Source organism: Budorcas taxicolor, chromosome 2 (assembly GCF_023091745.1).
Source record: "Budorcas taxicolor isolate Tak-1 chromosome 2, Takin1.1, whole genome shotgun sequence".
Taxonomy (NCBI): domain Eukaryota; kingdom Metazoa; phylum Chordata; class Mammalia; order Artiodactyla; family Bovidae; genus Budorcas; species Budorcas taxicolor.
Window position 1 is genome coordinate 59,994,771 of NC_068911.1, and position 144,179 is coordinate 60,138,949.

The 144,179-nt window shown below is 38.7% G+C and overlaps 1 protein-coding gene across 3 annotated transcripts; it reads right to left on the reverse strand.

The window, feature by feature from the left end:
* Positions 1-8,431: 8,431 nt before the first annotated feature.
* On the reverse strand, positions 8,432-102,328 carry UBE2E3 (ubiquitin conjugating enzyme E2 E3). Of its 3 annotated transcripts, none has more exons than XM_052659364.1 (6): positions 101,991-102,328; positions 100,742-100,960; positions 98,922-98,972; positions 15,005-15,137; positions 11,037-11,184; positions 8,432-9,068 (listed from the first exon to the last, which is right to left on the reverse strand). In XM_052659364.1, exons 2-6 carry the CDS (start codon positions 100,933-100,935, stop codon positions 8,971-8,973), a joined length of 624 nt encoding a protein of 207 aa, XP_052515324.1. In that variant the 5' UTR covers positions 100,936-100,960; positions 101,991-102,328; the 3' UTR covers positions 8,432-8,970. The 3 variants fall into 3 exon arrangements, with proteins under 3 accessions (XP_052515324.1, XP_052515328.1, XP_052515329.1); XM_052659368.1 differs by lacking the exon at positions 101,991-102,328 and adding an exon at positions 101,588-101,698; XM_052659369.1 differs by lacking the exon at positions 101,991-102,328 and adding an exon at positions 101,404-101,476.
* Positions 102,329-144,179: the final 41,851 nt, after the last annotated feature.

A 144,179-nucleotide genomic window follows, 5' to 3' on the forward strand; every position in this document is an offset into this window, starting at 1 on the left:
ACTAGGTTTTCAGAAAAAATAAGCTAAATATGCTCCATTTCTTCTGTATGACTCTTGGGAAGCAGGAAGTCAGGACAGGAGCAGGGAAAGGCAAACAGAGAGGGCATGAGCCCTGGTCCTTAGCTCATTGCCCCATGGGTTCTCTGGAAATGAAATTTGCCCTTCAAACTTCCTCCTACCAAGAGTAACATAAAGAGACAGAAGGCCTGGAACTGGGAGTGTCCTTCCATGGAACCATGGCGAGAAGTGAGAGTAACAGGAGTTGGCATCTCTATGTCCTTCTCCCAACACTATGTCTACAAAGTAGACTTGCTCTATTTCCTAGAATCATCTGAATGGGCAAGAAAGGATTTTTGACAAGCCATCTTCCTGAAAGCTCTCCGTGCTTACCTAGGACATCTCTTTTCCTGACTAGGCTTTGGAGCTCTTTAGGCAATGTATTTTCTTCCACTTCCAGCATTTAAGCAGCATTAGTTATAAATACTTAAATCTATTGACTTGAATTTCTAAATGTAGTTAAATTTGGTGTCAAGGTAAGATTCTTCAATGACAAGGAAAATCACCTGAAGGAAAGAAAATATTAAGGTGCTTAAGATTCAACTCAGCTAAAAAGAAGGGCCATTCCAGATGCTAAGGAAATTTTGACTACTTCTTCACTCTTATTACTTATTCACTATTAACATGTAACTATAAAATCACAGGCTCATCTAGACAGACAAGTCACTTAACCATTCATTTATTCTCTCAAAAATACATGACCCCTCTCCTGGGCATGGAGGACTCAGACAGACACATGTGCTTTGGTCACCCCATCCTCTTTCAGCCAACAGCCACTTCCTACTTAATAGAGGCGCAGAACTCACAGGGAGCTTCCCACTATCACATCTACCTCCAGCCTGGCCCTCTCCTCTTGCCTTCTGCTTGTTCTCCTAACTATGGGTGGTATGAGATGTTAGGTTCCCAGCAAAGAACAGCCACTTCACGCCTATGCTAGATCCCATCTCCTTCTGCCTAAGTAGGAGCGCTCGAGTTTGGTGAAGGCCAATACTGCTTTAAGTGGGGATACCCGCCTTAAGAGCTCCTAGTCTTGTCAGGAAGAGAGAGAGATCCAAGGAGAGCACAGAGAGCTTTGGAAACACCCTGAAAACAGTGCAGTCTTCTCTAGGACACTGCTTCTCTGCCCTACTCACCCATTTCTCCCTGTTCATCTTCCTTATCAACATGCAGTGGAATTCCCCCATCTTAAAAAAGGGAACTACCCTCCATTTCTCTATTGCAAAACTGCCAGAAGTCTACGGTTTGTTACCTTCGGCACCTACTCCAACAGAGCTTTTGATCTTGCCCCTTTTGTAAGTCACTGATGACCACTGCTCATCAGGTGGGAAATAAGAGTCGCATCTGCATCTTAGTTCAGAGAAGGCAATGGCAGCCCACTCCAGTACTCTTGCCTGGAAAATCCCATGGATGGAGGAGCCTGGTAGGCTGCAGTCCATGGGGTCGCTAGAGTCAGACACGACTGAGCAACTTCACTTTCACTTTTCACTTTCATGCATTGGAGAAGGCAATGGCAACCCACTCCAGTGTTCTTGCCTGGAGAATCCCAGGGATGGGGGAGCCAGGTGGGCTGCCATCTATGGGGTCGCACAAAGTTGGACATGACTGAAGCGACTTAGCAGCAGCAGCAGCAGCATCTTAGCTGGATCCTCAGTCCCATTTGAAGCTGCAGATCATTCCCATCTCCAGGAAACTCTTCACTTTCTTTTCGGGTCCCCATGCTCTCCTGGGGATTTCCTTCTACTTGCTGGGTTCTTCTGCTGATTCTGTGTGTCCTTGGCTTCTGAAACTGGAGTGCCCAGACTGCTTTCTTTTCTGGCAGCACTCATTTCCTTGATGATCTCATCCAGTCCCATAGCTGCAAACATCGCCTATCCACTCATGAACCCCAAATGTATGTGAATGACCAGAACTCACTCCCAAATCTCAGATCTGGATATCCGCTACTCTGAAGTCTCCCTGTGGACATTTCAGAGGCACTTCAGACTTAACCTGTTAACGTGAAGCTCTTCATCTTTCTCCATTCCTGCTCTACCTCCAGACTCATCTTAATTAACGACAATTCCAGCCTTCTGGTTTTCTCAGGGGCTAAACTTTGACTTTTCACACCACAGCTAAGTCTATCAGCAAAACTCATTAGCTATCTTCAACCAGAATCTGATCATTTCCTACTACCTGCACTAATGCTACCCAGGTTGATGTCATCAGCATCTCTAAGCCAGCTCTAAGCCACCAAGTCTTTTCCCTAACAGTAATCAGAAACTCTAAAACATGTTGTATTCTCATCACTGTTTGACTACAACACTCCAGTGGCTTTCATCTTACTTAGAATACACAAACTCCTTACAAGGCACTATTAACACACTAAACGGCCCCGTGTGACTTGTCAGCAGTCAGTCTTGACTTTGCCTCTTATCTTCTAGTTGCTCACTCTACCCCAGCTTCTCCAGGGTCTTGCTGTTTTCTGCAAGCACTGAGCATGCTCCTGGCTCCTGGCTCTTTTCATTTGCTATTTCCTTTGCCTGGAATTCCCACAATCCTCCCCCCTTATCCTTTATCATCTTCAGCTCTTGGCTGACATTTCTGGTTAAGCCTTCTCTGATAACCCTTTTACAACTGGCCTACACCCTCCCCTTTCTCCCTCACGGCACATTGCCTGCTTTAGTTTTTGACATAGCACTTACCATCATATACACATTATATAATAACAGGGCTTCACAGGTGACATTAGTGGTAAAGAACCTGCTTGCTAATGCGGGAGACATGAGATGTGGATTTGATCCCTGGGTTGGGAAGATCCCCTGGAGAAGGAAATAGCAACCCACTAGAGTATTCTTGCCTGGAGAATTCCATGGACAGAGGAGCCCGGCGGGATACAGTCCACAGGGTCACTAAGAGTTGGACACAACTAAAGTGACTTAGCACATATTATATACGTACAACACTCCCCTGCAAAAAAATACCTGTCACCTTGAACTGGAAAGTAAACGACCTACGATAGGGATTTTCATGTGCTTTTTCAATGCTAATCCTGAGCACTTAAACCAATGTTGGCCAGAATACACAACTACTAACTTACTGAGTGAAATGAACTCGATCCCTGATTTCTACGGGCTCATGATCAAGTAAAAGGTAACATACAAATAAAATGGGTGTCATTAAAAAAAATTACAAAAGAAAAAAGCTGTCCCACATGACTCAAAATGACCTTTATCATTTGGGGGTTGTGTAGCCAGGGAAAGAGTTTAGCAGTGGGCTCACACGCTCCTTAAAAATAATGTAAGAGTCAGGCAAGGGGTCCCACTAATGCCCTGCAACCCCCCGTATCCCTCACAGCTCCTCTTCATCACTACATAGCATGAGATGCTTGTACACTGACTTGCTATAAGCATGCCTGTCTCAGTCTTAGAGAATCTCTGACATTCCTCACACACTTGCCCCTTGAGTATCAGGACTTCCCTTGGTGATCAACAGTGCTCAGTAACCTGTTTCTCCCTGGGTTCATTCTCCACTCTGGGTGTGAGACGGGCCAGGAGCAATAAGCAGACAACATACCTGAATTTGCTCAGCCGACTTACGAAATACTCACATGTTACAATGAGAAACTGGAATTACACTTCTGGAATCAAGGGATCTTTCACCCAATCCACACACAGAGCAATAAACATAGGGCAAAAAGGAAAAAATTAGGGCAATAAAGAAAAAAAGTGACTCATTTGATTGTTTATCCTATTCTATTCTTTTCTCACAGAAGACAGAAATGGGAAAGAAAAACAAAATGAAAAGATTTGGATAATATTCCAATGACTAACTTTCAACACTCCTAGGACTGGCCCTCTCCATACTACTGTATGGGTACACTTGTTCCTTTTCCCTAAATTATTTCTCTTCAAAGGAATTTTTTCAAAAGTTACCACTTTTCATTTTTTCTTACTAGATTTCCGTAACAGAATTACTGTAAGCAGATACATATATTTCACTGTGTCCTTTTTCTTCTTACCAGTAAAAAGGAGCGGGAGAAATATACCAAATAAGATAGCAATGATAATGGGAAATGAACATTTTGTAGGGCAGAGAGCATTCTGGTATAATTAAGGACTTTCAAAATTATAAGATTAATTCATTCTCCATTTTAAACAAGTAGATACTAAGTAAGTTATGAAAATAACCCATTGCTACTTCTCACACTTCAAGTTAACAGAATATCCAGTACCTACCAAGTATAAAGCAGTGAATCAGCAAGACAGGGGATTAAAGACGACAGGACTGACATGCTTCACATGGTCCCTGAACAACCTTACAGAGAGTACACCCATGATATCACATGCATTCGTTCAGTAAACATCTATCATGGTACAACAGATACAGAGACAAGGACTACAGACACTATCCTCCAAAAGCTCACTATCCAGAAACATACAAGGTGTTAAACCAAATATATATATTTTTTTTAATTTTATTTTATTTTTCTAAACCAAATATAATACCAAAACGCATGCTAGAGATATTGGGTATTCAGAGTAGTTTGAAAGACAGGGAGTAATTATTTTCAAAGCATCAAATAGTATTAAGAATGTTTAATATCATATAGATTAGATAAAACCAAATTATTATACTAATATTTTCACTGCTAAATCAGCTGAGACATTTGTTTTAATTTGTTGTTCAGTAGAAAATGAATCCATGTTAACAAAGATACGTTCTTCTCTGCTAAGAAGAGGGAAAAAAATCTATTTGGACAGAAAAAGGATAAACTATTTAAGGATGCATTCATCTCTGCATGTATTACAGTGCCTGAAAAGACCTTCAATAAGCAAACTTAATTTGTAGAATAAACTTGCAATGGAGGCCAGCTGAGGTGGTATACAGTATAACCACCCCCCCCCCCACCCCACCCCATCAAAAGGGAAAGAAAGAAAACGAGAAACACACTGACAGACTAAAGTTACACAATAGTAAAATGGAAAGGTTTCATCAGAAGAGCTGAACTCGAGAAAAACTTTAGGGAACTAGATTTGGGGGAAAATTTGCTTTTTATGTTCTGTGTTAAAAAGACCTGAATAATTAACTGGCTTTAGCCTCACTGGACTTCAGCAAGATAACCTATAGATGTAAACTAAATTTATATTTCTCTACATGTACTCATCAGTAATATCTAAGTTCATTCTGTCTGACTGTTAATCACTGTTGGCAACAGAGTTTATAAACCAGTCCCCCAAATTCCTTTCATAACCACGTTGAAAGGACTATCATTCCACTGTGTAGAAATATCCCATTACACACTGGAGCAGTACATTTAAATCACAGAATAACTTTACCCCCCAAAAGTTAACAAAATAGTTACCAAAAACTGATGTTTCAAATAACACCTGCCTATTAAAATAATGAATTATTTTCTATTATTTGGGCATTACTTGAAAAACTTGGTAATTCAGACAGGAAGCAACGGGTTTATTCATATATTCTATTTATCTACAGAAATACTGAAACACAAGAGGATAATTATTGTAGAATCATGATCTCAGCCTCTTTAAATAACTTGCAATAGTTTTATGAAAATAATGCTTAAAATCATGCCATAATTCTATTCAAAGACAACATAAATGTCAACTGAAAATGTGTATGGCATTAACTTGACTACAATGCCAGTTAACAGGTGAAGCCACACACAGGATTGAAACTGGCTTGAATTTTATAATCATTCTTGTATTGTTACAAGAATACACTTGGGGAAGTAGTGGACTGACCCCAAGTACACACCACCTCATGGTTCTTGTCAGAAAGAGTAATGTATACACAGGTCAAGTCAAACCTCTAAATTTTATCCCCATGATACCTGAGAATATCCTGATTAAATTTAAACAAAAAAAAGACAATGTCTAGATAACTAACACATCTTATTATTTTGAAAAAGCTCATCATTAAATGATAAATTTATCAATACAAATCTTTTCATGTGGCTATGTGATGGCACAGTTAAATGAATTTAAAATATCATCACTTATCTCATTTTCCAAATTAAAAAACGGAAACCAGTGATATTAAAAGTATTCTTATGACAAATATCTAAGAAGATAAATAAACGTACCTCATACTCACTGGAATCAATTAATAAAGTGCTATTTTGTAAGGTTCCATTTGAGACTAAAATAGATTAAAATAAGGATTGACTAAAATGCAAAACTGTACTAATAGATTACCTTTCAGAAGTTTTCAATTAATCTACGTATACCTGCTTTTACATATACACATATATTTCAGTATTAACTGTAACGCTATGAACAAAAACACTTCAGCCTACTGGTGAAGAATGGGGATTGTACCAACATTCACATCATGCTGGCTGTTTAATCTGCAGCAAGTATTAAACCTGTTCATCTATCAGTTTTATTCTGTCAACTGAGGATCATCAGAGCACCTCTCTCTTAAAGCTTTCTGGGGTGATACTGAATGAGATTAGGCACCTCAGTGACTACACGGAGCCCGGCGTGTGCTGCACAGGTAGGCCCTCTGAGGGCACACAATGAAGATGAGAACACTCCAGGCTCAACAGGTATACGGTGCCATGGCTATTCTTGAATACTACTACACTGGACCTGTAACTTGTAAAACTTGCTCTTAATGAATGAGAAAAAAACCTAGGTTTTAAAATATCACATTCACCTCCAGAGCAAAGTTTTATGAGGAAAAAAAAAAATCCCCTATTTGTAGTATACATGGATGGACACCTATGTAGCTGGGAAGTGGATCAGAAGTAGAAAAGATTTTTACAAATTCAGAATTTTAAGGAACCCAAGTGATGACTTATTTTTCAGTCCACTTGAAACTGTGGCCTGTTCCCTGCAAAAGAAAGCAGAACATGCATAACAAAATTTTATAAGATTAGAATGACTGAGTTTAAAGACTAAGAGAGAACAGGGAAATAATCAAATTAACTTGCGTTTTACAAAAAAGTTGAAAGTGTCTTATTTAAGGCCACAAAGGTAGTTTGTGGAAGAGCCACAAATGTTTTTAATGTCACCAATTCTCTCCACTCTGTCCCAGGTGAGTACTGGACAAAGCCTGCAAGTAAGTAGGTTGATGGTGGTAAACAGGCTCATAGCAAACGAAGGAAGTACAAGAACCGCATCCCCCAAATATCCTGATATTCAGTATGATGAACACTTTTCTGGCATCAAGAGAGTTTATTAATCTAGGGTGCACGACGTACAATGGTGGAAGTGGGTAAAAACTAGTTTCTGCCCTTCACCTACATAGAAATCCTCAGAGCTTACAGAAAAGATCCCCATTCTCATCACACTGACTTGACTCCGGTTCATATTATTAGGCACTGCTTTTAATATTCAAGGCTCAGAGGTTTTCATGGGCCTAAGCCTGTTTGGTGTACTTTTGTAACGAGGAGATATTTGGAGAGTAGGGGTGTTAAGTGAAAGTGTGATTTTATTTTACCCTGGTTTAAGACTTCTACTGATAAGTTCTCTAGCAAGTGTCCATCATTTTTTGTAAGGGTATGTACAGCTCAAAATGCTTTGCTTTATTATCTTGGAGCAATGTACTTCTATGCTAAGAGTTTTACTCCACACATTTTAAGATGGTACTCTATTTCCAACTTTTGGACTGGACAAGACATATCCCCATATTCCACAAACCTGCAGCATGACCAGGGAGTTAATAACTATCCCAGCCAGAGGAAAACATTTATACTCTGCTGACCAATCTAAATATTGAAAAGTAAATTAACTCCTGTAAGAAATCTAGTATTTAATAATTATAACTAGAAAGAAAAAATCCATATAACCTGTAAACCCTTAAAATTCTCTATTTTTTCAACTGAGAAGTAACCTGGAGTTCTATTCTACCTTCAGGATAGACGAAAGTTTGTGTTCAACCAGCTATCTCTGCTTGGCAAGTGCCATAATAAGTATGATAATACATACCAAAAAACACCATGAAAACTCAGGAACAGGATAAGTTAAAAAAAAAAATGCATGAAAGACACAGAAGGAATACCAGATTAAAGTTATTTGACAATATTGCCCAACAGTGGACAGAAGTCACCATTTTGGATATAAAATCTTTTAAGCCAGGATTTTATGTTATTTTGATATCACATCATCAAAGTAGAGCTTTATGTGTTTTTGAGACCAATGGTTAAAAATGTATTTCTGTATATTTAAGCTCATGTATTCTCTCATTAGGACTTAGAGGAAGAAAACTCTACACATTTATAAGATTTCAAATGTTTTCCATTTAATAAATGATTTATTTGTACTAGTCCTTCGTAGTCAGTCTTCATATTCACATTTTTATTTCAACAACAATCATCTCAGACACGCCTTCTAACAAAACTGACTTAAAATATTACGACAGGAAACTATGCCTTCAGGAGCATGTTTATTGTGTTTGAGATGATACATCAGGTGCTCTCTGAGCTACAAAGGGTAAAAGGAAATCCTCTCATTACAAACTGACAAAGGTAAAAGGTAAAACATTTTTCACAACAGCATGAACCACATACTCAGAAATAGATCTGGGTTTAATACAAATGACATAATTCCTAATCATCTACGGCTACTTTTATAACTTCATACAGATAATGAATTAGGCTAAAATGCACTATAATATTTGGTAGACTTCAGGACCAGTATCCTTAGTACATCACAAAATACATTTTGATATCCCAAAGAAGCAAGACTTGCAAGTAGGCGTTTTAAACAGAACTAATCTACAGCTACAAAGTTCTACTCTTGATAGCATTTACCTTTTTGGGGAGTCTCCCAGTCTCCAAAGGATAAAAGCAGAGAGTAGAATCAGTATAACATATACACAGAAGTCCGTATTGTAAAGGCTATAAAGATCTGCAGCACAGTGGGAAGATGCCTTCTGCTCCTTCACACTGCATACAAATTATGTGAATTATGTTGCATATCGCTTGGTCCACTGTCTGGCTATCCTGTCATGTTCTGCTCTGTTGGTCAAATACTGAGTGGCTATGCTTCCAACCAGAGGATCCGCTGGAAAAGTGGAAAGAACATTAGAAGATATTATACAGTGTCTTAACAGTTCAGTTCTAGCAGTTTGGAACTGAAATGTTGATTTTTCAGCAGCATCTTGATATATAATGGCTAATTTCTCAAAAAGAAAAATGCTTAAAATCATCTTTATATTTTAATATTCAAATTAGAAAAGCCTCTTTAAGATAGTTAATAAAGCTTTTAAAATGTGTGATTTTTTTAAAATGTGTACATCTTTAATATATAAAAACTATTTTTCACCATTAGAACTGTACTGAAAAGTAAGTGCGCCAGTATTTGTCTTTCCATGGATACTTAAAAATTATTTTTTCCAACTGCAGATCCTATGATACAAGGCTTTTCAGAATGAAATATTTCTTTCATTCTGTACAATAATATGATTCAAATCATCATCCTTACCTCCATTTGAAGACTTACTTGCCATTTTGTTTTAAATAATTGTCTGAGCGGGAAATTGAATCTGAGATGTAAATTTTATTTGGAGCTTGTTTTTCAAGAAGGTCCACTATGTACATGTGCTACAAAATTTGAGGCACATCAAACAACAGCCAGTAAAATGTAAAAAAAAGCTCTCTTCCTTCCTGCCTCCAACTATTTAGAAGTTTCTCTTCCTGGCAAACGATTTATAGCATCTCTACCCAGAGACATTATATATATTTATAAGCATTTAGAATATTATTGCCTATTTTTCAGTGCTGTGCTTTTTTAGTTTAATGTATCTTCGAGAATTTTCTCCATTAATTCACACAGAGCTACCTCTTTAAGCTACATCCTCTATTAATGGCCATGTAGGTTGTTTACAATCTTTTGCTTTAATAAATGATGTCATAATGAATATCCTTCTACACATCCCTATACTATTGCTCTATCTACGGTACATATGCAACTGCTGGGTGTAAGATAACAGCAATAACCTTTGGTGGTTGATTAAATATTTAGGAAAAAATAAGTCAATTTCTTTACAAAATGACCTCCTAGTAAGATATCACATGCGAAATCCCACGCCTAAACATTACTTTTTCAAGTCAGCTACCCACATGGAAGATTGTGTGTGGCAGTTAAGCATTTCTTAAAAGTTACACACTAATGACTTTATCCCTGAATTTTAATAATCATAATCTAGTCTAACCCTCTCATCAGTTATCATTATAATATCCACTATTACCACATCTAATAAAACTGACCATAATCCAAGAAGGATGGAAGGGAGAACAAGAAGCCCTTCACCGCTGAGCAGCTGGCTGCATGCAAGCACACGACAGCAGGGAAGGAGCAAGAGCAGAGGCCCTGGTGTCAGAAACATTGCTCTCATCAGAGGGGTCTGCACAGCTCCATAATTCAGCAAACGGAGTTCAGCAATAACAGGGAGGGAGAAAATAATTACAGGGTGGAAAATTCCATGGACAGAGGAGCCTGGTAGGCTACAGTCCATGGGGTCGCAAAGAGTCGGACACAACTGAGCGACTTCACTTACTCACTTACTTTACGCCATTAACAAGGGGTTTCCTCGTAGCTCAGTGGGTAAAGAATCTGCCTGCAGTGCAGGAGACCTGGGTTCGATCCCTGGGTTGGGAAGATCCCCTGGAGAAGGAAATGGCTACCCACTCCAGTATCCTTGCCTGGAAAATCTCATGGACAGAGGAGCCTGGTGGGCTGCAGTCCATGGGGTCACAAAGAGTCGGGCACGACGGGGCACGACGGGGCACGACGGGGCACGACTGAGTGACTAACACTTACTTACTTACGCCATTAACAAACTAAAGGAAGTTATTGTGAAACTTTTGGTCTATTCTAATTGAAATGGCATTGATAAGCTTCTCAAAAAGTGTTTTTTGCTGATATTTCTACCAATAGAATTTACTTCTCAAATTCACCTTAGGCCTTAAGCTGAGAAAAATGCACCGATTTTTGGAGCCTCACTGAATGTGTTAATAAAAATCTACTTACCAGGGTTGCAGTCTGTCAAAAGAGAACAAATTGACAGCAAAACCTTTGAAATAGTCAAAGCAGGACTCCAGTTGTCTTTAAGGATGTCCAGGCAGATGACTCCCTGACTATTGATGTTGCAGTGATAGATTCTGGTGCGGAAAGTAACCTAAGGGCAGCGACATTAAAAACAGATAAGCTTTATTACCAACCAAAACTCTCACTAGCAAAAATGAAGTGGAACATATTACAGATCACAGCAAATAGCATATAACTGAAGAGCTAATCAAACACTAGTTTTTGTAATAGCAAAATTAAATTATTTTATTTAATTCAGTTGCAGGAAATTTTGTTTTTATCCAGTATAGCAGGAACTACATTGCTTTTATTTATTTTTTTTTTTTACATTGCTTTTAAAACAAAGCGAGGTACAGAATTGTTGATACAGTAATTCAATATATGTATGTGTGGGCATGTACACATACACCCCTATTTAAAAATAGGAAATGAGGGAGAACAGAAATGTTTTGGTGCCAAAGGTGACAGAAAGTAGTGAAGAATATTTTAAACATAAAACTAAAGTTACATTAGTAAAAAAAAGGCCATCAACTCATCACTAATCTCTCACCATGTGTCAAAAAATACTGCAGAAGGTTGGTGAAATCACCAGTGTTTCAATTTCTCAAACTTGGCTCACTGTCTTGTTAGAATAAGACAGTCAAACAAAACAAGTAAGGTCTTAAACTACTGAATAAAGGAAACCATTATATCATTGAAACATGTGAAAAAAAAAGAATAAATCATAGAAACAAATACTGGCAAATTTCAAAACAATCACAAACACAAATTCAGTGGTTAATTCTTAATTTAGAACTGCAAAATAGAAAAGATAGTTCCCGAATCCTTGGAACTGGTAATCTCCCAAGTGGAGTCTGGGAAGAAAATGGGTAATGCCCTCAAATGTGTATTTCCGATAAGGATGCATAATTAAAAACAAGAAAGCCACCCCTGGTGTAGTGGGCAAGGAGAAGGAAGAGACCACAGTCGTACCCATTTTATCCCCACTTTTACCCTCCACGGTTCCAGTTTTAGACCCCTCAGGTCAACTAGGATCCAAAGATATTAAATGCAAAAGTTCAGAAATGAACAATTTATAAGTTTTAAACTGTGCTGTTTTGAGTGGCACGATGAAATCTTGCACCGTCCTGCCCTGCCTGGGTGTTCAGCATAATCCTGCCCAGTCACAGGCTACTAAGTAGCATCCTGGCTATTAGCTCAACTGCTGCAGTACTGCAGTGCTTGCATTCAAGTCACCCTTACTTTATTTCATAACTGCCCCAAAGCTCAAGAGCAGTGATGCTGGCAATTCAGATCTGGAAAGAGAAGCCATGAAGTTCTTGTGTTGAGTGAGAAGATGGAAGTGTTCAATGTAGTAAGGGCAGGAAAACAAATTCTACTCTGAGGCTGCTAAGATCTATGGTAAGAATGAGACTTTTATCCATGAAATTGCAAAAAAAAAAAAAAAAAGCTGGGGGAGGAGTCGGGGGAACTTGTGCCAGTTTTGCTGTTGCACCTCAAGCCGCAAAAGCTACAGCCACAGGTGCTTAGTTACAATGGAAAAGGCATTCGATGTGTGCAAGATATTTTGAGAGGGACCACAATCTCATAACATTTATTACAGTAGACTGCTTTAATTGCTCTAATTTTATTATTAGTTATTTATTTCTTACTGTGCCTAATTTATAAATTAACCTTTATCATTGGTATTTATGCATAGGAAAAAACAGCATTATAAAGAGTCTGGTATTATCTGTGATTTCAGGCATCCACTGAGGCTCTTGGAATTCTGCTTCTGAGGATAAGAAGAAACTACTGTATATAATTCTACAACTGTTCTAACACAGTACATGCTAGTTACACAGAACTCCTAAAATGTGGCTGGTAAGAAATAGGATGGGCTAAAAGTATAAAATACACACTAGATTTCAAAGACTCAATACCAGAGAATGTAAAATAGGGCATTCATGATAATTCTACTGATTACATATTGAAATGACAATATTTTTGGACATGCGGCTGGATTAAGTAAAATGTTATTAAAATTAATTTCACTGTTTCTATAAAAAATGACACATGGATCCTGCATTATATTTCTATTGGCTCTGCTCTAGAATATGGGAATAACATATGTTCGTGTCATTGACAGCTGACTATTCAATACAGAGCTTACAAAACATGATTAATATTTTGAATACTTTCAGCTTTTAAACCAATGAATAGAAAAGAATTAAATTTCTATGATTCTTCAAGAAGTTCAACACCTTATCTGAACTTCAAAAATAAGCAAAACTGTAGAGAAGCAATTATACCTAAACCAAGATAACAGTAGAAGTTTTATTCTTTTTCACTCGTCCAACTATAGACCTGAAGAACGCTTCAAAATACTACATAAGACATCTTAGGGAAGAGGAAGGAATCAACATTAAAGGGCTAGAAAATAAAAATATTGAGACTTTAACAAAAAAAATTAACATGCTAAGTTAATAAACACTGTATTAACCAAAACAATGATGACAAGTCATATATACGTAACTATGACAGTCAATTTCTATTTTCATTAAAAGATGCTAAGAAAAATGTGTTTTCCTTTAACAAATTATCCCTCAAATATAAAGACAATTTCATAAAAACGAAATCTTGTAAATCTTTTTCTGCTTATTTTTCTACCATGTTAAAACCAATTTCCTATATGAAAAATGAGGCAAGTAGAAATAAGTATTACTATAGATACAGTCATGAACTATTTTGCTAAGGTTTTGCTTTCCTGTATCATACAGGAAACTTAAGGACTTAAGGCAAACTAAATAGTTAATGATATGCTAGAATTTAACATGTGTCATTCCGAGTATGAATACAATCTTCAGTTTTATTAACATGAGGGTTTTGTCACTTTGATCTATCAAGAGCTACTCGACATACTGGAGAACATTAAATAAAACAATCAGTTAAAAATCTTAGATGCTGATGGGACCACTTAGGAAAGCACTCAAGAACTGACAGCTATAGTTGTGAGCAAATACCTGTAGTTGATAAGGAACCCTGCTATCTGCAATTTGAGGTAAATACCACTAGGTGGAACTGTTGTTACCTTATTCAGTGAGGGAATTTTAAAAAAATTATGTTTATACACACACATAACACGCAGCCATGTGAGCACAGGCTCTAAATCGCTATACATATTTTAAATAATGGAAGGAATGTAAGGAACTACATTGAAAAGAAAAACATTTCATGAAAGCTGGCTTAACATTTCTCTACAACATCTTGTAAGTCTAACTAGAGCATAATTAGACTCACACTTAATGCTGATGGTAGTAACTGCTGGCTGGACCATTTTACAGGGAGAAGTCCGAGGAAGGAGCTACTCAAGTAACTGCTATGTTTAAGACTTTAAAAATAATTGTCAGTCACTATAAGACACAACTCAACCCTTTTCGCTGTTATCCACATAATTCTCACTCAGCCTCTCTCCTTCTCATTAATGCAGCATACTTACAGCGGGCACAAAATAAATGTATTAAATAGTATTAGTTCCCTCTTCTTTGCTATCGGTTTCTAGTTTTTTTTCCATCTATAACGATAGGGTATTCAGCAAAAAATTTCCTTATTTCTGGAAGCTGTCAAATTTACCTTTTATCCCAACAGATTTCTTAAGTAAGGTTCATATGATATTTTCTCTCATACCATAATTTATTTGCTTATTGATATGCAAAGTGGCATACCTTTATTTACATTTAACACACTCTCCACTGATTGTATACAAAGCTATTTGTAAAACAGAAGTCAATTACTACCACATTTTAAAAATCGTTGGTTATAAGAGTTTCCACATAATCCATGAAAAACAGTAACTTCATCCACACATTAACTCTTATTATAACTGATTCTGGAAAGAATAAGTATTAAAGAACGCAATTCTAGGTTCTTACCTTTGGTGGCTTAAATGGATAATCGGATGAAAATGTGATATCCAGAAAAAACACACCACCTTCATATACAGAACCTGGTGGACCAAGTATAGTCGATCTCCATTCATAAATGTTATCTCCTTTAGGCCCAGCACTATTTAAAAGAAATTAAAAATCAATGTGTGTATCTGTGATCTATGAATATTAGCATCTTAAACCAATTAAGTATCAAAGGTAAATTTGTACGAGATAAATATAAAAAAAAACAACCCTCAACCAACTTGTGCAGGGATGTGTGAATAAACATATTTGGAAATAGTTCTAACTTATAGAAAAATCACAAGAACAAAGAAACTTTATCCAGAATTCCACTTTGCTCATTTGCTTTAGTCAACTCCTTTTCTCTTTCTCCATCTCCCATTTCTAAAATACACACACACACACACACACACACACACACACATACACACACCCCATGCTTTTTTTCTAAGCCAAGTTCAATCTATCATAGTCCTTTCCTCATTAAGTATTTCAGTATCATTTCCTAAAACAACCTAATATAACTGCAATACAGTACAACTTCAATAAAAGTAAAATCTGTACAATACCTACAATCTGCAAAATAATGTCAACTGACCCAATTATGCCTTAAAGAAAACCTCAGTTTTCCTCCAGATACAGAATCCCAGTCTTGAGATCAACCATCTATGTCCAGTGTCTTTTTTTTTTTTTAATTTTTTTTAGTGTGGCAAAACCAATACAGTATTGTACATGTCCAGTGTCTTTAGTCTCCTTTAACACAGAGCCTTTCAGCCTTCCTTTGCCTACTACAACATTTAGCATTTTTGAAGAATACAGTTCTTATTTTAATAGAACGCTCATCACTGTGAACTTGTCTGGTGTTTCCTTACGATTATATGCAGGTAGTACATTCCTGGCTAGAAGACAACATAAGTGATGCTGTGTTCTTCCCAGGGTGTCATATCCAGAGGCACACTGGTGATGTTAATTTTCATTATCCGGATCAAGAACTATGCGACTGCAACCAAGAAGCAGTCTTTGGAAACTCAGTATGTGTGTGCTCAGTTGCTTCAGGCATGTCCTACTCTGTGACCCCATGGACCAGAGCCTGCAAGGCTCCTCTGTTCATGGGATTTTTCCCAGCAAGAATACTGGAGTGGTTCACCATGCTCTCCTCTAGGCAATCTTTCTGACTCAGGGATCGAACTCGAGTCTCCTGTGTCTCCTGCGTTGCAGGCAGATTCTTTACTGCTTGAACCAACAGGAGGGAAGCCTAAGACCGTGCAAGTACCCCACTCTTCATAGCATGTCTACCCTAGATTTAACATCGACTTGAGATTCCTGGCTAAGTGAACTGAACTATGACAGTGATAAAATCATAGTTTTCCAATGTCAGCATTTCCTTCACATTTACCAGTTGGTGCTTGAACCCTCTCTTCTCCTATCTGTATGAACATGTGTATTACTAGTGAGGTCTCATGGATTCCTATCTTTTTTCCTAATCATTTAGAATTCTTCAGTTCAGTTCAGTTTAGTCGCTCAGTCGTGTCTGACTCTTTGCGAGCCCATGAATCACAGCATGCCAGGCCTCCCTGCCCATCACCAACTCCCGGAGTTCACTAAAACTCACGTCCATTGAGTCAGTGATGCCATTCAGCCATCTCATCCTCTGTCGTCCCCTTTGCCTCATGCCCCCAATCCCTCCCAGCATCAGAGTCTTCCAATGAGTCAACTCTTCACATGAGGTGGCCAAAGTACTGGAGTTTCAGCTTTAGCATCATTCCTACTGCATTTAATTATTTTGATGCTCAAATTATCCCAGATTTGGCCAATGGGAACATCTTCAAAATGACCCCTGTATCCTTATCATACGCCACCATCATTTTGGGGGAAGCATTTTCTTACTTTTTAGCATTACAGTATGTTCCAGGCTCCATCCTTGGAATCTGCTACTTCTTCAAGGGGCTCTGGTTCCCTTTAGTGAGAATGTATCTCAAGGTCTGAGTGCTAGGTGGTGTTAAATCCTGAGTACATTACATTGTGTTCAATACCATCATTTCATTTATAAACTACAATGACAGACAATTCAAATAAAATCTAAACTCACAGTAGTTTTCAAATTTACCTTACAGACTTCTATTTCTCTCTAACATTACAGACTAACTTAACTTTCTGCTCTGAAGTATATATGCTTTTCTTCTTTTAGCGACTGTCAGTTTAGAAATAATCCACATGTTTGATTTAAAATAAGTGCAAACCAACACTGATAAAGCAATGACGTTAGGACATTCAAACATACATTAAATGATCTGCTGCTGCTGCTAAGTCGCTTCAGTCATGTCCGACTCTGTGACCCCACAGACGGCAGCCCACCAGGCTCTGCCCCCCCTCCCCCCACCCTGGGATTCTCCAGGCAAGAACACTGGAGTGGGTTGCCATTTCCTTCTCCAATGCATGAAAGTGAAAAGTGAAAGGGAAGTCTCTCAGTCGTGGCCGACTCTTAGCAACCCCATGGACTGCAGCCTACCAGGCTCCTTCATCCATGGGATTTTCCAGGCAAGAGTACTGGAGTGGGGTGCCATTCTTAATTCGGTAAGACATACACTGTAGACTGTAAACATTAAGCAAGCAATGCTATCAATAATCACTCTGAAAACAGTTCATACAGAAAGAGTGTAGAAAACTTGATGGTACAATCAAAATGTTTATCGTATGTTTCAAAAACCTATTTTAAAGGTAGACATACATGAACTATAAAATCTTACTATTATGGCCTATTTACAGAAAATATATTTTTGAAAAACATTATTTTCTAAGTCTGAAGTATATACAACTGAAACTAATTACAGTAATGGCTCATTGTTCGGTAATCATTTGAGAATCAGGTATACTCCTTAAGGGAATTTTCGCTCTAACTAAAAAGATACAAAATGAAGTACCAGTTTTGTTTATAAAAAGAAGAGTTTAACCTGATTCAATGACATTTCCTTTTCTAAGTTAATTTTTCCCTTGATGACTCAAAGTAATCATTATAAAACTATAATGTGAGACTTTTACAGTACAGCTGCTTTACTACGCTGCTTCTAAACCATACAAGTCCTCCACACACTGACAACAATGACAATGATAAAAGCAGCAACTAAGGTTTACTTCATAAGAAGCCAAGCATTTTTCAAAGCACCACAGTACACATCTCACTGAATTCTCCTTAAGAAGCTATAAAACATACTACTATTAGATCACTATTTTTTAGATGAGGAAACTAAAGTTCAGAGAGTTAAATAACTTTCCATATATCCCACAGCTACAAAACATTCTGATAGAATTTGGACGAAATCTGAATAACTCTCTATTGACCTCAATGGTTTTGCTATACGTATATTTCTTCTTACAATTTCTGTGCTACTATGTATAATTTAATCTTCAGTCAAATTTCCCGAATATTTGGGGAGCAATATAAGAAAGGCTATTCTCCAAAGAAACTGAATGAATATCCTCAGTGATACTCTGGTTTTTGGCAGAATTATGTTATGCTTGAGATGGCTGGGGATTACTATACTTTAGTGATTCACAGAATTTCAGCATGAAAAGGATCTGGTTGACGCTCAACCCCTCGTTTTACATTTGAAGAAACCAATTCACAGAAAGTAAGTCATCCATCTCAAATACTCTCTTCCAGGTGGTGGAAGAGCTGGGACTCCCACAGCAAATTCTTGGTTCTTAAATTTGCTTTCTTCTCAGTTGCGCTATTTCTGCTACAAGACACTAAGGATCTGGCTATGACAGCAGGATATGAAATGTGGTTTTCCCCACTGTCTTGGTGGAGAAGGAAATGGCAACCCACTCCAGTGTTCTTGCCTGGAGAATCCCAGGGATGGGGTAGCCTGGTGGGCTGCCGTCTATGGGGTCTCACAGAGTCGGACACGACTGAAGGGACTTAGCAGCAGCACCGGCCACTGTCTTGGAGTAGACCTAGCAGGGCTGTAGCTCATGGTTGTGTTCTAAGAACACCTAGCCTAAGGTGCAGGACTTAAAAGAGATGTGGGTTCGATCGCTGGGTTGGGAAGATCCCCTGGAAAAGGAAATGGCAACCTACTCCAGTATTTCCCTGAGAACCCCATGGACAAAGGAGCCTGGTGGGCTACGGTCCATGAGGTCACAAACAGTCAGATACAACTGAAGCAACTTAGCACAGCACAAGGTAAGTTAGGGCTAAAATTTAGCCCTTGTTGGCTGCCCTATCTGGAATAACTTTCTCAAAGGTGCTACCTGCTAACCAAGATGTGGGTTAGTGGGGAGGTAGATGGACGGGGGGAGGTGGCGGGGGCGTGCTGGATATACGACTGACTTCAATCTAATTCAACCACAACATTTTACAGGCTAGTAGCTGACCTGCCACCGAGGCGTCATAACTGAGTAGATAAGGGGTGCTAAATGCTGGCAATCGCAAGACAGGTCCTAACGACACCTTTCCACTAGTTCTTAGTCTCTCTTTTCCAAAAAGAACAACACTCCAACAATTCTATACTCCATCCTGGAGCATCAGTTTTTCCCTCTGGTGAATCATGCCCACAAGACTAAGATGCCATTTCCTGAATCTTTGAGCTAACCTTGATTCCTCTACCGCTTCCAGCTCTCGTTTCAGTTACCCCTAACAGGCTCTTACCCAACCCCCCCCCCCCCCCACTGGAACAGCTCTCATCCAGGGTCACCAGTGACCTCATCCCTGCTCTGATTGCTCATTTCTCAATCTTCATCTTATAGACACAGTCAGTCACTTCTTCCTCCTTGATATGCTTTCTCTGCTTCATTGTACTTACTGGTTTTCCTCCTAACTTTCCTGGCCCCTCCTTCTCAATCACTAAATGCCATTATCAGTATGGCAATCACTGTTGCCATTTCTTGTCTCCCTAACTTCTAAATATTGCCAGTCCTTCAGAGCTCAGTCCTTAAACTTCTCCTTTCTATGAACATATACTCTTTTGTTGATCTGCTATTTTATGGCTTACAACAGCAACAGTAAGCTCTGAACATTTCTATACTGATTTTCAGGGCTATAAATCTAAATGCCTACTAAACAGTCTTTACTTTGAAATCTAATATTTTGAATCCAATAATTTTAAAAAGTTTAACATGCCCCAAATTGAATCCCTGATCCCGATTCCTCTTACAAGTTTCCCTACTTTTGCCTACTCAGAGCAAACGCCTAGACCTCACCCTTGACAGCACTCATCTCTATCCCACATCTGTAAATTCCACTGGTTTTATCTTCAAAACATACCTCAAATTCTACTACTTCTCCCGATCACCTCCCTTGACTGAAAACACCAGCATCCTTTGGCAGCTTAACTACAGTAGCCTCCTTGTTTCCCTGTGGGACCCTAACCCCACCACGGTAGTCTATTGTCAAAGACAACCAGACAGCGTGATAGTAAATCAGCTCACATAACTGTGGTCAAAACCCTCCATAATAAGGCTTCCCTTCTTATTCTGTGTTAAAGTTCTATGACCTAAAGGCACTGTATCATTTGCTGCTATCCTTTTCATCTGCTCCTCTTTTCCCTGTTCAGCTGGCTACACAACTTTCTTCAACATATACTGTACATATCCACCTGGGGCCTCTGCACCAGTGTCCCTCTGCCTGGAACGCTCTTCCTCAAATATGCACATGGTTTGTGCTCCACCACCTCAAGGTCTTTGTTGACTCAAACCCCACCTTCTCAGTGAGGCTTTTCTTGGCCGCTCTCATCTAAACGCCACACACAATCACACATGTCATCTTCTTCCTATTTTTTCCCATAGCACCAATCAGCCTCTAACGTGTATTTTATCTATTCCTCTCACTTACTATTTATTGGTCTGTCTCCCACTAGAATATAAGCTCCATGAGGCTGCAAGATGTGAACCAGGCTCTTTAACTTACAGTGGGCTGGGCTGTTTATGCCCTGAAAAGCGGATGTATTTTAATCATTCAAAGTGACTAGAGTGTTATGCGATCTGCCCAATCGGAGATGAAAGGGAGCTCTTAGAGCGTGTTTAATGGCAAGGGAAAGGGAAAGAAAAAGGGAAAGGAGAAAGTGAAAAAGGAACTTTTTCTTTATACAGGTATCCCCTGCTTTTTAAAAATTCACTTTATGCCATTCTCATGCCACTTTACGCCTGCTCTTATGAAAGACCTGCTTGTTCTCATCAACCAAAAGAGACATGAAGAAGATCTTTGCTTCTGCAAAAAAAGGTGAGAGGTGAAAATAGCGACCAGTTTTCACTTGCATTTAACAAGGAGGCGGCGCGTCCTGAGCAAGAGAGCAGCACCAACAGCCTCCTCCCCGGGAACTGCACCCTGCATCTCAGCGTCAAGCTGCCGCAGCTCTGATCTGCATGTCTGTGGGCATCTGTGCTTCATTTTTATTTATTTTGTGCACTGTGAGCAAGACGTGTCCTAAGGTAACTGCTTCTTCACTTGACGTCATTTAGGCTTACCAAAGGTTTCCTAGGAGCACTCTACTTTCAGATAATGGGGTAAACCTGAATTAACTTCGGAAGAAAAGGTTCATTTACTTAAGTAATTTACTGACACAGCAAAAGTAAAATCCATTTCAGTTCTGAGTCGAATTATGCAAAAGTAGAGACAAAATTAACAGGAACCTTGTTTACTGAAATCTCACTATTTGCTAACACCAAAAAAGAAAGATGAATTGTTAAATTCCATAATTAAGGACTTAAACTTGTTTAAATACTATTAAGAAAATGAGAAGCACTCTTATTTTACTGTTTTTCTCCTTTCCTCCCTTTAAATACCATGTTTCCCATAAGTTACTATATCTTCTACACAAAACAAACACAAGTAAAAAGCAGGTAGAAAATTAAGACAGCATGACAAACTTGCACCTGGGAATTTTCTGTCACCAGCTGTTCTTACTGTTAACGACTCACATTATTTTAAACATTAGCAGCAGGAAGACTGATCTTAGCAAAATCCATTTCCTCATCGCTTGAGTATTAATTCAGCAATTACTGTTACTACAAGGGTCATAAACAGTAGTAGCCTTTCACAGAACTGGAGTGCCCCAGAAGAAATTTCAAATGCTTAATATCAGATTCAATTTTATACATATCCTTTTTTAAAAAACACAATTCTTTTATCCACACAGCTTTTTAATTCCATACAAAGCCAAATGCAAAGATCTGCACTAAAATCTATATGGTTTCTATCCCTATGGCAATCTTAAAATAGGCTGAATTAAATTCAAGGAGATAAGACTATCGACAATGACAGAAGACGGACATAACTACGAAAACTAGTACAATGGTGAGCATCCCATTTTAAACCATTAAACTGCTAAAATAAATATACCTGCATGTAGTACACATTTAAAATTTAAAAATTATTAATACAAGTTCTTAACTTAAGCATGGGTTTAATTTTATGTGTACAAGAATGAAAGAGCTTGAACTAAGATAATACGTTCATATAACCTATTCATCACAGACCTGAATAGACCTTATCCACCATGACTAAATTTTAAAACACTACATTAATACAAAATCTATTACCAATACAAATAAAACCAAAGAAGAACTAAATAAATGGAGAATACACTATGTTCATGAGTAAGAAAACTCAATACTGTCAAGATGTGAGTTCTTTCCATCTACAGCACATTACTCTGTGGGTATCAACAAACTGATCATGAAGTTTACATGAGAGACAAAGACCCAGGAAAGCCAACACAGCATCAAAGGCGAATGAAGTCAGAGGACTGACACTATCCAACTTCAAGACTTACTGTACAGCAACGGTAACCCAGACACTGGGGAACCGGCAAAAGAATAGACAAATGGACCAACTGGACAGAAACAGAAGCCAGAAACAGACCCACATAAAGTCGAGTAACCCCTGACAAAGGAATGAAGGTAATACAATGCAACAGAGACAGTTTTTTCAAAAAATAGTGCCACCGACAACTGGACATCCATATGGTAAAAAAAAATAAAATCTGGACACAAACGTTACACCCTTCACAAACATAAACTCAAAATGGATCACAGATCTAATATAAAATGTAAAGACATCATTAGGAAATTCTAAATTAAAACAAGAAACCACTACACACCTCTATCAGTGGCCAAAATCCCAATCACTGACAACAACAAATACTGGCGAAGATGTGGCCAACAGGAACTTTATTAACTGCTGGTGGGGATGCAAAATGCTACAGCCTCTTCAGAAGGCAATCTGACCAGTTTCTTACAAAACTAAGCATATACTCTCACCACACAATCCAGCAACTGTGCACCTTGGTACTTAATGAGCTGAAACCTTATGTCTATACAAAAACCTGCACATGGATGTTTAGAGCAGCTTTCTTCATAATGGCCAAAACTTTGAGGCAACCAAGATCGCCTTTAGTCAGTGAATGGATAAATAAATCGGTATTAATATATTCAGAGGGTAGAACATTATTCAGTGTTCAAAAGAAGTAAGCTATCAAGTCATGAAAAGACACAGAGGAAACTTAAGTGCATATTCTCAGTGGAAGAAGCCAATCTGACTCATACATGTCGTAGGATTCCAAATATACGACGTTCTGGAAAAAATCAAAACTGTGGAGTCTGTAAAAAGATCAGTGGTGGATAGGGTTTAATGGGAAGGACAGGATGAACACAGAGGACCTTCAGGACAGTGTAACTATTCTGTACTGACTGGGTGTGCGCTCAGTCATGTCCGACTCTTTGTGACCCCATGGACCCCCAGCAGGCTTCTCTGTCCATGGGATTTCCCAGGCAAGAACATGGGAACAGGTTGCCATTTCCTTCTCTAGCGATCTTCCCAACCCAGGAACTGAACCCGAGTCTCCTGTGTTTCCTACATGGGCAGGCGGGTTCTATAACACTACTGCCTCATCATTATACATTCATCCAGACCCACAGTGACCCCAGAGTGAACCCTAATGTAAGCTAAAGACACTGAGTGATGACCAGGTGTCAAACGTAGGCTCATCATTAACAAATGTACCAGTGTGTCAAGAGATGGTAGTGAGGAAGCTATGTATGTGCGGACAGCAGGTGTTATGGGAACTCTCCGTACTTTCTACTCAATTTTGCTGTGAACCTAAAACCGCTCTAAAAATAAAGTTTATTGATTAAAAAAATACAAATAAAGTTAAGAACAAGTAAACGTTTCCATATTAAAGCAAGTTAGTAACCATTTCTTTAACTGTTGGTTTATGAAAAGTTTCAGACTTAAAAAGGGATGCATACCCTCCAAATCTGTTTTAAAATCAGTTAATTTGGAACTTGGGTCACATTTTAACCACATTAATACAACTGGTAGTTTCAATGCTGGTTCATAAGTCAGTTTAAACAATTTCCCCATAACTTTAAATGAAGTACTATATATGTGAAGATCCCAGACTTTTACTAATGAAGACACCAAGAATATCTATTATCCCCTCCAAGTTGTTAAGGCAAACACTCAGCACCCTTTCTCCTCCTAGTCCCTTCTACTCTGTTGGCTGAAGACTGTAGAGTTCTACCTTCCCTGGGACACGAAAGTGGAGTGTGGGCGAGAAGGTAATCTCAGTGATCAACGAGAAACTCACTTTAATAAGGTTATCTATGGCAGTCAGGGCTTTGGGATATTCCTGGCATGTAGAAAAACTTTAATCACATTAAGTACATCAAATGCTAAATGGATATGTGTGAAGTAGACCAAGCAACCTTTGTATTGGGAAAATACATCCCCAAAGGAAGAGCTGCTGCAGCAACAACAGTAAGTAACCACGTGCACTGACTGAGCATTTGGATGCCGCCGATACAGCCCAGGGTCACTACACTAAATGCTGTGTATCTCACCTAAGCCTCCCAACAATCCTGTGAGGTAAGATCCCAGCTTCCCAAATGAGAAAACCAAGGCTCACAGCAGGTAAGTAGCTCTGCCCAAATTCTCCATGGCTAGTATGGAGACAGACACAATGAGTTTATCTAGAGAGAATACAATCTTAACCATACCTTTGTATTTCTTTTCAAACTTGAAACATTTGTTTTATAAGTGAACAGGTGCTACTCCTGACTGCTCTGGGAAAAGTCATATTTCTCTAGATGGAAAGTAACTATGAGTTTACTGTTAGGGAGAAATGATGTAAGACAATGGGAGAGGGGAAATGTCTTAGAAAACGAAAATAGAGACCTAGCAGTCTGTCAGCAGTTCACAACTATCTTCTCATTCCCCATCCCCAGAAAGTTTGCCTCTTTCTGGTAAATTTAAAGCCTTGGGAAGTCTGCAGCATTGTTTATTAAGCCATACTGTGTCTTGCTGAGTATATGAATTCACTTTGAACCTGAAGTATGTGCTTGAGCTTTTGCAAAAGTTTGCACACTTCACCACAGCTGACTCAATGGAGAAAATGGAAACAAAGTCATTCATTTATTCATTAAAGATCTGAGCATCTTCTATTCTGTGCTGAGCACTTATGCAGAAAACTCAAGATATAAAGGCCACTGCCTTCAGGGAAATTACTGCCTATCTGGGAATATAGTGAGTAACCAAATAAACACACATACACACACACACACAGGAGCAGAGAACGTGCTACAAAGGACAAGTATATTTGCTGAGTGACAGGAGGATGTAACCTAGTTAGGAAGCACAGGGAAGATTCGCAGAGTAACCAATGTTTGAGATGATATTTGAAACACTCAGTAGGGGTTAACTAGGAAAAGGCTAAAGGAAAGAGCTGGGGAACACTAAACAGCATAGGTAAATGCCCAGAGGGGTAAGGAGCAAGGTGACCGGCAGGGCCTGGAAACAAGTCTAGTGTGGCAGACGCAGAGAGAACAGGGGAGAGTGCAGTGAGAGGTGAACTGAAGAGGGAGCAGGACCCTGTTGAGCTGTATTATAGATCCTGACATCAAAATATTTTAAGCAGGGGCAGGGCTGTCATACTACTATTTACATTTTGAAAACATTCTTCATATTGCTATAAGGAAAATGGTCTAGAAGAGAACCAGAAAGGCTATGTCAGTGGACTGCTGTGATAATTCAGGTGAAGATGAAGGCAGACTGGACTAAGGTCGTATTAGAGGTAAAGAGAAGACAATGGATCCGAGATAGATTTAGGGAGTAAAAATCAACCAAACTTGTGTTTTTTGGAATATAGGAGGTACGGCAGAACAAGATAGCAAGAACAGTTCAGTTTTCTGGATGTACAATTGAGACGCACTCAGATACTAGGATAGAGACGATGGAAAAGAAGATGGCTTTGGACATGCTAGGATTAAGACGCCTTTGAGATGCACAAGAAATACACAAGAAACAGATGTATCACAATGTCAAAGCCCTGTCTGTGTTAGATATCGACAACTCAGAGTAGATACAAATTGCTGAGACCTGAGTGCACAGGTGGTAACTAAGGTCCTGCAGATGAGCATAAACCAGATTACGGAAAAACACAGGGATGAGGAGATGACACTTAGAAAACCACATATAAATCATGATAATATATAGCAGACCATGACAAGTATGTAATAGAATGACAAAAAAAGTAAATGGGAGCAAAGCAAAAGAGATTAATTACATGAAGAGCTATGGGGGGAAATGTGGCTTTGAAAAGGATGTTAGACTAGAGAAGACTTCATCTGCTAAGAACATGGGGACCACACCAACTTATAGTGAGGAAAATGAAAACGTAATTCGGAAAGATCTGTAAGACATGTTAAATAGGGTGGGTGGGGGAACAAAAAAGAAAACGGAGAGTACACAGCAATGGATACAAATACCACTATTACAGGTATAAACTGCAACGACTATCTGCATGTGCATGTTGGCAATATAAACAGACTCTTTCTGGAAAGATATACAAGAAAATGCTAATATGCTTTCCTCTAAGAAGAATCTGGTGCGCTGTAGTACAAAGGAAACCTACTTTTCACTGTATACTCTCTTCTATTCTATTCTAAATTGTTTCCTATGTACAAAAAAAAAAAAAAGTTTTGCCTTTTTTTTTAACTTAATTTAAAAAAAGGGGGGGGGGAACAACCCAGTGAGTTTTATGTGACTAAAGTACCAAGACCACAGGAGGAAATCTAAACCACACAGGATTTTAAACAGGCAGAGTGAATTTGTATGATATGTTTGTTTTCCTCAATCCTAGCACCTGGGCACCTCCTGAGACACCCTAATTCTGGAATAACCAAGATTTAATAAAAGCTTTTAGATGTCTTGGGTAGAATGACTTATCTTTTCTTAAGTAGCATCCTTGCCCCCATTCCTTGCACATTATAAAGTCTGGAGCAAAGCAAAAGAGATTAACGTTCAAAATTAATTTATGTTAATTTGTCCAAAGTTTAAGCTTTGCCAATATACTGTAAATCTGTATCATGTGTCAATCATATTTAAAAGGATCATCTCATTTTAATTTACCATCCTCTATTGAATACTTTAGGACAGACTATGACTGGGTAAAATACAACTAACAAGTTGATAAATGTGCCACGCTCTTGTCTAGTTTATCATAAATGTTAACTTAAGCACAGATCTGTCTTTTAGTTTTTCTGTATGTTTGTTTTAAAGTTTGAGCGCCAAGTATGAGCTGTTTCTGCTGCACGCTCCATTTTCGTTCAAAACTTTATGAAGCCCACACTGGATCCCTGACCTGCAAAAATTTTTCAAAATTAAATAAATCTATTTCCTGCTTATGTTCTGTTTTATGAAAGAGCTTTTTCCTTAGTGGATAACGTAATTATAAAGCTTCATAACACAGGTAGTACATATAGATATAAAACAGTAAGCAAGGTACTTTCAAAATTCAGTGCTAATGGCCCATTCTTGTAACATTTACCGAGCAGCCACTATTTGCTGGGCACTGTTAGGTACTGAAAGCAGAGTGATGAATAGAAAAATCTTTGCCCTCACAGAGGCTGTACAAATACTGCCCAAATATCACAAAATTATGAACATGAAATGAAAAGTGAAAGTGAAGTCGCTCAGTCGTGTCCAACTCTTTGGGACCCCTTGGACTGTAGCCTACCAGGCTCCTCCATCCATGGGATTTTCCAGGCAAGAATACTGGAGCGAGTTGCCATTTCCTTCTCCAGGAGATCTTCCCGACTCAGCAACTGAACCCAGGTCTCCCACACTGTAGGCAAACACTTTACCATCTGAGCTACCAGGGAAGTCTTGAAATATGAAACATGAAATAACGCTAGTTAAATGCAAAGTCACTTACATAAGCAGGATTTCTCCCCAAAAGAGTACTTAACGAACTAATCCTTTGTTTTACATTTTGTTTCGTCCTAACAAATCTAGGGAATGGACTATATTCCTTTCAGTTAACACTGGTTCACTCAAATAATAAGGGGAGAGGGAGGGGAGGAACAGTGTGGATTAAATCTCCCAGGTGATTTTAATCAGCAACACTCTTAAGAACTACTAAATTCACCGATGGAATTACTATATCTGAAGCCATGGGTTGCAACCTTGGCTGCCAAGTGGAATCAACCATGGAGCTTTAAAAATTACTGATCCTTAGGCTGTAGCCCTGAGAGATTTTGACTTAATCAGTGTGAAGTGTGGGGTGTGGCCTGAGCTTAAGAGAGATTTAAAAGGTCATCAGGTGATATAAAGTGTAGCCAAAAACATTCAAAAGGACTTGGGGGAGGGGGGGAAGCTGATATGCAGGAAGAATGGGAAAATACTCAGCTATGACACAATTACCTAGGCTCTGTACTCCTACTGTGCAGACAGATGTTAATGGGCCACAGTAACTTCTTGCCAAAACTCATTATCACCTTAGATTATAGTGAATTCATGAAGTGATGCTGCTCTGTCGGGCTCAGCCAGGGGCATGATAGCCTCCCTGGACAACTCCTCCATCACCATCTCCCAAAGCTACAATGATACCCAGCAACATGGGTGCTAGTTGCTCAGTCGTGTCCAACCCTGCGGCCCCATAGACTGCAGCCCACCAGGTTCCTCTGTCCTTTTCCAGGCAAGCAATGTTAGTTGCTCAGTCGTGTCTGACTCTTTGCGATCTCATGGATTGCAGCGTGCCAGACTCCTCTGTCCATGGAATACTCCAGGCAAGAATACTGGAGTGGGTTGCCATTCCCTTCTCCAGGGGATCTTCCCAACCCAGGGATCAAACCTAGGTCTCCTACATTCCTGGAAGAATTCTTTACCATCTGAGTTACCAACCAACAGAATGGGCTTCTGTTGGAAGCCCAACAGAATACAACAATTTTTAAAAGTGTGGTCAAATGAGAAACTGTCTCAAAAACATTCTTACTCATACAACGCACAAGTAATTTTGCCTATACATTTGTCTCTAAAAAGTAAAATGTCTTATCATTGTTTAAGGTCCCTGCTCTTCCTCTTCTCTGCTTTCTTACCATTTCCTTCTCCTTCTCTGATTACAAAGCAGAGGGTGACTTGTAAGTATCAGGTAGAGCAATCATAGATGGGTGAAATAGTATTCTAAATCCTATTTATATTTAGTGATTTCTCTCAGTTCACCTTGTGACACACAGAAAATTCCACATAATTTGGGAAAACACATTATTAATTATAATGATTATTAAATCTAGAACATTAACCAGTAACATCACCAGATATTATTATGACCATCAAGCTATAAAACACTTTTAAAACAGACCTAAATAGTGTAACGCCTGCAACTATCATTCAGGGACTTTAGTAATGTCATCTAAAAGAATATAAAACAGTAAAAGATTTACTAAAACAATCAAGAATACATTAATCTATGTGACACAGAACAGTTCTACTGGCATAACACTGCATACTGAAACCCGGTTAGAAATATTAAATTACAAAAGCAGCTGCTGCAGAGTAAGCTAAAATCAAACACTCCTTAGGATAAGACCTTACAGAAACCACAACCTCCTACTGGTGAACACTTGCATTCTGTCCCCTTGAAAGATCCTTTTTTCCCCCACTTCCATCTCTTATTATCTGGATTTACCCTAAAGTTCAGTCTCACATACCCTACCTTTTTGATATCACAGATTATCATTACACATACACACTCCCTCTCTCTCTCCCTCTCTCTCCCTCTCTCCCTCTCTCTCTCTCTCTCTATATATATATATATGTATATATATAGCTTTGAGGTAACATTTCACAGAAACTACATATAGATTGCTTCTAAGTCTAGAACTGCAGTACTGTATATTCTGCGTTTACTGAATGTCATAATTATCTGTCCAACTGTCACCTCAAACTCAACAAGGTCAAAATAATCCTCAAAACAAAACCTGGCCCTTCGAAAGACCAAAAATTATAGGACTTGATAGCAAAAGTGTGGGCGGAACAGTCATGCTCACACAATACTGATGGATGGAGAGAGGAGTGAACCTTTTAAAAGTTCTTTAGCCACAAGTGTCAAGAGCCATTTGGTCAAGTAATCCCACTTCTAAGAAGCTGTCCTAAGAGAATAAACAGAGATGTGGATAAAGACTTGTATAACGAGGCTCAAAGCAAATGAACAATGAAACTCAAACGTCTAACAAAATGGTAACAGGTAAATGATGAGGTTTTCAATGAACTATAAAATTGTCACTAAAAATCATGATTCTGAAGATTATTTACTGACATGGAGAAATGCTCATAACAGATTAATGTGGAGAAGTGTCACAAAACTGTATTAGTGGTAATCAAAATGTATAAAAAATATGTGCATATGTATTTTAAATAAGCTAGATAAAAATATTAAAAGTGGTTATATCTACAGTGGAATCATAGTTGATTTTTATTATGTGTATTTTTGCTTTTGTGTCTTATCAAATATTCTGTAATAATTATACTTTGAAAATCAGAAAATAACGTTATTTTACAATACAGCAATTTCACTTATCATTTCAGTTACACAGACTTGAGTTTTAAGCTTCCTTCTTCTCCAGGCCGCATATCTAATCGTTCAACAAACCCTTTTAAGCAACTGTTTTGATAACACAAGAATGGAAGTAGCCAACTAATTGTACTGGGAAGGTTCAGAAATCCTCTGGAATCCTTGAAAAAATTTCTAACGACTTTGAGCATGCCATTTCTCCTACCTCCATGATCATCCCTGCCTCTTTCAATATACTTTATTAGAACTAATTAATAGAAAGGCCTCCCTAATGCTATACTGACTTCTCCCCATTGAAGTCATCTAATACCCACTGCTGTTCGGTTTTTTGGTTGGGTTACACAGCTGGGGGACCACCTGGAGGAGAGCAGAGAAGCCTGAGGTCAGGCAGATAAAAAACACTGAACAGCTCCTCAAGGCACCAAATGGTAACATGTTCACAATAACAGCCTTGAGCTGACAAGCCTGAGTGATGCTCAGTACACGTTCTCTGCTTCCTAAAACAGGCGAACAAACATTAATTGTTAAACATCTGAAAAAACTAAACCATTCTTTTAAACTGGTATGTTAGAACAAAGACATATAACAACTAAATGCTCTGTGGTATCCTGGAATGGACCATGGCACCAAAAAATAAATAAATAAATAAAAAGAGTATTAGTGGCAAAAAATTTGAATAAAGCCTACAGTTCAGTTAGTATTAATCTTTTTAGTTTTGACAGATATTACAGGAGACTTCACAAATGTTTTTCATTTCCGATTGCTTTTTCTTGCCTAAGGGATAGGCACCTAATATTAATAGTGCTAAGCCAACAGCGGTAAGGTCTGCCCAGATGAGAGATGAGGTCTTCTGCCTCACATTCCAGTGCTCTCCTAACTACACTGCCTCATGTTCAAGTCCTGGTTGCCACTCAACCCACCGAGTGAGAGCGCCAGCCATGGAGAGGACATATAATAAGTCTACTCTACAGACAGACAAAACCCACCACAATTTTCACTAGTAAGAATCTTTGTGTGACACGGCACTCCCAGAAAACCCTACATCTATTTTAACAACCAGTATTGAGCTATACCAATCACTGATATAAAAGACATTTCATACTAAGCTTCCATTACTGTTCAGTGCTCCTATGAGAGGTAAAGGCCTTTGTCTCAAGTGCTATTAAGCACTCTACCATCTACTTTAAAGAGAAAAAAAAAATGCCAGTGAATCTCTGAAGCATTACTTTTCACTGTACTTCTTTATAAACAAAAGGAGATGTGCTGAAGCATCAGAAGGAGCCTCTACGAGTCTGCTTATGAAAATTCAAGCCTCCACGTTCTTCCAAGGTAAAGACTATTTCATTTACTGCACAGTCCAACTCTTTTGATTAACCTAACAACGTAACAATAAGGAGAATAGTTTTATAAAAATCTCAGAACTGTTTTGTTAAACATTTATGATTACTCTGAACATTACAGCTGCTGAAAAGTGATTTCCTTTATCATCAAACTAAGTATTTTTCCAGTATTTTAACCTATGAACCAAGCGGCTGGGCACACAGGCAGACATGAAAGCACTAGTGATTTCCCGTCCTCATCCTTTATTCCATACTTTACACCAAAGAGAGCCTACAACTTCTTCTAACCATGAAAGCTTAGATGTCACAGCATTTTTATATGTCCCAAAGCAGCCAGTACAATGCTTTCACATAACACTTAATAAATGCTTGCTGAGTAAATGTCAAGCATGATAAAAGGAATCATGGCACAAGACTGATTCTTTACAAAAATATTTTTGTTCTATCCACCTAAAAATATTTTACGAACATCAAAAGTCAGGCACTGTAGACCGTGGTAGAGACAAAAATAAAGAGAAATAAAACATCATACATCTAGATTTACATAATGGTTATATGCCAAATAGCATAATGTGCAAAACTGTCTCATGGAAGGTTCAATGTCCCATGGAAGGATGAAGGAGGATGTATCAACTCTGCTTAACTGTACAGAACGCTCAATGCATGCCTGAATATAAGGCAATCCACCATTTTCCCAGTACAAAGAGACACAAAATTTTTTTGCTTCCAATCTAAACATATGAATTTTTAGGAAAGTCAAGGAAACTGTTAAAAGATAACTTAAAATAATTAGATCATTAATACAATTTCCTAGCTTACAGATATTTAAATCACCCAATAAGAAATTAATTTGCAAATAATGCTTTTCTTCACTCTCATATTTAGTTAAAATTTTATTCAACTCCTTGACATCACGGTCTTCATCATCACCAGAACCCTTCTCTAGACGACATGAACTCATATTTAAGTTATTGAGATACAGCTCTTCTTGATTGTACAATTGACACTGCTCTCAGAAATTTTATGCTGGCCAAAAGCACCATCTGTATGATTTTAAATGTTTTTTTTTCATTCAACCTAAAAAGACATATTCACTATACACTCAATGGAACCATTTATTATATTCCTTCTTAAACGTATTAATCCGCTTTCTTGCGTCACCAAGTTGTGTCTGACTCTTTGCGACCGCATGGACTGCAGCACACCAGGCTTCCCCTCCTTTCACTATCTCATGTCCACTGAGTCAGTGATGACATCCAACCATCTCGTCCTCCGTCACCCCCTTCTCCTATTGCCCTCAACCTCTCCCAGCATCAGAGTCTTTTTCCAATGAGTTGGCTCTTCACACCAGGTGGCCAAAGTATTGAAACTTCAGCTTTAGCACTAGACCTTCCAATGAATATTCACAGTTGATTTCCTTTAGGACTGGCTGGTTTGAGCTTCTTGCTGTCTGTTGAGTTATAATTTATAACACAATGTCGCAATTTGAAGTGGATAACTGGTTAGGTTGCAACATACATACATACATATATATATATCCTTGTAGTATCACCACAATCACCATGGCGAACATTTCCACCACCCCAAAAAAGTTTCCTCATACTCCTCGCAGTTAATCTCTCCTCACCCCTATCCCCTAAGAACAACTGTTTTGCTTTCTGTTGTCATAGTTTTTCCTTTTCTAGAATGTTGTATCAGTAGAAATAGAGAGTACACAGAGCTTTGTGACTGAGTTCATACATTCAGCATAATCTCTTTAGACTCATGTTTTGGTGTGAATCAACAGTTCCTTCTATTATACAGATATATCACAATTGTTATTCACTCACCCAGTTTGTAGACAATGGGTTGTTTTCAGCTTTTGGCTATTAGGGCTAAAACCACTATAAATATTCAAAGTACATCTCTGTAAAAACGTTTTCATTTCCCTTAAGTAAATGCCAGTAAGTGATATTGGTGGGTGTACTCGTTTCCTAGAATTGCCGTAACAAAGTATCATAAACTGAGTGGCTTAAAAAAACTGAAATTTATTCTCTTCCAGCTCCGGAGGCTGGAAGTGTAAAATCAAGGTGTTGGTAGGACCATACTCTTGAAGCTGCTAGGAAAGAACCTGCCCATGTCTTTTACTTAGCTGGTGTGTCTGTAATTGTCAGAAGTAGCCCCTCTTCCCTCTACGCTCCCTGTCTCTCTTTTCTTCTTGGGAGAAGTGCTGGATTCATACTAGACTAAGTCATATTGGATTAAGAACTCCCTACTCAAGTAATATTCAAAATTCTCCAAGTCAGGCTTCAACAGTACGTGGACTGTGAACTTCCAGATGTTCAAGCTGGATTTAGAAAAGGCAGAGGAACCAGAGATCAAATTGCTAACATCTGCTGGATCATCGAAAAAGCAAGAGAGTTCCAGAGAAACAGCTAATTCTGCTTTACTGACTATGCTAAAGCCTTTGACTGTGTGGATCACAACAAACTGTGGAAAAATCTTCAAGAGATGGGAATATCACACTACCTTACCTACCTCCTGAGAAATCTGTATGCAGGTCAAGAAGCAACAGTTAAAACTGGACATGGAACAACAGACTGGTTACAATCGGGAAAGGAGTACATCAAGGCTGTATATTATCACCCTGCTTATTTAACTTCTATGCAGAATACAACATGAGAAATGCTGGACTGGATGAAGCACAAGCTGGAATCAAGATTGCTGGGAGAAACATCAATAACCTCAGATATGCAGATGACATCACCCTATCGCAGAAAGTAAAGAACTAAAGAACCTCTTGATGAAAGTGAAAGAGGAGAGTGAAAAAGTTGGCTTAAAACTCAGCATGGAGAAAACTAAGATCATGGCATCCAGTTCCATCACTTGATGGCAAATAGATGGGGAAACACTGGAAACAGTGACGGACTTTATTTTGGGGGGCTTCAAAAATCAGTGCAGATGGTGATTGCAGCCATGAAATTAAAAGACGCTTGCTCCTTGGAAGAAAAGTTATGACCAACCTAGACAGCATATTAAAAAGCAGAGACCTTACTTTGCCAACAAAGGTCCGTTTAGTCAAGGCTATCATTTTTCCAGTAGTTATGTATGGATGTGAGACTTCGTTTCTAAAAAGAAACCTGAGCACTGAAGAATTGATGCTTTTGAACTGTGGTGTTGGAGAAGACTCTTTAGAGTCCCTTGGACTTCAAGGAGATGCAACCAGTTCCTCCTAAAGGAAATCAGTCCTGAATATTCACTGGAAGGACGGATGCTGAAGCTGAAATTCCAATTCGTTGGCCAAGTGATGTGAAGAACTGACTCATCTGAAAAGATCCTGATGCTGGGAAAGACTGAATGCAGGAGAAGAAGGGGACGACAGGGGATGAGATGGTTGGATGGCATCACCGACTTAATGGACATGAGTTTGAGTAAACTCCGGGAGTTGGTGATGGACAGGGAGTCCTGGCATGCTGCAGTCCATGAAGTCACAAAGAGTCGGACACGACTGAGTGACTGAACTGAACTGAACTGACTCAAGTGAGGCCTTGTATTAAGCTGCAATGACTATTTCTAAATAAGGTCAGATTCTGATGTACTAAGACTGAGCACTGAGACATACTTTTGTATGGGAAGGGGTGGCAGTGGGCACAGTTCAAACCTCAACGAAGAGTCATACGGTAAGTGTATGTTTATAACAACCAATTGCCAAACTATTACTCAAGTGGAAAGACTAGAGATCTCTTTAAGAAAATTAGAGATATCAAGATTTCATGCAAAAGGGGCACAATAAAGGACAGAAACACTATGGACCTAACAAGCAGAAGATATTAAGAAAAGGTGGCAAGAATACACAGAAGAACTATACAAAAAAAAAGATATAACAACTTAAAAACAGTTAAGGACTCAGATAAATACAATGGTGTGATCACTCACCTAGAGCCAGACATCTTGGAGTGCAAAGTGGGCCTTAGGAAGCATCATTATGAATAAAGTTAAAGGTAGAGGAGGTCATGGAATTCTAGCTGAGCTATTTCAAATCCTAAAATATGATGCTGTTAAAGTGCTACACTCAATATGCCAGCAAATTTGGAAAACTCAGAAGCGGCCACAGGACTGGAAACGGTCAGTTTTCATCCCAATGCCAAAAATGCTCAAACTACTGCACAACTGCATTCATTTCACATGGAGCAAAGCAATGCTCAGAATTCTCCAAGCTAGGCTCCAACAAGAGTACGTGAACTGAGAACTTTCAGATGTTCAAGCTGGATTTAGAAAAGGCAGAGGAACCAGAGATCAAATTGTGAACGTCAAACTGATGACCATATAAAAAGCAAGATAATTCTAGAATAACATCTGCTTCTGCTTCATTGGCTACACTGAAGCCTTTGACTGTGTGGATCACAACAAACTGGAAAAATTCTTCAAGAGACAGGAATACCAGACCACCTGATCTTCTTCCTGTGAAACCTGTATGCAGGTCAAGAAGCAATAGTTAGAACCGGACATGAAACAACAGACTGGTACAAAATAGGGAAAGGAGCATGTCATGCAAAATGCCAGGCTGGATGAAGCACAAGCTGGAATCAAGATTGCCGGGAGAAATATCAACAACCTCAGATATGCCGATGACACTATCCATATGTCAGAAAGCAAAGAAGAACTAAAGAGCTTATTGATGGAGGTGAAAGAGGAGAGTTTCACTTTGGCTTAAAACTCAACATTTAAAAAACTAAGACCATGGCATCCGGTCCCATCATTTCATGGCAAATAGATGGGGAAACAACGGAAACAGTGACAGACTATTTTTCTGGACTCCAAAATCACTGCAGATGGTGACAGCAGCCATGAAATTCAAAAACGCTTCTCCTTGGAAGAAAAGTTATGACAAACCTAGACAGCATATTAAAAAGCAGAGACATTACTTTGCCAACAAAGGTTCATCTAGTCAAAGCTATGGTTTTTCTAGTAGTCATGTATGTATGTGAGAGTTGGACCATGAAGAAAGCTGAGCACTGAATAATTTATGCTTTTGAACCGTGATGCTGGAGAAGACTCTTGAGAGTCCTTGGACTTCAAGGAGATCAAACCAGTCAATCCTAAAGGAAATCAATCCTGAATATTCATTGAAAGGACTGATGATGAAGCTAAAGCTCCAATACTTTGGCCACCTGATGTGAAGAACCAACTCATTAGAAAAGACCCTGATGCTGGGAAAGATTGAAGGCAGGAGAAGGGGACGAGCCAGAATGAAATAGTTGGATGGCATCACTGACTCACTGGACATGAATTTGAGCAACCTCTGGAGATGGTGAAGGACAAGGAAGCCTGGCTTGCTGCAAACCATAGGGTCACCGAGAGTTGTACATGACTGAGCAACTGAACAACAATCTATGTCTATCTCCATATATATAAATATATATCTCCTTACATCATACAAATCACAGAATAGCAAGTATCTTAGAAATTTTTCACTTGCAGGCTTCACTTTTAACTCCTGAAAATAGTTTTGTCCCTGAAATAATGTACACACAAATACTGAAATGAAATAGCTCTTTTGCTATAATAAACACAGATTAAAAGTTCGGAATACTAAGTCGCGATTTTGTCATTTATCTAAATAAAATGTATTTACCTGGAATTATATAAAATACTAGTGTTTTCCTACCCCTTTCTCTACTTTTCATAAATGACAACTCTCAAACCAGGTATTATCATACATCCTCTAAGTTTAGTAAAAATTTCCATGACAATGATGAAGTTATATTTCTAGTACTAAAATCCTTTCCCCAGTTAAAGGCCACATTTTATCCCTCTCAGTACCTGCTTTGAAACTTCAACATGAATAAAAATGAAATACAGTTCTAATACATACTAAAATTTGAGAAGGGCATAAAATAATATTGAGACATGCTACCTCCAACAGATTTCAGATAGTGTTAGATAATCCTAAAATTACGTGAAACATCTGCCTATAAATTACAGTGTTTCTGAATCATAGTTGAGAATAAGGAAGCGCACTTAAAAATTATATTGTTTCAATCTCATTTCTTTTGCATATCCAGATTATGGTGATACATTTGAAATATTTTCTTTCACATTTTCAGAGACTGAGAAAGAAATACCTGGTAAAGAAGACTGAGAGAGTTAATAAAGAAATGCACACAAATGAGAAAATTCTAAGATGCAGAAAACATATTCAAAACCAGCAAATGATTCCCCCTCCAATACTTTTTGGAACGTCATTATCCTATTTATATTATCTGTTACAGAGGTTTCCTTTGTTAGGGGTCATTTGAATGTTAGTTAAATGGTTTTATCTGTAGTCTCTACGTATGAAAGAATAATATAATCTTTATCAGATAGCAGAAGCTGACTCTGCAGAGAAATAAATGTCACCAATTAAAAATTAATGTTTAATATGTTATTTCATACAACTGCTACTAGATGAATAAGTAAGGTCATGTTCTATTTTTCTTTTCCTTTGAAATGAGGTTTGCTTTAGCTTTGGTAAGGTATTTCTTCAATAGGAGAGGTCACTTTGTCAGAGATGTCTCCCAGAGAAAACTGGACAAGGTACTTGCTCGAAGCAGCACTGGAAGCTTCTGCTGCTTCAGAGGCAAAAAACCTCAGGACACTGATGATCAGCAATGTTGGGTTTCCAGATTTGCTAATGGACTCTCTTCCCTGGTGCAGGTTTCCCATTGCAGAAAATAACTCTTGGATGATAAGCACAGGTTAAAAAGTTGCATTTGTGAGCCTGGCAAACTTTGAGTTGGAAACAATGGAGTTTTTAAAATCTTTAAGTCTGGAACCATCTTGAATCTGAAAAGGAGCTGATAGGAGTTAAAATGTTCCACAATCCTTGTACTATATGAGAGGGTGTCTACTTCTTTAAGTAGACATGGTAACGTTTCAAGGGAACCATAAGAAAATAATGTGTGTATCTTCCAAAAATAGATAAAGAGGCAAAATATGAGGAAAACTGACTCACTGGAAAAGACCCTGATGCTGGGAAAGGTTGAAGGCTCCCTGAGGGGGAGCTGCATGCAGTCCATGGGGTTGCAGAGTCGGACAAGACTGAGCAACTGAACTGATGCAGAAAAAGAGAAACTGATAAGCCTGTAAAGAACCTTCAACAAATTTAAAAAGGGAGAAAGAAGTACAAGAGGTAATAGTGAGACAGGGACAGGAAAGGATAGAAAAATGGAAAGTCCTAAGTAAACGGTAGAAACAAATCCCAATCCAATCAATATAAATGAATTACTTTTCAGAGATCGTCAAACTGAATTTTGTCTCTCTCTCACACACCACACAGAGAAATAAGGCATTTTTAAAAGACAAAACCCAAAAGCTGTAAGGATAAATGCTTCAGGGAATTCCCTGGCATGCCACAACTAACACCCAATGCAGACAAATAAATAATTTGAAAAAAAAAAAAAGTTTTGGACAAGACTAGCAAAATATATGGGGTCGCACAGAGTCGGACATGACTGACACAACTTAGCAGCAGCAGCAGCAGCAAAATATAAACACCTCTGATGAGACTGAAAAAAGGGGCACAAACGATAAACGTGGAAAAAAAAAAAATCTGGACAAATGGTCCTACTCCTAGCAAAACATAAATGACTGAAAGGAGTAGACTATGAGACTGTAAGAGGTAATCTCCACCTTTCTGCTATGCCAAGCCACTGCAAATATAAAACTACCAGGTCCAAATATTGCTTTATGGAAGAGTTTTATTAAACTCATTCCAACTTTAAAACTTTTTAAAGAACCAAAAAACTTTCTTCTGAGGCCAATATAAACTTGATATTAAAAACAGGCTAATAAAGTAGAAATTTTTTAAAGTTAAAAGCTAATCTCACCAATGAACACAGATGTAAAACTCCTCATAACAAACCATCTCTAAAAGTGTTTATATCATGACCAAGTTGGGAATGCAAAGCTAGTATGACATTAGAAAAACATACAAATGCCATTTCTCATATTAACAGATTAGAGAAAAAACACAACTTCTTTTGAAGCATAGAGCAGATAAGCATTTGATGAAAATTTTAATACCCAATGAAGAGTTTACCTAAGAATACCACAAACAACAAAAATATCATCTTAGAAATTAGAAAAAAGGATTTCATTAACTGATATGATCAACAGTAATCTTTCAAACATACACATCAAACATCATTTTTTAATTTTTTAATTGGAGGAAAACTGCCACACAATGTTGTGTTGGTACTGTACTACAATATGAATCAGCCATAATTACATATTTATATATACAGCTAAATGCCATTTTTAAAGATTAAAATTTGCAACACTTCAATGTCTCGATTAAGACAGTAAACCCACATTATGACCCAGTGGATATTACAGTGGATAAAGTGGATATTACAGTGAGATAAAGAACTAAAAGGAAAGGGAATTTTTTTAAAAAAGAAAGAAAATCATCCTTTAGAGATAATAAAAATGAATAAATAGAAAGCTTAAAAAACAGAAGCAAGTTATTAGATTTGATAAAAAGAGTTTAGGTAAGGTTACTAAATACAAGAACAGAAAAAAACAATCAACTTAATTTCTAAATGGAAGAACAAGAACAAATTGAAATGTTTAGATGATATAATTTATAATATCAAAAATACTAAACTTAGAAATAAACCTATCAAAAGATGTATAATACTTACATTGACCAAATTATGAAACATAACAGAAATCAAATAAGTTCTAAATTAATGGGGTAGTGTATATATTAATGGACAAAGAGACTCAACACTTTTAAGAATTCACTTCTGACTTGACAGATTCAACAAAATTTCAATCAAGACCACAAAGAGAATTTTTCAAGAACCTGATAAACAGATTCTCAAATTATACGGATCAGTCAACAGCTCCTGATTAAGAAGGTATAGATTCTTGCCATACCAGATAAAGATTCATTAGAATTTTAGTAGTTAAAACAGCGGGGATTCCCAGCGAACACTACTGGTAAAGAACCCGCCTGCCCATGCAGGAGACACAAGAGACGTGGGTTCGAACCCCGGATCGGGAAGATCCCCTGGAGGGCACGGCAACCTACTCCAGTACTCTTGCTTGGCAGGCTACAGTCCATAGGTTTGCCAAGAGTCAGACATGACTAAAGTGACTTAGCACAGCACAGCACAGTTAAAACAGTCCCATGTAGTATCTCTGTAGAGACAGAAAATCTCATCAATAAAAGAGAAAAGCCCAGCCTGGAACCATGCAGAGAATCATGAAATGACAGAGGTGGCTCTCCAGTCAATGGAGAGGTTATTCAATAAATGGAACTAGAACGGTTACCCACATGGGGGGAAAGATGCAACTGGCCCAAGAACTTACACCATCCAAAGAACCAACTCCAAACAGATTCAAAATAAACACGAAAGACAAGCCTTTAAAAATAAAATACTGATAGTATATTTACGACATTATACAAGGTAGAGGGTTCTTAACCATGATATAAAAAGTTCTAACTATACAAGAGAATGATACAAGTGAACTAGGAAAAAAAAAAATCAAAAACTCTGCAAAGCATCAGTACTGATAAGCATTTATAGCAAAGAGAATTACAGCACTCTGCTGATGGGACCAGTATATAATGGTGCATGACCAACTTAGCATTATCTTGTATAGACGAACACACACACCCTGTCATCCTAATTCCGCTCCTATACATATACATAAAGAAATTACTCACACATACCAGAACACATGTTAAATAAGCACTGAATTAAAAGTGTTAACGACAAACAAAACCTGAACACCCACACTCCCTACTACTAGCAGAATATCAAGCTGCATGTGTGCGTGCAAGGTCGCTTCTGTAGTGTCTGACTCTTTGAGACCCTACAGACTGTAGCCCACCAGGCTTCTCCAGGCAAGAATACTGGAGTGGGGTCACCATGCGCTCCTCTGGGGATCTTCCCACCCAAAGATCAAACCAATGTCTCTTGTGTCTCCTGAATTGGCAGGCAGGTTCCTAACCATTAGCACCACGTGGGAAGCCCATCAGGGTATTTTCACATAATGAAATAGTATGTAAGACTGAAATGTAATTAACTATAACTACATGCCAAGACTCAAATAAGTCTTGACACATGATTTAAGAGAAAAACGAGTTTCAATTTGAGATGGTAACATTTAAGGCCTGTACCTAAGAGGCAGGCCCACTAAACATCAGCTCTGTAAGACAGTTGGGCATATGGCTGTTAGACCCACAAGGCTATACTGAAATGAAAATCAGAGTTTAAACAGACTCACCAAGGCTACTCCATAGGGCCCAGCAAAGACAGGCTGACTGAAATAACTTGCCTTTCCATAGAAGAGGTCATCTGCTTATCTTGAAAGCTTCTGCCTGAGGGCAAGCCTCTAATTTAAGGCAGATCTAAGGGCCTACAGAAGTTATCTGCAAACAGGAAGTCAACAGGCCATCATCTTCACTCTCTTTCTACTGGACTCCAAGTTGTTGGCATCGCCAGTCTACAAGAAACTTGTGCACAAATCTGGTGCCCCTCTCATGCCCTGGTTCTGATGGCCAGCAGGGCTTGGGTTCAACAGATGGAAAACGGTTCTTAACTGGCTTTCATCCCAGGGTTCAGTTCAGAGAAAGCACACAGAAACACTCAGTCTTCCTCTGAATACTTTAAAAGATACTTACTACCTGAGAATTTAGCTTCCAATCTGCCTGAACCGAGGTGCTGATTCAACATGCTTATTTAACTTATATGCAGATCACATCACGAGAAATGCCAGGCTGGATAAAGCACAAGCTGGAATCAAGATTGCTGGGAGAAATATCAATAACCTCAGATATGCAGATGACATCTCCCTATGGCAGAAAGAGAAGAGGAACTAAAGAGCTTCTTGATGAAAGCGAAAGTGGAGAGTGAAAACGCTGGCTTAAAACTCAACATTCAAAAAACTAAGATCATGGCATCCAGTCCCATCACTTCGTGGCAAACAGATGGGGAAATAATGGAAGTAGTGAGAGACTATTTGGGGGGCTCCAAAATCACTGCAGATGGTGACTGCAGCCATGTAATTAAAAGATGCTTGCTCCTTGGAAGAAAAGCTATGACAAACCTAGACATCATATTAAAAAGCAGAGATATTACGTTGCCAACAAAAGTCCGTTTTGTCAAAGCTATGTTTTTTCCAGTAGTCATGTATGAATGTGAGAGTTGGACTATAAACAAAGCTGAGTGCCGAAGAACTGATATCCTTGAACTGCGGTGTTGGAGAAGACTCTTGAGAGTCCCGTGGACTGCAAGGAGATCCAACCAGTCAATCCTAACAGATGTCAGTCCTGAATATTCATTAGAAGGACTGATGCTGAAGCTGAAACTCCAATATTTTGGCCACCTGATGCAAAGAACTAACTCACTGGAAAAGATCCTGAGGCTGGGAAAGATTGAGGGCGGGAGAAGGGGATGACAGAGGATGAGATGATTGGATGGCATCACCGACTCGATGGACATGAGTCTGAGCAAGCTCTGGGAGTTGGTGATGGACAGGGAGGCCTGGCACGCTGCAGTTCATGGGGTCACAAAGAGTCAGACAGGACAGAGGAACTGACCTGACTGACGTGTTGATTAAGAACCTTCCTTCTGAGACACTGACAAACCCTGAATTACTTGGAGCACCTCAGAACAAAGAAGGCTGCCTGGTACTATCTCAAGGTTTAAAAGACAACTAAGAGTCGTAGGAGGAGCTACCCCGAGTCCTAGGCCAGTGGCGGCCGGGAGGAGACTCCCCGCATCCCAGATCAGGGGTGGCCAGGAGAAGCCACCTCGCGCCCCAGGCCAGGGGCGGTGAACTTGAGGAGCCACCCCAAGCCCGAGGCCAGGGACGGCAGCTGCGAGGAGCCACCCACAACCGAGGCCAGGGCCGGCAGCCGGGAGAAGCAACCCAAGGAGTGGTGGCTGTGCAGGCACAGAAGGGCCTAGAGGAGCTATCCCACGCTGAAGGTCAGGAACGGTGGCGGTAAGGAGATAGCCCTCATCCAAGGTAATGAACAGTGGCTGTGCTTCGCTGGAGCAGCCGTGAAGAGATACCCCACGCCCAAGGTAAGAGAAACCCAAGTAAGATGGTAAGTGTTGCAAGAGGGCATCAGAGAGCAGAAACACTGAAACCATACTCACAGAAAACTAGTCAATCTTATCACACTAGGACCACAGCCTTGTCTAACTCAGTGAAACCAAGCCATGTCTGCGGGGCAACACAAGACGGGCGGGTCATGGTAGAGAGGCCTGACAGAATGTGGTCCACTGGAGAAGGGAATGGCAAGCCACTTCAGTATTCTTGCCTTAAGAACCCCATGAACAGTAGGAAAAGGCAAAACGATAGAATACCAAAAGAGGAACTCCCCAGGTCATTAGGTGCCCAATATGCTACTGGAGATCAGTGGAGAAATAACTCCAGAAAGAATGAAGGGATGGAGCCAAAGAAAAAACAATATCCAGTTGTGGATGTGACTGGTGACAGAAGCAAGATCCGATGCTGTAAAGAGCAATACTGCATACGAACCTGGAATGTCAGGTCCATGAATCAAGGCAAATTGGAAGTGGTCAAATAAGAGATGGCAAATGGACTGGAATGGGTGAATTTAACTCAGATGACCATTACATCTACTACTGCGGGCAGGAATCCCTCAGAAGAAATGCAGTAGCCATCATGGTCAACAATAGAGTCTGAAGTGCAGTACTTGGATGCAGTCTCAAAAACAACAGAATGATCTCTGTTCATCTCCAAGGCAAACCATTCAGTATCACAGTTATCCAAGTCTATGCCCCAACCAGTAACACTGAAGGAGCTGAATTTGAACGGTTTTATGAAGACCTACAAGATCTTTTGGAACTAACACCCAAAAAAGATGTCCTTTTCATGATAGGGGACTGGAATGCAAAAGTAGGAAGTCAAGAAACACCTGGAGTAACAGGCAAATTTGGCCTTGGAATGCGGAATGAAGCAGGGCAAAGGCTAATAGAGTTTTGCCAAGAAAATGCACTGGTCATAGGCAAATACCCTCTTCCAACAACACAAGAGAAGACTCTACACATGGACACCACCAGATGGTCAACACCGAATTAGACTGATTATATTCTTTGCAGCCAAAGATGGAGAAGCTCTATACAGTCAACAAAAACAAGACCGGGAGGTGACTGTGGCTCAGATCATGAACTCCTTATTGCCAAATTCAGACTCAAATTGAAGAAAGTAGGGAAAACTGCTAGACCATTCAGGTATGACCTAAATCAAATCCCTTATGATTATACAGTGGAAGTGAGAAACAGATTGAAGAGCCTAGATCTGATAGAGTGCCTGATGAACTATGGAATGAGGTTCGTGACACTGTACAGGAGACAGGGATCAAGACCATCCCCATGGAAAAGAAATGCAAAAAAGCAAAATGGCTGTCTGGGGAGGCCTTACAAATAGCTGTGAAAAGAAGGCGAACAGCAAAGGAGAAAAGGAAAGATATAAGCAACTGAATGCAGAGTTCCAAAGAATAGCAAGAAGAGATAAGAAAGCCTTCTTCAGTGATCAATGCAAAGAAATAGAGGAAAAGAACAGAATGGGAAAGACTAGAGATCTCTTCAAGAAAATTAGAGAACCAAGGGAACATTTCATGCAAAGATGGGCTCGATAAAGGACAGAAATGGTCTGGACCTAACAGAAGCAGAAGATATTAAGAAGAGGTGGCAAGAATACACGGAAGACCTGTACAAAAAAGATCTTCACGACCCAGATAATCATGATGATGTGATCACTAATCTAGAACCAGACATCGTGGAATGTGAAGTCAAGTGGGCCTTAGAAAGCATCACTACGAACAAAGCTAGTGGAGGTGATGGAATTCCAGTTGAGCTTTTTCAAAGCCTGAAAGATGACGCTGTGAAAGTGCTGCCCTCAATATGCCAGCAAATTTGGAAAACTCAGCAGTGGCCACAGGACTGGAAAAGGTGTTTTCATTCCAATTCCAAAGAAGGGAAATGCAAAAGAATGCGCAAACTACCGCACAATTGCACTCATCTCACATGCTAGTAAAGTAATGCTCAAAATTCTCCAAGCCAGGCTTCAGCAATACATGAACCATGAACTTCCTGATGTTCAAGGTGGTTTTAGAAAAGGCAGAGGAACCAAAGATCAAATTGTCACCATCTGCTGGATCATGGAAAAAGCAAGAGAGTTCCAGAAAAACATCTGTTTCTGCTTTACTGACTATGCCAAAGCCTTTGACTGTGTGGATCACAATAAACTGTGGAAAATTCTGAAAGAGATGGGAATACCAGACCACATAACCTACCTCTTGAGAAATCTGTATGCAGGTCAGGAAGCAACAGTTAGAACTGGACATGGAACAACAGACTGGTTCCAAATAGGAAAAGGAGTACGTCAAGGCTGTATATTGTCACCCTGCTTATTTAACTTCTATGCAGAGTACATCATGAGAAATGCTGGACTGGAAGAAACACAAGCTGGAATCAAGCCAAGAGAAATATCAATAACCTCAGATATGCAGATGACACCACCCTTATGGCAGAAAGTGAAGAGGAGCTAAAAAGCCTCTTGATGAAAGTGAAAGAGGACAGTGAAAAACTTGGCTTAAAGCTCAACATTCAGAAAACAAAGATCATGGCATCTGATCCCATCACTTCATAGGAAATAGATAGGGAAACAGTAGAAACAGTGTCAGACTTTATTTTTGGGGGCTCCAAAATCACTGCAGATGGTGACTGCAGCCATGAAATTAAAAGACGCTTACTCCTTGGAAGAAAAGTTATGACCAACCTAGATAGCATATTCAAAAGCAGAGACATTACTTTGCCAACTAAGGTCCGTCTAGTCAAGGCTATGGTTTTTCCTGTGGTCATGTATGGATGTGAGAGTTGGACTGTGAAGAAGGCTGAGTGCCGAATAATTGATGCATTTGAACTGTGGTGTTCAAATGCATCAATGGAGAAGACTCTTGTGGGTCCCTTGGACTGCAAGGAGACCCAACCAGTCCATTCTGAAGGAGATCAACCTTGGGATTTCTTTGGAAGGAATGATGCTAAAGCTGAAACTCCAGTACTTTGGACACCTCATGTGAAGAGTTGACTCATTGGAAAAGACTCTGATGCTGGGAGGGATTGGGGGCAGGAGGAGAAGGGGACAACCCACGATGAGATGGCTGGATGGCATCACGGACTTGATGGACTTGAGTCTGAGTGAACTCCAGGAGATGGTGATGCACAGCGAGGCCTGGCATGCTGCGATTCATGGGGTCGCGAAGAGTTGGACACGACTGAGCGACTGAACTGAACTGAACTGAAGAGTTATGAGAGAGTTTAACAATATACAATAAAGTTTATCTACTACACTAGGTCACTACTCCTTTAAGAGATGGCTGAATAATCTAAAGCATAGAAACCAACACAAAGTCAAGGAAATGAAGAAACAAAGGAATATATTCCAAACAGAAGAATACGATAAAATGTCAGAAAAAGGCCTTAATGAAAAAGAGGTAACTGACTTACCTGACAGAGTTCAAAATAGCTGGCATAAAGATGCTCATGGAAGTCAGAACAACTTATAAACAAAGCAGGAATTTCAACAGAGATAGAAAATATAAGAAAATACCATGCAGAAATCAATTTGTAGTTCAGCCATTCAGTCATTATCCAACTCTTTGTGACTCCATGGACTGCAGCACGCCAGGCTTCCCTGTCTATCACCAGCTCCCGGAGCTTGCTCAAACTCCTGTCCATCGAGTCAGTGACGCCATCCAATCATCTCATCATCATCTGTCACCCCCTTCTCTCCTTGCCCTCAATCTTTTCCAGCTTCAGGGTCTTTTCCAATGAGTCAGCTCTTCCAAACAGGTGGCCAAAGTACTGAAGCTTCAGCTTCAGTATCAGTGCTTCCAATGAATATTCAGAGTAGAGTTCCTTTCGGATTGACTGGTTTCATTTCCTTGGTCTCCCGGCTGTCCAGGGACTCTCACAAGTCTTCTCCAGCACCACAGTTTGAAGCCATCAATTCTTTGCTACTCAGCTTTTTTTATGGTTCAACTCTCACATCCATACAGAACTACTGGAAAAGCCATAGCTTTGACTATATGAACCTTTGTAGGCAAAGTAATGTTTCTGCTTTTTAATACACCAAGTTTGTCATAGCTTTCCTTCCAAGGAGTAAGCGTCTTTTAATTTCATGGCTGCAGTCACTATCTGCAGTGATTTTGGAGTCCAAGAAAATAAAGTCTGTCACTGTTTCCATTGTTCCCCCATCTACTGCCATGAAGTGATGGGACTGGGTGCCATGATCTTCATTTTTTGAATGCTGAATTTCAAGCCAGCTTTTTCACTCTCCTCTTTCACCTTCATCAAGAGGCTCTTCAGTTCCTCTTCTCTTTCTGCTATACGGGTGGTGTCATCTGCATATCTGAGGTTATTGATATTTCTCCCAGCAATCTTGATTCCAGCTTGTGCTTCAACCAGCCTGCCATTTCACATGATGTGTTCTACATACAAGTTAAATAAGCAGCATGATAATGTACAGCCGTGACGTACTCCTTTGCCAATTTGAAATCAGTCTGTTGTTTCATATCCCATTCTAACTGGTGCTTCGTGCCCTGCACACAAATTTTGCAGGAGGTGGATCAGGTGGTCTGGTGTTCCCATCTCTTTAAGAATTTTCCACAGTTTATTTTGATCCACACAGTAAAAGGCTTTAGCACAGTCAATGAAACAGAAGCAGATGTTTTTATGGAACTCTCTTGCTTTTTCAATGATCCAACAGATGTTCACAATTTGATCTCTGGTTCCTCTGCCTTTTCTAAATCCAGCTTGTACATCTCGAAGTTCTTGGTTCATGTACTGTTGAAGCCTACCTTGGAAGATTTTGAGCTTTGCTACCAGAAATCACAGAGCTGAAGAATACAACTGACTGAAAAATACAATAGATGGGTTTCAACAACAGACTAAATGAAGGAGAAGGATGAGCAAACTCAAAAGGAAGCACTGAAGCCCGTCCAATCAGAGCAGCAGAAAGGAGAAAAGAGGAATACAAGACAGTGACAATATAGAAGAGTGAGAGTAGCTTATGGGACTTACAGGAGATAATCAAGAGGATCACTATAAATATCACAGGGGTCCAGAGGGACAGAGAGAGAGACAGACAGAAAACTTTTTTGAAGAAATAATGGCTAACAGAAATGTTTCATTTCTATATATTATCAGGAAGAGGACATTTTTAAAAATTCAATTTAAAATTGCACCAAAAAGCATAAAATATATAAGAATTAACTAAGGAGGTGAAGACCTATACAATGAAATCTATAACACTAATGAAATGAACTGAAGAAACAAACAGAAAGGTATTCTGTGCTGACAGATTGGAAAATTAATAGTTTAAAAGTCTATATAGTCCAAAGCAACGTAAAGATTCCACACAATTCCTTTCAAAATTCCAATGACATTTTTCACAGGAACAGAACAATCCTAAGATTTGTTATGTAACCACAAAAGACCCTGAATAGCCAAAACACTCTTGAGAAAGAAAAAAGAAAGCTGGAGTCATCACACTTCCTGATTTCAAACTTCATTACTAAACTACAGTAATTAAACCAGTATGGCTATGTCATGGATCAGAATAGGGAGCCAGAAATAAACCCATATGCATATGGTCATTTAATATGCAACACAGGAGTCATGGGGAAAGGACAGTCTGTTCAAAATGGTGATGGGAAACCTGGACAGTCCCATGCAAAAGAATGCAACTGGACCACTATCTTACACTAAATACAAAAACCAACTCAAAATGGATTAAAGTCTTAACAGAAGACCTGGAACCATAAAAAGCCCAGAAGAAAACACAGGCAGGAAGCTCCTCCAGCGGATCACCAAAAGCAAAATCAAACAAGTGGATTTGCATCCAAAGCAAAAGGAAACAAGTAGGACTACATCAAACTGACGGAGTTCTGGACAAAGAAACCATCAACAAAACGAAAAGGCAACCTACTGAATGGGACAAAATATGTGCCAATCACATATCTGACAAAAGGTTCATATCCAAAATATACTTTAAAACACACATGATTCAACAGCCAAAAAAAAATATGATTTAAGTATGGGAAAAGGATCTAAGTAAACATTTTCCCAAAGAAGTCATATACATGGCAAACAGATACAAGAAAAAGTGCACATTGTCACCAATCATCAGAGAAATGCAATTCAAAACTACAATAAGCTACCATCACACACCTGCTAGAACGTCTACTGTCAATAAGACAAGGGATAACAATTGTTGGCATGGACGTAAAGAAAGAGGAAGACTTAAGCACCACAGATGGCAAAGCAAATGGGTGCAGCAACGGCAGAGAACAGTACGGCAGACCCTCAGAAATTCAGAATAGAACTTCCATGTGATAAAGCATTTCCACCTCCGAATATTTATCTGAAGGAAATGAAAATACCAACTCAGAAAGACATATGCACCAGAATGCACACTGCAGCATCATTTACAGTAACCAGATATGGAAGCACCCGAAATGTCCACTGATGGGGAAGTATGCAAAGAAAACATGGTATATAAGTATGTAAATGGACTATTTATATATAATTATAAATATATATAAATTTTATATATTATATAATACAGAACATATAATACATATTATATATATTATATATTACAATATTATAATATATTATAGTATAATTTTATAATTTTCAAAATTTTATTTTACATTTTATATTAAAATTTTACTTTATAATAATTTTAAAAATTAAAATAATTTAAATTATTAATATATTAAATTATTGTTAAATTATTTAAATATTTAAATTATTTTAAATATTTTTAAAATTAAATAATATAATTTTATTAAAATATAATTTTAAAACTATATAATTTTATAATTTTTATAATTTTTAAAATTTTATGATTTTATAGTTTTATACTATAGTATTATAATACTATAATACTATAATATATTATAATATAATAATAATATATAAGTGAAGTGAAGTCACTCAGTCGTGTCCAAATCTTTGCGACCCCATGGACTGTAGCCTTCCAGGCTCCTCTGTCCATGGGACTTTCTAGGCAATATACTGGAGTGGATTGCCATTTCCTTCTCCAGGGGATCTTCCCAACATAGAGATTGAACCTAGGTCTCTCACACTGTAGACAGACACTTTACCATCTGAGCCACCAGGGAAGTCCATATATAATATAATATAAAATATATAATATATACTATATTTATTTTAAATATATATTATATATAATTTTGTATGTAATTTAATATAATTTATATATAATTATATATATTACTATAAATATATAAATGGACCATTATTTTATATATATAAAAATATATAAATGGACTATTACTCAGCCACAGACAAGAATGAAATCTTGCAATGGAGGGAACTTGAAGGTGTTTATAAGTCAAGTGAAATAAGTCAGACACAGAATGACAAACACTGAATGATCTCATAGGCGAAATTAAAAAAAAAAAAAGATACAGAGACTAGACTGGTTGTTGCTGGAGGCAGAAGGGATAGACAGTGGGCCAAATGGCTGAAAGTGGTCAATAAATTCAAACTTTGTTATATTTAATGCATAGCATGTTAACTACAGTCATACTGTATTTTATATTTAGAAGTTGCTGAGACAGTAAATCTTACAAGTCATCATCAGGAGGAAAAAAAATTAAAGTATGTGTAGTTACAGATGTTAACTAGACTTATTGTAGTGATCTTTCATAATATCTATATATACATAAATCAAATCACTGTTATACACCCAAAGCTAATATGTTAACCCTCAATTATATCACACTAAAAATTTTTTTCAAAATATCAACAAAACAGAAACAGAAGATTGTAGAAGTCTAATCAGACTTAAATTGAAGAAAGTAGGGAAAACCACTAGACCATTCAGGTATGACTTAAATAAAATCCCTTAGGATATACAGTGGAAGTGAGACATAGATTTAAGGGAAGAGATCTGACTGACTAAGTGCCTGATGAACTATGGACGCAGGATCATGACATTGTACAGGAGACAGAGATCAAGACCATCCCCAAGAAAAGGAAATGCAAAAAAGCAAAATGGATGTCCTTACAAACAGCCATGAAAAGAAGAGAAGCGAAAAGCAAAGGAGGAAAGAAAAGATATACCCATTTGAATGGAGAGTTCCAAAGAATAGCAAGGAGAGATAAGAAAGCCTTCCTCAGTACAAACTATTCAGTGCAAAGAAATAGAGGAAAACAATAGAATGGGAAAGACTAGAGATCTCTTCAAGAAAATCAGATACCAAGGGAACTTTTCATGCAAAGATGGGCTCAATAAGGACGGAAATGGTATGGACCTAACAGAAGCAGAAGATATTAAGAAGAGGTGGCAAGAATACACAGAACTGTACAAAAAAGATCTTCACGACCCAGATAATCATGATGGTATGATCACTCACCTAGAGCCAGACATCCTGGAATGGGAAGTCAAGCGGGCCTTGGAAAGCATCACTACGAACAAAGCTAGTAGAGGTGATGAAATTTCAGTTGAGCTATTTCAAATCCTAAAAGATGATGCTGTGAAAGTGTTGCACTCAATATGCCAGCAAATTTGGAAAACTCAGCAGTGGCCACAGGACTGGAAAAGGTCAGTTTTCATTCCAATCCCAAAGAAAGGCAATGCCAAAGAATGCTCAAACTACCGCACAATTGCACCCACCACACACGCTAGTAAAATAATGCTTAAAATTCTCCAAGCTGGGCTTCAACAATATGTGGACCGTGAACCAGATATTCAAGCTGGTTTTAGAAAAGGCAGAGGAACCAAAGATCAAATTGCCAACATCCGCTGGACCACTGAAAAAGCAAGAGAGTTCCAGAAAAAGATATCCTTCTCCTTTATTGACTATGCCAAAGCCTTTGACTGTGTGATCACAACAAACTGTGAAAAATTCTTAAAGAGATGGGAATACCACAACACCTGACCTGCGTCATGATCAGGGAGCAACAGTTAGAACTGCGCATGGTACAACAGACTGGGTCCAAATAGGGAAAGGAGTACGTCAAGGCTGTGTACTGTCACCCTGCTTATTTAACTTACATGCAGAGTACAGCATGAGAAACGCTGGGCTGGATGAAGCACAAGCTGGAATCAAGACTGCTGGGAGAAATATCAATAACCTCAGATATGCAGATGACACCACCCTTATGGCAGAAAGTGAAGGACTAAAGAGCATCTTATTGGAAGTGAAAGAGGAGAGTGAAAAGTTGGCTTAAAACTCAACATTCAGAAGATGAAGATCATGGCATCTGGTCCCATCACTTCATGGGAAATAGATGGGGAAACAGTGGAAATAGTGGCTGACTTTATTTTGGGGGGCTCCAAAATCACTGCAGATGGTGACTGCAGCCATGAAATTAAAAGATGCTTACTCCTTGGAAGGAACGTTATGACCAACCTAGAGAGCATATTAAAAAGCAGAGACATTACTTTGCCAACAAAGGTCCATCTAGTCAAGGCTATGGTTTTTCCAGTGGTCATGTATGGATGTGAGAGCTGGACTGTTAAGTAAGCTGAGCGCTGAAGAATTGATGCGTTTGAATTGTGGTGTTGGAGAAGACTCTTGAGACTCCCTTGGACTGCAAGGAGATCCAACCAGTCCATCCTAAAGGAGATCAGTCCTGACTGTTTATTGGAAGGACTGATGCTGAAGCTGAAACTCCAATACTTTGGCCACCTGATGTGAAGAGCTGACTCATTTGAAAAGACTCTGATGCTGGGAAAGATTGAAGGTGGGAGAAGGGGACAACAGAGGATGAAATGGTTGAATGGCATCACTGACTCAATGGACATGAGTTTGGTTAGACTCCTGGAGTTGATGACGGACAGGGAGGCCTGGCGTGCTGCAGTCCATGGGGTCACAAAGAGTCGGACACAACTGAGCGACTGAACTGAACTGAATTACGTTATGGTACCAAGTATATAACCAAAATGCAGGCAACAGAGGTTAAGATCATTGGATCTCATCACAGGCTCAATGGATATGAATTTGAGCAAACTGTGGGAGACAGTGAAGGACAAGGAAGCTTGGTGTGCTGCAATCCATGGGTCACAGAGTGAGATGTGACTTAGTGACTAAACAGTAACAAAATATAATGCTCAAGAATAAGCAAAAGATATGGCTCAGCAGTAGAGAAGCTGCCTGCAATGTAGGAGACCTGGGTTTGATCCCTGGGTGGGGAAGACTCCCTGGAGAAGGGAATGGCTGTACTCTTTCCTGGAGAATCCCACAGACAGAGGGGCCTGACAGGCTACAGTACACACGGTCGCAGAGTCGGACATGACTGAAGTGACTGAGCGCTCGTACTGTTTTTGGGAATATACAGAGAACCTGTATTTTTAAGGTAGTAAGGCAATAATTTTTAAAAATCTCAGAGTAAGGGGAAAATTTTTTCCATGCATTATGTGTATGAATACTCAATTACAGTATACTTAAACAAGCAAAATGGAAGAGTATACTTTTTCTGCAGAAACATGACTAGGAAAGCAGAGTTACAGCAATGTTAGAGTAGGAAACTACAAACAAAACCTAGCTGTAAAAATTTATTTAAAAAGTGATACTAGGAGAGAACTTGGGCTTTTAAGTCACTCTAAAAGCCTTTAAAACACACAATATGCTAAAACTTGTCTTTCATCTCTTAATTATATAACACTTCCCCCTCCCAGACCTTAAAAAAAAAATGTGGCCTACATAATGTTCCACTGACAAACCTTTTTAAGTCTATCCATAAAAGAACTGTTTTTTTAAGTCAAATCTCAGAATTAAATGGTTTTACATCTAAGAATTCCTAGTAAGGTCTTTTCATTTAATGGGTTGGATAGTTCTATTTTCAAATTTATTTAGTATTTTAAATCATGGTTAACCATGACTATCATTTCAAATAAGAGGTTTGGCTAGCCATGAGGCATATACGAACATCTTAACCAGAGAAGCAAAAAGCAAGATACTGTTACTATAAAACTTGCCTACACTTTTTGTTGCAGTCCATCTTATACATTAAGATTTAATTTGTACACATATGCACATATGTAAAAATACACACATGTATATTTGCTATAAATGTGAAATTCATGTGACTTATAAAAATATATGATCTTTAATTTCAAAGGTTGCAGTTAACATTTAAAGGAGTACAGATTACCTAAGAAGTTCTGAATAAAGTTTAAAAAAAAACAATGAAAGATTTCATAAATGAGAGATTTCTGACTGATTGCATACGTGTGTGCTAAGTTGCTTCAGTCGTGTCCGACTCTGTGACTCTACGGACTGTAGCCCACTAGGTTCCTCTATCCATGGGCTTCTCTGGGCAAGACTACTGGAGTAGGCTGCCAAGCCCTATTCCAGGGTATCTTACCAGCCCAGGGATGGAACCCTAGGCTCCTGTGCCTCGTGTATTGGCAGGCCGGTCTCCACCTGGGAAGTCCTTCTGACTGGTTAGTAAAATCCAAATGAAAACATTTGGATAAAACACAATTTCCTAAGTAACTAGTTATCACTTTTATGTTTATAATAACCACAGAAATTATACAAAATGTTACATGGTCAACAGACTCAAGTTGGACAGGAATTTCAATCAATATCAAATACAAGTTCAGCGACAGTTTATTGATAGATACAGCAGGTCCAACCCTAGTACTGCCGCAGAGTTAATTAAACATAACCAGACTCATCAACACAAAAGAAGATACAGGCAGTCCAATCAAGGTAAGGTTATCTACCTGAAGTGGTGATGAAACAAATGTCATACAGACACATTTAAATTAATGGCTTATTAAACAAAAATCTATCCCATCTAACCCCTTTGATATGCAGCTTTACCCCCATCTCTCTCTCTTTTCTCAACTTTTGGAGGGCATTTCCCCAGGATTATCAAACAATGGTTGAAAGATCCAATATCCGCCTTACAGAAAATACATACCCACAGAGGTGCCTCTTTCTTATCTTCAGACAAACAAGAGAGAGAAAGTACCAGAAACAAAAATTTCCTATGAGAGCCCACAGTTGTCTTTTCACAGAATTTAACTGAAAAAAGTTACTTAGGTTTATTTTATGTCATCTTAAAATCCGTTTACAAGAGATTGCCAAAACAATCTACAGAATATAAAATCTACATTTGCTATCCTTAAAAACTTGTCTTTCTGTTTCTATGAAACCATCTAAAGTATTAGCCTCAAATTATTATTCACAATTTTTGACTGAATCTCACAAAGAATTTGAGTTTGCTATTTCAGTTTTTCTGCCATTTTAATTAAAGCTATTCATTATACCAGCACACTTGATCCTATAGCAAAAGTCTCTTTTATTAACTACTCTGTTGATCCTCTACATAAAATAAAATTACTTCCTGGTATTATTCAAATTTTAAAAGTTTTGAATATTAAAAATAATTTTTATACATTAAGTACAACTTTCCTTAATCCATTTCCTGCTCTCTTGAAATATCTTAGAGTTTTAAAAATAAAGAAGAGCTGCACATTGACTTTAGAGCTATTTACAGAAGATAAATTGTAAACTTGATTTTTTTTTTTTCTCTTTATTGTTAAGTCTAACAGATTGTCACTAAAGTAATTCTTTACTGGTAACTTACGTAGATGTGACTCTGGAAGAGTATAACAGACAATAATATGATACAAATCCAGAATTAATTTAATATGATGACCCTATATTTCTATCATTTCTGAGACAAGTTCAGTCACACAGCATGTCAGTCACTTAAAACCAGAAAAAAGTGACTACTGGCATTTAACAACTATGATTAAAGGTAACTCTTAGATAACTGTTTAATAATCTTTAAATGCATACATTCCAGGCAATTATATCTGTTTTCACAATAAATACTGAAGGAAACTATTGACGTTATCTTGCCCAACAAGGCTGAACACAAATGAACATCTACTATCAGGGGCAACAACTGGGAACATCCTCAGTGACGAAGATCAACACAATGATACCGTGCAAACTGTACTTATTTGTAAATAAAATACTAACAAAAATGAAAACATTTTCAAAAAGTAAACTTACTACACTGTTTTATATACTATTAAGTGTAAGGTTTCTGGTCTACTTAGGAGTTGTTATTTAGTTGCTCAATCATGTTCGACTCTTTGAGACCCCATGGACTGCAGCATGCCAGGCCTTCCCATCCTTCACCCTCTCCCACAGCTTGCTCAAACTCATGGCTATTAAGCCAGTGATGCCATCCAACCATCTTATCCTCTGTCATCCCTTTCTCCTCCTACCTTCAGTCTTTCCCAGCATCAGGGTCTTTTCCAATGAGTCAACTCTTTGCATTAGGTGGCCAAAGTACTGGAGCTTCAGCTTCAGCATCAGTCCTTCCAATGAATATTCAGGACTGATTTCCTTTAAGACTGAATGATTTGATCTCCTTGCAGTCCAAGGGACTCTCAAGAGTCTTCTCCAACACCACAGTTCGAAAGCATCAATTCTTCGGTCCTCAGCCTTCTTTATGGTCTAACTCTCACATTTACTTCAGAGAGTGTTGAGCATATTGAGCAAAGTGGTCTGATCTCTATAAATTAATGCCTGCTGCTGCTAAGCCGCTTTAGTCGTGTCCGACTCTGTGCGACCCCAGAGATGGAGACCACCAGGCTCCCCCGTCCCTGGGAATTTCCAGGCAAGAACACTGGAGTGGGTTGCCATTTCCTTCTCCAACACATGAAAGTGAAGTCGCTCAGTCATGTCCAACTCTGTGCGACCCCATGGACTGCAGCCCACTAGGCTCCTCCATCCGTGGGATTTTCCAGGCAAGAACACTGGAGTGGGGTGCCATTGCCTTCTCCAGACTAATGCCCAGACCCACCTTAAAGCCAAAACTGCACCTCAAAATACTGTTGATTCTAAAAATTTCTTCATGTTTTTAACTCTCTGAATACTTCCAACTTTGATCCCAGAACCCATCCACGTGTTACAAAAGCCACAAAAAATGATTATGATGGACTCTAATAAAAATTTTTATTAGCAATTTTTAAAAATTGGCTATCCTGTCAATGGAATCATGAGAATTATTTTGCTATTTTTCTGTTTTTACTAGTGGAGCTGATATAAAATAATATGATAACACATATCAGAAAGACCTACTTTTGAAAGATAACACACATCAGAAATTACTCCATCTGAATTAGTACAATTTAAGCAAATTACCCTAAGTAACCTAGATAGCATATTAAAAAGCAGAGACATTAGTTTGCCAACAAAGGTCCATCTAGTCAAGGCTATGGTTTTTCCAGTGGTCATGTATGGATGTGAGAGTTGGATTGCAAAGAAAGCTGAGCGCCGAACAATTGATGCTTTTGAACTGTGGTGTTGGAGAAGACTCTTGAAAGTCCCTTGGACTGCAAGGAGATCCAACCAGTCCATTCTGAAGGAGATCAGTCCTGGGTGTTCACTGGAAGGACTGATGCTGAAGCTAAAACTCCAATACTTTGGCCACCTCATGCAAAGAGTTGACTCATTGGAAAAGACCCTGATGCTGGGAGGGATCAGGGGCAGAAGGAAAAGGGGATGACAGAGGATGAGATGGCTGAATGGCATCACCGACTCAATGGACACGAGTTTGAGTAAACTCTGGGAATTGGTGATGGACAGAAAGGCCTGGCGTGCTGTGATTCATGGGGTTGCGAAGAGTCAGACACGACTGAGCGACTGAACTGAATCCTAAGTAAAAATAAATAGACACCTTTAAGTGGTAGGCATACAAGAAGTTACTACAGAATTTTAGCTTTGCTGTACATTTAAACATTTTCATAACAAAATGCTGAGAAAAACTGGACGTAACACTGACTCCTATTTACACTGTAGCATATCACAATTACAACTTTATAATATTTTATACATAATAATATTGTGTGTATATATGATGTGAAGTCTAAAAATAAACTGAGGGAAAAAAGTCAAAGTATAATTTAAAGTTTTATAACTCTATTTTATTGCAGCTTTACCTAATTTCGTTATTGCCTGTTCATTTCATGGCTGAAACTCAGTCTCTAAAATACTTCATTAAATGTTCCTTCCTATTGAAAACTTCTCTGCATTATTTTTCATACAAGCTGAATGACTGTAGGATGGCAGGATAGAAGGATGCAGTCTCTCACTCCTCCCTGATCAACTCTTAACATATAAGCCATTATTTATTCACTTTAAGAGTCAATCTTTTATACACTGTCAACCATTTTCTAAGAACAAGTCAATCAAAACACTACTCTTGGGAGAAGAAAGATGAACATATTAATAAATATATATATTTAAATAATCTTTTGATGACTCATTGCTAAAGTCCCCATATCAACTTCTGGCTCATAATGGAGGACTGAACATACATCTTTCTCTCTTCCCCTTCCTAACCTCTTACAAAAAGAGGTTAAAAGGGTAGGGAGTGACTAATCAGATGGATGATAAACAGGAGTGCTGGGAGAGGTTACAAGTATGACAAATTATCTACAAAGGAGATTTTCAATTGCTCTATATATATCACTCATGACAGGGGCAGCAAGGAATAAAAAGGGTGTCCTTAAATTAAGGATGATAATAGTAATCATAATACGATGACAGCTAACATTTACTGAGCAGTAACTTAAATGATAGGCACTATTTTTAAGTATGTTCTATGTGTTAGTTCGGGGCTTCCCTGGTGGCGGTAAAGAATCTGCCTGCCAGTGCAGGAGATGCAGGTTTGATCCTTGGGTCAGAAAGATCCCCTGGAGAAGCAAATGGCAAGGCACTCCACTACTCTTGCCTGGGAAACCCCATGGACGAAGGAGCCTGGCGGGCTACAGTCCATGGGGTCGCAGAAGAGTCGAACACCACTTAGAGACTAAACAGCAATAATATGTACTGGTTTGTTTAATTCTCACACCTAAATCATGATTGTATTATTATTTTCATTTTAAAAAAGAAACTGAGACACAAAAACTTAACAGAACTAAAGTCACACATCTAGTAGTTGATCTTTCCGAGAGAGAGTCCGTGCTCTTAATCCACAATGGATGTCTCTGATTTTTATGCCCACAATTACCCAGAGGGTATCAGAGTGGAGTTGTTTAGCTACTGCCGAGTCGAGCAGTGTAAGGGATGCCCACACTAGCCACGGGGCCAAAGCCCTCTGTCATCTTTCTGATGCCACACAGCATCTTGTGATTCTGAGTAGCACATTTAGCATCAAATGAAAAGGTAAAACATTATATTATTTAATATAATACCGTTGGTAATGGATATTTTGTGGCTATATTGTTTGAGAAATCAGGAGACGAAGATAGAAGATGTAATATTTACCATTAAACATAAATTTTAGAAATTAAGACAAATGATTTTAATTTCTTAATTTTAGCAATTAAGACAGATGCTCATTTATTCATGGATTCTGTATTTGAATTCACCTACTCCCCAAAATCAATACTAGCTGTGCTTCTGCAGTCAATCAAGGCATGTGCAGTAGCAAAAAAATTGTTTCAGCTAAGATAAAACAAGACAACACCCTGCCTTCCTGTTTCAGCTCTCATACTGTAAACAAGTGTTCTTTTCATGGTCTATTTAGCACCTATTCTTCCCAGTTTTTGCACTTTCTGGGGAGGGTGCCCTTGCTGTTTGAAATGGCCCCCAAACACAGTACCAAAGTCCATCTAGTGTCTATCCTTAAATACAAGAAGGCTCTAAAGTGCCCCAAGAAAATATATGTGTTACATACACTCAATTCAGGCATGAGTTGCAGGGCTACTGGCCACAGGTTCAAGGTTAATGGATTAACACTATAGATAAGGTTATCTTTAAATAAAAATACAAAGTCACGGATTCATCTGTTGATGAAAATGTTACCAGAGGTTTGCAGGAACCCAACATTGTATTTACTTTAGGAACAGTGGTTCACTATTCACTAATTCAGTGTTTGTGGCAATGCTAAAGAATATAACCACTGCAAATGCTGGAAACTGACCAAATTTCATTTTCAAACCATCTGATAAATCTTCCTGAAATGATGGAACTAGTAAACTTAGCCTTATTTTAAAGACAATCTTACTGAAAATGTTAAAATTTCACAATCATCATGTAACTATTAAATATTCATTTTTTGAAAAAGCAGTCCGTAATTCCTAGATTTACAGTATATTTACACCATAACAAACCTTAATCACAGGACATCACACAGGACATTCTCATTTAAGTTCTAATATCATTAACAATATCTTACTATGTTATACAATTTCCAAAATGATACACACACTATTATTTTATTTTTTACCCTGTGTGAGTGACACAGGGTAGCTTTTACTCTTAACGACAGAACTGATCAAAAGAGAAAAACTAGTGATTTCACGCATTAGGAAGACCAAGGTCATGGATTCTCAGGACTGTTACTCTGAACCTGCAGATACACTTAGAAATCATTTAGGTTAAAAAAAAATCCATAAAACATTTCCCAACCTACATATGAACCTTGAAAAAAAAAAGTATAAACTAATAGAGGCAGATAATTAGTCTACAAGAAGAAACCCATAGCCTCAAATACTACTGAATTTAAAACAAAACATTACTGAATTCCTTTATTTGGTTCCACGACCACAGATACAGTAGAAACAGCACATCTAAGAAGAAAAATTGTAACTAGGGGGTGGTTGGGGTTTGCAATTACGTGAATAATTAACTTTAAGAACTTGAATAAGGACAGAAAAATGTACTTTAAATGAATAAATAATTTCAAGAGGGAGAACACCACTCCACTGGAATTAATAGCCTGCTGCCAGTAAACACCACAATCTTAACCAATCTCATGGTTTTTAAATTCCGACTATGTTATTATACGTGTACATCCACAGAGTGGTATACTGCTGTAGCAATTAACTACTCCATATTGTCGTACCCATTAAACCACCTTTCCTGAAATAATTACTGCTTTCTATGCACAGAGGTCTATAAAATTATTGACACAGAGTATGCAATAACCCTTTCATTAGTTTCAAATGCTTATACATTCAAATACTGAAACATTCCCAAATAAAATATTATGAAACAGGAAGGATAAAGTCCCCTTTTTCTTTTCCACATTTTACCATTCTCTGAATCTAAAATTTTAATTAGGATTGTAATCTACCCTGTCAGCTACAACCGTATCACTAGATTTTATACTCACATCAAAGGATTCCTGATATGTTAAGGATACCTGGATATATTAAGAATTCCTGGATATGTTAAGATGAATTTAAAGCTTTCTACTTCCTACAACTACCTAATATTGTTTTCTTGTGCGTTATTTACTTCTAACTATTCACCTTCTGTTAACTTTATATGAAAACTAGTTTTAGCATTTCTCTGAATCTACAGTTAAGCCTTTTACTTGTTCTCAGATACCAGAACGAAAGGGAATTCAGTAACATTTGCTCAGCAGATGGAAAGGTGGTAGTGGTAATGTTGAAAGATTTATGAAATAAGGAGCAAGACAACAATAGTCTGGCTTTAGTGCATTGGTACTTACAATCATAATCTTATCAACTATTATGTGTTGAACTTTGCCCCCATCCCCTCTAAGTTGAAGTCCTAACCTACAGTACCACAGAATGCGACCATAATTAGCAACAGCCCTCAGAATGGGAGAAAATACTAGCAAAGGAAACAACTGACAAAGGAGTAATCTCCAAAATATACAAGCAGCTCAAAATATACATACAACTCAAAACAAGAAAACAAACAACCCAGTCAAAAAGTGGGAAAAGACCTAAACAGACATTTCTCCAAAGAAGACATACAGATGAAAAGGTGCTCAACATCACTCATTATTAGAGAAATGCAAATCAAAACTACAATAAGATATCACCTCACACCAGTCAGGATGGGCATCATCAAAAAGTCTACAAACAATAAACGCTGGAGAGGGTGTGGAGAAAAGGGAACGCTCTTGCACTGTTGGTGGGAATGTAAACTGATACAGCCACTATGGAAGATGTTATGGAGACTCTTTAAAAAACTAGGAATAAAACCACCATATTCCCAGGAATCCCACTCCTAGGCATATACCCTGAGGAAAACAAAAGTGAGAAAGACACATGTATCCCACTGTTCACTGCAGCGCTATTTACAATAGCTATAACGTTGAAGCAACCTAGATGTCCATCGACAGATAAACGGACAGGGAAGTTGTGGTACGTACAATGGAATATTACTCAGCCATAAAAAGGAACACTTTGAGTCAGTTCTAATGAGGTGGATGAACCTAGAATCTAATATTCAGAGTGAAGTCAGAAAGAGAAAGGTAAATATTGTATTCTAATGCATATACATGGAATCTAGAAAAAATGATACTAAAAAAAAAAATAGTCACTGCAGAAGTAATTAGTTAAGACAAAGTCGTACTGGAGAATAATGGACCCTTAATTCCATATGGCTTCTAGCGTTTTGAGAAGAGAAGAGATACAGAGACACTCAAGGAAAAGCTGGCCATGTGATAATGGAGGCAGAAATTGAAATGATGCATCTATAAAAACAAGGCAAGGAATGCCAAGGATTGCCTGCGAACAGCAGAGACTAGGCTAGGCAAGGAAAGAGTCTCTCCTACAGGTTTCAGAGGGAGCATGATCTTGCCTACTTCTTGTTTTCAAGAACTTCTAGTCTCTGTTAGACAATAAATCTGTGTGTAAAGTCACCCAGTTTCTGATATTTTTGTTACAGCAGCCCAAAGAAACTAATATATCAACCTTTAAAAAAAAATACTAATAGACTAAAAAACAAAAACAAAAAACGGTACACTGCACCCTCAGATGAAAATAAAATTTTATATAATTATAAATGAAGCTCCCTACTCCTAAAAGTTCTGTAGTTACTACGATTCCTTCAAAATGCAAAATGAAAATAAAACCCATGCTGTGCTTTCTAAAGTAACAACTGGAAACAAGAAGTTAAAAAGGCCACTGCACAGTGCATTTTCAAAGTATGAAAGCATATACTGTGGACAAGAAAAAGAGATTAATGAAAAGTAAATATACTTCTGACTAACATTTACCGGGAGTAAATTTTGAGCAACAGCTGAACATGTTCCAATGATTTAATGTCTGTCAACTAAGAATTTCACACAAACCCTTATACTCATACATTTCAGAGCTACAAAGAAACTTCAGAGTTTTAATATTTCCAATCTCCTCATTTTACAATGAAAAAATCTGAGACCAGAGAACCCAGATCTCTCCTGCTCCTAGCCCAGATAATCATCTATCTGGAAAATGATTCTCCCCTATGCAAGAGGCATGAGCTTTTCCAGATCCTCCAGATACTGGGGGAAAAAATTATATATGTTGTATTACTACACTATGTCCGTTAATTGATTACCACTGTTATCAAATCAAAGATGAACCTAACAAAAGGGAATATCAGAATGAAAAAGCCCTAACTCCTGCAATTAAAAAGACTTCCTTCAAGCTGTTCAGAACCTTCTTATTAAAAGATCTACTAAAAGAACAAACATTAAAAAACTGAAACAAAATACAAAGCTGTCAGCACGTAAGACAGGCAACACAGTTTTAACTGTCTACACTCCCCTGGGTCCTTCAGCAAAAAAGTTAATAATGAGTGGATCATCCACACTGAAATATGTGCATGTGTATACAGGTGCACACATACCCACATCCAACCCCAAAGACACACAGTATAAACACTATGTCTTCCTACAGGTCAAATATGTATGTGCACAGGTGAAAATATTAACCACATGTGTAAACGTGGGTGCTTGTGTGTTTACATATGCGTGAACATCACAACTGCAAGTACATCATGCATGTACATCACAGCCCTTTGAGGGACAGAATCTTTAAATATAAACAGTGTTCTTCAGATTTTACTGACATAAAGTACTAGTGTAATATAACCTTTTTTACTAGTTATTTAAGAATATTCATTTTAGAGATAACCAATCTGTACCAAGAGCAAAGCAAATGGAAGTCCAACAGGCATGAATGAAATCAAAGCAAAGCCACCGTGGCAGTCTCATTATGAACAACAAAACCAACTAGGGTGATCTTCCAGGTACAAAGAGAAACCAGAAAGCACAGATACTGCTGAAAGGAAACGGAGAAAAAAGTAAACCCAGCTTGCAAGTTGGAAGACGATATTTGACAACATGAAAGATGGGATTTCTATAACCAAGAAAATCAGCAGTTAGGAGCAGTCAGGAGCACTCAGCCTGACAGGTCAACTGCTCTTAACAAGGCAGCCCAGGTCCCATATCCTCTAGCAATCAAAGCCCCATTTCTAGCTGGGAGCTGAAAGATAAGGCAGGTTGAAGGAGTATCCTGGATATCAGTTCAGTTTAGTTGCTCAGTCGTATCCAACTCTTTGCGACCCCATGAACGCTAGGCCTCCTTGTCCATCACCAACTCCCGGAGTTCACTCATACTCATGTCCATTGAGTCGGTGATGCCATCCAGCCATCTCATCTTCTGTCATCCCCTTCTCCTCCTGCCCCCAATCCCTCCCAGCATCAGGGTCTTTTCCAATGAGTCAACTCTTCACATGAGGTGGCCAAAGTATTAGAGTTTCAGCTTTAGCATCAGTCCTTCCAAAGAACACCCAGGACTGATCTCCTTTAGAATGGACTGGTTGGATCTCCTTGCAGTCCAAGGGACTCTCAAAAGTCTTCTCCAACACCACAGTTCAAAAGCATCAATTCTTCGGTGCTCAGCCTTCTTCACCGTCCAACTCTCACATCCATACATGACCACAGGGTAAACCATAGCCTTGACTAGACGGACCTTTGTTGGCAATATCTCTGCTTTTCAATATGCTATCCAGGTTGGTCATAACTTTCCTTCCAAGGAGTAAGCGTCTTTTAATTTCATGGCTGCAATCACCATCTAGAGTGATTTTGGAGCCCCTCAAAATAAAGTCTGACACTGTTTCCACTGTTTCCCCATCTATTTCCCATGAAGTGATGGGGCCAGATGCCATGATCTTAGTTTTCTGAATGTTGAACTTTAAACCAACTTTTTCACTCTCCTCTTTCACTCCTGGATATAAGTATTATTTAAACAAGATTTAAAAAAAAAAAAACTTTTTTATTTACCACTTTTTAAATAAGTAACATATGAAACAAAAGCATAAGTATTTCTACACAAAACAGACCAAGAAAGAACCCAGAGCTGAAAGGGACAGATGACTCAAATCTAGAATCACTCACCACTACCAAAAGGGTAGTGTATATACTACTACATATATAAGTGATAATTCTGGACTGTATACATGCCAAAGAATTAACGGTTTTGTGCTGTCATGTGGGAGAAGACTCTTGAGAGTCCCTTGGACAACAAGGAGATGAAACCAATCAACCTCAAAGGAAATCAACCCTGGATAGTCATTGGAAGGACTGACACTGAAGCTGAGGCTCCAGTACTCTGACCACCTGAGCTGACTCACTGGAAAAGACTTTGATGCTGCGTAAGACTGAAGGCAGGAGGAGAAGGGGAGACACAGGTTGGGATGTTTGGATGGCATCACCGATTCAATGGGCATGAGTCTGAGCAAACTCTGGGAGATAGTGAAGGACAGGGAAGCCTGGTGTGCTGTAGTCCATGGGGTTTTAAAGAGTCAGACGTGACTTAGCAACTGAACAACATGCGAACTATCTCCCCTTGGAGAAAACTGCCCAAACTGCAGAATCCATGGTCCAGTCTTAGTGGAAAACTGTTGGCCTCATACAAGAGAGACTCATACTTGGTTTCCCATCCTAAGCCCCAACATGTCCCAATCTGAGAAGTATCCACCTCTAAACTTTTATTTCTGAGCTCCCCTCACTGGTCCTACCCTTACTCATTCCATGGGACCCCCTTGGGCCTCAGACTTCACCTGAACGCTTCCTCAGTCTCTTGAGAGTCCTGGCCACTGCCCTGTCTAATCTGGGCTCCCAGTGCTATGCTTCTTCCAGATTCCCCAATTCCTTTGGCCCTCCTTTAGGCTCTACGCTCTTTCTCCCTGTCCCAGGGAGTGTTCTACCCTCAGTTCTAGGCTTTCCTATTATCAGGGTTTTTGAACTGTGGTGTTGGAGAAGACTCTTGAGAGTCCCATGGACTGCAAGGAGATCCAACCAGTCCATCCTAAAGGAGATCAGTCCTGGGTATTCTTTTGAAGGACTGATACTAAGGCTGAAACTCCAATACTGTGACCACCTCATGTGAAGAGTTGACTCACTGGAAAAGACCCTGATGCTGGGAGGGATTGGGGGCAGGAGGAGAAGGGGACAACAGAGGATGAGATGGCTGGATGGCATCACCGACTCGATGGACGGGAGTTTGAGTGAACTCCAGGAGTTGGTGATGGACAGGCAGGCCTGGCGTGCTGCGATTCATGGGGTCGCAAGGAGTCGGACACGACTGAGCGACTGAACTGAACCGAACTGATCCATGGTTTAATTCAGTCTTCCACTCTAAGCGCTCTTAAATCAGACCCAGGTGTTCCTCACTCTCTCCCTCATCTTCTTGTTCATGATAAAGTCCTAAGATGGGATCCAAGTCGCTAGTCCCAAACCCACCTCTTCTCTAAACTGTCCTGGTATTTCCAGGCTCAGGCCTCTAACATAAAGAGATTTCTCTCTCTCTGGGCCCTTGGTTCATCCTATCTTTTATATACCTCTCTAGATTACTAAATAAACATTTAAAGTGTCAAGCCCTTTCCATTTAAAAGGGAAATTTTTTAATTAAAAAACACAGAAACTCTTTCCTTCATTTTCCTCTACAGCTACTGGCCTCAGCCCCCTCCCCTCCTCCTAACCGTCCTTCTTAAAAGAGCCGCCTCGCCAGACACCCCCATGCTGCCCTTCCATTCACGCCTTACACGGCTTAGAGCGTCTTCACTTCCACTCCTCTCCAAAAGCAATTCTGCCAGTGTCACCTCCGAGAGGCCAAATCCACAAAACACATTCAACCCTCAAGTTACTTGACCTTTATGCACTCTTGAAATACTATCTTCCTTAGACTTCCTTAACATACTCATACGCTTCTTGTTTTCTTCCTCTCTCTCAGGCAAGTTCTTTTCAGTCCATTTGCTGATGCTGTCTCTAATCAGTCATTTAAAGATGACATTCCTTAGAAGCCTTTTTATCTCCTCAGTTTACATTTATCCAAGTGAACTTGCCCATACCTTTTGCAATCTATATACCTGAAATTCTCAAATATTTATTTCCAGCCCAAACTGCTTCTCTGAGCTAGACCTGCAGCATTCCATTCCTGATGAATGTCCCTCATCTTATCACTCAAACTCAGAATGTTTAGAAATGAACCTAGAATCTTCCCAACTCAGTCCATCACAACCACAACCCCTGAAAACAGAATTTCCAAACCCCCACTTTGGTCTTCATACAAGATTTCCCATCCCAGAATACAGCACCACATCCACTTGACTGTTTACGTCTGAACACAGGAACCTCTTTAACAGCCCGTCTTTACCACCCATAGCTTTTCAATCACTAGGTTCTGTCCATCCTTCTGGCATACCTCCTACATGTACTCACTTCTTCCCACCCCACTGCCACTACTATCATCTCCCTCCTGGAAGTGACGTCACTGATCTCTCAGTGTCCTCCCCTCCTCTCCCTTCTGCAGTAGACTGTGTTTTTCAAAAATGACTCCATCGGTGCTGTGGTCCAAATACTTTTTCCAGAACCCTCCTGTTCCCCATTAAGAGGTATGGTCTGTTTCTCTTTTCTCGAATTTGGGTAGGATTTTGAAACTACCTTGATGAGCAGAATGCAGCAGAAAATAATGCTGGATGACTTCTAAGACTAGGTCAGAAAAGGCAATGTAGCTTCCATCCAGAGTTCTCTCTCTCTGCCTCTCTCAGAATGCTTGCTCTTGAAACTCAGCCTTTATGTTTTAAGGAAACCCAGGCCACATGGAGAAGCCACACTCCAACTCCCTCCCCCCATCACGTATGCTGCAGGCAGTGAGCTGCTATGTTATAAGGAATTTAAGCAGCCTATAGAGAGGCCTGTGTGGTAAAGAACTAAGGCCTCCTGCCAACAGCTATATGAGTGAGCCATCTCGAAAATGGGTCCTCCAATCTAATCAAGCCTGCAAACAACTACAGCCTGCCGATATTGCAACTTCATGGAAGATTTTTAACCGCCCAGAATCACTCAGCTAATCCTCTCCAAATTCTTGACTAGAAAGTATGAGATAATCATGTGTGCTATTTTAACCACTGAGTTGTGGGGTAATTTATTAAGCAGCAATACATAGCTAACAAAACGCCTTATGGCATGTCTCATATTTTTCCTTTATTGCGCTTAACACATTTACAATGAAAAATTAATATATACGTCTTCCTGACTATACAGGAAGAAGCATACGGACAGAGACAAAGCCTGACTTGTTCACTACTATATTCTCAACACCAAGTGATGTCTAATACCACAGCAGGCACTCCAGAAATATTCAATATGAGAAATGCCAATGTTAATCAATATCTCTAAATTCATGACTACAAATCTGTTATTAGATAATGATAAAACTTTATTCTAAAGTGTGACATCATCAAATGACTTAAGACCTTAATCCAAAACGGAGATATTAATTATATACATATGTATATAAAACATACATATGATATGGGGTATATATGTGTGTTTATCAAACTATTAGTATACATAGAATATACTGCATTTTTTTTTAAACTGGTCAGATCTTCCAAACTGTCTTCAGGCATAACAAAGATATTTTTGTGCTGTTAAACGTTAAAACCTCTGTGCACTTATCTGACAATGTGTAGTTGTAAGACAAATGACTTAAGATCAATTATACACACATAAGCATGGATCCATGAGAGTGCACCCACACATGTATGTTTGTGTATACAAACACACCCACCCCTCCCCCTACCATAACCATGACTGTTTGTTTAAAGGTTAGTGAAGTACCTAAATACACAGAAAACTACTTAGGAAACAATGTTAATCAGCAGACAATACTGATTCAAATGACAACTATAAGGGACAAACATCGTGGTGCTCTATCTACTCAATAAGACAAAATATGTGCCTGACTTGTGTCTGAAAATTCCCAGCACACACTCTTATATGTAACATAATGTTAAAAACCCAATCTAATTGATGTTGTTAATCTAATCAGGATTGCCTCACAAAAAAGGAATACATACACTATTAAAAACTGTCATTCTTGGCAAAGGACAAAACAAATCTGTAGCTGGCAATCACACTATTTTCTTTCAAAAGAAGACAATAATTAATTTCTCCCCTCCAACCTAATAACTGAGTCCTTTACCTCAGAGTGGAACAAAATAGAGCTGCCCTTACACATAAAATCAAAGTTTAATTCTGAAAATACTAAAGGGACAGGAAAACATGATGTATTCTATGGAGTCCAGTTTTCCTAATAAAACTCTCAGGGAATTTAAGAACAAATAAACAGAAATCACTCTCCATATTGTGAAATTAAATAGTTGGAAAAAAATGTTATAGCCAATCTTTATTATTTGTTCTTCCTAAAAGCAGTTAAAAGTAAGATACATGGCTCATTCACTTCAAACAAATAAAACAATAAATAATGGTATGATACAATTTTTATAACACTACTTGCCAGAGGATCTCAGTGATTAAACTGTTATAGCTCATACAAAGCTGGCATTAAGATGAAAGCTAAAGAATGGAAGAACATTACCTGGTAACTAATACAGGGAGAAATGACGTTTCTGTATCATGCTTTCTTTGCCGCTACTGGGTTATCTTGCTAAAAGAATATTTTGCTTGAGGAGCACTAGAAAGAACACTGGTCTGGAGCTTTTGTTCTGGCTCTGATCAAAAAAGGAGACCTCATGCCAAGTCACTAAATCACTCCTTGATTCTACTTACTAACAACACTGGGGGCTAATAGTAGGTAAGTCCACCAAGGACCTGTCTTTTATGATGTGCAGTTGAAGTACTAAGTCTTCAGTAGCAAGTCCTAACTCAGGGCACTCACTAATAAAGAAATCAGTAGGCTCACTTCTGCAGAGGCACCCAAGACACACAGCAGTCTGAGACAGATATATTGCCAGTAAGTCCATCCATGTAAAATGCAAAAAGAAGAGAATACAACAAAAACTACACACAGCAGGTACATATAGTCAACCCTCTGTAACATCACACTTTTTATCAGAAAGGGCCGTTTTCCCCCTAAAACAGTCACAGGCAGTTTTATTCTTAAGTCCCACTAGGAAGTACTATTTATCCAAACAGAGAAAAAGGAAAAATAGAACATGATATTGAGAAAAATTCTAGTAGCTACTGTTTTCCTTTTATGTCTAACTGTGAAAATCAAGTTCACATGCAACTTCTGAAACCATTCTTGGGAGCCACAAAACAATGATCAAAACCTAAAACAATGCCAATCCTAATAGCATTTTTACACCATAGTGAGGAAGATTTTCAATCTGATAGAAATATTAAAAACCTGCATAGCTCCTGCAGAGGATCTCCCTTTTAGCAGTAACAGCAGCGCTATTCCTGAGGAGGACACGGAAAGATTCAGAGCAGGCAGGCAGGCACACCTGGAAATACGTGAACACCCCTCTGACTTCTTTGACAGCCAAGAATATCAGCCACTACCCTCATCTCTTTATTTTAAAAAGAAAGAATCTAAAAGCAACTACCTCAAAAAATAACCCTTCAATATTACAAAGGATAGGACAAACAAAAAATAGTAGTATAGTAATATGCTAGTCAACAGCTCTAGGGGCTTCCCTGGTGACTTGGTGGTGAAGAATCCACCTGTAATGCAGGAGTCGTGGGTTTGATCCCTGGGTCGTGAAGATCCACTGGAGAAGGACATGGCAACCCACCCCAGTAGTCTTGCCTGGGAAATCTCATGGATAGAGGAGCCTGGCGGGCTACAGTCCATGGTGTCGGAAGAGCTGCACACAACTTAGCAACTAAGCCATTAACAGCTCTAGGGTACTGACCCTTCTACTGCTCTCTGAATGAAAATTAGAACTATACAGAGAAACATAAAGTAATAATATACAAGAATATTGTCTACCACAAATACATATCCTCTTAATTACTGTACCAGCACCATGTCAGAATTAATACTTCAGCAGACTTTCACCTTACTGTTCCTAGTTGGTGAAACATTATCAAGATTCAAAAAGCATAGAACTAAAAAAAAAAAATGAATGTGACTGGAACCCATTACAACCATGTATCTGTCTAGAAGAGAACAAAAATAGTATTGACGACTTGAAAATGCAAACGCGTTGAGAGGACAGCTGAACAAAAATGTATCAAAGGAACTGGAAAGCTCATTAAAAATCGTAAACTTTATTTTTATGATAAAAAAGCATTTATAACATAGCTAAATGCCAATTTCCTTTATTAATACCACCTTGCAGCCAGTCCCTTCTGAAGGAGATCAACCCTGGGATTTCTTTGGAGGGAATGATGCTAAAGCTGAAGCTCCAGTACTTTGGCCACCTCATGCGAAGAGTTGACTCATTGGAAAAGACTCTGATGCTGGGAGGGATTGGGGGCAGGAGGAGAAGGGGACGACAGAGGATGAGATGGCTGGATAGCATCACGGACTCGATGGACGTGAGTCTGAGTGAACTCCGGGAGTTGGTGATGGACAGGGAGGCCCGACATGCTGCGATTCATGGGGTCGCACGCAAGGAGTCAGACACGACTGAGCGACTGAACTGAACTGAACTAAACTGAACTACCACCTTGCAAATCCTTAAAATAGTGTTTCTTACATTTCCTAAATAAATGAGTATTAGCACATACTTTACAGTACCGGAGTCAGAAGGAACATTCACAATCAACACTTGAAAAGAGAAACACTGAAAGGAAGTAATTTATGTTTGTTCATGAATTCAGGCAGTTATATACTACAATAGACTAAGGCAATATGATAGTAATTTAGAGTGGCTTTGAAGATAAATGGAGGAAAAGATAATTCATTTTTCATTCACTTATTTTATAATGTGCTCAATGACTCAACATTAAAAATATTACATGCCTAGGAAAAATATCACATTAGTATTAATTACTGAGGAAAATCAGGAATTAGATAAAGCATTCTTTCAAAAGGAGTAGACAGGTGACAAAAAAGTCAAGAGTTGGCTAAAAAAGGGAATTCCCTGGTGGTCCAAAGATTAGGACTCTGCATTTTCACTGCTGAGGGCATGGGTTTCATCCCTTCTAGAAGAACTAAGATCTCACAAGCTGTGCAGAACCCACGAGGTATGGCAAAAAAAAAAAAAAAAGTTAGCTAAGAGAAATAACTTCTTCCTTCATTTTATACAAATAGTATAAAATATACTGTTGTAGAACAACCACCTTTAACACTGCTATGGTATTTTTTTTCATTGCCATAGTATTTAATGCATCAAGACCCAATGTTGTTCTATTCAACTAATTTTACATTTCCATTGTAAAATAAATCAAATTATGGCCTGCTCTGAGGAGGAACAAATAATATAAGACTGAATGACTCGTCAAAGATATATGGTCATAATCCATCAAATTGTTATTTCAAGTTTAGCTTTCAAGAGGTTAAGCTGCCACCTCCCAGTAACTATTTAATGTCTCCTGTAAGAAGCCGACTTGCCTTAAAAATGCTCAGTGCCCTCTGACCCGCTTTAAGTACACCTTCCCCAACTTAAAGCCACGAGGAATCCCCTTCCCACTGCACTGCCCTCCTCACCACACAAGCCAGGCCCAAGCTACCACTTGGTCAGAACCCAGAGCTGCCCCATTATTCATTCCCCTCAATGGCTGAGCACTGGGATACCTCTCCTTACACAATCAGGTTCGCAGTACACATACCTGAACCTCAGCTGGAACTAAGAACGCGTTTTCCAACAGTACTCAATTTCCACACACACAACCAAAACATCTACAGCCACTATAACAAATTACAAGAGCGGTGCTGCACCGCAGTTAAAGAGCATGAACTCTGGAGCGAGCATGCCTGAGTTCCAATCTTGGTTCCATCTTTTATCGACTGTGTGATCCTAGACAATTATTTTCTCTCTCTGCCTCAGTTTTCTTAAAGTGATAATAACATCCATAAGACTTTTGCGAGACTTGGAATAATGCACAGCAATAGTAATTGTTCAAGAAATCCAGCCAAATCTCACCCTGAAAAACAAAACCCTGATACAAAATAACTGCTTGACTGGTACAGCAATCATATGTATCTATACTGTAGAGACCCATGATGTCACAACTGGTGATTTTATCACTAAGGCCAAAGTTTAAATTGATTATATCTTGACCTGTCAACCCCTACTTTAAAAAGCCAGACTAGAGACTAAACACACACTGTATTTTATTTTCAGGATATGCTTGGGGAACAAACACAAACTGACATGTCTATTCCTGAAGAAACTTAAAGATTTAAGACTCCTTTCACTATGGTAGCCACTAGCTACATGCGGTTACTAAAATTAAAAATAAGAAAAACTAAGGAGGGATATCGGAGAAGGCAATGGCACCCCACTCCAGTACTCTTGCCTGGAAAATCCTATGGATGGAGGAGCCTGGAAGGCTGCAGTCCCTGGGGTTGCTGAGAGTCGGGACACAACTGAGCGACTTCACTTTCACTTTTCACTTTCATGCATTGGAGAAGGAAATTGCAACCCACTCCAGTGTTCTTGCCTGGAGAATCCCAGGGACGGGGGAGCCTGGTGGGCTGCCATCTGTGGGATCGCACAGAGTCGGACACGACTGAAGTGACTTAGCAGCAGCAGCAAGGAGGGATATGACTATGCCAAAGCCTTTCACTGTGTGGATCATAACAAACTGTGGAAAATTCTGAAAGAGATGGGAATACCAGACCACCTGACCTGCCTCTTGAGAAACCTGTATGCAGGTCAGGAAGCAACAGTTAGAACTGGACATGGAACAACAGACTGGTTCCAAATAGGAAAAGGAGTACATCAAGGCTGTATATTGTCACCCTGTTTATTTAACTTCTATGCAGAGTACATCATGAGAAACGCTGGGCTGGAAGAAGCACAAACTGGAATCAAGATTGCCAGAAGAAATATCAATAACCTCAGATATGCAGATAACACCACCCCTATGACAGAAAGTGAAGAGGAACTAAAAAGCCTCTTGATGAAAGTGAAAGAGGAGACTGAAAAAGTTGGCTTAAAGCTCAACATTCAGAAAACGAAGATCATGGCATCTGGTCCCATCACTTCATGGGAAATAGATAGGGAAACAGTGGAAACAGTGTCAGACTTTATTTTGGGGGGCTCCAAAATCACTGCAGATGACGATTGAAGCCCTGAAATTAAAAGATGCTTACTCCTTGGAAGAAAAGTTATGATCAACCTAGAGAGCACACTGAAAAGCAGAGACATTACTTTGCCAACAAAGGTTCATCTAGTCAAGGCTATGGTTTTTCCTGTGGTCATGTATGGATGTGAGAGTTGGACTGTGAAGAAGGCTGAGCACCGAAGAATTGATGCTTCTGAACTGTGGTGCTGGAGAAGACTCTTGAGAGTGCCTTGGACTGCAAGGAGATCCAACCAGTCCATCCTAAAGGAGACCAGTCCTGGGTGTTCGTTGGAAGGACTGATGCTGAGGCTGAAACTCCAATACTTTGGCCACCTCATGAGAAGAGCTGACACATTGGAAAAGACCCTGATGCTGGGAGGGATTGGGGGCAGGAGGAGAAGGGGATACAGAGGATGACATGGCTGGATGGCATCACCAACTCGATGGACATGAGTTTGAGTGAACTCCGGGAGTTGGTAATGGACAGGGAAGCCTGGCATGCTGTGATTCATGGGGTCACAAAGAGTCGGACACGACTGAGCGACTGAACTGAATTGAAGGAGGGATAAATTAAGAATTTGGGTTTAACAGATACACATTACTTTATATAAAAAAGATAAACAAGGTCGTACTGTATAGCACAGGGAACTATATTTAATATCTTTTAATATTCTATAAGGGAAAAGAATCTGAAAAAGAAAGTGTGTGTGTGTGTGTGTGTGTGTGTGTGTGTGTGTGTGTATAAAACAATCACTTTACTGTACACTGGAAAACACTGTAAATGAACTACACTTCAATTAAAAAATGAAGTAAAATTAAGCTACAAATTCAGTTCCTCTTTCTTACAAGTCATCTTTGAAACACAGTTTCCATATGTGGCAGACTAAGTACTTCAACCTCTGTAGGAAGCTCTTTCGGACAATGCCGGCACAGTGAGAGCCCCGCAGCAGCACCACTGCTGCAAAGGCCTCAGCTCCCCATTTTATGACGCTCCACTCGTCACTATGGCACAAACATATTAACCCAGCGCACCTCCAGGAGAGGAAAAGCCGGAGACCAGAGCTGACCCAACGCAAGGTCCAGCAGACTAATTAATTCCAGTTCCAATTTCCATCTCCTCATCAGAGAATAACTTTCTACAGCTATTAGCCCAAGTAGTTTCAAGCATAAAGCAAAGAGGAGATGATCAATTTTTACTAAGTTAACAGCTTTACTTAGTACACAGTTTTACTTCACATTCCACGTCCTCTCCTTTCCCTCAGCTCAGTCTATTCTAAAATAAAGGTACTAGGAAGTTTGTTTACCAATGGCGACTAACAGCTGGGATTTACGAAGTGGCTCTGTGACAAGCAAGCTGGCCGTGGTTCTCCCCATGCGAGACTGTCAAGATGAGGAAAAAGGACAAGGAACCTAGCTGCTCCAATCTGACCCAAGAACTCTGAAATTCGGAAGGGTCCCTTCTTTTCTCTTTCTCATTTTATTCAAAGGTGTGGCAGGCAAATTATAATTCCACTGTTATGAAATCACCACAAACGATTAGAAAAGACAGAACTATAAACTCTCTTGCCAAATCTGGGTCAAGGGAGTTGTAACAACTTTAAAGGACTGAGCTATGAAAGAGACCTGAGAATACCTGGCTCAAAATATGACCTGTTCAGAGATGCCTCAAGCTAAATTAGTTTCACTCTTTCCTAACATTTCCAAAGCAGTATCCTGCATAACTTTTAAAGTCATTTTATTCTGCAGTTTTGAAAATGTTGAAGTACTTTTAGTACTAGCATCATACATCAAACATTATTCCTTCAAAAATCAATCTTCTCTGAAGTATTAGAGGGCCCCCAAAGATTTTTAACTAGTATTTATTATTAGCAAAACACAACTATTTTGAAGTCAGGTTGCATTATGATAAAAAGAGACCCAGAGAGAGTTGTCAGATTTAGCAAGTAAAAATGCAGAATGGTCTCTCAGAATTATTTTTCACAACTGCATATGAATCTATAATTATCTCAAAATAAAAAGTTTATGTGAAGAAAAACCCAGGATACCCAGTTAAAATTGAATTTCACATAAACAAGAAATATTTAGTATAGCCCATGTATATGTGGGACATACACTAACAAGTTATTTGTTGTTTATCTTAAATTCAGATTTAATTAGATGCCTTGCATTTTATCTGGTCACCCTAGACACCAAAGGATTAGCCTTAATGGCATCTGGAAAGGCAAAGAGTGGAAGTCCTGGAAATCTGAAACCAGAATCAATATGGAGAGAGTAAATATAGACAATGGGTGGAGAGGTGTGCCTGTAAAACATGTAAAGGCATGCCTGAGAGCAAACCTTAAAGCTCTGAGAGTGCAAGAGAATCTTGTCAGAAGAGTTTTCTACATTAATTGTACTCAATTCTAGATCCCAGCCTGTTAATTTTAACCTGTTGACACAAATCCCAAACTGTGCCACAGACTTGAGCCTCTGCACCCTGCTGGGTTCTGGCTTGCTCTGAGTGAGGGGCTCGAGAAACGCCTCTGATTCTGTTCCTACAGAAGGACTACGCTCTGAACCTCTTCCTTCCAACTGCGGCAGCCCATCCACTGTTTAGATGAGCAGTGCCTGGTTTAGTTCTATCACATAAGCCTTGGCATTACAGTCTTCTAAAACAACTGCTGTAAGCAGCTCAAGGTTATCTAGCTGAGGTTTAAAAACTGGTTCTGGTAGTCATTTTAAAAAATTAACATTTGTAAACCGCTTTGCCATTCCATAACTCAAACTCAAATGTACTTTCCTATTCAAAAACTTTTAGTCACAAGTATCTCAAAGATTAAAACTATAAAAATAGACCTGTTAAACTGAATTCCAGTTAAAACTGGATTCTAAGAAATAGGGAAAAATACACATTTACATAAATATTAACATATTCTTCAATAATTTCTGATAATGGGAAGATATAAACCAGAGGAATTAAAACCAAATACTCTCAAGTACCAAGTAGGTAATGTAAATTACTTAATGAGCCAGCAACATTGGAAAGAGTGTTATGGTGAAATAAATATCTACACCCCAAAACTGATACACACTGGTTTTGCAACTCAACCCCACTCACCTGATTTGTGGTAAGCCACTTAACATTTGCAACTTTTCTCATAACCTATACACCAACCCTGATATATCAGGGATAGGCATGAACCGTAAGTGCATAACATTTCACACTTACTCCACTCACCCCACTGTGACTGATTCAATGATGATTTCAATTGATTAAGGAGATGCACCTGGACCTCTGACAGAACAACTCAAGCCAGGAATCTCACTCCACTTCCTACTGCACCTGAACCTACAGGATGCAACAGGGAGGTCCCAGCAGCTATCCTACAACCACGAGAAAGTGTGTCCAGTGCTGGAGTTAACTGAAAGGAAGCAGAGCTAGCAGATGGAGCGGTAGGTCAGATGCTGAGGTCATGCCAAGGCCAACTCGACCGTGAACTTTTCAGTTTTGCGAGACAACTTATTTAGTTGTGCCATTATTCAGTTAATACCAACAAATTAATGCTTTTCTCAAGCATTAATTTTTTTAAATTTTCTACTACTGCAACCAAGTGAGTCCTAACACAGACATTCAAAATCCGTTTTCTAAAACAGTTCACACAAACACATAGTGCTGCGATTGGCTTACAGGCTGCCAGTGTACAAGCAGACGCAAATGCCAACCCTTTGGTTTTATTTATATTCTTTACAAAATATTTTCATTGTAAGACACAGTATATCTTAACATTTAGTATACCAGTACTAGCCTTCAAGACTACATGTAGCAGAAGGCCAAGAAGCAGCAGCCTTGGTTGTCACTGTATAAGATACACAGATAAGGGAAACCCGAACAAACTTTTCCGCCAGCCCAATACATACACTCACCCTTGCATTAAAGGTGTTAATGTAAAAAATTAAACTCATAACAAATGACATTTCAACTTAGAAGGGCAATAAAAATACATTTTAAGTACTCTGTACCTCCTTACTAAATAAACTCCTCCACCTAGGAATCCTAACTAAACCAAATATACTTCCTGTTACAAAAGTGATATTCAAGCCAATACAGTATACTAACACATATATATGGAATTTAGAAAGATGGTAACGATAACCCTGTATGCGAGACAGCAAAAGAGACACAGATGTACAGAACAGACTTTTGGACTCTGTGGGAGAGGGAGAGGGTGGGATGATTTGGGAGAATGGCACTGAAACATGTATAATATCATATAAGAAACGAATCGCCAGTCTAGGTTCGATGCAGGATACAGGATGCCCGGGGCTGGTGCACTGGGATGACCCAGAGGGATGGTGTGGGGAGGGAGGTGGGAGGGGGGTTCAGGATGGGGAACACGTGTACATCCGTGGTGGATTCATGTTGATGTATGGCAAAACCAACACAATATTGTAAAGTAAAATAAAGTAAAATTAAAAAAAAAAGATAAACTCCCCATTCTCAAAAAGATCCCTTCTCAAGCAAAAAGTATGCACATACTACCGTAAGACAGCAATAGTGAAGAATCACAGGCAGCAAGATATATTTCAAGGCAGAATCCCTTGGAAAACAGCCTGCATTTCTACACTGGGTACTGAGCTTTCTTTAGGACCTTTCACATCTAATTACCTCCAGCCAAGAAGGGTTTTTAATCTTCCTTTTACAAAGTGGGGTGTGCCCCAGTTCTTGAAATCTATGCACAATAAAAAGTGGTGAGAGGGAGTAAAAGACAAGTAAACCCACGACAGATAGAAAGACATGGCAAACATTCTAAATCCATGCTGCCCAATACAGTAGCCATTAGTTATATGTGGCTATTAAGTACTGACAAAGTGGCTAGTCTGAACTATGCTGGAAGTGTAAAACACAGACCAAATTTCAAAGATACAGTATATATAGTTTACATGTTGAAATAATAATTTTATATATCTGCATTAATATAAACTTCAAAATTAATTTCACATTGCTTTTTAATTATTAGTATTGCAACTAGAAAATTGAAAATTACATTTGTAGCCTGCATTACATTTTTATTGGACAGCACTGTTCTAAGTTATAGCTTTTAAATCTGAGTTTAGAGTATTTTCTTCATTTGAAACCATTCCTAAAAGAGATAAGCATCTGCCAATTGACATAACCTACATTTCCTGTCACACCTCCATACTTCTCATACAATCTCTCAGGACTTGTTAATACCAGTGAACAATACAAATCAGAATAAACGTATTAATATATAATATAGATTACACTTGAACATTATGCTGTTACTAATACATTAGTGCTTTGTAACGCACACATTTAAACAGAAATCCATTAATACAAATCCAATTCAGGAAGTGGTTAATAAGCCAATCATAAAGTCAACCTAATTCCTAGAATTTTATTCACCAGCTAGGTATGGAAGGCCACATGTGGTTCCAGCTAATGACAACTGGGCTTCTATGATACTGTAATTAATGCCTGTTGCTTGTGATATTCAAAGCCTTTGAATCCCCAAAGTGCAACAGCCAGAAAATTAGAGCTTCCTCGTAAACTTCCATTATTAAAACACAAAGACTTAGACAAATATCACTTTTTCTAGTCACTGGATATACAAAAGTGAGACGAGCACTGTCCTACTAGAGGGTTAAAAAGGTAAAATTATAAAATTTCCTCATTCATGTTTGAAAGTAATATATTAATAGGTTTGAAGGATGAACTGCATCCAGATCATGTCCCCCTAGAACTATCCATTTGTCGATTAGTTCTAAGTCTCTTTAACCACTACAATTCACATTACAGGCTCATCTGCTACACCTCTAAACACCAACTCCTCCTTTCAACACTCTGCAGAGACTTCCTACTGCCACTGCAGGTCAGGATCCTTACCTTCAGTTGAGTCTCATCAGGCTAATCTCTATTTTCTTCTCTACTTTTCTGCCCACTTCATTCCATTGTGCTTGAACAAACCTACTTTTATCTGGTGCTGCTTTAACCCATCCCTTCTCCAAATCTTCTCTTTTATTGTATTTCTACTTCCTGTTCCCCCACACATTCATAATGGGGAAAGAGATTTATACACGATTTTATTTTTCTTTTCCCCAGCTATTTAAGAAGCTCTTTAAATTCAACTTTCAACATGCAAGCTCTCAACTTTCAAAAGGGTATAAAGTTATTTCTCATCCAACTATCTTTCCTGAATAAGTAACATATGTTTCTTCATACTAATTTACATTAAATGCAATAATTCATTTCTAAAACTCTAAAGTTTGGAAAGAACTCTGTGGTCCCCAAACTTCATGAAATGTTTCTCCTGAAAGGTTATGCATTAAGTATTTTCCTGCAGGCTTTCAGCACGTCTTTGAAGCAGCCCAAAAGGGCTTCCCAGGTGACTCAGTGGTAAAGAATCTGCCTGCCAACACGGGAGACACAGGAGACATGGTTTGATCCCTGGGTCGGGAAGATCCCCTGGAGGAGTAAATGGCAACCCACTTCAGTATTCTTGTTTGGGAAACCCCGTGGACAGAGGAGCCTGGCAGGCTAGTTCCTGGGGTCATGAAGAGCTGGACGCAACTGACGGACTGAGCATGCACGCATGCACAAGGAGCGCAAGCCCTCTAACATTTCTAGTTCTCGCTTCTTTAAGAGCTTAAGCTCGTATCTTCCACCTAACCATTGTAAACCTTGCTTTGTATCAGTATGATTTCTACTTTTGATATTTTTATTACTGATATAATCTCTTTATAAATAAATACGTAGCCTGTAATGCTGAGGTAAACATTTTCCCTGTGTGTTTAAAGTTTCATTCCTTTTCACAGCACAAAAGTTTTTACTTAACATACTGTAATTTCAATCATCTCCTTTACACTTTTGCGAATGGATTCAAAATTAATCCTTATAAATCAACTATACTTCAACAAATTAAAAAAAAAAAAGGCAAGTTAATTTTCAGGTCTAATCACAGCCACTGCACTATACAGCCCCAGAGCTTTCCATTTATCCTAAATACAGAGTAGTACAGTGTGAATGGTCCCCCTGGAGTGGTACAACGTGGATGTTCTGGTTCAACCACCAATACAGATGCCCATTTTCCAAAGTAAAAACAGTTTGACTTTTCATGATATGTTTAAGATTTTCACCCATCTGGAGCTTATGAAGTTGTGATTGACAATTTAAAAAATCACGACTCATTTATCCGAACTTCACTTAGTAAGTAATTGTAATTTCATGTTTTGGAAAGTTTAACAGATTTTTTTAAGGTATCTGTTAAACTCACTGTCAGTCTGAGCTTCTGTTCAACAAAACTTTAAAAAATACATATATATATCCTGTGTGCTAGAAACTGGGCTAAATGCTGATAATGAAGATTGCAAAAGATGATCGCTGAACAAAAAAAATCTTAGTCTTACCAGAGAAATAAATCAATTACCATGCTGTGTATTTTCTTATTCTGTCCTACTCATCATCGCTGTTTGTGGACTAGCACTATTTTTTGCTACACTAATTGGTTCTAATACTTCATTTTATCAGAATGTCCTTTCATAAACACACCTGTTTATTTTTCCATGAAACTACTACTTACCATTACATGTAACATATACAAGTTATATAATATCTAGCTCACTAAAAAAAAAAAAAAAAAAAGATGAAATTGCATTATTATCCGCATTCTGAGGAGTTAGATAACTTGCTCAAAACCTCACAGTTAATTTTTGGAGCTGGGACTTGAACTCATATTTGTCTAACTGCAAAGCCTTTTACCTGGGTCAGCTGGACTTCCTGGCGATATACAAGGACAGTGTGAGCTTGCCTCCTCTGTGTTGGGGGCAAGGCGCTGGGGTGGTGGTGATCCAGCTCTGCTTTTCCAGTACGAACTTTGTATTATAGTCACAGTTAGTACCTAATTACAATTCAGGTACCTTGGTTCCCCTCACCCCTAAATTTAAAAGAACGGTTCACAAGTATTTTCAACAAATAGAATATTGGCTTTTTGTTAATGGGGAGTATATTTTATTTTTTTAAGGAAGAACTCTCTTCTACCTCACTGAGAATCAGTTAAAATACACCAGATGGTGCTCAACATCACAAATGAAGGCAAATCCAAACTACCATGAGATGCTACTTCACACCCACTGGAATGGCTCTCATAAACAAACAGAAAATAAGTATGGCAAGGATGTGGAGAAATTTGAGCCCTCATACATTATTGGTAAGACAGTAAAGTGGCAAAGACTTTGTGAAAGCAGTTTGCCAAGTGTAAGACATCGCAGTTTCACTCCTAGGAATACCCTAAAGAACTCAAAACAGATATTTAAACAAATGCCTGGACACACAAGGCCAGAAACACTATTCACAACAGGCGAAATGTTCAAACAACCAAAATGTCCATAACTGATGACTGGAGAAAATGTACCAAGTGCTTTTATTTCATACTGTGTGTTTCTTTTTTAAAAAACTGAATTACAGTTGATATACAATATTATATAAATTAAAGGTGTATGATACAGTAACTGACCATTTTTAAAGGTTATATACTCCATGTACAGTTTTAAAATGCTGGCTGTATTCCCTGTATGTACAATATATCCTTACAGCTCATTTTACAGCTCGTACCTCTTAATGCCCTACCCTTGCTGCCCCTGCTCCGTAACCATTCATTTGTTCTCTATTACCAGTCAGTCTGTTTCTTTTCCTTGTTTTGGTTATATCATACTATGCATTTCTTGAAATGTTCAATAACTTTTCTTCTTTAGCCTACTGTTGTGATGTCAGAGGGCTGGGAACATTCTTCACAGTCTTGCAACTTCCTTTGTTTGAGGGGTACTGAAAGTGAAAGTGAAAGTTGCTCAGCCGTGTCTGACTCTTTGAGACCCCATGGAGACTACACAGCCCATGGTATTCTCCAGGCCAGAATACTGGAGTGGGGAGCCTTTTCCCTCTCCAGGGTATTCTCTTCTAATAAGTGAATTCTATTGGTTTTTATAATTTTAATACTCTGTTCATCAGTGAAATTAGAGCACTGTCATTTTGGCAGTATTGGTGTCATTTAGATATTTGCCTCCAAACATGTGTAAGGTAGTTTATCTTCTTTTCTTTCCTGTGCTCTAACCAGGGTAAACAGATACCATTTGGAAGTTTAAAACATCTTACATACAAATCTACGGAGAAATTCATTAAAAGTATAAAGTATTTTTTTAATTTTAAATTTTTTTAAGTTTTTTTCTAATACAATCTAATCCATGTTTTCAAATGAATCATCCTCTGTCAATTAGTTTAAGAGGTTGCTGTTGAAGTTTTTTCCTTTTTTAAAGTAAAAACACCTAGTAAGATTTAGGGATGTCTCTGGTACTTTTAGCTCAAGCCATCTTCCTCCGAAGTTGTAACTTACTAAGTTCTGATTTACTTCTATTTTCAGCTGTTTGCATTAAAATGTCATGCCCTCATTAAGTCACTAGCTACACACACATACATACACACATGGCCCTGATTTTGCACACGCCTCCCACAGGCTTTATTAATCTCTTGCACTATGACACAGCAATCAAAAGTATAGAGGGTACTTACATTAAGAAACAGCCAGTCACTAAAAATCAAGAACACGATCTTAACTGTTCTTCTCTAGCCTCATAGAGATTAAATGGTATTTCATTATCTCCTCTGCCCCTTGCCAATTCTCCTCATTCCAACAATGACCCTAAGCCTCAGAGCACCACTTCTCAAAAAAACTGATTAGAGTGCAGCTAGTACGTAATACTAAGACATGCTTCTCAAAATGCACATTCTCAGAACACCCTTGGACCAAGAATTAGAATCTCTGCTTTGGATAATGGCTGATTACAAAAAATCTCCTGATTCACCAAGTCTAACCAGAACACCACCCACATATATACTATCAGGGTTAAGGTAACCCTACAATTTATCATACTAACTGGGGTATTTCTGAAAGTGAAAGGAAATGCCATTGACAATGACACTAAGACAAAAGATAAAAACCAGGATGTATGGTCAAAATAGGTTCCTGTGTTACGCCGCACCTTTGAAAACTTGGCTAGTTTCAGTACTACTTTCAACTTAGGAGTTCACTAACATTGTCTAAAATGCAGTACAGGAGTATTACACTAAGAGTTGAAAATATAAAGAAACGTAAGATTCACACCCAGTCCTGGTGCCCGGTTCAGCTGGGAACAAAGGGGATGTGACAAGAGGCGCGAAGTACCAGAGAATAAATCCAAGTCTCTCAAAAGACAGATGTGCACCAAAAGCTTTACAAGATGTAGGATTTAAAATGGGTCTTAAAGGAGCACTATTGATTGGTGGATGAAAATCACTCGAGACCTTGAGAAGGTAAACAAAGATGCAGAGCCCAGAAGCCCATGTTATGGCCAGGGGATGGGAAGCAGACCACTTCTATTGGAGCACAGCCTTTATACATAACAGAAGATAAAGATAAGTTAGGAACCAAATGAAGAGCATTTTGATGGACACCCACTAAAATTCCTGAGGGAATTCCATGATCAAAAAGCAGCTGTGGGACTTCCCTGATGGTTCAGTGGTTAAAAACCTGCCCGCCAACGCAGGGGACAGGGGTTCGATCCCTCGTCTGGGAAGATTTCACATGCAGCAGGGCACCTAAATCTGTGGGCTACAACTCCTGAGCTGGAGCTCTGGAGCCAGCCAGTTGCAACTACTGAAGACCGTACACCCTAGAGCTGAGGCACCGCAACAAGAGAAGTTACCACAGAGAGAAGCCCGCATACCACGCCTGCAGGGTAGCCCCCATTCACCACAACTAGAGAGAGCAAAGAGTGCCCAGGGGAGATGAGAAGGGAAAAAAAGATACAAGGTGAAGAAAGAATACACACTACACCAACACATTCACACCATACATTTCTAAAAGAAAATACTAAATGGAAAGAAGAGTCATTAGGAGAAAGAAGAAACACCTCAGGAATGTCAACAAGAAGTTGAAAGTAAAGAAATATAAGAAGGAAGGCACTTAAAAATAAATTGAAAATAAGTCACATGAAGAAAACATTGGCAGCTAGATTATCAAATAGCCTTAGAAATAAAATAGAAGAGGAAAAGACAGATTACAAAAAGATGAAAGAAATACAAAAAAAGACAGAAAAGTGGGAGATATGGCTCAGTAAACTAAACATAAATGGGCAGACAGATAGTGGATAAGAAAAGATGACAGAATTAAATGGGCTTAAAAAAAAAAAACCTCTCAGAAACAGCATGAGGCTAATAATTAGAGACACAAGATAAATGAAAAGGCCCAGTTTGAGGCAATGGGCTAGCAGAAAAATCCCATTTTTATTTTCAGATTTTCCTGTAAATAAAACTAAACTCACTAATAATAAAAAGATCAAAAGAAGATGTAAAGAAACGTATTTGCCAGAGAATGTGTATATGTACATGTTAAGATCATACAAAGAGCTTAAATTTAGTATAAGATTTCAGAGTTCAGGGGAAATATCAAAAAGAAAAATGCTACAGGAAGAAAATAATTTCTGCATAAAAGACAATTTCATATGTAGTAAAATCATATATATTTGGTCATAAGAGATTTTACATAAGAAGTCTATTACAAATTATACATTACTGGAAGCAATGCCACACAACAATATTTTTATTAGAATCCTATGATTGGACACCATTACAGTGTGGGATCTAGAGCAGTAATTTGCAACTGGAAGTGTCCATCCTTTCCCGCTGCTGTCATTCAGTCTCTAAGTTGTCTCCGACTCTTTGTGACCCCATGAACTGCAGCATGCCAGGCTTCTTGTCCTTATCTCCCAGAGTTTGCTCAAATTCATGTCCACTGAGTTGGTGATGCCAGCCAACCATCTCATCCTCTGTTACCCCCTTCTCCTCCTGCCCGCAATCCTTCCCAGCATCAAGGTCTTTTCCAGTGAGCTGATTTCTTCCCATCAGGTGGCCAAAGTATCGGAGCATCAGTCCTGTTCCAATGAATATTCAGGGGTGATTTCCTTTAGGATTGACTGGTTTGATCTGCTTGCAGTCCAAGGGACTCTCAAGAGTCTTCTCCAGTGCCACAGTCCAAAAGCATGAATTATTCGGCTATGAGCCTCCTTTATGGTCCAACTCTCACATCTTTACACGACTACTGGAAAAACCATAGCTTTGACTACACAGACCTTTGTCAGCCAAGTGATGTCTCTGCTTTTTAATATGCTGCCTAGGTGTGTCACAGCTTTCCTTCCAAAGAGCAGACGTCTTTTAACTTCATGGTCGCGGTCACCCCCTGGACATTTGGAGAAGGGAGCAGGAGCTGCATCCTGGGGCCCACAGTAACTGGGAGAGGCCCTGCCAGCATGAAGCCCAAAGGCGCTCAGTGTCTTCTAAAGCAAAGCATGTGCTGCTGCGCACCAAGTCACTCCAGTCATGTCTGACTCTGTCCAACCCCACGGACTGCAGCCCACCAACATCCTCTGTCTGCAGGATTTTCCGGGCAAGAATACTCAAGTGAGTTGCCATTTCCTTTTCCAGGGGATCTCCCTGATCTCTTACATCTCCTGCGTTAGCAGGCATATTCTTTACCACTAGTGCCACCTGGGAAGCCCAACGCAAAGCACAATGCAGTCCAAAATGCTGAAGGGGACGCTGGTAAGAAACACTGTAGATGGACAGAGAACGTTGCTTTTCTTGTAGATTTAGATAAAATAAAGTTCATTTTCTTGTGGTTAATTTGATTCTGATAAAGTTCTCTGCATTCCACCTCAATCTATTTTAATTCAGAACTTAAAAACAGACATATAGTTCTAATATAGGAATTTTAGTTACTAAGACATTGATTATCCCTTCACAAATTAAGATATGGTGAGGAGAACATCTTATGTTTAAAGCGACAGCTTCAAGAAGTATTCAGTTTTCAAAATAATACCTAGGGCAATGGTTGAGTTGAATAACATGCCTTTGCATTATGTTACCACCAAATATGTCCAGGCAACTTTTATGCATGCAAAGTTTCCTAACAGTGGCCATATACTGAAGGACTGCAATTGAATGAAAGAAAACAAATACAAGTTCACGAGTCAGAAAAGGATAGGTAACCAACTCACTATTTTGAAAAGGAGGAAAAAAATAAATCTGATAAACAAGAGGAAGAATTAAGCACTTATTCTGCCTTCACTATGGAACTTACCAGACTGGTAACCAAATAGAAGATGTGGGCAAGTTTCTGTTTAGACAAGTATTCCAGTGGCTACCAGCATCACAAAAAGACAACCAGCTTTTAGGTGTTTCCTGATGAAATAGTTCACTACCACCTATGCAGCAGTTTTGTCAAAAGAAAAAAAAGGGGGGGAAGGTAATCAATCCTGAATATTAACAAGCCTTCTGACCTAACTCCCAAATTTACAGGAAATGCTGAACAAAAAGATACTAAACTTTGCTGTCAGAGTGCAACAAGCAAAATCTAGACTTAAAAACTCAGCCCTGTTTCATTTAAATAATCTGCAAAAATGAAAAAGGGAAAGAAAAAAACAAAAACAGAAAGAAATTAAAGATTGGATGATATATAAAACACATCAACCAATTACAATGTGTCTATTCAGATACCGATTCCAATTACCTTTGAAGAAGAAAGGTAGACAATTCTTAAGACATTTGTAAATTTGAACATGACTGATTTAAGAATTTCGATATTTTTAGATGTGTTAGTGACACTGGGTTAAGTTAAAAGTCTTTATCTTTTGGAAATGCACCTGAAATATCTGTTCTTTAAAAATGCAGATTAAATGATGTCTGAGATTTGCTTCAACATGATATAGGAGGGTGAAATGATTGGGATTACAGATGACATAAGATTGGCTCAGAGTTGTTAACAATTGAAACTAGGTGAAGGCTACATGGCTATTTATCACACTAGCCTGTTTACTTCTGTAGATGTTCCAAGTTCTCCATAATAAAAGTTAATTTTAAAAAATTAAGAAACCTTAGCAGGAGGGAAAAGCGATCATTTGCAACATGTTTATTTAGGGTTTATAAAAGAAAATGAATACTTAGCATAGTCCTCTAATGGATATGGGGATATAAAGCATCTGGGAGGATGTAACAGAGAGGTCTTTAAAAATTTTAAACAGACACTAGTGTAAATAAAATAAAGAAAATCTAAAGGTGCACTAGTTAAAACTGTCATTGAATTCCACGTGGTCACATGCATCTAAAGTTACTCAAACCATTCAAATGCTGCCTTTTTCCCTCTTTGTGATTGAAGGTAAATTTACTACAAGTATATATATTACAAACCCAACAAATATCACCAATCTCCTTAGAAACAAGTGTGAAACAAAAAGAAAACCATAAAGCCAAGGCCTTAAGATGCCCTCTAAATTTTGTTGTTACTACTGTTTAAATTGAGAAGACTACAGAAAGCAGCAGGAAGCCATAAAAAACATGTAGCCACAATCTTCTGAGATGGATTCTCTTGGGGACCCTAAATAAATGGATTCTTGACCTACTAAAATTTAATGTAAAAAAATGATCCATTTGTAAAGGACCTATAAGATTGTAAATGGCAAACACACTACAAATAACCACCCTTAGAAAGGGAATGAATGGTGTTTATAAAAAGCAAGTCCCATGGATGTAAAGGGAGAATCATCACAATGATTTATAAGTAAAGGAAAATAAAATAAAAAGGTAACAAAATTCATGTTTCCCTAGGCCCTTCACTCAGACCAAAATATGTGGAGCTATACTCCCAAAAGCAATTTCAGACTAGAGATGTCTTTATTTTTCCCCAGACAAGCTAGAAGTTAAACAGAATGACAAAGTATATTTACTCTGGGACAGTGAAGCAGGAAAGAAACTTCAGACTGGCAGAACTGGTCCAGATCCCTCCAAAATAGGCCGAGAGAAAAAGAGAGGTAGATTTAAAGTCATTCCTTTGCTCAAAGAGAAGCTTTACACAAGGAACTACAAGTCAGAGAACAAAGATCTGCCTTCTGTTATGATCATCTTCATTCCCTGACCTGCTTCCTTACAAGGAAAGAGAGAAGAGAGCTGAGCTGGCAACTTGGGGAATGCTCCCTAAAAAAGAAAATGATTCTGTCCGAATGGTTAAAAAAAAAAAAAACAACACTAATGCAAGCCTAGCACCCCCCAAGGCAAAAAAGAAAACTCTTCTTTCTCCAATTCACCAACTGAACCTCACTTGCCAGGTTCTAAAACCACAGAGTATGCCAGATCCTTCAAGAGACTATAAGCAAACAGATGGGATACAACTCACGCTAAGAACGCACCTACAGACCACGAAACAACTCTGAATGCTTTTACCAGATTTCTTAACCAGCAGTATACAGAAGCAAGAAGTGCTTACATTTACGTCAAAACTAAGCCTAGATTTTTGCCCTGGAGCTGTTATGTATATATATGCGCTACATGTGTGACAACTCTCAGATTACCTTTTGAAACCTTAACAAGAATGATACTTCATAGAATTGTTTTGGGAATTAAATAAAATAGCATATTAATAGGCACGATAGTATGGAAATCCAGGAGAGTGTCAGGCTGGATGCTCAATTATTTCCTCTTTTCTTTTCTGAAGTGAGAATGAAAGTTGCCTATTCATGAACCACATACACTTTGTACAAAATATAGGCAGAGAAATTTCTCTCTAAATATCCATATGCTCCCCAACATTTTCCACCTTGAGGTCATGTGATTAAATCCGTATCTTACTTTCAGACCAAAGTACTTTCAGCCAGCACATGACCCTCTAGTTATCCTGCCTGGACATGTTGAAAATGGCAGAGCTCCAAGTTAGTTGTAAGCTGCACAGATCCCAGCCAACACATGGAAGAGCCACCCAGGAGTCCAACATTTATATGTTGAAGTTAATGCAACACAAAACAGCTTAGCAAAATTTAATGTCTCCTTTTATAGCCTAACTGCACTCAAATGCATACATAAAGACGGCAAGTCCTATGCTTAGGTATCATGGGATTCCCCAGTGGTTCAGTGGTAAAGAATCTGCCTGCAATGCAGGAGGCCTAGGTTTGATCCCTAGGTGGGGAAAATCCCCTGGAGAAGGAAATGGTAGCCCACACCAGTATTCTTGCCTGGGAAATCCCATGGACAGAGGAGCCTATAGTCCATGGAGTCTCAAAAGAGTCAGACACAACTGAAGCAACTTAGTAGGCATGCATGCTTAGGTATTAAAGGATATCTTCCTTTCTGTGTAATTTGGTATGTCCAGAATGAACAGAATAATTGAGAGAGAATACTGACAGCAAAGCAGAAAAGTAATCCAACATACACAGAATAACTTAGAAACTGATGCTTAGTTTCACCTCAAAAGAAAAGGAGAAAAAAACTCTAAAATCAAGAATCTAAACTCTTTTAATCATACAGGTTAGACAATTAAAAAATAAAAAAGCAACGCTCCAAAAATAAAAGCTGAGAAACTAAAAACAGCTATGAGGAAATAGGTAAAAGAAAGAAAAGCAGAACAAGACTTTAAATACCCTTGCACCATGTAGTAAAACAGCTGGCGTCACTTGCCACTGTCACAGCAGTAGTACAGGGCCACAACTGCTTACCCACATTCTGGAATATCCCAAAAGCTCTAAAAATCAAAGACTGAAAAATAATTTGGCAGCAACACCAAACATGAACTAACCTGAAACTATCTGTAGTGCCGATGTATCCCACTTAGTGAGAGCATTCATACAGTTTGGGTGTAGAAATATGCATGTGTTTGATTATGGAGTGCTGACCCGGATCCCACTGGCAGTGTTATATAAACTACATCACATTCCCTTTCTAAAGTCTGAAAACTTTCACATTCTGAAACGTTACTGGCCCCACAGGTTAGAAATAAAGGACTGGGGACTTGTAACAATAATAGGATAATCTCTGCATTGTCTTAATGATAAAAATCAAAATCAGATGAAGAGCATGGCTTTCTAAACCGTTTGCAGTTCAATGTACTGAATCAAACTGAATTTTGATGATTTCCCAACGGTTATTTACACTCGATGATACTTCAGTACTTCTAGTAGCACACAGATATAACCAGCCTAAACCTAAATCATCAAGAGGGTATAATGAACTAGTAGGAAACTAGTTAATTAATTTAAAATATTGCTGTAAGTATTTCTGGCCTCAGTAGACCATAATTTAAAAGGTACTCAACATAGCCATTCCTGTAGGTTCACATTAAAAAAAAAAAAAAGACATGTATCAGATAATAAACTACAGCACAAGTGTAGTGGAAGATGGGGATACCAGCTCTGAGGAAAGTACAGAAGAAAGTATATTCACTAGGCATCACTACTGAGATAGGAAAATAATAATAAATGAACTACGTAAAACTTAAAGAGGCAAAGGTATTGGAGTTAACATCTACAGCAGGATTTCTCAACCTCTACTGACATTTTAGGCCAGATATAATCTTTGTTGGAGGGGGTGACCTAGGCATTACAGGGTATTTAAGAGCATCCCTGACCTCTCTCTATTCACTAAATTATTAATAGCAGCTCCTCTTCCCCAGTTGTGAAAAGTCTCTAGGCGTTGCCAATTGGTCCATAGGACAACTGGAGTGGGGTGTGACAATAAGAAGGCAAAAATCACCCCCAGATGAGAACTGGGGAAAAAGAAATATTAAAGATTTAAAGATGTTTCTTCTTCTAGATTCTAAAATGCCAAATAAGCTACCCTGTTAAAGCAGTATAGAAAGGGGAAAGAAATCTTTCTAATTCTCTAGATCTACAGGTGGTTTTATTCTGTTTTTAATCTTAATTTTGTAGGAAAGATGAGAATCCACTGGAGCACCCCTGTACTCTAAGGAACAATGACTTGTTGATCTTCTTATAACTAAACATATCCATCTGTTGTTATAGCTACTCATTCAAGGATGGAATAAGGTACCAGCTGGTTATCTATAGAAAAGAACAAAACAATTTGAGTCTTGCATGCAGCTGCAAAGTAACCACGTAACTTTTTAAATGCACAGTTTTCACCCACTTTCTGATTACATTATCTGCACTGAACTTAACAGATCCCTAATAAAAATGTGACCTATTGAGGGGGAAAATATTATTTTCAATTATACCATTCCTTTGGAAAAACTTTTCAGTCACAAAGTACTGAATCTTTCTGCCACACCGGCATGTATGAGGGAAATAACTAGCTTCACTGCAAACCAATTTCTTTTTAATAATACAAATGGTAGCCAAATACCTCTGAACAATCATATTAAAAACGACAATTATGGGGACTTCCCCAGTGGTTCAGTGGTTAAGACTCTGCCTTCCAATGCAGAGTGTGCAAGTTCAATCTTTGGTTGAGAAACTAAGATCTCATATGCTTCAGTGTGAAGCCAAAAATTAAAACACACACAATTATGAAAAAGTAAAGAATATATGGGATATTTCATAGATCTCTAATCCAAAGTCATTATTTTGTCTAGAATTTCTATTTCTGTCAATTTGACAGACCAATTGGAAAACACCTTCAGTCAGAGTAGTTCTGTTCTTATCTATTTCACAAACTGAGCATCCAAGAAAGATTTAATTTTTATAAAAAGGCCATTACAGGATTTTTTTCAAGAGTTGAAAACAAAAGGGCTAGATAATTAATGAAACAATTTCGTTTTATGAAACAGCGTACCTTCACATAGCACATTTTGGCTAACATAAACAACAATCAAATGTATACATAAAAAAGAAAAAGCAATCTATCCATATGTGTGGGAGGATTTAAAACCATTATATAAGCAACCAATCTATGTAGATTCATATGTCAACTAGAGAAAGCTTCCAAAATCTCTCCTTAGATCACAGCGAAGGAAAGAATGCTATGTTCAGATAACTAGCAAATTATATCACTTCAGAATCAATTTTACAAAATTATTGATATAATCTCATTCTCAGTGGAATACTAAAAGGGAAAACATATCACCACTATTTAAAAGTAGTTTATTATAATCCACTGGACAGAGCATTCTCTGCTGAATTAGGTTTCATTAACCATTAGCATATTTCTTTACAGAGGATATACTATTTGTTCAACCTTGTCCAGTGTTCCTAGGTTTATTTTCTTTTTTACTCAAGTTCCAAGGAATTGCTTTTAACTAGCTGCCTGACATTCCCAATAGGTGCAGAGCTGATTAAGATAAAATTATTCCGATAGTTGGATGCTGATGCACTGGAGAAAATGCCTCCAAAAGTGAAGGCATACTGCTAAGGTAGCTCTTTAACCACGCCTCAACCACTTCATTAACCCAATTCACATTAAGGAATTTCTAAACATATATATTCATCTAATCTTCACAACAAACTTATAAAGGGGGTATAATTTTAATCTCTTATTACAGAGATGAGAAACAGAAAGACAGGAATATTCCACAGCTTATCTAAGGTAACACAGCTATTAAGTGCCAGAGCAGGGGCTTGTACTCAGTCCAGCTCAAGTACCAGTGCTTTTCAAACCTTAAAATACATTCAATCCATCTGGAAATCTAGTTGAAATTCAGATCCTGATTCAGTACTTTTGCAGGGCGGGTAGGCAAGATTCTACATTTCTAAAAGATTCTACAGTTCTAAAATCTCACCTGTGATGCAGATGCTACTGGTCTGAAGACCACCCCTGGGCACCAAAGTTCTATCTTGTCTAGAAATGGTGCAAGGCGGTAGTAATCCGCAAAAGGAGGCAGAGCTCATCCACAGACAGTTGGCTTATGAGTAAATCAGGGCTTCCCAACTACTGGTTTAAAACTTAATTGCTTTTGTTCATTTTTTAGAAAGAAGGAAATGAGCAAAATTTGCAAGCATCATAGCACCCACTTTCAGGTTTTTGTATGTTAATACAATAACTTGGTACTGTAACGCCTCCCTCTCAATAAGGCCTTTCTAACATCCAAAAACTATTTACAATGTCCCTGAATGTCTACTTTAATATAGGTTCAATCTGAACATATTAAAGGTATTTTTAGAGCATATTTTTGTACTGTCTCAGATATGAAAAGAATTAAAGAGACTGAGTTAAAAATCCAGCACCTTTCTAAAGTTCCACCACCTGTCAAGTCCTGAGAGGACACCCTCTGGGGAACAGATGGAACATAAATGTCTTAGAGCACATCACTCAATTCTACTTAATAACTTTCTCTAAAAACAGGTAAGGAACTGCACATAATACAGTCTCCCTTCATTCTCACTGGTACATCAACTCTTCACACTCTAATCTAGAATAAAGGATATAAATTGAAGCCATTAAGTGTTATATCTGTAAATGCTTTGGCCTAAAGCATTCCAATACCTGAAAATTGAAACACCATCGAATCACTGGAAATAACATTTTATCACACGTTTATACTATCAGGAAAAGAAATATCAATACTACCCAAATATATTCAGATAGGTTTAAAGCCATACACTTAATTCAATAATTAAGTCTATCCTATGATCACCCTGGGTGTATACATATTTGACACAGCTATATAAATAACTAAAAAATATTTTATTAATTAAACATAGGAAAAGATTTAAGAAAAAATCTTAAGTCAGTAATTTTGATTTTGTTGTGTTTTCTTGTGTTTCATTCAAGTTCTTTTTTCAATGTACACAGACATACTTTTCATTCTTCTCTGAAAAATTAAATGTATCACATACTTTGACAAGCTTGTAAAAATCATATTCAAAACCATAATGGAATTCTGATTAACTAACTACACGTGAAAGTCAAAATAATTAGGTTTCTTAGATTTCAGACAATATGAATTCACATATTTTCTAGAATTTATTAATAGGGTCCCACTATTAATTATAACATAAATTAACAAATCTAAACTGTACAATCACCATAAAGCTAAAATTCTCACCTGTGAATTACAAGAACACCACGAATACGTATTTGACACAAAGGTAAAAATACAAATCTTAAATTAGCTGTCAAAAATCCTAAAAATATCTCCAGTAACTCTTACTATTCCAAACTCCTGCTCAAGAACAAGACCTAGATGTTCTTCCACCCAAAAGAATCTGAAGACTTACAGAAAAACACATAAAAATATGTGAATATTTCACTTGTCCAGCATATGAAAGAAGACTGTCCCTAAACTAATAAAAACAAAAACAACTACTCCAGTCTCCTACTAAGACTGATGTTTTCTCGGTGTTTTTTTTTTTCCCTCTATTAATCACTCACACAGTCACAAAAGAACTCATACATTAAAAAAAGCAGAGAACTGAACGGTGTCATTTGCAGTAGTTGACAGTGATCACCAGTTGTGAGGAGAGAAAGCACAGATGATGTATGTATGCCAAGTTACTGCTCAATGAGCAAGCCCAAAGGATCACCATTTCACCAGTCTAACCACTAAATGTGAAGCATTATTTCATGGACTGAAAGGAAATCTGGTACATAAAGAGAAAAATAAAAGCAAATTAAACTAAACTTTCTATCTCTAAGACAGACTATACTTCCTCTACAATAATCGTCAGTGACCTTGTGGAAACATTCCTGGGTTAAATAGGCAGAGCACATTTCTTCAGCAACTGCAACATATTGTTCTCAGGGCATCCAGCACGTGTCTATTGGGCTTACTAGATTCACACACGAACACTATTTAATAATTTGTGCCATTTGCAGAAAATCAACAAAAACCTTTAAAAAATGTTTGACCTTATATGCAATTTTAAAACAATAAAGACTTTTGAACCGATAGATCTTTACATGTTCTATAATGAGAAATACCAGAATACACTCTCCATGTTAAGTAATTCTTCCAGAGAGCAAATTTAACCTGACCTCCTTAAATGGCTACAGATTTGACACACCATTTAGAAGCCTGAAAGGAAATACTGATTTATTTATTCTCTAAAGCAGTGCTGTTCAACAGAAATACAACATGAGCCACATATGTAATTTTAAATTGTCTACTAACCGTATTAAAACAGGAAAAAATAATTTAAAAACGTTTTACATACTGTAATAACCCAAACCCAACATATCAAAATATCGGTATTTCAACATGTAATAAATATTTTTTGAAAATCAGTAAAAATATTTTGCATTCTTTTCTTCATACTGTTTTCAAATTCTGATGTGTACTTTACACTTACAGAACATCTCATTTTGGATTACAACCGAAGCGCTCAATAGCCACAAGTGGTTAGTGGCTACATTACTGGACAGCACAGATAGCTCCTAAGTACTACTTTGATATCTGACATACTACTATCTGTTTAAAATTAGCTTACATTCATGTTTCCATTTTGAATTGAAATGTCTGATTATAAATATCTATTTATAATATTTATAAATATCTATTTATAAATATTATAAATATTAATATAAGCAAATAAACATCAGATCACCTTATCAGAGGACCCAGTTAACATACACAATAAGAAGCGGTTGGATTACATCCTATTACATCTCAAGTAGATTTCAGAAATAGGTCTGATCACCACTAGTGAACACCACTTGTAGAAAAATATAGGTAAGACAAGAAAACACTTTCATATCAAACTGTAACACTGCTTTATTTCTAGTAGCCATTCTGGTTTCTGAGTACCTATCTCCATGCAAATTATCTACAAGACAGTTTTTCTAAGTTTGATGAATTTTAGAAGTCAAACAGTCACAGATGAAAAACTGAGTGCTAAGAGGAATTTAAAAAATATTTCAGGGAAAAAATTACAAACCAGTTACTTTTAATGCACCTTATACCAACCAACAATCTTAAACCATTCTACATGAGTTTCACTGAAATGACTTCTTCCCACAAATTCCAACTCATTCACTGTCTTTTATACACATATTTCTAGTGCCAAAAATACTAAGGATTTTCCCAAGTAATTAAACCATCTGATTAAAATGTAAATAATTCCAACAATGCATTCTCTAGAAAACAGCAACTAAAACCATTAGCTTAGCACATAAACTCTGTCCTAAAGGCAAGTTACTGAATAAATCAAACAGAAATAACTATACTCCTGTTTACTGCATTTACATTTTTGTATCACCACATTCAGCAATTTCTAAATTTGGAAGGTCAGTTCAGACTGCACACAAGCAGTAACTTTAAAGCTTAGCAAAATTTTAGAAGTTTCTGCAATATACTTCTGAATAAACACACTACAGAACTATTACAACAGAATAAAAATCAGCACCGTTCATACTAATCCCAGCAAGAAGCAAAAATCAATATATTCATAAGTTCAAAATGTATGATACACTCTAAAAAGGTTTTTTTCCTCCCAAATTTATTTGATTCACCCAAGACAATTTTTTGTTCAATCCACTTGCAAAGCTGAAAAGAAGCAAATGTAGCCTCTTCTGCAGCACAAATATCCAACAACGATACATGAATCTCTGGATATTTTTCCACAGTTTGAAATTAAAACAACACAAGTTGTTTCTTACCTGCAGTTAGGAGGAGGATCAAGGGTTATTTCAGCTAGCTCCTTCTGAATTCTGTTAGTGAAATGAGAGCAGACAAAAAGGATTTGAGAGTCTACAGAATAACCGGGGAATTACACTGCCCTCTACCACCATGCAGTTAAATGCAAGGCTGGCTTCGCCCTCAGTAATGCTAACATGGCTGCTCCCTCTTTGTTCTCAGAGGCATAACCCAAATCCCTTAACAGAAACTTCGCAGCTTTTTTTCTCACTTGCTACTGTACGTAAGGAAGACATTCACACCTGATTTGAGAACTAGCCCTCCACTTGTACTCAGAAAAGGATGTAAAATGTATTTTAAAGCACTTTTTACCAGATAAATTCTCTTTTCAAGCTTATATGCAAATGAGACAAGAAGGGAGGAGGGAAAGCACTAGAATATTTGACAATGACTCCAAGACACTTTACCAAGGTAAAAATGAACAAGCTACTGCAAGTGCACATTAATAATTTTGACAATATTTTACCTGTCAGAAAAAGTTTGAAATTTACAAATATTTTTACCAGTGAAAAACTTTCAAAGAATTCTGATATTTGTATTTAAGTAAATCTGTTTCCCCAGAGCTTAAGTACAGCACTTAAATTTAATAAATTTGGGAGAAAAGATAGACAGCCTTGAGGTAAGAGGAAAAAGAGCAGTTCTTATTTTATTCAAATTTACAATGCTTTCAAAACTTAAGATATGTTTAGTATGTTCATCAACAAGATTGTAAGAAACTGAGAAGGATTTTAAATTATCTCATGGACTGCTGTTATTTCATAAAATATTCTAGTTATTAACACTTGATTATTGATACAATAGAGGTGAAAATCCACAGACTATCACTAACAGAACGCCAACATTTGATCAGCTTTTATATTTTCTTTTTCTTTTGGTTGAGATCAACAAAAATCAATAAAATGTCGATATCGGCTAATGCTATAGGAACACCTGATGTGTAATTACTAAAATTCACAGGTATTCACATACTACTACCATTGATTGGAGTCCCATTGACACCATTTTTTTTTTCACTATCACAAACATATAAATCAACAGAAAACAAATGATCTTTCACTTATATCCAACAAAATATGCTTCTCCTGCTGTTGAGTATTAACATGTCAAGCATATCCACAAATTTTAGAGTGAAGAGGCGTAATGGCAAACTTCTCAATCACCAAGTGCCACCTAACATGTAAACGGCTACTTTTCAGTTTTACCTACTCTCACAAGGACACGGAGGTATGACCATAGCTTAACTAGAAAAAGTAAAACCTGAGATGAACGACGTAAGGTCACACTTGTAAAAACTGAAAACACACTTGAAGTACAATTTTAAAATCTGCCTTCAAATACAGCCAAGGCCCCGACTTTAAAAATTTTCTAGCAAACATGACCATTTCTGATCATTAAGTTTCATGAAGAGAGGCACTGATCTCTCCAAGTGTCACCTTCAATGAAGATGAATATTACTGATAAAAAGACAACATCCTCAAATGTACCAGCTAATCTGGGATCACCAAATTTTCCTTGCCAACTCCTGAATCTGTCAGATGTTACTCCAGTCTCTACTCAAGGACACTCTCTGAAGTTACCAAAGCACAGAACAAGTTTGCTTCAAAGTCTCATTCCAGGGAGGTGGCTTATATACCACCTAAGCAGAATGACAACTCATTCAAGTCCAGACAAAACCGACAGCCAAGGAAATATTTTTGAACTACTGCTGCTGATGTTAAACCAACAAAAGCGTCCATTTGGAAGACAAACTGACAACGTGCTTAATCCTTTTTTCACACGTTACCTTTTAGCACTAGTGGATAACTTAGCAGTGGTTTTGCTAGAGAGTTTGGTGTTTTTCTTCTGCTGGGTGGCAGAAGGTTTTCTTTCTTCTTGCTCTTCAGGCTCTGGAGCGGCTGGGTCTCGCTGGTCTGCATCTGAACTACCACTGCTGGTGCTGGGGCTCTCATCATCGGACCTCTGCCGATCACTGGACATCTTGCTGAAGTTATTTCTTGGAAAACTTTTCAAGAAAAAACGGGGAAAGAAAGGAAATGTAAGTCTAAAGAAATAAACCAATAGCATTTTCTTCTCTTAATCTTCACCTAAAATCGTGTTTTAGTGAAAATGCTTCAAAAGTGTTCACACTTATCTCATCGTACAGCAAGGTTACAGGGGAGGTGATGTGTCTCACAACGGCAGCGTTCAGGGATTTACCGAACTCAAGTTAGAAAAACCCACTCACATTTTTTTCCATCCCTTGGACAATCTATCAATTGTCTACTTTCTCAGAAGGCATGAAACAGATTTGCCAGGGAACTTAGGGAACGAGCATTAATAACATATGACACACTGTAAATAACAGATCTCGCTGAAAAATGTTAAAAAGTCACTAATAACGTCTAAATATTTACACACTGACATTGGTCAAAGCTACCAAATTCCTTTTCCGAGAGGAAAACATACCCTGTTAATCGCCCATATGCTTATTTAAGGTGGTGATTCCTCCTCTGTGCACGTAAGCCTTTAAATACAACACTTAGGAATTTTAAAAATCAACTAACAAGCTGTTCTGGCCACGGCCAGCAGCGAAGATTCATCCGGCCAAGACCAAGCTGCCACCCTGGGAAAAGCAGAATTCAAACTGCACCTTCTGCAAAGCTCCCCATGCCATCAAGGTTCCTCGCTCAATTTTTACATCACGGACCGACATTTTGTCCAAAATAACCAAAAAAAAAAAAAAATTCAGAGCAAAAACAAACAAACAAAGCCTCAAGAAGTGCAACAAATTTCCGCGCCCGCCGAGGCGAGCCGCGGCCGGCGGCGGCCACGCAGCTCGGCGGCCCTTTGTGGGGAGGGCCGCGCGGGGGCCGCGGGCAGCGCTCGCCGCGCCGGGCGCCAAGTGATGCGAGCAGCCCGGCCGGCCCCGCGGCGGCTCGCGGACACCGGCGGCGCGGGCGCCCGGCGCGAACAAAGCTGCCCGCCCCCGCCCCCTCCCCCACCGCCGCCGCCCCGGCCGCCCCCCACGCGGCCCCCCGGCCCCGCCGCCTTACCTCGGCCGCCCGCCCGGCCCGCTCGCGCGCCGCTACGGTGTGGGGGAGGGAGAGAGAAAAAAACCCTTCCTTAAGGAAATGGAGGCAGCTGGGGGGGGGAAAGGGGGGGGAGGGAAAAAAAGAAGCCGAGGAGGCTCTGGCCGGGGAGTGTGGAACATTGAAAGTCGGAGGGGGCTGTGCAGTGCCGGGCTCCGGCCGGAGGGTGGCGCCGCCCAGCGCCTTCGGAAAAAAGGGGGGGTGGGAGCCCGGCTGGGCGAGGGCGCGAGCTCCCGGCGAGGCTGAGGGGACGCGGGAGACCCCCGCGCGCTGTGGCCTCCCGCCGCCGCCGCCCGGCTCGGCTCCTCCCGGCCGCGCAGTCAGCAAGTTCCGAGGCGAGCGCGGGGGGAGGGGCGGGCGCGGCGACGGCGCGCGCTCTCGCTCGCTGCTTGCCTGGCGGAGGGGCGCGCGCCGCCGGCGGCCGGCGGGCGCGAGCTGTTCCCGCGCGCTCCCGCGCGGTCTCTCCGCGCCTCCCTTCACCCGGGGGGCGCACGCGTCCGCCCGCGCGCGGCCCGGACAAAGAGCGCGGCGGGGACCCGGCGGACTGGCCCCTGCCGCCCTTGGCCGCGGAGCCCTTGCCGGAGAAGGCGGGGGCGCGGGCGCCGTCTCGCGGGGCCGCTGTGCCGCGGGGTGGCTTCCGGCCTGAGCCCGCCTCCGGAGCGAGGCTGCCCATTGGACTACCCGCCCCCACTGGCTGGAGCTGGGGTCATGCCCGGGCTGGCCCACTCCCCTCTTCCAACGCACGGGCCAGCGTAGTCCACGGGGTCCCCGTGCCTGGGCAAGGGCCTGGGTCGCGTGGCCGGTAGTCCCCCACTGCCCTGGAAGATTGGAGACTAATGGGTGTCGTTGACGAGGCCAGGTACGGAGGCAGAGGAAAGCTGCCACCTGCCCCTCTTGAGAGCTCAGGGGGCAAGATGAGGTCTTGGACACTGAGGGAAGAAAAAAGGATTTCGAGACCAGGTGGCCAGCCTGTTTGTCTTTGGCCCTCGGCCTTCCAAAGAGAAAGTTCCTATGGATGCTTTCAAAACTTAAAAATTCAAAACGAGTAAAGTGAAGAGGAACGTAAGGAGGGTTCATCCCTGATGCTTTGCTGGGTGCTCTCCTGATGTGCATACTAGATACCAGTTCTGGAGAGCGAAACCCCTAAGTGGCACTGGGTCAGAATGTCCACACAGAAAAGCTGCAGATGGGGGATAGTGAAGGTTAGTTTTGTTCTGTCATTCTGTCTCCAGGTGGACTCTGCAGCTTTTGCCCCGGGAAACAAAGTGGCCAGAAGTACAGACACTTCCTCTTTGCAGCCCAGACCTTCTCCAGCTCCTGAGAACTTGCTCCAGTGATGGAGCCCCAAAGGAATTTGTGGATTCCTCTCCCACAAGTGTCAGGGGCAGGGGTGCTGGGAGAATGTGGAGTTCACAGAGAATGGCAGAGTCATAACAGATGAAATAGAATTAAAGGAAGAAAGAAAAAAAGGCTGAGTGAGCCAATATGCTTATTTTTCCTCCAAATAGAAAAGTTTTGGTAAAGGATTGCTTACAATTCTAATGAGTAAGTTACATTTCTGTGATTTTTCCTAAGACACAATCATTCAGTGCACATTTTGGAAGTCTATGCCCCAGGTGCTGGACTGCAAAATTCAGTTCAACTACTGCGTGACTAAAGCCACATCTCTCTACTATGTGTTAGAAGCAACCAATCCAGAAGGGGAACAGGTAATTAAAGTGCACCAGGTTGGTTAGAAGGAAGGACACTAGTCAGAACGAATGTGAAGTCTCAGATGGTTGAAGACAGAGCATAGTGTATGTGTTGACAAGCAGTTTGATTGGGCTGGATTAAAGTGTACTTGTGGAAAGAGCTTGTTAGTGAAAATACCGGCAGAAGGTTCTCCCAACTTTTACACTGCTAGCAAAAGCCAGCCAATTTGGAGTTTGGATTTTTGTCTGTTTGGAATGTGAAATTGTGATAGGAAAGCTATATATTAAAAAAAAAAAAAAACATTGTTTTTTCTAATATCACAGAAGCAGACTGAAGGCCCAAAGGCCATGAACTGAAGAGGTTTGGGTGGAGCTGGGAGATTGGGAGATAAAAGATATTTAGTTATGTTTTGGTAGCATTTTCCATGGTAGAAGAAACAATAGTGAACTGAAAAGCAAGGCAACTAGATTCTAATCTCATTTTACCAGATTCATGTGACCTCAGGCAAGTTACATTTTCCAGTCAAATCTTTCTCCTCTCTTGGCTCAAAAATTTCATGATTCTTCAATGTGTTTGAAGTCATGGAGTTCCACACAATATTCACACAACAGAATACTTAGGAACTACCAAACGCTAAGAAATTGGAATGAAATACACTGCCCTTACTGAGCTCAATGTATAGTGGGACAGCCAGAAATGTAGACTACAGAAAGAGAAGTGCTGCATTAAAGGAGTGAACAGAATGAGTGATGTATTGATAATTATCAATTAAAATTAGTCATGGAATAAATTATTAATTAAACTTCAGGTTATGTACGGGTCAATAAAAGCAACAACGAACTGGGCCTGAAAGGATCATTAAGTAATAATATAACCAGTGCTCTGGGCAAATTATCTAGGACATAATAAGTGTTCAATAAATAGTACTCAGGAAATGGCAACCCACTCCAGTATTCTTGCTTGGAGAATCCCATGGACAGAGGAGCCTGGCGGGCTACAGTCCATAGGGTCGCAAAGAGTCGGGCAGGACTGAAGCAACTGAGCATGCATGCGTACACAAAATTGTTAAAGTCGCCAGAAAGAAAATGAATGGTTCTGTCGAGGTTAAGGACATTAGGGGCATGCCCCTACAATAGTAGGTAAGCAGCTGCTTTTACCCTTGAAAATAGGAACCATGTCTTGTATGCATTCATGTTGGCATACAGAATTTGCCTAATGCAAATTATTCTATAAAGTATGCAATAAACATTTTCCCATACGACCCGCAAAATAGTACGACAAAGTAGACTTCAGCTACTGCAAGAAGATCATTCCCTCTTGGTTTCCTCTTTTTCTCTTCTTGGTATGGGGTCCTGCCAGCTTCTGGCTCACAGCTCTGAGAAAGTCAGAAGTAAGAGGGAAAGATACAAAATTCAATATTGCCATGAAGACCTCTTCTTCCCTTCTTCTCACAAATGCCGTGACCTAAAGTAACTGGTCATTACGAGGAGAGACGAGGCAGGTTCCAGAATCCTTTAGACTTCCCTGATTTGGGAATTGCTTTTTCCCATGCTTTTCAATAGGTCTCAGTGTTATATGTGTACATAAGTATGTGTGTGTGTAACCAAGAATTCTATAGGAATACACATTTGATTTGCTTAAGTTTTCTGAAGTGAGTAATTATATAAACTATAGAGGGACCACAGATCTTTTAAAATCACCCACCACGGCCAACAACATACCTTATACACAATGGATGTAGAATGCTTGTTACTTTGCTTTGTTGCTTTCATTTATTTCCTTCCACACAACAACCTTTCTCAACATCCTTTCCTTTTACCCTTCTTTTTTTTAGGCTGTTTCAGATGTTATCCAGTTACATGCACCCATTTGTCCTCTGGCTATAAAATTATCTTTCTCTATCCATTTAAAAAAAAACAAACAGATTTTGGTTTATTAGGAAGTCATTTCTTGGCCCAGGCTTAGTTTAAGAAGCCAAGATTGCTATTACTCTCAGTGTCTCTGGACCTCCAGAGTCCAATCCGCCGATTGGCATCCAGTGTGCCTCCATTGTGTCGTGTGTACAAAACCTGCCATGTGCCATAGGCTGGGCTGGAACCTGGAAATGGGAAGATGGCTTAAACCTCTATTTGACCTTAGGGCACAAAGCTCAGTGATCATTTTCTCCTTTGACATAAGTCTGAGGGAGAGTATATACCAAAACGGTCTTTATTCCATATAGAATATGTGGAATATATATCCTCAATGTCTTTATTCCATAAAGAGCTTGTCCACATGAAATGAAAGCATAAGCACCTTAATAAAGCAAAAGGCATGAACAGATAATTTTTTTTTCCTTTTGCCACACCGTGGGGCTTGTGGGATTCTAGTTTCCAGACCAGGGATCAAACCTGGGCCCCCTGCAATGGAAGCTCAGAGTCCTGACCACTGGACCACCAAGGAATTTCCTGAACAGATAAATTTTAAAAAGAAATACATTTATTTAACCTTACTTAAAACACACACACACACACCACCACAACATTGTAAAGTAATTGTCCTCCAATAAAACACACATATACAACTCAATCTTGCTCAGTTCAGTTCAGTCGCTCAGTTGTGTCCGACTCTGCGATCGCATGGCCTCAACCTTGCTAGGCAGCAAAAAAAGGGAAAATTAAAATGAAGTACCTACCAAAATAATGACAACAATTTTCAGTGTTTACAATCATTGCTGACAGATTCATTAAAAAAAAATTTCCCATTGTCCATTTTCAGTGGCATGAGAATTGGTACTAGCTGTTTGAAAAACAACGTCAAAGTTTGTATCGAGTCTTAAATATGTCCATGTCCTTTAGCCAAATTACTCCGTTTCAAGAAATGTGTCTTAAAAGGTACTCTAACTACAAAAAAAATAACATTGAAAAATTGGGAGTTCCCTGGTGATTCAGTTGGTAAAGAATCTGCCTGCAGTGCAGGAGACTTGGGTTCAATCCCTGGATTAGGCAGATCCCCTGGAGGTGGGAATGCAACCCACTCCAGAATTCTTACCTGAAGAATTCTGTGGACAGAGGAGTCTGGCAGGCTACAGTCCATGGGATCACAGAGTCGGACACAACTGAGCAACTAACACACAGCTATAAGAAAATGACTATAGAAACTGATTCACCCAATGAAATTTGCAGTTATTACAGTAATGCATATGAAGATTATGCAAAACTACAAAAACAGATTATGATAACATCATTTATTATAATAAATGAAGGCAGGATTTCTTTATTTTGTGAAACCAGAGCTTGACTCAATGTCTAGGAAGAAACTGGCAAAATAAGTGCTCAGTAACTATCTGTGCAAAATATGGCACAAAAATGAATTTGTACCATATCTTTATAACTAGCAAGACCAAAATATCTAAAAGGAAAGTACTCTAAAAGGTTAACTATGCTATTTTAGAGCAACTATGAAAAATCTTTTTAACTCTTTTTTTATTCAGTAATTTTCTTCTTTTAAATAAGCAGGAACTACTTTTATTATAAACCTGTATCAGGAAGCAACAGTTAGAAATGGACATGGAACAACAGACTGGTTCCAAATAGGAAAAGGAGTACATCAAGGCTATATATTGTCACCCTGCTTATTTAATTTATATACAGAGTACATCAAGAGAAAAGCTGGGCTGGAGGAAGCACAAGCTAGAATCAAGATTTCTAGGAGAAATATCAATAAACTCAGATATGCAGATGACACCACCCTTAGGGCAGAAAACAAAGAAGAACTAAAGAGCCTCTTGATGAAAGTGAGAGAGGACAGTGAAAAAGTTGGCTTAAAGCTCAACATTCAGAAAATGAAGATCATGGCATCTGGTCCCATCACTTCATGGCAAATAAATAGGGAAACAGTGGGAATAGTGGCTGACTTTATTCTTTGGAGCTCCAAAATCACTCCAGATGGTGATTGCAGCCATGAAATTAAAAGACACTTACTCCTTGGAAGGAAAGTTATGACCAACATAGATAGCATATTAAAAAGCAGAGACATTACTTTGTCAACAAAGATTTGTCTAGTGAAGGCTATGGTTTTTCCAGTAATCATGTATGGATGTGACAGTTGGACTGTGAAGAAAGCTGAGCGCCAAAGAATTGACGCTTATGAACTGTGGTGTTGGAGAAGACTCTTGAGAGTCCCTTGGACTGCAAGGAGATCCAACCAGTCCATCCTAAAGGAAATCAGTCCTGGGTGTTCATTGGAAGGACTGATGTTAAAGCTGAAACTCTAAAACTTTGGCCACCTGATGCGAACATTTGACTCATTTGAAAAGACCCTGATGCTGGCAGGGATTGGGGGCAGGAGGAGAAGGGGACGACAGAGGATGAGATGGTTGGATGGCATCACCAACTCAATGGACATGGGTTTGGGTGGACTCCAGGAGTTGATGATGGACAGGGAGGCCTGGCGTGCTCTGGTTCATGGGGTCGCAAAGAGTCGAACACCACTGAGCAACTGAACTGAACTTTTATAATGAGAAAAAATGATGTGAATAAATACAGAGGGAAACATTCGGTGAAAATTGATACTGTTTTAACAGTTTTCTAATTTGTTATTTTTATAAATTAAAAAAATGAAAAGTCAAGTGGACTTTCAGATTGTCAAAAGTTTTAAGGTTGATAGAAAAAATAGGAAGACCATTTTTAAAACTGTTAAAAGGCTGTGAGAAGCGTTATTGTTTAATCACTAAATTGTGTCTGATCTTGATTTATTTCCTTGCAGTCCAAGGGACTATCAAGAATCTTCTCCAGCACCACAATTTGAAAGCAAAATTCTTTGGCGCTCAGCCTTCTTTATGGTTGAACTCTCACATCCTTACATGACTACTGAAAAAACCATAGCTTTGACTAGACAGACCTTTGTTGGTAAAGCGATGTCTCTGCTTTTTAATATACTGTCTCAGTTTGTCATAGCTTTCCTAAGAACAAGTGTCTTTTAATTTCATCGCTGCGCACCATCTGCAGTGATTTTGGAGACCAAGTAAATAAAGTCTCTCACTGTTTCATTGTTTCCCCATCTATTTGACATGAAGTGATGGGACCGGATACCATGATCTTAGTTTTTTGAATATTGAGTTTTAAGCTAGCTTTTTCACTCTCCTCTTTCATTTTCATCACGAGGCTCTTTAGTTCCCCTTAAATTTCTGCCATTAGAGTAGTAGCCTCTGCATATTTGAGGTTGTTGATATTTCTCCTGGCAATCTTGATCCCAGCTTGTAATTCATCCGGCCTGGCATTTTGCATGATGTACTCTGCATAGAAAGTTAAATAAGCACAATGACAATATACAGAGTTGATGTACTCCTTTCCCAATTTTGAATTAGTCAGTTGTTCCGTGTCTAGTTCTAAGTGTTGCTTCTTGATCACATACAGGTTTCTCAGGAGACAGGTAAGGAGGTCTGATATTGCCATCTCTTTAAGAATTTCCAGTTTGTTGTGATCCACACAGTCAAAGGCGTTTAGCATAGTCAATGAAGCAGAAGTAGATGTTTTTCTGGAAGCCCCCTGCTTTCCCCATGATCAAGCAAATGTTGGCAATTTGATCTCTAATTCATCTGCCTTTTCTAAATCCAGCTTGTACCTCTGGAAATTCTTGGTTCACATACTGCTCGAAGACTAGCTTGAAGGATTTTGAGCATAACTGTACTAGCATGTGAAATAGGCTCAAAGAGAACATTGTTTGGCATTCCCCTTCTTTGGAATTGGAACAAAAACTGAACTTTTCCAGTCCTGTGGCCACTGCTGAGTTTTCCAAATTTGCTGACATATTGCGTGCAGCACTTAACAGCATCATCTTTTAGAATTTTAAATAGTTCAGCTGGAATTCCATCACTTCTACTAGCTTTGTTCATAGTAATGCTTCCTAAGGCCCACTTGACTTTACATTCCATGATGTCCAGCCCTAGGTTAGTGACCACACTATTGTGGTTATCCAGGTCTTTGAGACATATCTTGTATAGTTCTTCAGTGTATTCTTGCCACCTCTTCTTAATATCTTCTGCTTCTGTTAGGTCCTTGCCATTTCTGTCCTTTATCATGAGCATCTTTGCATGAAATGTTCCCTTGGTATCTCTAATTTTCTTGAAGAGATCTCTAGTCTTCCGCATTCTGTTGTTTTCCTCTATTTCTTTGCATTGTTCACCTAAGAGGGCCTTCTTATCTCCTTGCTATTCTTTGGAAGTCTGCATTCAGGTGTATCTTTTCCTTTCTCCCTTGCCTTTCAGTTTTCTTTCCTCAGCTATTTATAAAGCCTCCTCAGACAACCACTTTGCTGTCTTGCATTTCTTTTTCTTTGGGATGGTTTTGGTCACTGCCTCCTATACAATGTTATAAACTTCTGTCCATAGTTCTTCAGGCACTCTGTCTACCAGATCTATCCCTTGAATATATTTGTCACTTCCACTATATAATCAGAAGGGATTTGATTTAGGTCATAAGTGAATGGCCTGGTGGTCTTCCCTACATTCTTCAATTTAAGTCTGAATTTTGAAATAAGGAGCTCAGGATCTAAACCACAGTCAGCCCCAAGTCTGATTTTGCTGACTATATAGAACTTTTCCATCATTGGCTGCAAGAACATAATCAATCTGATTTCAGTATTGACCATCTAGTGGGTTCATGGGTGGAATCATCCCTTCAGTTCAGTTCAGTTCAGTCGCTCAGTTGTGTCCGACTCTTTGCGACCCCATGAATTGCAGCACGCCAGGCCTCTCTGTTCATCACCATCTCCCAGAGTTCGCTCAGACTGACGTCCATCGAGTTGGTGATGCCATCCAGCCATCTCATCCTCTGTCGTCCCCTTCTCCTCCTGCCCACAGTCCCTCCCCAAATCAAAGTCTTTTCCAATGAGTCAACTTTTCGCATGAGGTGGCCAAAGTACTAGAGTTTCAGCTTAAGCATCATTCCTTCCAAAGAAATCCCAGGGCTGATCTCCTTCAGAATGGACTGGTTGGATCTCCTTGCAGTCCAAGGGATTCTCAAGAGTCTTCTCCAACACCACAGTTCAAAAGCATCAATTCTTCGGCACTCAGCCTTCTTCACAGTCCAACTCTCACATCCATACATGACTACTGGAAAAACCATAGCCTTGACTAGACAGACCTTAGCTGGCAAAGTAATGTCTCTGCTTTTGAATATGCTATCTAGGTTGGTCATAACTTTTCTTCCAAGGAGTAAACGTCTTTTAATTTCATGGCTGCAGTCACCATCTGCAGTGATTCTGGAGCCCCCAAAAATAAAATCTGACACTGTTTCCACTGTTTCCCCATCTATTTCCTATGAAGCGATGGGAACAGATGACATGATGTTCGTTTTCTGAATGTTGAGCTTTAAGCCAACTTTTTCAGTCTCCTCTTTCACTTTTATCAAGAGGCTTTTTAGTTCCTCTTCACTTTCTGCCCTAAGGGTGGTGTCATCTGCATATCTGAGGTTATTGATATTTCTCTTGGCAATCTTGATTCCAGCTTGTCTTTCTGCCAGTCCAGCATTTCTCATGATGTACTCTGCATATAAGTTAAATAAGCAGGGTGACAATATACAGCCTCGATGTACTCCTTTTCCTATTTGGAACCAGTCTGTTTTTCCATGTCCAGTTCTAACTGTTGCTTCCTGACCTGCATACAGATTTCTCAAGAGGCAGGTGCTTGGGGTGTTGGAAAAGGGTGTCTCCTATGACCAGTGTGTTCTCTTGACAGAACTCTATTATAATCTTTGCCCTGCCTCATTTTGTACTCTTAGGTCCAAACTTGCCTGTTACTCCAGGTGTTGCTTGACTTCCTACTTTTGCATTCCACTCCCATATGGTGAAAAGGACATCTCTCTTTCTCTCTCTCTCTCTTTTTTTTTTTGGTATTAGTTCTAGAAGGTATGGTAAGTCTTCATAGAACTAGTCAACTTCAGTTTCTTTGGCATTAGTGGTTGGTGCATAGACTTGGATTACTTGTGATGTTGAATGGTTTGCCTTGGAAACAAACCTAGACCATTCTGTTGTTTTTGAGGTTGCACCCAATTACTGCATTTCCGTAGCTTCCCTGTTGGTTCAGATGGTAAAGAATCTGCCTGCAACATGGGAGACCCACGTTTGATCCCAGGGTCAGGAAATCCCTTGAAGAAGGAACTGGCAACCCACTCCAGTATTCTTGGCTGGAGAATCCCATGGATACAGGAACCCGGAGGGCTAGAGTCCAAGGGGTTGCAAAGAATCGGACATGACTAAGCAACTAACATACACACACACACACTGCATTTTGGACTCACTTATTGACTATGAGGACTGCTCCATTTCTTCTAACATATTCTTGCCCACAGTAGTAGATATAATGGTTATCTGAGTTAAATTTGCCCTTTCCCATCCATTTTAGTTCACTGATTCATAAGGTGTCAGTGTTCCATCTTGCCATCTCCTGCTTGACAACATCCAATTTACCTTGATTGATGGACCTAACATTCCAGGTTCCTATGCAATACTCTTCTGACAGCTTTGGACTTTACTTGCACCACCAGACACATCCACAACTGAAAGCTGTTTCTGCTTTGGCCCATCCTCTTCTTTCTTTCTTGGGCTATTAATATGCCTTCCGCAAAAGGTCCGTCTAGTCAAGGCTATGGTTTTTCCAGTAGTCATGTATGAATGTGAGAGTTGGACTGTGAAGAAAGCTGAGCGCTGAAGAATCGATGCTTTTGAACTGTGGTGTGGAGAAGACTCTTGAGAGTCCCTTGGACTGCAAGGAGATCCAACTAGTCCATTCTAAAGGAGATCAGCCCTGGGTGTTCTTTGGAAGGAGTGATGCTAAAGCTGAAACTCCAGTACTTTGGCCACCTCATGCGAAGAGTTGACTCATTGGAAAAGACTCTGATGCTGGGAAGGATTGTGGGCAGGAGGAAAAGGGGATGACAGAGGGTGAGATAGCTGGATGGCATTACCTGACTCGATGGCCCTGAGTTTGAGTGAACTCCGGGAGTTGGTGATGAACAGGGAGGCCTGGCGTGCTGCAATTCATAGGGTCGCAAAGAGTTGGACATGACTGAGTGACTGAACTGAACTGAACTGAACTCCCAAGTGGAGTATTGAATATCTTCCAACCTGTAGGGCTCATTTTCCAGTGTCATATCATTTTGCCTTTTCTTACTATCCATGGGGTTATCCAGACAAGAACTCTGGAGTGGGTTGCTGTTTCCTCCTTCAGTGGACCATGTTTTGTTAGAACTCTTCTCTTTGACTTGTCTGTGTTGGATGGGTCCTGCATAGCATGGCTCACTGTTTCATTGAGTTAAGCAAACCCCTTTGCCACAATAAGGCTGTGATCCATTAAGGAGTGTGTGAAGGGGCTCTTCATAAATAAAACAATAAACCCTTGCTCAAGGACAGATAGATCACTGAAAGAGAAATAACTGAGAATTAGGTGATTTAATAGATAATTAATGAGACTTCATCAAAAACAGAAAAATGAAGGATTATTTAATTAATAATATTTAGTTAATGATATTGAGGTAGCTAGTTCCCAATATGGAAAAGATCACTTAGAATTATGCCTTATATTTCAACATAAATTAGAGAATAACTCAACAGTTAAGTTTTATAAAGTCAATCCTTGGAAAAATTAGAATAATTTGATTACTTAATATAGATAGAGATGAGTTATGATATACTATGCTCAAATCTAACAGAAAAAAAATGACAGAAGGAAAAATATATTTAATGAGGTACAAAAATTGAATACTCAATATGCTTACAAATACACATACACATGCAATTACCAGGCTGAAACAGGAAAATAGACAAGGCAGTTTGTACTATGAAAACAGATTAATATATATCAAATATAATTTTATATAGTTTTATAAAAATATCAAGTTATCATAGACAGTTAAAGCACATGCTAAAAAATGGAGATCATTAAACTCTATGTTGCTCTAAGAAACATATATATGCATGTGTGTATATATATACACACATACAATGCAACAAAATAGAGGAAAACAATAGAATGGGAAAAAGTAGAGATCTTTTTAAGAAAATTAGAGATACCAAGGGAACATCTCATGCAGAGATGGGCACAAGAAATAACAGAAATAGTACGGACCTAACAGAAGCAGAAGATATTAAGAATAAGTGGCAAGAAAACACAGAAGAACTATAGAAAAAAATCTTCATGATCCAGATAACCATGATGGTGTGATCACTCACCTAGAGCCAAACATCCTGGAATACGAAGTCAAGTGGGCCTTAGGAAGCATCACTATGAACAAAGCTAGCAGAGGTGAGGAAATTCCAGTTGAGCTAATTCAAATCCTAAAAGATGATGCTATTAAACTGATGCATTCAATATGTCAGCAAGTTTGGAAAACTGAGCACTGGCCACAGGCTGGAAAACGTCTGTTTCTCATTCCAATTCCAAAGAAAGGCAATACCAAAGAATGCTCAAACTACAGCACAGTTGCACTCATCTCACACATTAGCAATGTAATGTTCAAAATTCTCCAAGCCAGGCTTCAACAATACGTGAACCATGAACTTCCACATGTTCAAGCTGGATTTAGAAAAGGCAGAGGAACCAGAGATCAAATTGGCAACATCTGTTGGATCATAGAAAAAGCAAGAGAGTTCCCCAAAAACATCTACTTCTGCTTTATTGACTATACCAAAGCCTTTGACTGTGTGGATCACAATAAACTGTGGAAAATTCTGAAAGAGATGTGAATACCAGACCACCTTACCTGCCTCCTAAGAAATCTGTATGCAGGTCAGGAAGCAACAGTTAGAACTGGACATGGAACAACAGACTGGTTCCAAATAGGAAAAGGAGTATGTCAAGCTGTATATTGTCACTCTGCTTATTTAACTTATATGGCAGAGTACCTCATGTGAAATGCTGGGCTGGATGAAGCACAAGCTGGGATCAAGACTGCCAGGAGAAATATCAATAACCTCAGATATGCAGAAGACACCACCCTTATGGCAGAAAACAAAGAAGAACTAAAGAGCCTCTTGATGAAAGTGAAAGAGGAGAGTGAAAAAGTTGGCTTAAAGCTCAACATTCAGAAAACAAAGATCATGGCATCTGGTCCCATCTTTTCATGGCAAATAGATGAGGAAACAATGGAAACAATGAGAGACTTTGTATTGGGAGGCTCTAAAGTCACTGCAGATGGTGACTGCAGCCATGAAATGAAAAGATGCTTGCTCCTTGGAAGGAAAGTTATGACCAACCTGGGCAGCATATGAAAAAGCAGTGACATTACTTTGCCAACAAAGGTCTGTCTAGTCAAGGCTATGGTTTTTCCAGTGGTCATGTATGGATGTGAGAGTTGGACTGTAAAGAATGCTGAGCACCGAAGAATCGATACTTTTGAACTGTGGTGTTGGAGAAGACTCTTGAGAGTCCCTTGGACTGCAAGGAGATGCAACCAGTCCATCCTAAAGGAAATCAGTCTTAAATATTCACTGGAAGGACTGATGCTGAAGCTGAAACTCCAATACTTTGGCCACCGGATTCAAAGAACTGACTCATTTGAAAAGACCCTGATTTGGGAAAGGTTGAAGGTGGGAGGAGAAGGGGATGACAGAGGATGAGATGGTTGGATGCCATCACCAACTCAATGGACATGAATTTGAGTCAGCTCCGGGAGCTGGTGATGGACAGGGAATCCTAGTGTGCTGCCGTCCATGGGGTCACAAGAGTCGGACACAACTGAGCAACTGAACTGATACACACACGGGGGTATATATAGATATACACACATATATACAAGGGTATATATGTATATAGGCTCATATACTATATATACACACATATACAGAGCTGTATATACACACACATATATATACAGGGGTGTATGAATATACGGGCTTATGTATATAATATATATACACATATACAAGAGTATGTATATATATACACACACACACATATATATACAGGTATGTATATATATTACTCACACACACATATGATATGTATGTATATATACATACATATACATGGTTTCCTGGTGGCTCAGATCGTAAAAAATCTGCCTGTAATGCAGGAGACCTGGGTTCAATCCCTGTGTCAGGAATATTCCCTGGAGAAGAATATGGATTCCGATAGAAGAAAATACACTTTAGTATTCTTTCCTGGAGAATCCCATGGACATGGGAGCCTAGCGGGCTATAGTCCATGCCACAGGGTCACAAAGAGTCAGACATGACAGAACAACGAAGCACGGACACATATGTGTGTGTGTGTGTGTGTATATATATACATATTCCACAAAATTTGCAATCTAAAAGCTGCATGATGCCAAATCCTTGTGGGAATATTATGAGAAGGGCACTTTCTTATATTGCTGGTGGCATTGTAAATTGATATAACCTTTTTTTGGAAAGCAATTTGGTAATGTGTTTCAAGAATCATAAAAATGTTCATACCCTTTAACCTAGTAATTCTACTTCTGGGAATCTATCCTAAGGAAATAATCCAAAATATTAAAAAATGCCATATGCTTGACAATGTTTATCCCAATGTAATTTATACTATATAAAAATGGAAACCACTCAAACTGTTCCACATAAAGGCTATGCTTTAGTAAATTATGCTCCACTCACTCAATGGAATGTACACGAATATAAAATAGTGAGTATTATAACTATCATATTCACTATCAATTCTTTCTCATGGTAAATCCCTTTCTGTGAGATCAGCTCATGTCCTTCTTAGTTAATAAATCTAACAAAGATGTCATGCATCATCTTTTTAACTGTTGTTTTTACTTAACATTATGTCACTTAAATTTTCTAAGATGTTTTACATTATGTCATGTGTAAAATCAGGTTAAGTGCATACTTTCTGCTTCAGGAAACAAACTTGTATGCACAGTATGATTGCCTGGAAAGTGTATACAAGAGATTTGGAAGACATATGCCAACAATCATTTTGGGTTAAGGGCCAGTTTACTTGTGATTCTGGCCATCTTTTCCATATGCACAAATGGTTATCTAATTGGAAGAGATTCAATAAGAAACAACATGCTTTAATTTAGGACTGCAAAGAAAGTAGCTTAAAAATGATAAGCAAGTTTACATTTTAGTTAAATGTCTTTATACCAAAGAAGCAAAATAATATTTTTAAATGGGGTATTAATTAAATATATTAAGACTTATACTTCAGTTTTTTACAGGTCCAAATTCTAGAGATTTGTCATCATTTATAAAAGATCTCAAAGGTGTGCCTAATAAAATGTCAGAATGCATTTGATTTTAACTTCTCTGGATTATAATGTCCCAAAATAGTTCAGATAAACTAAACATCACAGAGTGATGTGAGTGGGTTAAAAAAATGTGATAAATACTTCTCAGTAAGACTATGTATTCAATGTATGGTGGGAGTAAGTAGAAACTTGGCCTCATACTAAGAAATGAATGCTTATTACCAATACTTAAATTCCAAGAAAAGGATATTGAAAAACTGACTTCTAATCAAGGAAACTGAGTCTCAGAGACACTTAAATTACTTTCCTAAAGTCTGCATTCTGCCCCCATTTCGCTATACTGTCATATATACAGAGCATATAGCCCATATTTCTAAATCACTAGCTCCTGCAGTAGTGTCAGAAGGACATCATCAGAAAATTCTTATAAGTTTGAAAGTCTTTTCTCACCCTTATTCATAAACATGAGAAAAACTTCTGGTATGCTGTTGTAAATTTTGTAATTTTAGAATAATCACTCATAATACCCTATATGTATTATATAATACCACAGTTTGTAAGCAAATATCTATTTGTAAGCTTATTTTTTAATACATTTATCTGCCTAAAAGAATAAGGGCAGTGACTATATTGGCATTTTGTACCTAACAAAGTGCCTGGCATGTAATATTTGGTAAATAATTCCTGAATGAACGAGTGGATACCCAAATACCATCACACTCAAAGTCAACTGAATAAACTGTTATAGAATAACAGGAAAAAAAAAACCTTCCTCTACTGTCTGATATATTTATGGACCTAAGAGAAGAGTGAGAAAGTTGGCTCAAAACTCAACGTTTAGAAAATGAAGAGCATGGCATCCGGTCCCATCAGTTCAGTTCAATTCAGTTCACTCGCTCAGTTGTTTCCAACTCTTTGTGACCCTATGAATTGCAGCACGCCAGGCCTCCCTGTCCATAACCAACTCCCAGAGTTCACCCAAACTCTTCTCCATCGAGTCAGTGATGCCATCCAGCCATCTCATCCTCTGTCGTCCCCTTCTCCTCCTGCCCCCAATCCCTCCCACCATCAGAGTCTTTTCCAATGAGTCAAGTCTTCGCATGAAGTGGCCAAAGTATTGGAGTTTCAGCTTTAGCATCAGTCCTTCCAATGAACACCCAGGACTGATCTCCTTCAGGATGGACTGATTGGATCTCCTTGCAGTCCAAGGGACTCTCAAGAGTCTTCTCCAACACCACAGTTCATAAGCATCAATTCTTTGGCGCTCAGCTTTCTTCACAGTCCAACTCTCACATCCATACATGACCACTGGAAAAACCATAGCCTTGACTAGACAGATCTTTGTTGGCAAGGTAATGTCTCTGCTTTTGAATATGCTGTCTATGTTGGTCATAACTTTCCTTCCAAGGAGTAAGTGTCTTTTAATTTCATGGCTGCAATCACCATCTGCAGTGATTTTGGAGCCCAAAAAACTAAATCTGCCACTGTTTCCCCATCTATTTGCCATGAAGTGATGGGACCAGATGCCATGATCTTCGTTTTCTGAATGTTGAGCTTTAAGCCAACTTTTTCAGTCTTCTCTTTAATTTTCATCAAGAGGCTTTTTAGTTCCTCTTCACTTTCTGCCATAAGGGTGGTGTCATCTGCATATCTGAGGTTATTGATATTTCTCCCGGCAATCTAGATTCCAGCTTGTGCTTCTTCCAGGCCAGCATTTCTCATGATGTACTCTGCATATAAGTTAAATAAGCAGGGTGATAATATACAGCCTTGATGTACTCCTTTCTCTATTTGGAACCAGTCTTTTGTTCCATGTCCAGTTCTAACTGTTGCTTCCTAACCGGTCCCATCACTTCATGACAAATAGATGGGGAAACAATGAAACAGTGAGAGACTTTATTTGGGGGGCTCCAAAATCACTGCAGATGGTGACTGCAGCCATTAAATTAAAAGATGCTTGCTCCTTGGAAGAAAAGTTATGAACAACCTGGACAGCATATTAAAAAAACAGAGACATTACTTTGCCAACAAAAGTCTATCTAGTTAAAGCTATGGTTTTTCCGGGAGTCATGTACAGATGTGAGAGTTTGGCCAGAAAGAAAGCTAAGCACCTAAGAACAAATGCTTTTGAACTGTGGTGTTGGAGAAGACTCTTGAGAGTCCCTTGGACTGCATGGAGATCCAACCAGTCCATCCTAAAGGAAATCAGTCCTGAATATTCTTTGGAAGGACTGATGCTGAAGGTGAAACTCTAATACTTTAGCCACCTGATGCAAAGAACTGACTCATTTGAAAAACCCCTGATTCTGGGAAAGATTGAAGGTGGGAGGAGAAGGGGATGACAGAGGATGAAATGGTTGGATGGCATCACCAACTCAATGTACATGACTCTGAATAAACTTCAGGTGTTGGTGATCGACAGGGAAGCCTGGCATGCTGCAGTCCATGGGGTCACAAAGAGTCGGACACGACTGAGTGACTGAACTAAACTGAACTGAATTTTCGTGAAAAGTAGCATAGGCCAAACATATAGTTGTCTAAAATTTTTTAGCGAAATTAAAGGACAATAGTTTCATACATTCAAATAAATTAAAGGTGTTTGATATGTGACCCTAATCTATGAAATACATTGTCAGGAGAACAACGACCACATTTTCTTACTAAACTTCTTATAGAATTATGCTCCGAAAATGAATATTGGCTTATGTTCTTTTTTAAAAACACAACAGGGCAGCAAAACTTTTTCTAATCTGCTTTATACAATTTCTACATAGAAGAGATAAAATTATGTGTTCTGTAAAGCTAAATGCAACTGAGACTGAAATCAATCAACTTCAGTCCATCTCAGACTCATTGGCAGGGTATTTAAAAGGATGAGTGGAAAAATAAAACTGTGATATATTTGGTCCACCTTTCTTTAGCTCTTAATCAAAAGCATTGTAGTCAATGACCCTGAAACGTGGCATCTTGGGTTCTGGTTCCCATTTCATTGTGTCAGCCTTCTAGATGCCAGTTTCTTCATCAGTAAAATAGTCTGAAGGTTCTTTACAATTCTGGAATCTATGATTTATGCTAGTATATAAAGAAGTGCTGTTGAATGTACTAAACTAACTAGTATGGCTGGTAGTTATTTTTTCAGCTCTAGCATTGCTTAATGGCAAGATTATGCCAGCAATGATTTAAGGCCATATATAACCACACAAGTTGATTAACCATTAAAATTCAATTTGGCTTTAGAAAATTCAAATGTCCTTCTTACACAAAGGCTACCATAATCAGCTATCCAACTTCATCTCCACCCCACCTCTACCCCAGTTATTTTGGATGTATGAATCTACATGCATCCAAATCAGCTATCAACTTAAGTGGAAAATATATATATACCAGTAGTTCTTGTTTGAAATTTTATGAAGAAAATAGTGTAATTTCTATTAATAGTAAGGTTGTTTACATCAGGTGGAGTTTCCACTTCTTGGTCAGATTGATTCCATTTCTTTTAATTTAAGGTTTGACTGTCTAATCATGTTTTTTAAATGGTTCTGATGCTGGGAGGGATCAGGGGCAGGAGAAGAAGGGACAACAGAGGATGAGATGGCTGGATGGCATCACTGACTCAATGGCCTTGCGTCTGAGTGAACTCCGGGAGTTGGTGATGGACAGGGAGGCCTGGCATGCTGTGATTCATGGGGTCGCAAAGAATCGGACACAATTGAGCGACTGAACTGTACTGAACTGATCAGTATCTTTATTTTATTTGCTATTTTTGACTGCCCTCTGCCCCAGGTAGGATCTTAGTTTCTTGACCAGGGATTGAACCTGCGCCCCCTGCAGTGGAAGCGTTAGAAGTGCAGAATCTTAATCACTGGACTCCCAGGGACCTTCCCAGATTAATTCTAAACTTAATCATTTCTTCTTGTCCAGGGAAAAATTTCTTTAAAAAAAGTTCATAACTTACCTATGACCATTTTTTGCCATCCACACAAAAACACCACTTGAATTTAGGGAATATAACTATTTGCATATCTAAGCCTTTATTTACTCATTTAGCAAACATAGCAAATGCCTTTTTCAAGGACCAAGCACAGTGCTGGAAGACGTGAGTCAAACAGGAGGTAATACCACTTCTGCTCTGAAAGGTTTATAATCTAGCAGGATGGTTTAAGAGTGAGGACTTCAAGATCCAAGGAGTTTCCTGTCTAAAAAGCAACAGCAGAATTTCATTCAGCTCCTCTTCTTGTAATAAGCACGCATTCATGCTCAGTCACGTCCGACTCTTTGCGACCTCATGAACTGTAGCCCACCAGGCTTCTCTATCCATGGGATTATACCAGCAAGGATACTGGAGTGGGTTGTCATTTCCTTCTCCAGGGGCTCTTCCTGACTCAGGGGTTGAACCCTCGGCTCCTGCGTTAACAGGGAGATTCTTTACTGCTGAGCCTTCTGGGAAGCCCTTGTAATAAGCAGAATTAACCAAAAGTGCCTTAGAATTGCACTTTTACAACCTTCAAATACATTAGAGGAGAAACCAGAGGGTGTAAAAAGGGATTTATATTCTTATTCAACTAACATTGAGTACCTGCTGAACAACTGAGAAAAGTATTTTTGAACACAGATGGCATGTTTTCCAAGCACACACACACACGGAGCAGGCTCTGAAGAAGTAGGCACTAGTGGAGTAGACGGAAAACAAATTCTATCTTCGGATAATTATATGATTAAAAAAGCCGCAGTTGAATTATTTTTTGCATTGTAACAAGTTTGTTTGTTTGTTTGTTTGTTTGTTTAAGGAAGACAGAGTCCAGAGTTTAACCATCCAGCTAAAATATTTCAGATATTGGGCTCTTTTCCTGCCATCACAACTATATCCCAGCAGTGCCTAGCATATTATTGGAGCTCAAGAAATATTTGTTGAATAAGAGCAAACAATTCTATAACACTTACTGTTTTTTATGCTGTATTTTATATATACTGACTCATTTAATTCTCTCAATAGCCCCCACGAGGCAAGTACTGTTATTATACATTAATGTCACAGAAGAGGAATCTGAGGCACAGAAAGATAAAGCCCAAGGTCACATGGTACGTAAATGGTGGTCTCTGGCAGAGAAGCCTATGCTTTTGACTGCTATGCTAAGCCGCTTCTAAGTATTAATAAATAGGAACATTTCGAGTGAGGGAATAGGAGGGAGGAGAAGGAACCAGTGTCATTGGCCCCATAGTCAGTTGGGAAAGGATTGGGCTCTTTGGGACAGGCTGGCGAAGAAGAGTCAAGTTTTAGATATCCCAAAGGGAGAAGGAAATGGCAACCCACTCCAGTGTTCTTGCCTGGAGAATCCCAGGGACAGAGGAGCCTGGTGGTCTGCCGTCTGTGGGGTCGCACAGTCGGACACGACTGAAGCGACTTAGCAGCAGCAGCAGCAGATATCCCAAAGAGGTTGCTTTTGGACAGTCTTTGGATACTGAGGTTGACAGAAACTGTCCAATGAGAAAGACACTTGCAAGAAAGCTCTTATAAAAACCAGAAATGATTTGTGATATGTTTGGACAATTTTTCTTCTGCTAATCTCTCTCTAGTTCATTCTTTTTGCATTTTTTCAGAATAAGTTGGATCTAGTTCATTCTTTTTTGTGCTGTTCTCTTTCTTTGTTCCTGTACCGTTCCTTTCCGCCTGTTGTATTATTGACCTAAATTTTAAATTATCGTATTTATTAAATCAAATATATATATATCATTCCACTAGTCACTCCTAAAGGATATCAACCCTGAATTTTCATTGGAAGAACTGATGCTGAAGTTCTAATACTTTGGCCACCTGATGCGAAGAGCTGACTCATTGAGAAAGACACTGATACTGAGAAAGATGGAAGGCAAAAGAAGTGGGCAGCAGAGGATAAGATGGTTAGATAGCATCACTGACTATCTAACTATGAATTTGAGCAAACTCTGGGAGATAGTGAAGGACAGGGAAGCTTGGTGTACTTCAGTCCATGGGGTCACAGAGTCGGACTAGATTTAGCAACCGAACAATAACAATATATCATCCCACTTTCATCTGCACTTCTATTAAAAAACAACTAAAGTTATTTCAAAATTATTCCTTATTAATAAGTGTTGTACATGCAGGTCAGTGATTCTTAATAGAAAAACGAGAAGTCTTCCAAAGTGGACTAATTGTTAAATGGTGAGAGATTATGAAAATATACCTTTGGTAATCCATCACTTCAATATTAGAAGAGAAGGCCAGTCTTAAATACAAAGCACTTCATATTGAAATTTAACATTTTCTTTCAAATTTTAAAAGTATCTCCAAGTTTAGATTAAAGAACATTTTAACATTGATTAGACTCTTCCCTTTATGATAGGATCAAGAGTTCATTCGTATCTAATGTCAGCTAAGGGATAGTTTATAGAATGCTGAACTTTCTGGGTTTCTGGAAAGAACACTAACAGACTAAAATTGTATTTGTTCATTTAGTTATGTGAATGTATAAAAATAATAGTGAATCATTTACAAGAGTTGTCTAGAGAAAACTTTCAGCATAAGTAGAGAAAACTTTCAGCAGTTTGTGCTGAGCCTGGTATAATGTATGGGTTAGTGACTTAATCTGAGTAAATGTAATCTAATTAGTACAAGAGTGCAAATATGTATACATATATGAATCTATGTGTGAATGTGTCTGCACAGATCATTTGCTGCAAGAACAAGTACTTGTTTAACACTAAAAATAAGAACCAACGTTGTAGCAGCATTCACAACCATATGACTGGAGAAACCACGTGATTCAGGTGCTGCAAATAGGGCATAAGTGAAACTAGTGTCAGAGGTTGGCATCAGAAGCGTAGGCATAGGCTCTACATTGCCTAAGCTAAGTGGCTGCAGTCTGGTTGAGTGTGGGATGTGCAATGTGAAATTCTAACAAAACATTTTAAAGAGATTGATTTGGGGTGAGAAAGGTGATATGATATTCATTTCTGTATAGCTTCTTAAAACTGATTTACCACAGTAGCTTGTAGAAGTAACAGATGTTTATTCGAATGAATATTCATTCACTGACATGAAGTCCCAGTAGATGATGCTTTCCTCTTAAGAGGTCATAGTTTTCTCTTACCGATGTTTGCTACTGCAGTTGCCAATTGTCTGTTTAGAAGACATAACACTAAGGAGCTACATATCGTGACGTATTGAAGTATAATGATGAAGTGTCTGAACCAGAGGTAAATATGCTAACTAGAAAAAGCAATAATGCTCGTATAGACATCATAGTGACTTACCTTATCCTTCTTGACAGCATCATGATAACTTCTCATCAACCAGTCATGAATTTTCTTTTAAATTACCTTATTAGTACACTGCGTGAGGTGTAAAAACATTTATTTAAGAAAGAACATTACCAAGAAGTGAGGTGACTAAATTGTAGGAGAAATCAAATAAAGAACTTCATTGTGAAGAAGCTAAAAAAATTATAAAATTCTACATAAATAGAAATTATTATTATTTTGGGCCTGGCTACATCTCTACTACTTGCTATACAAAATCTTGCTTTTTTCTAAGTGTATTTTTACAGCAAACAGCAACATGAGAAGTACAGATAACCTGTTACAATTGTTTTGTTTCATAAATTCATGCATTGGGGTCAGTTTATCTTACTTAAAGGTACTTTGGCTCCACAAAAGATTATTTTGGCAGAAGTTTTATTAGTGTGTCAAATTGTCTTTTAAGAATCTTGGCCGGGATTACTACCCAAGATGGTAAGTTATAAATTTTAAACCTTATTGCTACACACTCCCACTTCCCTCCCCCAAGACAGTAGTACTACTGAATTGTTACAGAATTCCAGAATCAAATAAGAATTTTAGGAGCAGAGTTAACAAATGAGATAATGATCTGATTATATTTCTTGGTCCATGAAATGCTCAGAGTATTTAGCAACACAACTAAGTCTGCGTTTTCTGTAGTGTTAGGAACAGATATATACATGGAAATCTGTAGCTAATTCAAAAGTATCACTGTTAAGCCGTTAGAATCAGCTTTCTTTCTCAAACTCACAGATGTGTTTTCTATTACCTAACCCTTTGTATTCATGGTTTTCAACTTGGGCTTCATATTAGAATCATCTGGTAATGATTGGCAAGCTGCTAAAATTCCTGATACACAGGCCATACTCCAAACTAATTAAATCATAAGCTCTGGGAGTGAGATCCAGACATTAGTATCAATACTTTTTTAACCCCTCCCCCCACCAGGTGATGCCAATGTATGGTCAAGGTGGAAAGCTACTTAGTGGTAGAAATGCTGAGAATCAGTGAGATGGAGAAACAATAAGAAAAGAACTTCTATATACTAAATTAAAAAGTGAATGTCAGGGATTGTTCACATTGCTATAGACCGATGATAATGTAGAAAGATTATTAGGCTATCTTTTTTCTGATTTCTCTGAAAATTATAACTTTAGATCCGTCTGTTATATGAGAGGGTAAATTTCCAGATTATATAAATATTTATACCTATTTATTAAGATTGAAACACACTAGTGATATAAGTTGCCCCTTATTTCAATATAGAATAATTTTTAATTCGTGGAGCTCTTTTTCAAAGAAGTATCTTTGAATATTTAGCAAAAATATATTAATAAACTAGGTAGAATAAATAATTTTCAAATAGTATTTGGAGGTGACAAAGATGTCCTTGGGAGTGAAGTAGATTTTAGCCATTCTCAGTTGAGGGAGAAAATGACAAATACATATTTTGTGCTGTTACCCCTTGAAATTTATTCATTTTCATAAAGCATGATTTCCTTAGGTATCTTATTAGCATTATCCAGATGCTAAGAAAGATGAATTACAGTAGAGGCAGAAAAATTCCCCCTAACTTTAATGTAATTTCAGTAAAATTGAAAGCAGTGATTTATTTGCTTAGATATAATTAATACAGAAAGTATTTACAGTGATTAGACTCAAACAAGCCAGGGTTCAAAACCTAGCTCTGCCCCTCCCAGCCATGTTTCCTGGAATATATCATTTATCTAGACCAGAACTCACTTTTTTTGTCTACAAAAGGGACATATTTATGTCTTCTGTACAAGGTTGTTAATTGTGGGAGATTAAGAAATGTTGACAGAGCCCTTAGTATAGTGACTGACACATAGTAAACTCTAAATAAATGGTAGTTTGTTAGTTCTTTTTTAAATTGTTCGAGCACAGTTTTAAAAAAATCTTTTTTCCCCCTAGGTAATATGTGCTGTTTTTTTTAATAACTGCCTACCACAGAGTCAGCATTCATGAGAGTTACAGAAGTTTTGCATAGTCTTAAATTTAGGCATGGAGTTGCAAGGTGAGTGTGAGCTGCTGCACAGGTGCATTCAAGGCCATGTGGGTCAAGTGCATAGACCCCCACACTCATTCACAAGTGAGGTACCCTGTTCTGTGACCCGATGGGAAACAAGCAATATGTGTCTCAGCAAAGTTGAAATCACCTCCCATCAGGGACCATCTCAGGTACTAGTAAAGAGTGGGAATCAAGAATGTTAAATCATCATATTCTGGGAGTTGCTATATATTACATTTCATTGATTCTAACGTGCACATTTTAACATCTCTGAAATCAAAATGTACCATCCAATCGATGAGGTCTTAAATCAGTCTCAGCCAGGCAGCACTTCTGATGTAGCTGCACTGCCTGTGACTGTATGAACTTGGCCATAGCTCTTCATATTGTTGTGATGCATGATAAAAACCCAAGGCCAAGTAAGTTTAAGAAAATTCTTTATAGAACTATAAAATAAGAAGTCTAAGTGATAAAAATAGCATCATAGTTTAATTTGCTGTCATTTTTCTTCCCTAATGGTACATGAAATGATTATACATCTTAGAATCTAATCTTTATTTTAATGTAATAGTTTGTGTAATAGTTTGCCCTGGTTTTTGTAAAGCAATTTGACAGTATATTTAAAAAAACCTTTACAGTGTGCATATATTCACTGATTGTAAGGCTCATAACTCATCCTAAGGAAATAACCAAAATTAAACCACATTAATGCCTCTATCTCAGTTGCTGTTTGGGCTAAGTTTGTTGATGTAGTAGGCAGAATAATCTCCCTGCCCACCCACCAAAAAAAAAAAAAGAGATATATGCATCTCTTTCTCCCTGGAACCTTTGGGTATGTAAGGTTACAGGGCAAAGGGAAATTAAGGTTGCAGATGAATTAAGGTAGCTAATCAGCTAATCTTAAAATAGGGTATCAGCCTGGATTATCCAGGTGGGCCCATTGTAATGACAAGAATCATTGAAAGTGAAAGAGCGAGGCAAGAGAAAGAGATGCAATGAGGTAGGAGTTTGGACTAATAAGCAGTGTGAAATGGAGTGATTCTTCTGTTGGTAACTTTGAAGATGGAGGAAAGAGCTTCAAGCCAAGGCATGCTGGAGGCCTCTAGGAGCAAAGCAAAGAAGAAGGCAAAGAGATGCTTTCTTCCCTAGAGCCTCTGGGAGAGAATATAGCCCACCTGAAACCTTGACCCAGGTCCAATTTCTAACCTAAAGAACAGCAATGTAATAAATTTTTGTTACTGTAAGACGCTACTTACAGTAATTTGTTACATCAGGAATAAGTAATCCAGATCAAGCAGAAAAAAATGTTTATGATTGATTGCTTGCATTAAATGGTGAATATATAGTGAATAATTACTAGACTGGTGAATTTAATAGGCACTTAAAGTTCCAAAAAATGTTAGGGCCAACTGACAGCTTTTAATTTTGCTACCTTATTCTAAACTTTTAAAAATTATAACACCAGCATGTTATAGCATAGTTTTACAAAGGAATAATATTAATATAACATATAAGAGCAAATATTTAAATTTAATTGGGAGGAAACACTTCTTGCATGGTCCTTATTTTCCTCACTTCATCCAAAGACCAGTAAAGTTATCCCATTCCAATGCTATTCTATGATCCATCATTTGGGAATCTCTGTATGTGCTGCTCTTTTGTTGATTTTAGTGTACAGATTTTAAAGTCCCTTAAAAAGAAAGAGATTGGCATAACAACAAAATTCCTTAAATTACAAATTCTTAGTTCAGAATTCTCAGAGTTTTGGAGTCAGGACATCTTGATTACTTTTTGCTGTGATTTTTCCCCCCCCTCCCCCACTGCCCTCCCTATCTTTTCTTGTCATATATCCAGAATACGTTATGTTAGTTTCCTATGGCTGCTATGGCCAATTACCACAAACTTGGTGTCTTAAAACAACATTTATTATCTTATGGTTCTGGAGGTCAGAAGTCTGAATGAAGTCAGTTTCACTGAGCTGAATTTAAGGTGTTGGTAGAGCTCTGCTTTCTCCAGAGGCTCCAAGCCAGGGAGAAACCTATTTCCTCTCCTTACAGTTTCTAGAGCTGCACTCCTCATCTTGTAGACCTTACTTTCTTGTTCAGAGCCAGCACTATTGCATTTCCAAATCTTTCTCTCTGTTGAGGTCACATGGCTTTCTCTCTTCTGTGTCAAGTCTCCCTCTGCCTCCCTCTTTTAAGGACATTTGTGATTACATTTAGACCCACTCAGATACGCAGGATAATCCTCCATTCTCAAGATCCTTAATCACATCTTCAAATTCTCATAAGTAACATTCACAGATCCAGGGATTAGAACTTGGATATATTTGGGGCCCATCATTCAGCCTACCACATATGCTTAGCTTATATACATATGGCATAGCTGTTATGCTTATTTTAATTTAATAGGAAAATTGTATTTGTAAGAATTTATTAAGTTACCCATTGAAGTTGTGACATATTCTAAGATGTATAGGTCCTAGAAAGCCATTCCTATGTGGCTTTCTATAAGCCAAAGAAAAGCTGGTCATAACACAATTAAACAGTTTTGATGAATATAACCTATTTCTACAGAAAGCCCTCTCCTTGGTAGAAAAGTATAAACTGAATACTCCGCATTAATTTTGGAGCATCCTCTGAAACTCCTGGTGCACAGACGACATTCAGATTGCTGGTGTAGATAGCCCACTGAGCACCTTTTAACAGATGCTCAGCACCCAACCCCCACCTCCCGCCCCACCCTGACTTTTTAGCAGCACATTCCTAATATCAGCTGGTGCTAAGGCATATAAAAATGTAAATTAAAAGAGCTCTGATGGCCTCTTCTCCCCTTCTAGCAAACTGCTATTAGACAACTGGAGGATCAGTTGTACTGTCAAAAAATAACAAAACAAGCTGGCAAACCCAAGCCTGGAAGTAACACCAGCTGTCTTTTTCTGGGCCTTGCTGCTGAGGTTCAATAAACAGTATCTGAGTGGCTCCCACCCTCAGCAGTCAACTAACCACCAAAGAACTTGGATATAGGGAGGATTTGTCTCTGCATTACTTTCTAATAAATAAAACAGGCATCTTCTTGTATGCCAGGAAAAGGAGAGATGCTCTCAATCAATGGTTTCAGATTCAATTTTTGTATTATAGGATTTCCCAGGAACCTCCAAGAGGATTGTTGGGGTACCCAGAGCAGACAGAATAGATTCAGCTCCAGGTTATCCACTTTAGGCTTATCACTTTTCTCTGTTTTACTTGCTGGGATTTTGTGTAAGCTGTTCTGTTTAAAAATAATTCAACTACTTTTAAAAAAGTAAAATGTGATGCTAAAGAAACACTGTCTCAGTCTGTTCTAGCTGCTATAACAAAAATAATATAGACCCTGTGGCTTATAAACAACAGAAATCTATTTCTTATAGTTCTGGAGGCTGGGAAACCCAAGATCAAGGCACTAGGAGGCTTAGTGTCTGGTGAGAGCCAGCATCCTGGTTCGTACATGGCTATTTTCTTGCTGTGTCCTCATATGATGAAGAGCAAGGGTGCTCTCTTCGAGTTTCTCACATAAGGGCACTAATTCTATTCACAGGGGCTCTACCCTCATGACCTAATTGCCTCCCAAAGAACCTATCTTCTAATACCACTACACTAGGGGTCAGGATGTCAACATATGAATTATAAAATATATGTGAAAATAACAGGCAAGGATCTGAGCAGATATATCTTGAAAGAAGAAATACAAATGACCAAAGGTACATGAAAAGGTGCTCAACATCATTAATCATCAGGGAAACGTAAATCAAAATCACAGTGAGATATCACCTAACGTATTTGTTAGGATAACTATTATCAAAAAGATAAAAGTGTTGGTGAGATTGTGAATAAAAGGAAATTCTCATACATTGCCTGTAGGAATGTAAATTGGTACAGCCGTTATAGAAAGTAATATGGAGATTACTAAAAAAATTAAAAATAAAATCACTATATGATCCAGCAATTCTAATTCTGGGCATAGAGCCAAAGAAAATGAAACCTGGGTCTTGAAATCTATGCACTTCTATGTTCACTGCAGAATGTCCATTGATGGATGAATGAATAAAGAGAATGTGAAAAAAGTCAATCACACACAAACACACACACACGAATACACTGGAATATTCAGTTCAGTCTCTCGGTCGTGTCCGACTCTTTGCGACCCCATGGACTGCAGCATGCCAGGCCTCCCCATCCATCACCAACTCCCAGAGTTTACTCAAACTCATGTCCATTGAGTCGGTGATGCCATCCAACCATCTCATCCTCTGTCGTCCCTTTCTCTCACCTTCAACCTTTCCCAGCATCAGGGTCTTTTCAAATGAGTCAGTTCTTCGCATCAGGTGGCCAAAGTATTAGAGTTTCAGTTTCAGCATCAGTCCTTCCAATGAATATGCAGGACTTATTTCCCTTAGGATGGACTGGTTGCATCTCCTTGAAGTCCAAGGGGCACTCAAGAGTCTTCTCCAACACCACAGTTCAAAAGCATCAATTCTTTGGCACGCAGCTTTCTTTATAATCCAACTCTCACATCCATACATGACTACTGGAAAAAAACCATAGCTTTGACTAACAGACCTTTGTTGGCAAAGTAATGTCTCTGGTTTTTAATATGCTGTCTGGGTTGGTAATAACTTTTCTTCAAGGAGCAAAAAATGGGCAAAAGTTATGAGCAGGCAATTCAACATAGGAGGAAACATAACTGTCTAATAAGTGAAACTTCTGCCATCTCTCTAATAACTATTTTCTTTTAATTTCATGGCTGCAGTCCCCACCTACAGTGGTTTTGAAGCCCCCCAAAATAAAGTCTCTCACTGTTTCCATTGCTTCCCCATCTATTTGCCATGAAGTGATGGGATCAGATGCCATGATCTTCGTTTTCTGAATGTTGAGCTTTAAGCCAACTTTTTCACTCTCCTCTTTCAGTTTCATCAAGAGGCTTTTTAGTTCTTCTTTACTTTCTGCCATAAAGGTGATGTCATCTGCATATCTGAGGTTATTGGTATTTCTCCCGGCAATCTTGATTCCAGCTTGTGCTTCATCCAGCCCAGTGTTTCTCATGATGTACTCTGCATATAAGTTAAATAGGCAGGGTGACAATATACAGCCTTGTTGTACTCCTTTCCTAATTTGGAACCAGTCTGTTGTTCCATGTCCAGTTCTAACTGTTGCATTCTGACCTGCATACAGATTTCTCAGAAATATTATCCAAGCTTAAAAAGAAGAAAATCTTGCCATTTGTGACAACATGGATGAACTTGAGGGACATTGTGCTAAGTGAAATAAATCAGTCACAGAAAGACAAACATTGAATGATGTCAATTATATATGAAAGCCAAAATAGACTCATAGAAGGAGAGAATAGAATGGTGGTTACCATGGGAGATGGGGGTATGGTGAGATCTTGCTTAAAGTATTCAAAGTATCTGTTACATAACATGAATAAGTTCTGAAGATCTAATATACAGCAAGGTGGCTATGTTAACATTATTGTATTGTGTACTTGAAATCTGCTAGAAGGGTACATCTTAAAGCATCCTCATGACAAAAGAAAGAATGAAAGAAGGGAGGGAAAGTGGGAAGAAGAAAGAAGTAAGTAACTGTATGATATGATGAATATGTTAATTGAGGTTGATTGAGGTGATTATTTCATTTACTAGTACATAAAATTTAATAGTATATAAAAATGTCAAATTGTACACTTTAAATACATACAATTTCTACTTGTCAATTATAACTTAATAAAGCTGAAAAATATGTATGAAAAAGCAGAAGGCTGGAAGAAGCCAAGACAGTTTTGAAGATGAACGTATTGAAAAGATGTGTTCTACCAAACAGAGAGATTTAAAGTTACATTAGTACAAAGTGTCAGCCATGGGACAGACAGATAGGCCAAGGGACATAAACAGAGGAAAATATAAGCAAGCCAATTGTTCACAGCAGTGGGAAGAAGACAAGCTTCAATAAATAGATCCAAATGTCACTTATGACATAGGCCTAGTCCTTAAGGAAAACAGCCAAACAGACTCTTGTATTGAATAGCTGTAGTTCCCAAGTTCAGTACTTCATATGAGAAAAACTGAATTCCCTCTCATCTTATGCACAAAATTAAGCTGGTAAAGGGATAGAATTAAAGACCTGATATGAAAAGCAAAACACTGAAATGTTTTGAAGAATATTTATAAACTCAGAGTTAAAATGAAAAACTTTTAAAATCAAGAGACAGTATAAAAATTGAACAAATAATCCACCACCATTTAAAAGATGTTTGTAACACCATAATTAAAAAATGATTGACATCTATTCTCTCTAGAACTCACTACAATCAATAACAAAATGATTCAATAGAGAAAAAATGGGCAAAAGTTATGAGCAGGCAATTCAACAAAGGAGGAAATGTTAACTGTCTAATAAGTGAAACTTCTGCCATCTCTCTAATAATCATGCCTAATGTTATATAGCTGGAGAAATGGAACTATGAACTCTGAAGCTTATGCTTGTTTAAATAACAAAATATCTTGTATAAAAAGACATTTAACATACTATTAGAAAGTGGTCTGATAGGTACAACCTTCCTATCTTACTGTTTCACAGGGTGATTCAGAAGAGAGAATGAAATAATAGATGTGAAAACACTGCAGGGCCTTTAAAGTGCTACACAGATCACTTACTACAATTTCCATCACAGCAGATGTGAAATTCCTGCTTGGCTGAAGTCTTAAAGCAGTATGCTGCTGCTGCTAAGTCGTTTCAGTCGTGTCCGACTCTGTGCGACCCCATAGACAGCAGCCCACCAGGCTCCCCCGTCCCTGGGATTCTCCAGGCAAGAACACTGGAGTGGGTTGCCATTTCCTTCTCCAATGCATGAAAGTGAAAAGTGAAAGTGAAGTCACTCAGTGTCCGACTCCTAGCGACCCCATGGACTGCAGCCTACCAGGCTCCTCCGTCCATGGGATTTTTCAGGCAAGAGTACTGGAGTGGGCTGCCATAAAGGAGTATATCCAGCAGTAAATTCAGAAGTTCCTGAACTCATAGCTTGGAAGTTCCAGAGAAAGAGACTCAAAGGAAAATACTGAACGACTGTTCTGGTCAGCCCTCTCCCTTTGATTGCTGTTCCTGGGAATAACCTTATTTTAAAATGAACTCATTTACAAAGAGCTAGCTAAATCTACAGAGAAGGCAATGGCACCCCACTCCAGTACTCTTGCCTAGAAAATCCCATGGACAGAGGAGCCTGGTAGGCTGCAGTCCATGGGGTTGCTAAGAGTCGGACATGACTGGACAACTTCACTTTCACTTTTCCCTTTCATGCATTGGAGAAGGAAATGGCAACCCACTCCAGTGTTCTTTCCTGGAGAATCCCAGGGACGGGGGAGCCTGGTGGGCTGCCGTCTATGGGGTCGCATAGAGTCGGACACGACTGAAGCGACTTAGCAGCAGCAGCTAGCAGTAGCAGTAGCAGCAGCTAAATCTAACACCTGGAAATAATATTCGCAATGCATGTGTACTGTTTCTTCAGTCCTTGGTGACACTATGGACTGTATTCCACCAGGCTCCTCTGTCCATGGAATTCCCCAGGCAAGAATACTGGAGTGGGTTGCTGTGCCCTTCTCCAGGGGCTCTTCCTAACTCAGGAAGTGAACCCATGTATCTCATGTCTCCTGCATTGGGAGGCAGCTTCTTTACCACTAGCACCACCTGGAAAGCCCTAATATTAGCAATGTGTTATGTGTTATTCGCTCAGTTATGTCCAACTCTGCAACTCCATGGATTGTAGCCTGCCAGGCACCTCTGTCCCTGGAATTCTCCAGGCAAGAATACTGGAGTGGGTAGCCACTCCCTTCTCCAGGGGATCTTCCCAACTGAGGAATTGAACCCAGGTCTCCTGCATCACAGGTAGATTCTTTATTGACTGAGCCACCAGGGAAAATATTAGCAATGGACTAGACTTAAAGCACTTTACTCTGATCAGAAAAGTATGCGTTGGGGGGTATATTACCTATATTTTTATCAGATTAAATTTCTAGAATTTTACAAGAATCATATGTTGTCAAAGTATAACCTAAATTATTTTGTCTGTTTCATAGTTTTTTTGTGTATCTTAAAAATTTTTAAATAACTGTATTTTAAATTATAAAAGTACTACATGTTCAGGGCAAAAATTTCTAAATAGTATAAAGGGATAAAGGTAAACATAACATTGTCTGCCACATCCTCAGCACTCTCACAATCAGTTCCAATAATTAAGAAAATTTAGTAACATTTTTATATTTTAAAATAATGTAATAGTACAGTGAAGAAATAGTCTCCATATTTATTCAAAATGGGCAATGATTACATTTCTTAGCAATATTAAGTATCTGAGATCCCAGGAGCAAATGGAGATCTTGGAAAATCCTAAGATTCTGAGGCATGCCGATGGCATGTCTTCAGTTGTCTGACATTATTTCTTAACGTTCCCATAAACCTCTTTCTTTTTCCTGTACTCCTTCCTCAAACAGAGGACAGAAACACGTCTCTCTTTTATGGTCATATGAGAAATTGCAACATTAACCAGAAGATAACAAAATACTGACAATTCTGTAGCCCAATCCATCTCACAGAGTTTTAGAAAGTTCTCACAGAACAACTATTTACTACTACTGTTACTATTACTACTGATGGTCATAGTATTAAGCATAAGAATAATATTTGAAGTTGCTACCGTATTCTAGTTGAAAACCCATAGTTGCCACAGACTCATTTTTCCCCACATTCTACATGTATAAGGCTTAGCACTAATTCATAGAGAAATTGAGATGAAAGATATTAAGTAACTAGCCTGTGGTTGTACAGTAAGTGCCAAAGCCTACAGTTGGAAACAGAAGCCCTCACAGCATTCTATGCTTTTTAAGTATTAAGCCTCTTCAGTCTTACAAACTTACCAAATGAAACTTCTGAAAGCACACTGCATCCCATTAGTAACAATTTTTGTGTTTGCCAACATTATAATTTGGTGAAAATTATTTGAAATTATTTTAAAACCCTATAGTGGTGTAAAAAAGTAATATTTTCCGAATACAACTAATCAGTGCAGATGCTTTAAAAAAATCTGTCTCTTCTTTCAATAATTGAAAAGTTTAAGACCTTGCACATGTTCTTTCGGGATCATAATTGAGATCCATGGTTTTAACTAATGCCAGTACACTGATAAATCCCAGTTCTTTAATCCTAAGGCCAGCTTCTCCTCTCTACACACTGCACTGGGACTTTTCCAAGGGGATACCCCATAACTACCTAAAAAATAACTGTCTAGTATAAAAATCATTTCCATCAACAACACCGTTATATATCAATCCCCTCATAGTCTCTTAGCACTGGTTTCCCCTTTTTTCTTTTTACCACGATTGTAATTCAATATTTATCTGCTCATGCATTTTCCTCCATCACTAAAGTACTAGTTCCAAGAGGGCAGGGACTGTACTTATTTAGTTCACACAATATTCTCAGTGGATAGAACAACATGTGATTTATAGTTGAAACTTAAAAAAAAAAAACATTTGGTGATAAATGACTGAAAGATATACCTGTATCTCCTCCCAGATTCAATGACTTGATAAATAGCAAGACAACCCACATTCACATGGTTCAAGCCAGAAAATTTCGAGTCAGCACAGACGTCATTTCCACTCCAGTGACAGCCCAGGTCCTTTATCTTCTCTTTGTATGACTGCAGTAGCCTCTTTCTTGGGTCCCTTAGTGCTGGTTTCATCATCAAATGAGTTTTTACACTTCTTCCAGAGTAGTTTTCCCAAAGCGTTTATTTGTCAAATTTTGTAACCTTCTAAAATATTTTCCTCTTTTCCTTCCATAATAATTTCATGAAGATCCTATCAAACTTTTACTTTCTGTTTAAAAAAACATGAGATACAGTGACATGCTTTGAAAAAGTGAATCCTCCAAGATTTGGGCATGGCTCTCCATAGTCCCCCTCCCACTTTAAGAACGAATACTGTTGTGAGCATGTTTGCCAAAAATTCTTTTATGGTTCTCCATCACCTAGCATGGATGTTCAAATCTGTGATTTTTTATAATGGTGGTAGTTTTGTTCAAGCAGGGATGCCATTCTCTCATGGATCCCATGACTAAATTAAAATATATTTTGCATTTGTGTTTTCACTTTAATGATGATCTAAGATGATATAAACGAGTATATTCTGGAGGATCTCAATGCCTTATCTAGTGTCTTCATCTACTTTTATGTTCAGAAAAGCATGCTGAAAAACAGTATCATTTTTGCATTGTGGATGAATTAGAAAAGAAAATAATGAGTGTAGCTGAGATTGTAAATTGTTTACCGATAACCTGTGGGCAATTTGTTCTCTTTTCCTGAGTAATAGAAACACTGCCTTTAATAACTGCTCCCTTGCAGTTATTCCCAGCATCCCTTGCATCTGGGTGTGGCCATGGGACATAGTTAAATGTGGAGCATGCAGTCTGTGGGGACTGCCCTTAAACAAAGAAAGCATGACCTTTTCCTTGCCTTTTCTCTGTTCTGTTCTGTGGAATGTATTCTCATGCCTGGAGCTAGAGTACCCCTCCTTAGACGATGAGACACTTAGTGCTCACTTAGGACCCTTGAGGGTAGAGTAACAGGAAAGTGTATAACAAACCTGAGCCTTTGATACTGTGGAGACCATACCAAGCTTGTATCACTTTCCCTGACTTACACAAGAGAGCAATGAACATCTATCCAGTTTAAATTGATCATTTGGGTTTTGGAAACATGAACTTAATCCTAGTAAGTACCTGGACTCAATATTCAAAAATATCTTCTGCGGAAGTCAAATGACATCCAAGTAGGCTGCATAAATTAGAATTCACAGTAGTTCAAACAGGGAAAAGTGTTGGATGAATATGATACACGATCTCATTTACATGCTAAACCCTGAAGATCTAGCACTGCAGCAGCAGGCAGAATCATAGTAACTAACAAAGCAACAATTTATCTCAACAAACAACATCATCACATAATTAAAATGGATGTTATTAGATATAAATTTCATTCGTTTCAAATTTTTTTGTTTGTGTTTTAGTTAGAAATAGTTATGGTCAATGAAAGTTTATTTTTTCCTACAAAAATGATCCATAAGTTCACTAATTTTAGAAACACTGACCAGGAGAGCTTACTATAATGTCTAATTCTCACTCCACAGAATCTGATTAAATGGGTCTCTGGTGAGACATAGGAATCTATAACTTTACTAAGTATCCTAGGTGATTTTAATGTAGTGAGTCTTCTGGAAACAAACCAGTATATCTCAATTCTTAAATTGATTCACAAAATAATTTAAGATTTGCCCTTGTCAACCCCTTGAGCTTCTTTTCTGTCTCACCATCACCACACACCCTTTTCCTCAGAGCCATAATAAATAACTTGATGCCTCTAAAGTTGTAAATTCTGTTTTTGCCTTGTACTTTGACTTAACATCTAAGATTTCCTCAAGCTTTCCTTTAATTGAAAAAATCTTATTTATCCTAAAATAAAATCAGTCATGACTCCCTAAAAGGAGCTTCCTCTCATCCTCCTAATGCCCCTCCTGTGTGCGAACAGCGCCCAGAACCACCTGCTATTTCTGTCAGTTATCACCCTCTATTATCATGGCTTCCCTGGCGGCTCAGAGGGTAAAGCATCTGCCTGTGATGCGGAAGACCCAGGTTTGATCCCTGGGTCGGGAAGATACCCTGGAGAAGGAAATAGCAACCCACTCCAGTATTCTTGCCTGGAGAATCCCATGGACAGAGGAGCCTGGTGGGCTACAGTCCATGGGGTCACAAAGAGTCAGACACGACTGAGCGACTGCACTTATTATCATTGTTACTGGTCTGACTATCTTATTAGACCTTGCATTTCTGAAGCACGAATTAGCAATATTCTACTTGCTATTCCCATTGCCTAGATCACGCCTGGTTTTAGTGGGGGTTCAATAGATGCTTTCTGACCAAATTAATGAGAACGGGAATGAATGAAGTAGTGAACAAATAATATAATATGTTCCAAATGTGTAGAAGTTCTTAACATTTTAAGATAGATGTATCTAAATGTAGTAGCAAGTGTACTATAAATTCTAAAGTACTGGAGTTTTGTTTGTTTGTTTACCTCATCAGGAGTTTCACCAAGATCTTTGAAAAAAATTTACCCACATCACATAGAACATGACAGGGCATGGTAATCTACCAAGATTGATTATGAAAATATCCACTGAAAAATTAATCTACTTAATGATGTGATTCTCCACAGAAGACCCAATTATACTAATGAGCAGCCCCATGCTAAATATCCAAAATATGACTGGAAAAATTTCAGGACTAAAGGAAAACAGATTACTATATAGCACACAATGTGATGCTTTATTAGTTACTTTTTGCCATGTAACAAGTAACCCCAAAACTCAATGGGTGGAAACAACAAACATTTATTCCTTCACACAGAGTCTGTGGCTTAGGAGTCTGGGAGTGGCTTTCTATAAATGGTTCTGGCTCAAGGTTACCCCTGAGGTTGCAGCCCAGCATGAGGTTGTAGTCTCATCTGAAGGGGTATCCACCTCAGAGCTTCCGCATCTGTCCCTTGGTCAGCCTCAGAAGATCCACTTCCAAGACTGATCATCTCTTCATAGGACTACCTCACTTATAACAGTGGCCTTCCTCAAGCTGAGTCAAGAGAAAACAAAATTCCAAATATAATGAGAGAGTGAGCAAGAACCTAAGAGAGAGGCTACATTCTTTTTATAACTTGATATCCAAAGGGGTATAACATTACATTACTTCTGCCATATTGTATTTGTTAGAAGTGAGTCACAAGTCTAGCCCACACTCAAAGGGAGATGATGCACAATTTGAATATACCAGGAGGTAGAGATCATTGGGGGCCATCTCACAGACTGCCAATAAAAAACATATTCTCTGTATTTCAGATATATTTTACACAGAACAAAATAGCAGCATATTGTAATGGGATTCTCCAGGCAAGAATACTGGAGTGGGTTGCCATTTCCTTCTCCAGGGGATCTTTCCGACACAGGGATCAAACCCAGGTTTCCTGCACTGAAGTAGACACTTTAACCTCTGAGCCACCAGGGAAGCCCAACAAATAATAAAGCAAGAAGCCCTTAAAATAATGTTTAAACTCATTTTCCCAGTTTTATGGAGATATAATTGACTTAGAACATTAAATTAGTTTCAGGTTTATAACAAAATGATTTGAAATATGCCTACACTGCAAAATGATTACCACAATAAGTTTAGTGAACAACAATCACCTCACATAATTACATTTTCTACCTTATGATAAGAACTTTTAAGATCTACTCTCTTAGCAACTTGCACAGTACAATATTTATTAACTATAGTCATCATATTGTACATTATATCCCAAGAACTTATTTATCTTAGAACTAGAAGTGTATATATATATACATACATATATATGTATATATGTATATATATATATATTTTATATATATGTATATATATATATATTTTTAATTGGAAGATAATTGCTTTACATTGTTGTGGTGGCAGTTTATATTTTCTGATTATCTTTATATGATTTCCCTAACCCTACCTTCGGCAACCACTGGTCTGATCTCTGTTTCTACGAGCTTGGTATTTTTAGATTCCATATAAAATCTTATCTTTCTAAAGTCAATATTTAAAGTGAATTCATGTTGTGTAGAGGTGGCTTCTGTGATAATATATTGTGGGCACAATCCATCCAATTGTCATTAAAATTATTATGGTTTATGCCTATATTGGAATTAGAGTCAGGTTAGTGCATTTGTTCTAAATATAATTCAAGTTCCTTACCATCAAATTAAAGCAAATGAGAACAATCATTTGTTATAGATATTGTATATTCTATTTAACTATTATCATCAGCATCATTTGACTTTTCCTCTTAAATGAAGGGGAAATAATGTTCTTTTAATTACTGGGTTAACCAGATTCTACTTACACACTAGCATGTGTCTCTAGGTGGTTCAGTATGATTCCTTAAAGTAAACTAGCAGTAGATTGAAGGCAAAAGGAGAAGGGGATGAATAGGATGAGATGATAACATAGCGTCACTGACTCAATGGATATGAATCTGAACAAACTCCAGGAGATAGTGAAGGAAAAGGGGGCCCTAGCATGCTGCAGTCTATGGGGTTGCAAAGAGTCGACATGAATGGCGACATCAAAAGCTAATATAACCATGAAATATTAACCATTTTCTGTTTCTTATATGTTTTGACAAACAAATATTAGTTTAGTTAGGGACAAAAGACTTTGAATTTTACATTGCTTAAAAAAACAGCAACCGCCATACTAACATCCACGTCTAAATCATTGTAGAAATGTCCAATCCTGTTTAAAAAGCAACTTTATGTTATTGGCTTCTTTTTCTTCATTCATATTTAATAGTAGAATTAGACCTATAACAGGATTCCATTATTTGTTGTGTCCTTTCTTAAATTATGAATTTCTAAACTGAATACACTTTACTATATGTAAGTCTCAGTCCTAAATTTTCTAATCCTTTTTGATGGAGGTCTATTTTTAGCTCTCCAAAACCCTGAGGTCCTTTGGAAAGGGAGGCTGTGATGGTCAGAAAGGAGAGGAATGCTCAAGATGGATACTGAGAGTGAGAATTTGGGCACCTGACCCAGAGGCAAGTTAGCATCACGCTTTGCTACTACCTAGAAATCAACTAGATTGAGTTTTACAGGAGATCAATCAGGGCTCCTATTTCAGGCAATCAGCTAGGATTTGTTGAACAACTTTGAGGGGATTCAAATTAGTAGAGAAAGTTCACAAAGTGCAAAATTTCATTGGAAAAAAGATAAATCCATAACGAGATGGCAATACAATGTATCATATAATATATAATCAATAGTATCGCAGTTAGGCACCACACTATCTTTATATCTATTTATTTTACTCTAATCATGCCCCTCAACTTATTTAAGGTAGTCTGCAAAAATTGCATGATTATGACATTAAAAATAATTATTGGTTCAGTTCAGTCTGAATGCAGGAGACCCCAGTTCATTCTTGGGTCAGGAAGATCTGATAGAGAAGGGATAGGCTACCCACTCTAGTATTCTTGGGCTTCCCTGGCAGCTCAGCTGGTAAAGAATCCACCCGCAGTGCAGGAGACCTGGGTTCAATCTCTTGGGTTGGGAAAATCCTCTGGAAAAGGGAGAGGCTGCCCACACCAGTATTCCGGCCTGGAGAATTTCATGGACTGTATAGTCCACGGGGTCTCAAAAAGTCAAACACAACTAAGCGACTTTCAATTTCACTTTTTCAGTTCAGTCACTCAGTTATATCCGACTCTTGGCGACCCCATGGACCACAGCATGCCAGGACTCCCAGTGATGCCATCCAACCATCTCATCCTCTGTTGTCCCCTTCTCCTGCTGCCTTCAATCTTTCCCAGCATCAGAATCTTTTCCAATAAGTCAGTTCTTTACATCTGGTGGCCAAAGTATTGGAGCTTCAGCGTCAGTCCTTCCAATGAATATTCAGGACTAATTTCCTTCAGGATTGACTGGTTTGATCTCCTTGCAGTCCAAGGGACTCTCAAGAGTCTTCTCCAACACCACAGTTCAAAAGCATCAGTTCTTCGGCACTCAGCTTTCTTTATGGTCCAACTCTCACTTTCATACATGACTACTGGAAAAACCATAGCTTTGACTAGACAGACCTTTGCCCATATATTAATACATGTATATGTATAAATATGTTTTATAAATATAAAATTTTTATATTTTATTATTTCTAGAATTTACTATATTACATTAATATTTAATATATCATAGTTATGATTTTATTATATTTATAAAATTTATTTATATATTAATGTATTTATACAAAATAATTATATAAGGTTTCAACAGAGCAGGGGCTTTTGAAAGGGTGGGTTTTAAAAGGAAGAACTGATGTAGATAGGCAGAGAGCAGTGGAAAGCATTGTAGTGAGGAAATAGGAAAACAAGACAGGAGCTAGTCCTCTTGGGTGTCCGGGAACAACAGTTTATTACAAATGAAAATTAAAATGAATAACTTGTATGAGTTGCTAGGATCGCCCTAAGGAAGTATCACAAACTGAGTGGCCTAAACAAAAGAAATCTATTGCCTCACATGGAGTCCAGAAGTCTGAGACCAAGGTATTGGCATAGCCATGCTCCCTCTGAAGGGACAAGCAAAGCATCTATTCCAGGGCTATCTTCTAGCTTCTGGTATTTCTTGGCCGGTGAGAGCATTAACTCCAATCTGTCCATAGTACTCTCTTTCTGTTAACACATCTGTGTGCAAATTTTCCCTTTTTATAATTATAAGGATACCAGTTATATGGGTTAGCAGTCCTCCCTACTCCAGAATGACCTTACCTTCACTATTTCATTTGCAATGACCCTATTCTCCATGTTTCCAAATAAGGTCACATTTTGAGATCCTAGGAGTAGAGACTTCAACATACAAATTTTGAGGGGGACACAATTCAACCTAAATCAAAGCCCCCAGGAGTCTACTGAGTCTGAAGGCAGTGGTGAGAAGCTAAGTGATATATTTTTCTTTCTTTCTGTTTTCTTTTGTGTCAGGAAACTGATATGTTCCAGCAGATCTTTTAGAAAGATGTATCTAGTTGTAGTGGGCAATAGCAATTGAAGAGGCAATATAACCTAGAGGCTGGGACTAATTTTAGGCTGTCCAAGAGTTACAATCTAGTACATAGCCTACAAGGGGCAGCACGATCTGGTTACCCTACCTTGACAAGCCTCAGGGCAGACTGCTTCTCTTTGTCCTTTATCCAGATGGTTTTGCCCCCCAGCGTTCTAAATTCCCCAGGTTCATTTTACCTCAGGCTCTTTGAACGTCTTGTTCTTTAGATTGATTCTCTGTTCCTTGAATAACTGGGGCTTCACAGGTGGCTCATTGGTACAGAATCCACCTGTGATGCAGGAGATGCAGGAGATGTGGGCTTGATTTCTGGGTCAGGAAGATCCCCTGCAGGAGGAAATGGCAACCCACTCCAGCATTCTTGCCGGAAAAATTCCATGGACAGAGGAGCCTGGTGGGCTACAGTTCACAGGGTTGCAAAGAGCTGGACATGAGCGATTGAGCAGCAGCAGCAATCTAAGCAAAGAAGGAGAAAGTCAAAGCAAGTTCAAGTACAAAAATCTACCATAAAGTAAGGAAGGTAGATAGGTATTTGAGGTTGATGCTATGGGTCTCATGCTGGTTCCAAGAAACTCTAACAAACACTGCTGTGGGATGTGAGGTCATATTAATCTCCTATTTGATCCTCATTTCTAATACTATATCTTCATAACCACTTTTCTAATGTGTATAAGTATTTCTTATTATTAAAATATTCTTGTTTAGTTCAGATAATTTGGACAATAAAGAAAAATATAAAGAAGACCTGATAAACTATGTGCACATGTTGAAACTGATTTGCTTACCATGAAAATGCAAAAATTAGTATAATGTCTCTGGATGGCTGTTTGAAAATGCTACATAAAAACTTAAAAATAACAATATATCTCATTTTTCCATCTTTAGGCATTTACTCAAAATAATCAAATATATATATAACATTTGTATAGAAGGATGCAATCTCTTTACATAGATACAACTGGTACATGGTTGAATTTCTTTTCAGTAATTTTTAAATATTGAGTCTAATTGTATGAATAATTTAAAAATTCAGATCATATACACATATATTGCCTCAAATTCTACATTGTGCACCCTATCTTTGATTATAACCACATATTAATTTAATAATTTAATAATTAGGATATTTACATTTTTTCTTTATGAAGATGCTATAACAAACATCACTTTATATAAATCTACTTTATCTAAAGGACATGATCAGA

What these genes read in the sequence shown, in the direction of transcription:
- UBE2E3 (XM_052659364.1), bottom strand. Translation starts at nt 100,935, where the DNA reads ATGTCCAGTGATCGGCAGAGGTCCGATGATGAGAGCCCCAGCACCAGC. An exon ending in ATCCATTTAAGCCACCAAAG is followed by an intron (nt 11,185 to 15,004) that starts GTAAGAACCTAG and finishes CGCTGCCCTTAG; the next exon opens with GTTACTTTCCGCACCAGAAT. An exon ending in TTTGACAGACTGCAACCCTG is followed by an intron (nt 9,069 to 11,036) that starts GTAAGTAGATTT and finishes CCACTTTTCCAG; the next exon opens with CGGATCCTCTGGTTGGAAGC.